The sequence below is a fragment of the Chiloscyllium plagiosum genome, unplaced genomic scaffold, assembly GCF_037043375.1.
Source record: "Chiloscyllium plagiosum isolate Xiang-an unplaced genomic scaffold, Cpla_swu_hap1 HiC_scaffold_17, whole genome shotgun sequence".
Lineage (NCBI taxonomy): Eukaryota > Metazoa > Chordata > Chondrichthyes > Orectolobiformes > Hemiscylliidae > Chiloscyllium > Chiloscyllium plagiosum.
The window spans coordinates 6,957,783-7,101,961 of NW_028270155.1; positions in this window are offsets into that span (position 1 = coordinate 6,957,783).

The window sequence follows — 144,179 nt, forward strand, 5'->3', positions numbered from 1 at the left end:
GGGACAGGATTTACATGCATTTGGAAAGGCAAGGAGTCATTAGGGAAAGTCAACGCGACTTTCTGTGTAGGAAATCATGTCTCACTAACTTGACTGAACTTTTTGAAGATGTGATAAAGAAGATTGATGAAGGCAGAACAGGGGATCTGGTCTACATGGACTTCAGCAAGGAATTTGACAATGTTCCGCATGGTAGACTGGTAAGCAAGGTTAGATCACATGGAATCTGGGGGGTTGGGGGGGAGGGGGTTAACTGATTGGATACAAAATTGGCTTGAGGATAGAAGATAAAGAGTGGTGGTGGAGGGTTACTTTTTGGACTGGAGGCCTGTGACCAGAGGCAGGCTGCAAGGATTGGTGTTGGGTCCACTGTTTTTTGTTATTTATATAAATGATTTGGATGTGAATATAGGAGTTATTGGTGGTGTAGCGGACAGTGAAGAGGTTATTTCAGGGGACAATGGAACCTTGATTAAGTGGGCTGATAGGCTGCAGAGTGGCAGATGGAGTTTAAAATCAAAGGAGGACTTATACAGTTAATGGTAGGCCTCTGAGTATTGTTACTGAAAAAACGATCAAGGGGTGAACTGTATAGTTCCTTGAAAGTGGAGACACAGGTAGACAGGGTGGTGAAGAAGTTGCTTAGTTGGTGCCTTCATTGGTCAGTGCATTGAGTATAGGAATTGGAATGTTGCAGCTGTACAGGACATTGATCAGACCACTTTTGGAATACTGCGTTCAATTCTGGCCTCACTGTGTTAGAAAAAATGTTTTTGAACTTGAAAGGGTTCGGAAAAGATTTCCAAGGATTTTGCCAGTTTTGGACAGTTGGGGAGGGGGCCGGAGAGAGGTGGGGAGAGGGGGGGGGGTGGGAGAGAGAGGGGGGAGGGAGGGGGGAGAGACGGGAGGAGAGAGGGGGGGGCAGAAAGAGGGGTTATGGGTGGAAAGGAGGGGAAGAAGTGAGGGGGGGGAGAGAGTGGAGAGAGAGAGAGAGACAGCAAGACAGGAGTGACAGAACAAAGAGGAATCCAGAAGGTGGATAGGGGAAAGGAGAGAGATGGAAAGGGGGACAGGGGACAGATAGGGGAAAGAGTGAGAGAGAAAATGTGAGGATTAAAATGTTTAAAGGCATGGTACATTCTTCTTTATCCCATATTCCCTCAGTGCCTGCTTTACCCATGTCAAAACACTTGTCACCTGTCCCTGTGCCAACACCCATACTCCCATTCCTGTACATGTTCCCGTCCTCCACTACCTCCCTCTCCCTCTTTCTCTCATTCACTCTCTCTGTCCCGAGGTTTATAAACTCTGACAGCTGTTAAGACTGAGGGATGACTTTAGAGAGGTTTATAAAACCATGAAAGGGCATTAGTAGGATGAACAGCTCAGATCTTTTTCCTAGAGCAGGGGAGTCAAAACTAGAGGGCAGAGGTTTCAGGTGAGAGGGGAAAGATTTAAAAGGGAACTGAGGGGTAACCTTTTCACTTGTGTATGGAGTAAGCTGCCAGTGGATGTGGTGGAGGTAGATACAATTGCAACATTTAAAAGGCATCTGGATGGGTGTATGAGTAGGAAGGGTTTAGAGGGATATGGACCAAATGCTGGCAAATGGGACGCGATCAGTTTAGGATGGTTGGCTTGGATGAGGTAGATTGAAGGATCTGTTTCCACGCTGTATGACTTATGACTCTGTAACATTACACAGGTGAAAATGTGTTGCTGGAAAAGCGCAGCAGGTCAGGCAGCATCCAAGGAACAGGAGAATCGACGTTTCGGGCATAAGCCCTTCTTCCTGAAGAAGGGCTTATGCCTGAAACGTCGATTCTCCTGTTCCTTGGATGCTGCTTGACCTGCTGCGCTTTTCCAGCAACACATTTTCAGCTCTGATCTCCAGCATCTGCAGCCCTCACTTTCTCCTCAAACATTACACAGGTCTCTGGATTAATAGATTCTGGATCAGTGGTGCTGGAAGAGCACAGCAATTCAGGCAGCATCCGAGGACAGGCAAAATCGACGTTTCGGGCAAAAGCCCTTCATCAGGAATAAAGGCAGAGAGCCTGAAGCGTGGAGAGATAAGCTAGAGGAGGGTGGGGGTGGGGAGAGAGTGGCATAGAGTACAATAGGTCAGTGGGGAAGGAGATGAAGGTGATAGGTCAGGGAGGAGAGGGTGGAGTGGATAGGTGGAAAAGAAGCTGGGCAGGTCGGACAAGTCCGGACAGGTCAGGGGATCGAGTTTCTGGAGGTTAGAAGCTAGGATGAGGTGGGAGAAGGGGAAATGAGGAAACTGTTGAAATCCACATTGATGCCCTGGGGTTGAAGTGTTCCGAGGCGGAAGATGAGGCGTTCTTCCTCCAGGCGTCTGGTGGTGAGGGAGCAGCGGTGGAGGAAGCCCAGCACCTCCATATCCTCGGCAGAGTGGGAGGGGGAGTTGAAATGTTGGGCCACGGGGCGGTTTGGTTGATTGGTGCGGGTGTCTCGGAGATGTTCCCTAAAGCGCTCTGCTAGGAGGCGCCCAGTCTCCCCAATGTAGAGGAGACTGCATCGGGAGCAACGGATACAATAAATGATATTAGTGGATGTGCAGGTAAAACTTTGATGGATGTGGAAAGCTCCTTTGGGGCCTTGGATGGAGGTGAGGGAGGAGGTGTGGGCACAGGTTTTACAGTTCCTGTGGTGGCAGGGGAAAGTGCCAGGATGGGAGGGTGGGTCGTAGGGGGGCGTGGACCTGACCAGGTAGTCACGGAGGGAACGGTCTTTGCGGAAGGCGGAGAGGGGTGGGGAGGGAAATATATCCCTGGTGGTGGGGTCTGTTTGGAGGTGGCGGAAATGTCGGCGGATGATTTGGTTTATGCGAAGGTTGGTAGTGTGGAAGGTGAGCACCATGGGCGTTCTGTCCTTGTTGCGGTTGGAGGGGTTGGGTCTGAGGGCGGAGGTGCGGGATGTGGATGAGATGCGTTGGAGGGCATCTTTAACCACGTGGGAAGGGAAATTGCGGTCTCTAAAGAAGGAGGCCATCTGGTGTGTTCTATGGTGGAACCGCTCCTCCTGGGAGCAGATACGGCGGAGGCGGAGGAATTGGGAATACGGGATGGCGTTTTTACCTCGTTTTTACCTCTGGATTAATAGTCTAGTGATAATATCCCTAAACCTTTCAATGACGAGTTTGTGTTTTTAGATAAGGAGCCAATAACTTAAAGTGAATGTGAACAACAATGAAGTAATTTGCTTTTGTTGCCCAAATTTACAAGAAGAATTGTGCTTAGCAAACTGTGTCACAGGTCTACAAACCAGAACAACAGTTCAATCCAACTTGATACTTAGTTCATTAACAATCTGACTGAGGTTTGTATGCTTTATATATAGAAACATAATAGTTAAACTCTGTGGCGTCGAATTAACCCAGAACTAAATGCTCTGCTCTGCTCAGTGTAATTGTGAAAGGATGAATACATGTCACAACTCATTGACATTAATCATTCTCTCTTCCACACTTTGACGATTGTTGCACACGAAGAAAGAAGGAAATCTCAAAGTGAACATGGAGCTGTTAGGTTGGTTAAGAATCACAAATAGTCATAGAGTCACAGAGGTCTACAGCACAGAGAAGGACCATTCACCCATTCAGTCTGTGCTGGTTAAAATAACAACCACCTAATGACGCTAATCTCATGACACTCAGTGCTGTTCTCACTGGACCTACAGGTGACTCCAGGGTGCACACCTCTCTCTGGCTGACTCTTATCTCCATGCTGAAATTCCTTGAAATTCCCTGCATGGGACTGCAGACGGTTACATGTGCACGAATTGCTCAAGGTGGTTAAAAATTCAGAGAGGAGTAAAGCAATTGACCAAAGTGGAAATGATATAGTGAACGGCGGAACCCTGAGGAGTATCGATATGAAGAGGGATCTGGGTGTGCAAGTCCGTAGATCACTGTGAAGGTGGCAGCGCAGGTAGATCAGGTGGTAAAAAAGGCCTATGGCATGCTTGCCTTCATTGGAAGGGGCACTGAGTATCAGGATTGACAAGTTATGCTGCAGCTTTATAGAATTGTAGTTAGGCCACACTTGGAATATGGTGTACAGTTCTGGTCACCATACTACCAGGAGGATGTGGATGTTTTGGTGAGGGTACAGAACAAGGTTTACCAGATGTTGCCTGGTATGAGGGATTTTAGCTATGAAGAAAGGTTGGGTATACAGTACTGGGTTTGTTTTCACTGGTTCACAGGAGGTTGAGGGCAACCTGATAGAAGTTTATAAGATTGTGAATAGCATGGAGAGAGAGGAAAGTATGAGGCTTTTTCTCAGGGTGGAGGGGTCAATTACTAGGGGTCACAGGTTCAAGGTGCAAGGGGGATGCTGAAAAGAAATGTGCGAGGCAGGTCCCTTACACAAAGGGCCTGGATGCTCTTCCAGAGGAGGTGGTGGAAGCAGACACAACAGCAGCATTCAAGAAACACCTGGACAAATACATGAATAGGAAGGGAATAGAGGGATGTGGATTCTGTAAGTGAGGACTGTTTTAATATGGAACAGCAACATGTGGCAGTGAAGGGCCATAGGGCCTGTTCCTGTGCTGTATTGTTCTTTGTTCTGAAGCTTTATAAACCTTACTTCGGCTTCAGTTGGGGTGCTATCTCCAACATTTTAGGGAGGATTTGGAGGCTTGAGAAAGGGTACTTGAAAGATCCACAAGGATGGACTCAGTGATGGGGAACATCCTTTACCCACACAGCCTATAGAAGCTGGGTCTGATTTCCACGGAGAATGTGAAGGTTGAGCGAGGAGATCAAGGTTTTCAGTACAGGGAAGGGTCTGGACAGAGCAGGCAGAGAAACTGTCCTGGTTGGTGGGCAAGTGGAGAACATGTAGCTGCTGGCTTAAGGCAGACAGCAAAAGGGACAATGATGACATGAGGACAAACCTTTTCAGGTGGCGAGTAGTTAGGGTTTGGAAGGTGCTGCCCCAGAATATCACCATTTTCAAAGGGGAACTGGTGATTACCAGAGCAGAAAAGATTTTCAGGGATGGGTGGGGAAGTGGAATGAGCTGAGATGCTCATGTGGCCAGCACAGATTTGAAGGAGCTGAATGGCAACATTCTATAATTTTATGATTGTTTGATGCTGTTCTAAGAAAGGCTTTTCAAAGCTGAACTTCCAAATGATGATTGGTTAAGATAGATTGCGTAGGGTCTGTGAGGAGAAAGCAGGAGATGAAACAAATGGGTATCTCTTTCAAAGACTCAAAGTCGACTCTATGAAGTGGCTGCAGACAGCCATCCAACTGCATCAACGTCAGTGTATCGCATTGTAAGGAATACACTAAAAAAAATTTCGATTTCCTCAGAATGAAAAGAAACATTAAAGCATTTTGTGATGGCACTGGAGAGGGTGCAGAGGAGGTTCGGATGTTACCAGGGATGGTAAGTCTCAGTTATGACGAGAGACTGGATTGGCTGGGTCTGTTTTCCCTGGAGCAGAGGAGGCGGAAGGGGATCTGATTGAGGTTTACAACATTATGAGAGGCACAGACAGAGACGAACGTGAGAATCTTTCCCCACTGGCCGATGTGTCAAAGACCAATGGGCACAAGTTTAAGGGAGCAGCAAATGGTTAGGTGGGGATCTGATGAAGAATGTTTTTCACCTAGTGGTAGAAATACAGAAGGTGCTACCTGAGACCACGGTGGAGGCATGAACTCTCCCAACATTTAAGAAGCATCTGATGGAACGCTTAAAATGCCTGGGCATGGTACGCGCTGGGCCAAGAGTAGGTCAATGGGATTAGCGCAGTTCAGTGTTTGTTGGTCAGCACTGATGTGGTGGGCTGAAGGGCCTGTTTCAGTGCTGTCACTAGAATTCTAACAGCATCATCTTGGTGTATAAGGCTAAGGTTCTATATTCATTGTCATAACAACAGGAGGAGGCCATTCAGCCTGTTGGACCTGCTTTTTGCTTTATTCATTCATGGGATGTGGACGGCATTTCATGCCCATCCCTAGTTGCCCCTTGGGAAGGTGGGGGTGAGCTGCCTTCTTGAATCTCTGCAATCCATGTGCTGTAGATAGACTCACAATGCCCCTTAGGGAGGGAGTTCCAGGGTTTGGACTCAGCGACAATGAAGGAACGGCGATATATTTCCAAGTCAGGATGGGAGTGGCTTGGAGGGAACCTCACAGGGGATGGTGTTCCCATGTATCTGCTGCTCCTGTCCTTCTAGATAGAAGTTGTCATGGGTTTGGAAGATGCCGATCAGAAGGAACTGATCAAACACTTTGATGCCTTTTACCTACACTATCCCTATAATCCTCTAAGCCATTGGTAATCAGAAGTTTATCAATCTATATCTTTACCATACTCAGCTTGCACAGCCCTCTGTAGTTTGATTCAAGTGGATTTGGAAATCAAGGAAAGATGATTATTGTATTGAAATTGTTGTGAAACAAGCTCATCCTGTTTACTGTATAATCTTTGTGCAAGGAGGTGATATTGTCCAGGTAACAGCCAGAATAAACTTTTCCTCAGTTTAATTTTTAAAGTTTGATGAGTTAAATGTGGAAGGAAATTTACAGATTGTGTTGCAAGTGTCCCCACACGAGCAGGCGTAGGGGACACAGGAACAGTGGGGAGTCACAAGGTTAGGGCAGCAGGAAGCCCTGCATCTGTCAGACTGCTCAGGAAGTATCACTGCGGTCACATCCTACCCCACTGCTCTCTTTTGAACCCCACCTGTCCTCCTGGAAGAAAAGATTCCAAAATAAATCGAGCTCTCCCCATTGGTGACCGTCGCAGTGACATAATGAGGAAAGGGGTGACATGATTCAGATGGTTCTGAGGCAGAGTCCTAGTATTTGATGAACATGTAATTAACATGTAACTAACAACTTCATGTCAAAGGGAGAAAGCAAGCAAAGAATTGCCCATGCCTGGTATGCGAATTGAAAGTCTTAAAGCACTACAAATGTGCAGCAGGTCTGACAGAAAGGGAAGTAAAACAGGTTTAATTGTATTCATTCATTCATGCGACGCATGCAGTGTTGACAAGGTCAGCATTTATTGCCCTTGGGAAGGTGATAATGAGACGCATTCTTGAACCGTGTGCTGGAGCAGGTACAGACACAGTGCTGTTCGCTCCAAGGCTGCGGCTCGGCTGTGATGAGAGTAAGCTGATACAGTTTGGTTTGGTGGGGAATTTGTGGGCTGTGGTCTTCTCACGATGAAATTAACATGTGAACATTCATTCTGGGCTACAGCGTCAACCATAGCTCCACAATCACCTTCAAATCAGATAATTTTGAGCTCAAACTCCAATCCAGTCCCTGATCCATGTCTGATGCACCCCTATTGTGAGGTTCCTTTCCTTCCCTCCCGGGTTGTGAGTGCTGTTTCCCATCCCTAGTAGCCCTTGGTGGTGGTGACTTGCCTTGAAACATTAGATTGAGTAAGAGGAGCTCTCCCTGCTGTTTAGGATAGTCACCATGATAGCTAACAGCTCAATATGTAGTGAGGACTCCTGTTATAGAATCGAGAAAACAACGGGCCCAGAAATGTCGAAGAGACCTCTACTGAGAGATAGATTTTGATCAGGGAACTGGGCAGACCACTTCTCATCTTGTACAAATAGTGCCTTCGCTTTAATCACTTTCTTCCTCAATGCAGGAATGCCTTCAGAAGAATCAGCCTTGGTTGTGTGATTAAATTTCTTGTGCTGAATTTGCAACTGCGAGAAGAACAACAAAGACTTGCATTCATATATCCCCATGTGGGCAGCATGGTGGCACAGTGATTAGCACTGCTGCCTCACAACGCCAGAGACTTGGGTTCAATTCCTGCCTCAGGCGACTGTCTGTGTGGAGTTTGCACATTCTCCCCGTGTCTGCGTGGGTTTCCTCCCATAGTCCAAAGGTGTGCAGGTTAGGTGAATTGGCCACTCTAAATTTCCCATAGTGTAAGGGGAATGGTTGTGGGTCGGTGTGGACTTGTTGGGTCAAAGGGCCTGTTTCCACACTGTAAGTAATCTAGTCTTTGCATACATCCTGAAGTGGTGCAAGTGCTTCACTGGAGTTTTATTAAAACCCTGAAACATGCAAGGAAACGTGAAGAGCTTACGCTTGAAATGTTGACTCCCCTGCTCCTCGGATGCTGCCTGACCGGCTGTGCTTTTCCAGCAACACAATTTTTTACTCTGATCAAAAGCTTGGCCTAAGAAGAGGTAGGTGTTAAATCGTACCTTAATGAAGGAGAAGGAAGAATAGAGATGGAAGGGTTTAGGGACAGAATTCCTGAGCTTAGCGGCTTAGAAGCCGAAGGAATGTCTGTAAGTGATTAGATTAGATTAGATTCCCTACAGTGTGTAAACAGGCCCTTCGGCCCAACAAGTCCACACCGACCCTCCGAACAGCAATCCACCCAGACCCATTCCCCTACATTTACCCCTTCACCTAACACTATGGGCAATTTAACATCGCCAATTCACCTGACCTGCACATCTTTGGAGCGTGGGAGGAAACTGGAGCACTTGGAGGAAACCCATGCAGACACGGGGAGAATGTGCAAACTCCACACAGTCAGTCGCCCGAGGCGGGAATTGAACCCGGCTCCTTGGTGCTGTGATTAGGATATACAATAGGTCAGAACTGGGGGAGTGAAGGGACCTGGAAAGGATGTAAGTCTGGACAAGAATACAGGAAAAGAGGGACAAGATCACGGTGGGATTTGAAAAAAGGGTTTAATTATCAAGGCATTTGTACATTGGGAGTCAATGTAGGTGATCAGGTCCAGGGTTGATGGATCATTAAGACCTGGCGTAGATTCAGTCTTGGGCTATTGGAGGTTCAATGAGTCATATGGACAAATATATCATTGTGATATACATAAATCTCATTTTATCCCAGCACCTTGGATGTGGAAGAGGATTTCATGAGTCAATGCAGAAGCATGGAGGTGGTCAATGTGGGAGGGGGGAGGTGGCCATGGTGGTAATAAGGCAGAAATGGGGTTAGGAGCATACCTCAGATTCTTTGATAGGATGCCGAGATTGCTAGTCATAGAGTCATACAGTCCTAGAGGCCTACAGCATGGAGGCCGGCCCTTCAGCCCAAACTGGGCCATGCCGACCAAAATGTCCATCCACGCTAACCCCATTTCCCTGCATTTGGCCCATATCCTTCTCAGCTTTTCCTATCCATGCATTTGTCCAAATGCCTTTTAAATATTGTTAATGTACCCATCTCAACCACCTCCATTGACAGTTCATTCCATGTGCGTACTTCCCTCTGTGTTAAAAAGTTGACCTTCAAGTTCCCTTTTATTCTTTCTCCTCTAACCTTAAACTGACACCCTTTAGTCCTTGATTCTCCTGGGCAAGAAAACCTGAGTGCATTCACCCTATCCATGCCTCTCATGGTCGTATACCTTTCTTTCAGATTCCCCCTCAATCTCCTACACTGTAAAAAAACGTCCTCACTTGTCCAACCTCGCCTGATAACGCAGACCCTTAAGTCCTGGCACCATTCTTGTAGATTTCTTCTGCACTCTTTGTTGTTTAATAACATCCTTCCAATAGCAAGGTGACCAAACCTGAATACTCCAAATATGCCCTCACCAACGTCCTGTACAACTGCAACATGCTAGTGATTTGATTTTGCCCCATGCTGTTGTAAGATATTCTTTTAAAAATTCGTGCGATGTGGGAGTCGCTAGCTGGGCCCAGCATTTAATCCCTGTTAGTAGATGCTCTTGAGAAGGTGGGGCTGAGCTGCCTTCTTGAACTGCTGCAGTCCATGTGCTGTAGGTAAATCCATAATGCCATCAGAATTTTGACCCAGTAACAGTGAAGGAACGGCGACTTATTTCCAAGTCAGGATGGTGAGTGGCTTGGAGGGGAACTTGCAGGGGGTGTTGTTCCCATGTATTTGCTATGCTTGTCCTTCTAGATGGAAGTGGTTCTGGGTTTGAATGGTAAGGTGTAAGGTGAATCTCTGCAGTGCATCTTTTACACTGGGGTGACATGATGGCTCAGTGGTTAGCACAGCTGCCTCACAGAGCCAGGGACCCAGGTTCGATTCCAGCCTTGGGCGACTGTGTGAAGTTTGTGCATTCTCTCTGTGTCTGTGTGGGTTTCCTCCGGGTGCTCTGGTTTCCTCCCACAGTCGAAAGACCTGTAGGTCAGGTGAATTGGCCATTCTAAATTGCCCATAGTGTCAGGTGCATTAGTCAGTGGGCAATGGATCTGCGTGGGTTACCCTTTGGAGGGTCAGAGTGGACACTGTAGGGAATCTAATCACACACTGCTACGACTGAGCGTCAGTGGTAGAGGGAGTAGATGTGATGCCAACTGAGTCTGTTGTTTTGGTAAGGTTGGGGCAGTTAGATTTTTGTTCAACTTGACAATTTTTAAACTATATTCACTCATATAACCAATATAAGGAAACAAAAGTCATTTTAACATCTGCAGAAATCATTTTAAACATTACATTGAGTAGTGGCTAGTCTTGAAACAGATGATTACAAAGCTAATGAACCTTGACTGAAATATATTATAATTGATGAATCAATATAATCAATAATGAAAGTTGGAAGAAAATTAAAATTTTAATGAATAATCATTGTACGCATTTTAAGTCCATCTCTCTGTCTAAAAAGAAACTGCATTTTAGCTGAAACTGCTCAAATATAAATGGGCAATTTAAATGTCATAACATTCAAGGCTGTGGGTGAAATGCCAGAGGTGGGATTTGTGTAGATAGGATAGTACAGAATTGATAGGCCGAAGGACCTCTTCTGTGCCGTATGACTCTATAAATGCTGGAATCTTTCTGGAACGCTGATAAAATTCATGGGATAATAGACTGGGGCATTGTAGAGTCTGGTTTAATGAATAGTGGGATTTTTCAGAATTGGTTTACCCAATCTTGATGTGGCACTTTTCTATGCTGTGAACTATGGGGAGGATCTTACAATTTGCTCTGGCCAAGTTGAGTTGCTTCATAAAATAACACAGCTCTAACCTCCCTATAATTTCTCTATGCACTGTCATTGTCACCTCTTTATTGCTATCTTTGCTTCTGGAGCCATGACTCACCTTCTCTCAGCCTCGTATAAATACCACTCTACTTCTTTTTTTAGCTTTGACAAAGGGTCAGTTAGACTCGAAACTTCAGCTCTTTTCTCTCCTTACAGATGCTGCCAGACTTGTTGAGATCTTTCGGCATTTTCTCTTTTCTGAGTTGCTTCTGAGTGTTTTGAAGGACTTGTCACTGAGAAGTTTAGAGATTTCCCTCTCCCTATCTTTCCAAACTCACTTAATTAATTATCTAGGCTGAAAGGTGTGGCACTGGAAAAGCACAGCCGGTTTGGAAGCATCCGAGGAGCAGGAGAATTGACATTTCAAGCATAAGCTATTTATCAGGAATGTGGGGGGCCCAAGGGGGCTGAGAGATAAATAGGAGGGTGGGGGTGGGGCTGGGGGGTGGCAGAGGGAGGTGGGAAGGTGAAAGGTAGATGCAGGTGGAGGCTAATTTTGATAGGTCAGAGAGGAGGGTGAAGTGGATAGCTGGGAAGGAAGATGGACAGGTAGGATAGCTCATGAGGGTGGTGCCGAGTTGGAGGGTTGGAACTGGGATGACGTGGGGGGAGGGGAAATGAGGAAACTGGTGAAGTTGATGTTGATGTCGTGTGGTTGAAGGGTCCCAAGGCGGAATGTGAGGTGTTCATCCTCCAGTTGGCAAGTGGCTTTGATTTGTTGGTGGAGGAGGCCCAGGACTTGCATGTCGTTGGGGGAGTGGGAGGGGATGTTGAAGTGATCAGCCACAGGGCAATGGGGTCGTTTGGTGCTTGTGTCCCAGAGATGTTCCCTGAACCGCTCTGCGAGTTGGCGTCCTGTCTCTCCGATGTAGAGGAGAGCACATCGAGAGCAACGGACACAGTAGATGAGGTGGTTGGATGTGCAGAAAAATCTTCACTAGACACGAAAAGTTTCTTTGGGGCCTGGGATGGAGGTGAGGGGGAGATGCGGTCTCAGGTTTTACACCTCGTACAGTAGCGAGGGAAGGTGCTGGGTGTGGAGGGTGGGCTGGTGAAGAGCGTGGACCTAATTAGACACTCACGGAGGGAATGGTCTCTGCGGAACAATTATCTACCCCACCCTATGGCATCTCTCATGTCTGATTTCTGCTGTATCTCACCAAACACCATTCCTGGAAGAATTTGCCACTCAATGGAGATCCCATAAATTCACCGGCACCTATTGCTCTGGTGCCATCTTACAAAGGCACCGAGATTTGGTTTCCAACAACAGGTCATTCAGTGCAAGCAAGCAGCAAGCTGAACCTGTACGATGCTGGTTCTGATTTTCTTGTTCAGTTTTCCCGATGGTGAGCTTGCTGAGCAAGTTTGGTAAGATAGGAGGCTGAATATTACTGGGCTCTTCAACAGGCATTTAACAAGCAGTAATCCCTTCAGTTGGCAACCCTCTATTGCCTTGTGAGAATGTCACCATATCACTTGTGAAAAGCTTCTGTAGGAAAGATGCTGTTAAACTCGAAACAGTTCAGAATAGATTTACAAGGATGTTGCCAGGCTCGGAGGGTTTGAGCTATAGGGAAAGGCTGAAGAGGCTGGGACGCTTTTCCTTGGAGCACCAGTGGCTGAGGGGTGACCTGTAGAACATGATTGGGTACAAGCTTCTACCCTGGCTCTCTATCATCATTTGACCTTTGCCATATACACTCACTGAGAGTAGCCATTCTAATACAGACAGAGTACGGATCCCAATTTAAGTCTACAGGCCAGGCCATTTCAGACTGAGAAGGGAGAAAGTTCGTCCCTCAGAGAATGCCACAGAAAGTGGTTGAGGCCAAAACATTAGGTGTTTGCAAGAAGGACTTGGATATAGTTCATAGGGCTGAAGAGCTCAAAGGGCATGGGGAGAAAGCAGAAACCGGAGACTGAGTTGGATGATGAGGCATGATCGTATTGAATGGCAGAGCAGACTTGAAGGGCCGAATGGCCTACTCCTGCTCCTGGTTTGTACAGTTCTTGATATCTTGCTCAGTGGTGTGTCCCTCCCTCTGAGCCAGGAGGCCTGCATTTAATTAAGCCCCAACTGCTCCAGACCCCCAGAGTGTTAGAGTTTAAAGTCAATTTGAAAGTTTACAAAAGATTTCTAAATTAATTAAATGTGAACGAGGAGGAAGAGTAATAATGAATAAAAATTAAACATATTACTTGAAGCTAAAGGGAGATGAAGTGTCAGGAACTTTTGGGATTTTTGCCAGAATTCTAAGGAACTCAAGAGCAAACAGTAAATGACAGGGCCCTTCGGTGCAGTGATATCCAAAGGGATCTGGGGATGCAAGTTCATAACTTCCTGAAAGTGGTGACACAAGTGGAAAGGTGGTAAAGGTGTAAGGCATGCTTCCCTTCATTGGTCAGGACATTGGGTATAAGCATTGACAAGTCATGCTGCAGCTGAATAAGACTTTGGTCAGACCACGTGGAATATTGTGTGTATTTCTGGTCCCCACACTTTCATAAGGAACTGGAGGCTTTGGAGACGGTGCAAAGGAGTTTTACCAGAATGCTGTCTCAATTGGATTGTGTTAAGGAGAGGTTGGACAGACTTTGGTTGTTTTCACTGGAGGCTGAGGGATGGCCTGATAGAAGTATATAAAATTATGAGAGGCTTGGATAGGATGGGTAGTTGGAGTCTCTTCCCCAGGTGGACATGTCAAATACAAGGAAGCATAGGTTTAAGGTGAGAGGGTGAAAGTTTAAAGGAGATGGGCAAAGGTAACATTTTTAATGTAGAGGGTGGTAGGTGTCTGGACTGCACTGCCGGGGGGGGGGGGGGGTAGTAGGAGAGATAGGATATCAATGTTAAAGAGACAATTATATAGACACCTGAACAGGCAGAGAGTAGACGGATATAGACCATGTGCAGGCAAATGGGATTCGTTAGGAATGGTCAGCACAGACATGATGGGCCGAAGGGCCTGTTTCTGTGCAGTACTGTTCTATGCCCTATGTCCTAAGAGATGTGTATTAACACGCCTGATCAGATTGGATAAAAATAAAAAAGCTATGTTGTATCCCATAAATATGTAACAACATCTAAATTCACCGGCTGTAACACTGACGTGGAATCGAATCTTGAATCATCTCTGGTAGAAAAGCTTCTGTGCACCGGGGCCAGCTTCTCCTTATTAAAGGAGTCCTTTCTTTTACTGCAACGTATCACAGTTTTAAAGAAGAGCTAACCCTCATTTTCAGTTGATAGTCTAAAGTGTGCCATGCATCACAAACACCTCCGATGACGTTTCTCCGGAGGCACACACTGTGCACTAGCTTCTGTTCATTTTGTCACTGCCAACACTCTCTCCATCGGTGCCGGGTTACACATCGAATCTGATCCTGTCCCAGGTTGGCTTGTGTTCCAGTAAGCATGCTCACATGGCACCTCGAGATTTAAATAGATTGTGAATTCGATTTAAATATATTAAAAGGCACTATTAACAGGATTGGCAAATTGTGAGACACACTGACTCCAACAAAAGAACATGGAACTGACAGCTTTCCGATTTAAAGTTACTTTTTGTGTCTATTCCTGACTGGGTCCTTCATAGAAATAACTCTTTGGAACATTGGGAAGTGGTTGCTACATTTGGCCCAGTCCATTCCTTCAGCAATTCACTGGCAGGTTTTGGACTGAAATGTGAAGTCTATCAAAGTGAAAGAAAGAGCTTGCTTTCAGCAATATTGACTAAGGCCTTACAGCCATAAGATTGGCTTGGGAAGTTGAGTTGCTACTGTAATGTGGGAAATATGGCAGCTAATTAATGCACAGTAAGCCCCTACAAACAGCAACATGACAATAACCGGATAATCCGAGGTTTGTGATGTTGATTGAGGGATATGTACTGGGTGGGATGCCAGGAAGGTCTCCCCTGATCGTTTTCAAAACACTGTCACGGGACCTGCCTGTACAAAACAGGCGCTTGATAAAGAAGGAAAACAAAGCTGAAGAACAAAAAGTGTTGCAGACCAAACTTCTCCAGACAGAATCATAGAATTAGGGAAAAATAATGATTGCAGACGCTGGAGACTCTCTGCCTGTATTCCTGATGAAGGGCTTTTGCCCGAAACGTCGATTTTACTGCTCCTCGGATGCTGCCTGAACTGCTGTGCTCTTCCAGCACCACTAATCCAGAATCATAGAATTGAAAACATGGAAAAAGACCCTTCAGTTCAACCCATCCATGTGCTGACCAGATATCCTAAATTAATCTAGCACATTTGCCAGCATTTGGCCTATATCCCTCTAAACCCTTCCCTCTAAACCCATCCAGATGCCTTTATAATGCTATAATTGTACCAGGCACCACCACTTTCTCTGGCAGCTCATTCCATAGCCTCTGCATAAAAAAGTTGCCTCAGTGATGCTGGAACTATTTCTAATTCACTGGTGAGACCTGAGCATCAATGGGGGAGGAGGGCACCATTTATTAGCACTCTAGTTGCCCTTGAGTAGGTGGTGGAGAGCTGCTTTCTTCAATCGCTGAGGACCACCTGCTGGAGGTAATCCACAATTCCATTCGGGAGGAGATCCCAGAATTTTGACCCAGCGACACTGATCCAGTGACAATGACCAAAGCGACACTGGCCCAGTGACACTGACCCAGAGACACTGACCCAGTGACACTGACCCAGAGACACTGACCCAGAGACACAGACCTAGAAACACTGACCCAGCGACATTGACCCAGTGACACTGACCCAATGACACTGACCTAGTGACACTGACCCACAGACATGGACCCAGTGACACTGAACCAGCAACACTGACCCAGTGACACTGACCTAGAAACACTGCCCCAGCGACACTGACCCAGTGACACTGAACCAGTGACACTGACCCAATGACACTAACACAGCGACACTGATCCAGTGACACTGACCCATTGACACTGACCTAGTGACACTGACCCAGAGACGCGGACCCAGTGACACTGACACAGCGACACTGACCCAGAGACACTGACCCAGTGACACTGACCCAGAGACACGGACCCAGAGACATTGACTCCGCGGCACTGACCCAGTGACACTGACCCAGAGGCACTGACTCAGTGACATTGACCCAGAGACACTGACCCAGTGTCACTGGCCCAGAGGCACTGGCCAAGTGACATGGAGCCAGAGACACTGACGCAGTAACACTGACCCACAGACACTGACACCGTGGCACAGACCCAGTGACACTGACCCAGTGACATTGACCCAGAGACACTGACCCAGTGTCACTGACCCAGAGACACGGACCCAGAGACACTGACACAGTCACACTGACCCACAGACACTGACACCGCGACACGGACCCAGAGACACGGACCCAGTGACACTGACACAGCGACACTGACTCAGTGACACGGACCCAGTGACAGGGACCCAGTGACTCTGACCCAGAGACACTGACCCAGTGACACTGACCCAGAGACACGGACCCAGAGACATTGACTCCGCGGCACTGACCCAGTGACACAGACCCAGAGACACGGACTCAGTGACACTGACCCAGTAACACTGACCCAGAGGCATTGACTCAGTGACATTGACCCAGAGACACTGACCCAGTGTCACTGACCCAGAGGCACTGGCCAACTGACATGGAGCCAGAGACACTGACGCAGTAACACTGACCCACAGACACTGACACCGTGGCACAGACCCAGTGACACTGACCCAGTGACATTGACCCAGAGACACTGACCCAGTGTCACTGACCCAGAGACACGGACCCAGAGACACTGACACAGTCACACTGACCCACAGACACTGACACCGCGACATGGACCCAGTGACACTGACCCAGAGGAATGGACCCAGTGACACGGACCCAGTGACAGGGACCCAGTGACTCTGACCCAGAGACACTGACCCAGTGACACTGACCCAGAGACACGGACCCAGAGACATTGACTCCGCGGCACTGACCCAATGACACTGACCCAGAGACACGGACTCAGTGACACTGACCCAGTAACACTGACCCAGAGGCACTGACTCAGTGACATTGACCCAGAGACACTGACCCAGTGTCACTGACCCAGAGGCACTGGCCAAGTGACATGGAGCCAGAGACACTGACGCAGTGACATTGACCAAGGGACACTGACCCAGTGTCACTGACCCAGAGACACGGACCCAGAGACACTGACACAGTCACACTGACCTACAGACACTGACACCGCGACACGGACCCAGTGACACTGACCCAGAGGAATGGACCCAGTGACATGGACCCAATGAGACTAACCCAGTGACATTGACCCAGCGACACTGACCAGTGTCACTGATCCAGAGGCACTGACTCCATGACATGGACCCAGGGACACTGACCCAGTGACACGGAACCACTGACACTGACCCAGTGGCACTGACCCAGAGACACTGACCCAGAGACACTGACCCAGCGACACAGAACCAGCGACACTGACCCAGTGACATGGACACAGTGACACTGATCCAGAGACACTGACCCAGAGACATGGACCGAATGACACTGACCCAGGGAGACTGGCCCAGCGACAATGACACAGTGACACGGACCCAGAGAAGCTGACCCAGCGACATGGACCCAGTGACACGGACGAAATGACACAGACCCAGTGACATGGACCCAGAGACACTAACCCAGACACACTGACCCACTTACATAGACCCAGCGACACTGACCCAGCGACACTGACCCACCGACACTGACCCAGTGACACTGACCCAGCGACACTGACCCAGTGACACTGACCAAGAGACACGGACCGAGTGGCACTGACCCAGCGACACTGACCCAGGGAGACTGACCCAGTGACACTGACCCAGTGACACTGACCCCGGGACACTGACCCAGTGACACTGACCCAGAGACACTGACCCAGCGACACTGACCCAGAGACACTGACCCAGTGACACTGACCCCGGGACACTGACCCAGTGACACTGACCCAGAGACACTGACCCAGCGACACTGACCCAGTGACTCTGACCCTGCGACATGGACCCAGTGATACTGACCCAGTGACACTGACCCAGTGTCACTGACCCAGCGACATAGACCCAGTGACACTGGCCTAGCGACACAGAGCCAGTGACACTGACCCAGAGACACTGACCCAGAGACACTGGCCCAGCGACATGGACCCAGTGACACTGACCTAGCGACACTGACCCAGCGACACCGACCCAGTGACGCTGATCCAGAAACACAGACCGAGTGACACTGACCCAGCGACACTGACCCAGCGACACCGACCCAGCGACACGGAACCATTGACACTGACCCAGAGACACTGACCCAGCAACACGGACAGAGCGATACTGACCCAGAGACACTGACCCAGGGAGACTGACGCAGTGACACTGACCCAGCCACACTGACCCAGAGACATGGACCATGGACACTGCCCCAGTGACACGGATCCAGTGACACTAACCCAGGGGCACAGACTCAGTGACATTGACCCAGAGACACTGACCCAGTTACACTGACCCAGAGACATTGACCCAGAGACACTGACCCAGTGCCTCTGACCCAGAGACATGGACCCAGTGACACTGACAAAGCGACACTGACCCAGTGACACTGACAAAGTGACACTGACCCAGAGACACTGACCATGCGACACACACCCAGCGATACTGACCCAGAGATACTGACCCAAGGAGATTGATGCAGTGACACTGACCCAGCCACACGGACCCAGCGACATGGACCCAGTGACACAGACCCAGTGACACTTACCACGTGACAGGGACCCAGTGACATTGACCCAGAGACACTGACCCAGTGACACTGATCCAGTGACACAGATCCAGTGGCACTTACCAAGTGACAAGGACCCAGCGACATAGACCCAGTGCCTCTGACCCAGAGACATGGACCCAGTGACACGGACGCAGAGACACTAACCCAGACACACCGACCCAGTTACATGGACCCAGCAACACTGACCCAGAGACACTGAACCTGCGACACTGACCCAGTGACACTAACCTAGTGACAATGACCCAGAGACACTGACCCAGTGACACGCACCCAGAGACACGGACCCAGTGACACGGACCCAGACACACTGACCCACTTACATGGACCCTGCGACACTGACCCTGCGACATGGGCGCATTAACACTGACCAGCGACACTGACCCAGTGACACGGACACAGAGACACTGACCCAGTGACACAGACCCAGTGACAGGGACTCAGAGACACTGACCCAGAGACACGGACCGAGTGACACTGACCCAGCGACACTGACCCAGGAAGACTGACTCAGTGTCACTGACCCAGAGACACGGACCCAGAGAGACTGACACAGTCACACTGACCCACAGGCACTGACACCGCGACACGGACCCAGTGACACTGACCCAGAGGAATGGACCCAGTGACATGGACCCAATGAGACTAAACCAGTGACATTGACCCAGCGACACTGACCAGTGTCACTGATCCAGAGGCACTGACTCCATGACATGGACCCAGGGACACTGACCCAGCGACGCAGAACCAGCGACACTGACCCACAGACATGGACCCAGTAACACTGACAAAGCGACACTGACCCAGGGAGACTGACGCAGTGACACAGACCCAGCCACACGGACCCAGAGACATGGACCATGGACACTGCCTCAGTGACACGGATCCAGTGACACTAACCCAGGGGCACAGATCCAGTGACATTGACCCAGAGACACTGACCCAGTGACACTGACCCAGAGACATTGACCCAGAGACACTGACCCAGTGACACTGACCCAGTGACACAGACCCAGTGGCACTTACCAAGTGACAGGGACCCAGTGACATAGACCCAGTGCCTCTGACCCAGAGACATGGACCCAGTGACACTGACAAAGTGACACTGACCCAGTGACACTCACAAAGCGACTCTGACCCAGAGACACTGACCATGCGACACACACCCAGCGATACTGACCCAGAGATACTGACCCAAGGAGATTGATGCAGTGACACTGACCCAGCCACACGGACCCAGTGACATGGACCCAGTGACACAGACCCAGTGACACTTACCACGTGACAGGGACCCAGTGACATTGACCCAGAGACACTGACCCAGTGACACTGATCCAGTGACACAGACCCAGTGGCACTTACCAAATGACAGGGACCCAGCGACATAGACCCAGTGCCTCTGACCCAGAGACATGGACCAGGTGACACGGACGCAGAGACACTAACCCAGACACACCGACCCAGTTACATGGACCCAGCAACACTGACCCAGAGACACTGAACCTGCGACACTGACCCAGTGACACTAACCTAGTGACAATGAACCAGCGACACTGACCCAGTAACACGTACCCAGAGACACGGACCCAGTGACACGGACCCAGACACACTGACCCACTTACATGGACCCTGCGACACTGACCCTGCGACATGGACGCATTAACACTGACCAGCGACATTGACCCAGTGACACGGACACAGAGACACTGACCCAGTGACACAGAACCAGTGACAGGGACTCAGAGACACTGACCCAGAGACACGGACCGAGTGACACTGACCCAGCGACACTGACCCAGGAAGACTGACTCAGTGTCACTGACCCAGTGACACGGACCCAGTGACACTGACCCAGTGACACTGACCCAGCGACACTGACCCAGAGACACTGACCCAGTGACACTGACCCAGAGACACTGACCCAGAGACACTGACCCATGGACACTGACCCAGCGACACTGACCTAGCGACACGGACCCAGTGACACTGACCCAGAGAAACTGACCTATCGACACTGACCCAGCGACACTGACCTAGCGATACTGACCTAGTGACACTGTCCCAGAGACATGGACCCAATGAAACTGTCCAGCGACACGGACCCAGTGACACTGACCCAGTGACACGGACCCAGTGATAGGGACCCAGTGCCAGGGACCCAGTGACACTAACCCAGACACACTGACCCAGTTACATAGACCCAGTTACATGAACCCATCGACACCGACCCAGTGACAGGGACCCAGCGACACGGACCCATCGACACCGACCCAGTGACAGGGACCCAGTGACAGGGACCCAGCGACACGGACACAGTGACGCTGATCCAGTGACACTGACCCAGAGACACTGATCCAGAGACACAGACCGAGTGACACTGACCCAGCGATACTGACCCAAGGACATTGACCCAGCAACACTGACCCAGAGACACTGACCCAGAGACATTGACCCTACGACTTGGATCCAGTGACACTGACCCAGCGACACTGACCCAGTAACACGGACTGAGAGACACTGACCCAGTGACTCTGACCCTGCGACATGGACCCAGTGACACTGACCCAGAGACACTGACCCAGTGACACTGACCCCGGGTTACTGACCCAGCGACATGGACCCAGTGACACTGGCCTAGTGACACAGACCCAGTGACACTGACCCAGAGACACTGACCCAGAGACACTGGCCCAGCGACATGGACCCAGTGACACTGGCCTAGCGACACAGACCCAGTGACACTGGCCTAGCGACACAGACCCAGTGACACTGACCCAGAGGCACTGACTCAGTGACATTGACCCAGAGACACTGACCCAGTGTCACTGGCCCAGAGGCACTGGCCAAGTGACATGGAGCCAGAGACACTGACGCAGTAACACTGACCCACAGACACTGACACCGTGGCACAGACCCAGTGACACTGACCCAGTGACATTGACCCAGAGACACTGACCCAGTGTCACTGACCCAGAGACACGGACCCAGAGACACTGACACAGTCACACTGACCCACAGACACTGACACTGCGACACGGACCCAGAGACACGGACCCAGTGACACTGACACAGCGACACTGACCCAGTGACACGGAGCCAGTGACAGGGACCCAGTGACTCTGACCCAGAGACACTGACCCAGTGACACTGACCCAGAGACACGGACCCAGAGACATTGACTCCGCGGCACTGACCCAGTGACACAGACCCAGAGACACGGACTCAGTGACACTGACCCAGTAACACTGACCCAGAGGCATTGACTCAGTGACATTGACCCAGAGACACTGACCCAGTGTCACTGACCCAGAGGCACTGGCCAACTGACATGGAGCCAGAGACACTGACGCAGTAACACTGACCCACAGACACTGACACCGTGGCACAGACCCAGTGACACTGACCCAGTGACATTGACCCAGAGACACTGACCCAGTGTCACTGACCCAGAGACACGGACCCAGAGACACTGACACAGTCACACTGACCCACAGACACTGACACCGCGACACGGACCCAGTGACACTGACCCAGAGGAATGGACCCAGTGACACGGACCCAGTGACAGGGACCCAGTGACTCTGACCCAGAGACACTGACCCAGTGACACTGACCCAGAGACACGGACCCAGAGACATTGACTCCGCGGCACTGACCCAATGACACTGACCCAGAGACACGGACTCAGTGACACTGACCCAGTAACACTGACCCAGAGGCACTGACTCAGTGACATTGACCCAGAGACACTGACCCAGTGTCACTGACCCAGAGGCACTGGCCAAGTGACATGGAGCCAGAGACACTGACGCAGTGACATTGACCAAGGGACACTGACCCAGTGTCACTGACCCAGAGACACGGACCCAGAGACACTGACACAGTCACACTGACCTACAGACACTGACACCGCGACACGGACCCAGTGACACTGACCCAGAGGAATGGACCCAGTGACATGGACCCAATGAGACTAACCCAGTGACATTGACCCAGCGACACTGACCAGTGTCACTGATCCAGAGGCACTGACTCCATGACATGGACCCAGGGACACTGACCCAGTGACACGGAACCACTGACACTGACCCAGTGGCACTGACCCAGAGACACTGACCCAGAGACACTGACCCAGCGACACAGAACCAGCGACACTGACCCAGTGACATGGACACAGTGACACTGATCCAGAGACACTGACCCAGAGACATGGACCGAATGACACTGACCCAGGGAGACTGGCCCAGCGACAATGACACAGTGACACGGACCCAGAGAAGCTGACCCAGCGACATGGACCCAGTGACACGGACGAAATGACACAGACCCAGTGACATGGACCCAGAGACACTAACCCAGACACACTGACCCACTTACATAGACCCAGCGACACTGACCCAGCGACACTGACCCACCGACACTGACCCAGTGACACTGACCCAGCGACACTGACCCAGTGACACTGACCAAGAGACACGGACCGAGTGGCACTGACCCAGCGACACTGACCCAGGGAGACTGACCCAGTGACACTGACCCAGAGACACTGACCCAGTGACACTGACCCCGGGACACTGACCCAGTGACACTGACCCAGAGACACTGACCCAGCGACACTGACCCAGTGACTCTGACCCTGCGACATGGACCCAGTGACACTGACCCAGTGACACTGACCCAGTGTCACTGACCCAGCGACATAGACCCAGTGACACTGGCCTAGCGACACAGAGCCAGTGACACTGACCCAGAGACACTGGCCCAGCGACATGGACCCAGTGACACTGACCTAGCGACACTGACCCAGCGACACCGACCCAGTGACACTGATCCAGAAACACAGACCGAGTGACACTGACCCAGCGACACTGACCCAGCGACACCGACCCAGCGACACGGAACCATTGACACTGACCCAGAGACACTGACCCAGCAACACGGACAGAGCGATACTGACCCAGAGACACTGACCCAGGGAGACTGACGCAGTGACACTGACCCAGCCACACTGACCCAGAGACATGGACCATGGACACTGCCCCAGTGACACGGATCCAGTGACACTAACCCAGGGGCACAGACTCAGTGACATTGACCCAGAGACACTGACCCAGTTACACTGACCCAGAGACATTGACCCAGAGACACTGACCCAGTGCCTCTGACCCTGCGACATGGACCCAGTGACACTGACCCAGTGACACTGACCCAGTGACACTGACAAAGTGACACTGACCCAGAGACACTGACCATGCGACACACATCCAGCGATACTGACCCAGAGATACTGACCCAAGGAGATTGATGCAGTGACACTGACCCAGCCACACGGACCCAGCGACATGGACCCAGTGACACAGACCCAGTGACACTTACCACGTGACAGGGACCCAGTGACATTGACCCAGAGACACTGACCCAGTGACACTGATCCAGTGACACAGATCCAGTGGCACTTACCAAGTGACAGGGACCCAGCGACATAGACCCAGTGCCTCTGACCCAGAGACACGGACCCAGTGACACGGACGCAGAGACACTAACCCAGACACACTGACCCAGTTACATGGACCCAGCAACACTGACCCAGAGACACTGAACCTGCGACACTGACCCAGTGACACTAACCTAGTGACAATGACCCAGAGACACTGACCCAGTGACACGCACCCAGAGACACGGACCCAGTGACACGGACCCAGACACACTGACCCACTTACATGGACCCTGCGACACTGACCCTGCGACATGGACGCATTAACACTGACCAGCGACACTGACCCAGTGACACGGACACAGAGACACTGACCCAGTGACACAGACCCAGTGACAGGGACTCAGAGACACTGACCCAGAGACACGGACCGAGTGACACTGACCCAGCGACACTGACCCAGGAAGACTGACTCAGTGTCACTGACCCAGAGACACGGACCCAGAGACACTGACACAGTCACACTGACCCACAGGCACTGACACCGCGACACGGACCCAGTGACACTGACCCAGAGGAATGGACCCAGTGACATGGACCCAATGAGACTAAACCAGTGACATTGACCCAGCGACACTGACCAGTGTCACTGATCCAGAGGCACTGACTCCATGACATGGACCCAGGGACACTGACCCAGCGACACAGAACCAGCGACACTCACCCACAGACATGGACCCAGTGACACTGACAAAGCGACACTGACCCAGGGAGACTGACGCAGTGACACTGACCCAGCCACACGGACCCAGAGACATGGACCATGGACACTGCCTCAGTGACACGGATCCAGTGACACTAACCCAGGGGCACAGATCCAGTGACATTGACCCAGAGACACTGACCCAGTGACACTGACCCAGAGACATTGACCCAGAGACACTGACCCAGTGACACTGACCCAGTGACACAGACCCAGTGGCACTTACCAAGTGACAGGGACCAAGTGACATAGACCCAGTGCCTCTGACCCAGAGACATGGACACAGTGACACTGACAAAGTGACACTGACCCAGTGACACTCACAAAGCGACTCTGACCCAGAGACACTGACCCAGAGATACTGACCCAAGGAGATTGATGCAGTGACACTGACCCAGCCACACGGACCCAGCGACATGGACCCAGTGACACAGACCCAGTGACACTTACCACGTGACAGGGACCCAGTGACATTGACCCAGAGACACTGACCCAGTGACACTGATCCAGTGACACAGACCCAGTGGCACTTACCAAATGACAGGGACCCAGCGACATAGACCCAGTGCCTCTGACCCAGAGACATGGACCAGGTGACACGGACGCAGAGACACTAACCCAGACACACCGACCCAGTTACATGGACCCAGCAACACTGACCCAGAGACACTGAACCTGCGACACTGACCCAGTGACACTAACCTAGTGACAATGAACCAGCGACACTGACCCAGTAACACGTACCCAGAGACACGGACCCAGTGACACGGACCCAGACACACTGACCCACTTACATGGACCCTGCGACACTGACCCTGCGACATGGACGCATTAACACTGACCAGCGACACTGACCCAGTGACACGGACACAGAGACACTGACCCAGTGACACAGAACCAGTGACAGGGACTCAGAGACACTGACCCAGAGACACGGACCGAGTGACACTGACCCAGCGACACTGACCCAGGAAGACTGACTCAGTGTCACTGACCCAGCGACACGGACCCAGTGACACTGACCCAGTGACACTGACCCAGCGACTCTGACCCAGAGACACTGACCCAGTGACACTGACCCAGAGACACTGACCCAGAGACACTGACCCATGGACACTGACCCAGCGACACTGACCTAGCGACACGGACCCAGTGACACTGACCCAGAGAAACTGACCTATCGACACTGACCCAGCGACACTGACCTAGCGATACTGACCTAGTGACACTGTCCCAGAGACATGGACCCAATGAAACTGTCCAGCGACACGGACCCAGTGACACTGACCCAGTGACACGGACCCAGTGATAGGGACCCAGTGCCAGGGACCCAGTGACACTAACCCAGACACACTGACCCAGTTACATAGACCCAGTTACATGAACCCATCGACACCGACCCAGTGACAGGGACCCAGCGACACGGACCCATCGACACCGACCCAGTGACAGGGACCCAGTGACAGGGACCCAGCGACACGGACACAGTGACGCTGATCCAGTGACACTGACCCAGAGACACTGATCCAGAGACACAGACCGAGTGACACTGACCCAGCGATACTGACCCAAGGACATTGACCCAGCAACACTGACCCAGAGACACTGACCCAGAGACATTGACCCTACGACTTGGATCCAGTGACACTGACCCTGCGACACGGACCCAGTGACACTGACCCAGCGACACTGACCCAGTAACACGGACTGAGAGACACTGACCCAGTGACTCTGACCCTGCGACATGGACCCAGTGACACTGACCCAGCGACACTGACCCAGTGTCACTGACCCAGAGACACTGACCCAGTGTCACTGACCCAGAGACACTGACCCAGTGACACTGACCCCGGGTTACTGACCCAGCGACATGGACCCAGTGACACTGGCCTAGTGACACAGAGCCAGTGACACTGACCCAGAGACACTGACCCAGTGTCACTGACCCAGAGGCACTGGCCAAGTGACATGGAGCCAGAGACACTGACGCAGTGACATTGACCAAGGGACACTGACCCAGTGTCACTGACCCAGAGACACGGACCCAGAGACACTGACACAGTCACACTGACCTACAGACACTGACACCGCGACACGGACCCAGTGACACTGACCCAGAGGAATGGACCCAGTGACATGGACCCAATGAGACTAACCCAGTGACATTGACCCAGCGACACTGACCAGTGTCACTGATCCAGAGGCACTGACTCCATGACATGGACCCAGGGACACTGACCCAGTGACACGGAACCACTGACACTGACCCAGTGGCACTGACCCAGAGACACTGACCCAGAGACACTGACCCAGCGACACAGAACCAGCGACACTGACCCAGTGACATGGACACAGTGACACTGATCCAGAGACACTGACCCAGAGACATGGACCGAATGACACTGACCCAGGGAGACTGGCCCAGCGACAATGACACAGTGACACGGACCCAGAGAAGCTGACCCAGCGACATGGACCCAGTGACACGGACGAAATGACACAGACCCAGTGACATGGACCCAGAGACACTAACCCAGACACACTGACCCACTTACATAGACCCAGCGACACTGACCCAGCGACACTGACCCACCGACACTGACCCAGTGACACTGACCCAGCGACACTGACCCAGTGACACTGACCAAGAGACACGGACCGAGTGGCACTGACCCAGCGACACTGACCCAGGGAGACTGACCCAGTGACACTGACCCAGAGACACTGACCCAGTGACACTGACCCCGGGACACTGACCCAGTGACACTGACCCAGAGACACTGACCCAGCGACACTGACCCAGTGACTCTGACCCTGCGACATGGACCCAGTGATACTGACCCAGTGACACTGACCCAGTGTCACTGACCCAGCGACATAGACCCAGTGACACTGGCCTAGCGACACAGAGCCAGTGACACTGACCCAGAGACACTGACCCAGAGACACTGGCCCAGCGACAAGGACCCAGTGACACTGACCTAGCGACACTGACCCAGCGACACCGACCCAGTGACGCTGATCCAGAAACACAGACCGAGTGACACTGACCCAGCGACACTGACCCAGCGACACCGACCCAGCGACACGGAACCATTGACACTGACCCAGAGACACTGACCCAGCAACACGGACAGAGCGATACTGACCCAGAGACACTGACCCAGGGAGACTGACGCAGTGACACTGACCCAGCCACACTGACCCAGAGACATGGACCATGGACACTGCCCCAGTGACACGGATCCAGTGACACTAACCCAGGGGCACAGACTCAGTGACATTGACCCAGAGACACTGACCCAGTTACACTGACCCAGAGACATTGACCCAGAGACACTGACCCAGTGCCTCTGACCCAGAGACATGGACCCAGTGACACTGACAAAGCGACACTGACCCAGTGACACTGACAAAGTGACACTGACCCAGAGACACTGACCATGCGACACACACCCAGCGATACTGACCCAGAGATACTGACCCAAGGAGATTGATGCAGTGACACTGACCCAGCCACACGGACCCAGCGACATGGACCCAGTGACACAGACCCAGTGACACTTACCACGTGACAGGGACCCAGTGACATTGACCCAGAGACACTGACCCAGTGACACTGATCCAGTGACACAGATCCAGTGGCACTTACCAAGTGACAAGGACCCAGCGACATAGACCCAGTGCCTCTGACCCAGAGACACGGACCCAGTGACACGGACGCAGAGACACTAACCCAGACACACCGACCCAGTTACATGGACCCAGCAACACTGACCCAGAGACACTGAACCTGCGACACTGACCCAGTGACACTAACCTAGTGACAATGACCCAGAGACACTGACCCAGTGACACGCACCCAGAGACACGGACCCAGTGACACGGACCCAGACACACTGACCCACTTACATGGACCCTGCGACACTGACCCTGCGACATGGGCGCATTAACACTGACCAGCGACACTGACCCAGTGACACGGACACAGAGACACTGACCCAGTGACACAGACCCAGTGACAGGGACTCAGAGACACTGACCCAGAGACACGGACCGAGTGACACTGACCCAGCGACACTGACCCAGGAAGACTGACTCAGTGTCACTGACCCAGAGACACGGACCCAGAGACACTGACACAGTCACACTGACCCACAGGCACTGACACCGCGACACGGACCCAGTGACACTGACCCAGAGGAATGGACCCAGTGACATGGACCCAATGAGACTAAACCAGTGACATTGACCCAGCGACACTGACCAGTGTCACTGATCCAGAGGCACTGACTCCATGACATGGACCCAGGGACACTGACCCAGCGACACAGAACCAGCGACACTGACCCACAGACATGGACCCAGTAACACTGACAAAGCGACACTGACCCAGGGAGACTGACGCAGTGACACAGACCCAGCCACACGGACCCAGAGACATGGACCATGGACACTGCCTCAGTGACACGGATCCAGTGACACTAACCCAGGGGCACAGATCCAGTGACATTGACCCAGAGACACTGACCCAGTGACACTGACCCAGAGACATTGACCCAGAGACACTGACCCAGTGACACTGACCCAGTGACACAGACCCAGTGGCACTTACCAAGTGACAGGGACCCAGTGACATAGACCCAGTGCCTCTGACCCAGAGACATGGACCCAGTGACACTGACAAAGTGACACTGACCCAGTGACACTCACAAAGCGACTCTGACCCAGAGACACTGACCATGCGACACACACCCAGCGATACTGACCCAGAGATACTGACCCAAGGAGATTGATGCAGTGACACTGACCCAGCCACACGGACCCAGTGACATGGACCCAGTGACACAGACCCAGTGACACTTACCACGTGACAGGGACCCAGTGACATTGACCCAGAGACACTGACCCAGTGACACTGATCCAGTGACACAGACCCAGTGGCACTTACCAAATGACAGGGACCCAGCGACATAGACCCAGTGCCTCTGACCCAGAGACATGGACCAGGTGACACGGACGCAGAGACACTAACCCAGACACACCGACCCAGTTACATGGACCCAGCAACACTGACCCAGAGACACTGAACCTGCGACACTGACCCAGTGACACTAACCTAGTGACAATGAACCAGCGACACTGACCCAGTAACACGTACCCAGAGACACGGACCCAGTGACACGGACCCAGACACACTGACCCACTTACATGGACCCTGCGACACTGACCCTGCGACATGGACGCATTAACACTGACCAGCGACACTGACCCAGTGACACGGACACAGAGACACTGACCCAGTGACACAGAACCAGTGACAGGGACTCAGAGACACTGACCCAGAGACACGGACCGAGTGACACTGACCCAGCGACACTGACCCAGGAAGACTGACTCAGTGTCACTGACCCAGTGACACGGACCCAGTGACACTGACCCAGTGACACTGACCCAGCGACACTGACCCAGAGACACTGACCCAGTGACACTGACCCAGAGACACTGACCCAGAGACACTGACCCATGGACACTGACCCAGCGACACTGACCTAGCGACACGGACCCAGTGACACTGACCCAGAGAAACTGACCTATCGACACTGACCCAGCGACACTGACCTAGCGATACTGACCTAGTGACACTGTCCCAGAGACATGGACCCAATGAAACTGTCCAGCGACACGGACCCAGTGACACTGACCCAGTGACACGGACCCAGTGATAGGGACCCAGTGCCAGGGACCCAGTGACACTAACCCAGACACACTGACCCAGTTACATAGACCCAGTTACATGAACCCATCGACACCGACCCAGTGACAGGGACCCAGCGACACGGACCCATCGACACCGACCCAGTGACAGGGACCCAGTGACAGGGACCCAGCGACACGGACACAGTGACGCTGATCCAGTGACACTGACCCAGAGACACTGATCCAGAGACACAGACCGAGTGACACTGACCCAGCGATACTGACCCAAGGACATTGACCCAGCAACACTGACCCAGAGACACTGACCCAGAGACATTGACCCTACGACTTGGATCCAGTGACACTGACCCAGCGACACTGACCCAGTAACACGGACTGAGAGACACTGACCCAGTGACTCTGACCCTGCGACATGGACCCAGTGACACTGACCCAGAGACACTGACCCAGTGACACTGACCCCGGGTTACTGACCCAGCGACATGGACCCAGTGACACTGGCCTAGTGACACAGACCCAGTGACACTGACCCAGAGACACTGACCCAGAGACACTGGCCCAGCGACATGGACCCAGTGACACTGGCCTAGCGACACAGACCCAGTGACACTGACCCAGAGGCACTGACTCAGTGACATTGACCCAGAGACACTGACCCAGTGTCACTGGCCCAGAGGCACTGGCCAAGTGACATGGAGCCAGAGACACTGACGCAGTAACACTGACCCACAGACACTGACACCGTGGCACAGACCCAGTGACACTGACCCAGTGACATTGACCCAGAGACACTGACCCAGTGTCACTGACCCAGAGACACGAACCCAGAGACACTGACACATTCACACTGACCCACAGACACTGACACTGCGACACGGACCCAGAGACACGGACCCAGTGACACTGACACAGCGACACTGACCCAGTGACACGGAGCCAGTGACAGGGACCCAGTGACTCTGACCCAGAGACACTGACCCAGTGACACTGACCCAGAGACACGGACCCAGAGACATTGACTCCGCGGCACTGACCCAGTGACACAGACCCAGAGACACGGACTCAGTGACACTGACCCAGTAACACTGACCCAGAGGCATTGACTCAGTGACATTGACCCAGAGACACTGACCCAGTGTCACTGACCCAGAGGCACTGGCCAACTGACATGGAGCCAGAGACACTGACGCAGTAACACTGACCCACAGACACTGACACCGTGGCACAGACCCAGTGACACTGACCCAGTGACATTGACCCAGAGACACTGACCCAGTGTCACTGACCCAGAGACACGGACCCAGAGACACTGACACAGTCACACTGACCCACAGACACTGACACCGCGACACGGACCCAGTGACACTGACCCAGAGGAATGGACCCAGTGACACGGACCCAGTGACAGGGACCCAGTGACTCTGACCCAGAGACACTGACCCAGTGACACTGACCCAGAGACACGGACCCAGAGACATTGACTCCGCGGCACTGACCCAATGACACTGACCCAGAGACACGGACTCAGTGACACTGACCCAGTAACACTGACCCAGAGGCACTGACTCAGTGACATTGACCCAGAGACACTGACCCAGTGTCACTGACCCAGAGGCACTGGCCAAGTGACATGGAGCCAGAGACACTGACGCAGTGACATTGACCAAGGGACACTGACCCAGTGTCACTGACCCAGAGACACGGACCCAGAGACACTGACACAGTCACACTGACCTACAGACACTGACACCGCGACACGGACCCAGTGACACTGACCCAGAGGAATGGACCCAGTGACATGGACCCAATGAGACTAACCCAGTGACATTGACCCAGCGACACTGACCAGTGTCACTGATCCAGAGGCACTGACTCCATGACATGGACCCAGGGACACTGACCCAGTGACACGGAACCACTGACACTGACCCAGTGGCACTGACCCAGAGACACTGACCCAGAGACACTGACCCAGCGACACAGAACCAGCGACACTGACCCAGTGACATGGACACAGTGACACTGATCCAGAGACACTGACCCAGAGACATGGACCGAATGACACTGACCCAGGGAGACTGGCCCAGCGACAATGACACAGTGACACGGACCCAGAGAAGCTGACCCAGCGACATGGACCCAGTGACACGGACGAAATGACACAGACCCAGTGACATGGACCCAGAGACACTAACCCAGACACACTGACCCACTTACATAGACCCAGCGACACTGACCCAGCGACACTGACCCACCGACACTGACCCAGTGACACTGACCCAGCGACACTGACCCAGTGACACTGACCAAGAGACACGGACCGAGTGGCACTGACCCAGCGACACTGACCCAGGGAGACTGACCCAGTGACACTGACCCAGCGACACTGACCCAGTGACACTGACCCCGGGACACTGACCCAGTGACACTGACCCAGAGACACTGACCCAGCGACACTGACCCAGTGACTCTGACCCTGCGACATGGACCCAGTGACACTGACCCAGTGACACTGACCCAGTGTCACTGACCCAGCGACATAGACCCAGTGACACTGGCCTAGCGACACAGAGCCAGTGACACTGACCCAGAGACACTGGCCCAGCGACATGGACCCAGTGACACTGACCTAGCGACACTGACCCAGCGACACCGACCCAGTGACACTGATCCAGAAACACAGACCGAGTGACACTGACCCAGCGACACTGACCCAGCGACACCGACCCAGCGACACGGAACCATTGACACTGACCCAGAGACACTGACCCAGCAACACGGACAGAGCGATACTGACCCAGAGACACTGACCCAGGGAGACTGACGCAGTGACACTGACCCAGCCACACTGACCCAGAGACATGGACCATGGACACTGCCCCAGTGACACGGATCCAGTGACACTAACCCAGGGGCACAGACTCAGTGACATTGACCCAGAGACACTGACCCAGTTACACTGACCCAGAGACATTGACCCAGAGACACTGACCCAGTGCCTCTGACCCTGCGACATGGACCCAGTGACACTGACCCAGTGACACTGACCCAGTGACACTGACAAAGTGACACTGACCCAGAGACACTGACCATGCGACACACATCCAGCGATACTGACCCAGAGATACTGACCCAAGGAGATTGATGCAGTGACACTGACCCAGCCACACGGACCCAGCGACATGGACCCAGTGACACAGACCCAGTGACACTTACCACGTGACAGGGACCCAGTGACATTGACCCAGAGACACTGACCCAGTGACACTGATCCAGTGACACAGATCCAGTGGCACTTACCAAGTGACAGGGACCCAGCGACATAGACCCAGTGCCTCTGACCCAGAGACACGGACCCAGTGACACGGACGCAGAGACACTAACCCAGACACACTGACCCAGTTACATGGACCCAGCAACACTGACCCAGAGACACTGAACCTGCGACACTGACCCAGTGACACTAACCTAGTGACAATGACCCAGAGACACTGACCCAGTGACACGCACCCAGAGACACGGACCCAGTGACACGGACCCAGACACACTGACCCACTTACATGGACCCTGCGACACTGACCCTGCGACATGGACGCATTAACACTGACCAGCGACACTGACCCAGTGACACGGACACAGAGACACTGACCCAGTGACACAGACCCAGTGACAGGGACTCAGAGACACTGACCCAGAGACACGGACCGAGTGACACTGACCCAGCGACACTGACCCAGGAAGACTGACTCAGTGTCACTGACCCAGAGACACGGACCCAGAGACACTGACACAGTCACACTGACCCACAGGCACTGACACCGCGACACGGACCCAGTGACACTGACCCAGAGGAATGGACCCAGTGACATGGACCCAATGAGACTAAACCAGTGACATTGACCCAGCGACACTGACCAGTGTCACTGATCCAGAGGCACTGACTCCATGACATGGACCCAGGGACACTGACCCAGCGACACAGAACCAGCGACACTCACCCACAGACATGGACCCAGTGACACTGACAAAGCGACACTGACCCAGGGAGACTGACGCAGTGACACTGACCCAGCCACACGGACCCAGAGACATGGACCATGGACACTGCCTCAGTGACACGGATCCAGTGACACTAACCCAGGGGCACAGATCCAGTGACATTGACCCAGAGACACTGACCCAGTGACACTGACCCAGAGACATTGACCCAGAGACACTGACCCAGTGACACTGACCCAGTGACACAGACCCAGTGGCACTTACCAAGTGACAGGGACCAAGTGACATAGACCCAGTGCCTCTGACCCAGAGACATGGACCCAGTGACACTGACAAAGTGACACTGACCCAGTGACACTCACAAAGCGACTCTGACCCAGAGACACTGACCCAGAGATACTGACCCAAGGAGATTGATGCAGTGACACTGACCCAGCCACACGGACCCAGCGACATGGACCCAGTGACACAGACCCAGTGACACTTACCACGTGACAGGGACCCAGTGACATTGACCCAGAGACACTGACCCAGTGACACTGATCCAGTGACACAGACCCAGTGGCACTTACCAAATGACAGGGACCCAGCGACATAGACCCAGTGCCTCTGACCCAGAGACATGGACCAGGTGACACGGACGCAGAGACACTAACCCAGACACACCGACCCAGTTACATGGACCCAGCAACACTGACCCAGAGACACTGAACCTGCGACACTGACCCAGTGACACTAACCTAGTGACAATGAACCAGCGACACTGACCCAGTAACACGTACCCAGAGACACGGACCCAGTGACACGGACCCAGACACACTGACCCACTTACATGGACCCTGCGACACTGACCCTGCGACATGGACGCATTAACACTGACCAGCGACACTGACCCAGTGACACGGACACAGAGACACTGACCCAGTGACACAGAACCAGTGACAGGGACTCAGAGACACTGACCCAGAGACACGGACCGAGTGACACTGACCCAGCGACACTGACCCAGGAAGACTGACTCAGTGTCACTGACCCAGCGACACGGACCCAGTGACACTGACCCAGTGACACTGACCCAGCGACTCTGACCCAGAGACACTGACCCAGTGACACTGACCCAGAGACACTGACCCAGAGACACGGACCCATAGACACTGACCCAGCGACACTGACCTAGCGACACGGACCCAGTGACACTGACCCAGAGAAACTGACCTATCGACACTGACCCAGCGACACTGACCTAGCGATACTGACCTAGTGACACTGTCCCAGAGACATGGACCCAATGAAACTGTCCAGCGACACGGACCCAGTGACACTGACCCAGTGACACGGACCCAGTGATAGGGACCCAGTGCCAGGGACCCAGTGACACTAACCCAGACACACTGACCCAGTTACATAGACCCAGTTACATGAACCCATCAACACCGACCCAGTGACAGGGACCCAGCGACACGGACCCATCGACACCGACCCAGTGACAGGGACCCAGTGACAGGGACCCAGCGACACGGACACAGTGACGCTGATCCAGTGACACTGACCCAGAGACACTGATCCAGAGACACAGACCGAGTGACACTGACCCAGCGATACTGACCCAAGGACATTGACCCAGCAACACTGACCCAGAGACACTGACCCAGAGACATTGACCCTACGACTTGGATCCAGTGACACTGACCCTGCGACACGGACCCAGTGACACTGACCCAGCGACACTGACCCAGTAACACGGACTGAGAGACACTGACCCAGTGACTCTGACCCTGCGACATGGACCCAGTGACACTGACCCAGCGACACTGACCCAGTGTCACTGACCCAGAGACACTGACCCAGTGTCACTGACCCAGAGACACTGACCCAGTGACACTGACCCCGGGTTACTGACCCAGCGACATGGACCCAGTGACACTGGCCTAGTGACACAGAGCCAGTGACACTGACCCAGAGACACTGACCCAGAGACACTGGCCCAGCGACATGGACCCAGTGACACTGGCCTAGCGACACAGACCCAGTGACACTGACCCAGAGACACTGACCCAGCGACACGGACCCAGTGACGCTGATCCAGAAACACAGACCGAGTGACACTGACCCAGCAACACCACCCAGCGACACAGAACCATTGACACAGACCCAGAGACACTGACCCAGCAACACGGACAGAGCGATACTGACCCAGAGACACTGACCCAGGGAGACTGACGCAGTGACACTGACCCAGCCACATGGACCCAGAGACATGGACCATGGACACTGCCCCAGTGACACGGATCCAGTGACACTAACCCAGGGGCAAAGACCCAGTGACATTGACCCAGAGACACTGACCCAGTGACACTGACCCAGAGACATTGACCCAGAGACACTGACCCAGTGACACTGACCCAGTGACACAGACCCAGTGGCACTTACCAAGTGACAGGGACCCAGCGACATAGACCCAGTGCCTCTGACCCAGAGACATGGACACAGTGACACTGACAAAGCGACACTGACCCAGAGACACTGACCATGCGACACACAACCAGCGATACTGACCCAGAGATACTGACCCAAGGAGATTGATGTAGTGACACTGACCCAGCCACACGGACCCAGCGACATGGACCCAGTGACACAGACCCAGTGACACTTACCACGTGACAGGGACCCAGTGACATTGACCCAGAGACACTGACCCAGTGACACTGTACCAGTGACACAGACCCAGTGGCACTTACCAAGTGACAGGGACCCAGCGACATAGACCCAGTGCCTCTGACCCAGAGACACGGACCCAGTGACACGGACCCAGACACACTGACCCAGTTACATGGACCCAGCAACACTGACCCAGAGACACTGAACCTGCGACACTGACCCAGTGACACTAACCTAGTGACAATGACCCAGCGACACTGATCCAGTGACACGCACCCAGAGACACGGACCTAGTGACACGGACCAAGACACACTGACCCACTTACATGGACCCAGCGACACTGACCCTGCGACATGGACCCATTAACACTGACCAGCGACATTGACCCAGTGACACGGACACAGAGACACTGACCCAGTGACACAGAACCAGTGACAGGGACTCAGAGACACTGACCCAGAGACACGGACCGAGTGACACTGACCCAGCGACACTGACCCAGGAAGACTGACTCATTGTCACTGACCCAGCGACACGGACCCAGTGACACTGACCCAGTGACACTGACCCAGCGACACTGACCCAGAGACACTGACCCAGTGACACTGACCCAGAGACACTGACCCATCGACACTGACCCCGCGACACTGACTTAGCGACACGGACCCAGTGACACTGACCCAGAGACACTGACCCATCGACACAGACCCAGCGACACTGACCGAGCGACACTGACCTAGTGACACTGTCCCAGAGACATGGACCCAATGAAACTGTCCAGCGACACAGACCCAGTGACACTGACCCAGCGACACTGCCCCAGCGACACTGACCCAGTGACACTGATCCAAGGAAACTGACCCAGCGACACTGATCCACTGACACAGACCCAGAGACACTGACCCAGTGACACGGACCCCGTGATATGGACCCAGTGCCAGGGACCCAGTGACACTAACCCAGACACACTAACCCAGTTACATAGACCCAGTTACATGAACCCATCGACACCGACCCAGTGACAGGGACCCAGCGACACGGACCCAGTGACGCTGACCCAGTGACACTGACCCAGAGACACTGACCCAGAGACACAGACCGAGTGACACTGACCCAGCGACACTGACCCAAGGACATGGACACAGTGACACTGATCCAGAGACACTGACCCAGAGACATGGACCGAATGACACTGACCCAGGGAGACTGGCCCAGCGACAATGACACAGTGACACGGACCCAGAGAAGCTGACCCAGCGACATGGACCCAGTGACATGGACGAAATGACACAGACCCAGTGACATGGACCCAGAGACACTAACCCAGACACACTGACCAACTTACATAGACCCAGCGACACTGACCCAGCGACACTGACCCACCGACACTGACCCAGTGACACTGACCAAGAGACACAGACCGAGTGGCACTGACCCAGCGACACTGACCCAGGGAGACTGACCCAGTGACACTGACCCAGAGACACTGACCCAGTGACCCTGACCCTGGGACACTGACCCAGCGACACTGACCCAGAGACACTGACCCAACGACACTGACCCAGTGACTCTGACCCTGCGACATGGACCCAGTGACACTGACCCAGCGACACTGACCCAGTGTCACTGACCCAGAGACACTGACCCAGTGACACTGACCCTGGGACACTGACCCAGCAACATGGACCCAGTGACACTGGCCTAGCGACACAGAGCCAGTGACACTGACCCAGAGACACTGACCCAGAGATACTGGCCCAGCGACATGGACCCAGTGACACTGACCTAGCGACAATGACCCAGCGACACTGACCCAGCGACACCGACCCAGTGACACGGAACCATTAACACTGACCCAGCAACACGGACAGAGCGATACTGACCCAGAGACACTGACCCAGGGAGACTGACGCAGTGACACAGACCCAGCCACCCGGACCCAGAGACATGGACCATGGACACTGCCTCAGTGACACGGATCCAGTGACACTAACCCAGGGGCACAGATCCAGTGACATTGACCCAGAGACACTGACCCAGCGACACTGACCCAGAGACATTGACCCAGAGACACTGACCCAGTGACACTGACCCAGTGACATAGACCCAGTGGCACTTACCAAGTGACAGGGACCCAGTGACATAGACCCAGTGCCTCTGACCCAGAGACATGGACCCAGTGACACTGACCCCGCGACACTGACCTAGCGACACGGACCCAGTGACACTGACCCAGAGACACTGACCCATCGACACAGACCCAGCGACACTGACCGAGCGACACTGACCTAGTGACACTGTCCCAGAGACATGGACCCAATGAAACTGTCCAGCGACACAGACCCAGTGACACTGACCCAGCGACACTGCCCCAGCGACACTGACCCAGTGACACTGATCCAAGGAAACTGACCCAGCGACACTGATCCACTGACACAGACCCAGAGACACTGACCCAGTGACACGGACCCAGTGAAATGGACCCAGTGCCAGGGACCCAGTGACACTAACCCAGACACACTGACCAAGTTACATAGACCCAGTTACATGAACCCATCGACACCGACCCAGTGACAGGGACCCAGCGACACGGACCCAGTGACGCTGACCCAGTGACACTGACCCAGAGACACTGACCCAGAGACACAGACCGAGTGACACTGACCCAGCGACACTGACCCAGAGACACTGACCCAGAGACACAGACCGAATGACACTGACCCAGCGACACTGACCCAGTGACATGGACACAGTGACACTGATCCAGAGACACTGACCCAGAGACATGGACCGAATGACACTGACCCAGGGAGACTGGCCCAGCGACAATGACACAGTGACACGGACCCAGAGAAGCTGACCCAGCGACATGGACCCAGTGACATGGACGAAATGACACAGACCCAGTGACATGGACCCAGAGACACTAACCCAGACACATTGACCAACTTACATAGACCCAGCGACACTGACCCAGCGACACTGACCCACCGACACTGACCCAGTGACACTGACCAAGAGACACAGACCGAGTGGCACTGACCCAGCGACACTGACCCAGGGAGACTGACCCAGTGACACTGACCCAGAGACACTGACCCAGTGACCCTGACCCCGGGACACTGACCCAGCGACACTGACCCAGAGACACTGACCCAATGACACTGACCCAGTGACTCTGACCCTGTGACATGGACCCAGTGACACTGACCCAGCGACACTGACCCAGTGTCACTGACCCAGAGACACTGACCCAGTGACACTGACCCTGGGACACTGACCCAGCAACATGGACCCAGTGACACTGGCCTAGCGACACAGAGCCAGTGACACTGACCCAGAGACACTGACCCAGAGACACTGGCCCAGCGACATGGACCCAGTGACACTGACCTAGCGACACTGACCCAGCGACACTGACCCAGCGACACCGACCCAGTGACACGGAACCATTAACACTGACCCAGAGACACTGACCCAGCAACACGGACAGAGCGATACTGACCCAGAGACACTGACCCAGGGAGACTGACGCAGTGACACAGACCCAGCCACACGGACCCAGAGACATGGACCATGGACACTGCCTCAGTGACACGGATCCAGTGACACTAACCCAGGGGCACAGATCCAGTGACATTGACCCAGAGACACTGACCCAGCGACACTGACCCAGAGACATTGACCCAGAGACACTGACCCAGTGACACTGACCCAGTGACACAGACCCAGTGGCACTTACCAAGTGACAGGGACCCAGTGACATAGACCCAGTGCCTCTGACCCAGAGACATGGACCCAGTGACACTCACAAAGCGACACTGACCCAGAGACACTGACCCATCGACACAGACCCAGCGACACTGACCGAGCGACACTGACCTAGTGACACTGTCCCAGAGACATGGACCCAATGAAACTGTCCAGCGACACAGACCCAGTGACACTGACCCAGCGACACTGCCCCAGTGACACTGACCCAGTGACACTAATCCAAGGAAACTGACCCAGCGACACTGATCCACTGACACAGACCCAGAGACACTGACCCAGTGACACGGACCCAGTGATAGGGACCCAGTGCCAGGGACCCAGTGACACTAACCCAGACACACTGACCCAGTTACATAGACCCAGTTACATGAACCCATCGACACCGACCCAGTGACAGGGACCCCGCGACACGGACCCAGTGACGCTGACCCAGTGATACTGACCCAGAGACACTGACCCAGAGACACAGACCGAGTGACACTGACCCAGCGACACTGACCCAAGGACATTGACCCAGCAACACTGACCCAGAGACACTGACCCAGAGACATTGACCCTACGACTTGGATCCAGTGACACTGACCCTGCGACACGGACCCAGTGACACTGACCCAGAGACACTGACCCAGCGACACTGACCCAGTAACACGGACTGAGAGACACTGACCCAGTGACAGGGGCCCAGCGATACCCACCCTGTGACACTGACCCCGGGACACGAACCCAGCGACACAGGCCCAGTGACACGGACCCAGTGACACTGACCCAGAGACACTGACCCAGCGACAAGGGCCTAGCGACATGGGCCCAGTGACACAAACTCAGCGACACTGACCCAGTGACACTGGCCCAGTGTCACAAATCCAGTGACACTGACCCATTGTCACATACACAGCGACACTGACCCAGCGACACTGACCCAGTGACACTGTCCCAGCGACACTGAACCAGCGACACTGACCCAGAGACACTGAGCCAGCGACACTGACCCAGCGACACTGACCCAGTGACACGGACTGAGAGACATTGACCCAGTGACAGGGACCCAGGGACACCGACCCAGTGACACGAACCCAGTGACACTGACTCAGTGACACAGACCCAGCGACACTGACCCAGCGACACTGACCCAGCGACATGCACCCAGAGACACGGACTCAGCGACACGGACACAGTGACATGGACCCAGAGACATGGACCCAGACACACTGACCCAGCGACATGCACCCAGAGACACGGACCCAGCGACATGGACCCAGCGACACTGACCCTGCGACATGGACCCAGTGACACTGACCAGCGACACTGACCCAATGACACAGACCCAGTGACACTGATCCAGTTACACAGACCGAATAACACTGTCCCTGTGGCACTGACCCAGCGACAAGGGCCAAGCGACATGGACCCAGTGACACGAACTTGGCGACACTGACCCAGTGTCACAAACCCAGCGACACTGGCCCAGCAACACTGACCCAGAGACACTGACTCAGTGACACAGACCCAGTGACACGGACCCAGTGACACTGACCCAGTGACACTGACCCAGCGACAAGGGCCTAGCGACATGGGCCCAGTGACACAAACTCAGCGACACTGACCCAGTGACACTGGCCCAGTGTCACAAATCCAGTGACACTGACCCAGAGACACTAACCCAGACACACTGACCCAGTTACAAGGACCCAGTTACGTGACCCCAGCGACACGGACCCAGCGACACTGACCCAGAGACACTGACCCAGAGACACAGACTGAGTGACACTGATCCAGCGACACTGACCCAGCGACACTGACCCAGAGACACTGACCCAGAGACACAGACCGAGTGACACTGATCCAGTGACACTGACCCAGAGACACTGACCCAATGACAGTGACCCAGTGACACGGATCCAGTGACACTGACCCAGTGACACTGACCCAGCGACACTGACCCAGTAACACTAACCCAGTGACACGGACTGAGAGACATTGACCCAGTGACAGGGACCCAGGGACACCGACCCAGTGACACGAACCCAGTGACACTGACTCAGTGACACAGACCCAGCGACACTGACCCAGCGACACTGACCCAGCGACACGGACCCAGTGATACTGACCCAGAGACACTGACCCAGGGAGACTGACGCAGTGACATTGACCCAGCCACACGGACCCAGCGACATGGACCCAGTGACACAGACCCAGCGACAATGACCCATGGACACTGCCCCAGTGGCACGGATCAAGTTACACTAACCCAGGGGCACTGACCCCGTGACATTGACCCAGATACACTGAACCAGTGACATTGACCCAATGACACAGATCCAGTGGCACTTACCAAGTGACAGGGACCCAGCGACATAGACCCAGTGCCTCTGACCCAGAGACACGGACCCAGTGACATGGACCAAGAGACACTAACCCAGACACACTGACCCAGTTACATGGACCCAGCGAAACAGACCCAGCAACACTGACCCAGAGACACTGAACCTGCGACATGGACCCAGTGACACTAACCCAGCGACACTGACCCAGCGACACTGACCCAGCGACATGCACCCAGAGACAAGGACCCAGCGACACGGATACAGTGACATGGACCCAGAGACATGGACCCAGACACACTGACCCAGCGACATGCACCCAGAGACACGGACCCAGCGACATGGACCCAGTGACACGGACCCAGACACACTGACCCACTTACATGGACCCAGCGACACTGACCCTGCGACACTGACCCTGCGACATGGACCCAGTGACACTGACCAACGACACTGACCCAATGACACAGACACAGAGACACTCATGCATTGACACAGTCCCAGCGACACTGATCCAGTGACACAGACCGAATAACACTGTCCCTGTGGCACTGACCCAGCGACAAGGGCCAAGCGACATGGACCCAGTGACACGAACTCGGCGACACTGACCCAGTGTCACAAACCCAGCGACACTGGCCCAGCAACACTGACCCAGAGACACTGATCCAGCGACACTGACCCAGTAACATGGACCGAGAAACACTGACCCAGTGACACAGACCCTGCGACACCGACCCAGTAACAGGGACCCAGTGACAAGGACCCAGTGACGCTGATCCAGTAACGCTGACCCAGAGACACAGACCAAGTACACTAACCCAGCAACACTGACCCAAGGACATTGACTCAGAGACACTGACCCAGTGACAGGACCCAGTGACACGGACCCAGACACACGGACCTTGTGACACAGACCCTGTGACACTGACCCAGCGACACTGACTCAGTGACACTGTCCCAGAGTCACAGAGCCAGTGAAATTGACCAGCGACATGGACCCAGCGACACTGACCCAGCGACACTGACCCAGAGACACTGATCCAGAGACACTGACCCAGCGACACTGATGCAGCGACACTGACCGAGTGATACTGACCCAGAGACATTGACCCAGTGAAACGGACCAGCGACACGGACCAAGCGACACGGACCCAGCGATACGGACCAAGTGACACTGAACCAGTGACATTGACCCCCACACACTGACTCAGTGACACAGAGCCAATGACACTGGCCAAGTGACAGGGACACAGTGACACTGACCCAGACACACTGACCCAGTTACATGGACCCAGCGACACAGACCCAGTGACACTAACCCAGTGACAATGACCCAGCGACGCTGACCCAGAGACACTGACCCAGAGACACGGACAGAGTGACACTGACTCAGCGACACTGACCCAGCGACACTGACCCAGAGATACTGACCCTGCGACAAGTACACAGCGACATTGACCCAGTGACACGGACCCAGAGACACTGACCCAGCGATACTGACCCAGTGACACTGACACAGAGACACAGACCGAGTGACACTGACCCAGAGACACTGACCCAGCGACACTGACGCAGCGACACTGACCCAGTGTCACTGACCCAAAGACACTGACCCAGTGACAGGGACCTAGCGACACGGACCCAGTGACATGGACCCAGTGACAGGAACCCTGCGACACGGAGCTGGAGACACTGACCCAGTTACATGGACCCAGCGACAATGACCCAGCGACACTGGCCCAGCGACACTAACCCAGTGACACTGACCCAGCGACACTGATCCAGTGACACTGAGCCAGTGACACTGAGCCAGAGACACTGACCCAGAGTCACGGACGTAGTGAAACTGACCCAGAGACACAGACCCAGTGACAGGAAACGAGCGACACGGACCCTGTGACACGGACCCAGTGACACTAAACCAGAGACACTGACCCTGCTGCAAGGACCTAGCGTCACTGACCCAATGATACTGACCCAGTGTCACTGATCCAGCGACACTGACCAAGCGACACTGACCCAGCAACACTGACCCAGCGATACTGACCCAGTAACATTGACCCAGAGGCACAGACTGAGTGACACTGACCCAGCGACACTGACCCAGCGACACAGACTCAGTGACACTGAGCCAGCGACAGTGACCCAGTGACACTGACCCAGTGACACTGACCTAGCGACATGGACCCAGGGACACTGACCCAGAGACACTGACCCAGCGACACGGACCGAGCGACACTGACCCAGTGACACGGACCCAGAGACTCTGACCCAGCGACACTGACCCAGAGACACAGACCGAGTGACACTGACCAAGTGACACTGACCCAGCGACACTGACCCAGCGACACTGACTCTGTGACACTGAGCCAGCGACAGTGACCCAGTGACACTGACGCAGCGACACTGTCCCAGCGACACGGACCCAGAGACACTGACCCAGTGACACTGACCCAGTGACACTGACCCAGAGACACTGACACAGTGAAACTGACCAGCGACACGGACCCAGCGACACGGACCAAGTGACACTGAACCAGTGACATTGACCCCAAAACACTGACTCAGTGACACAGAGCCAGTGACACTGACCCAGAGACACTGACCCAGCGACACTGACCCAGCGAAACTGACCCTGCGAAATGTACCTAGTGACACTGACACGACATTGTCCCAGCGACACTGACCCAGTGACACGGAACCAGAGATACTGACCCAGTGAAACTGACCAGCGACACGGACCCAGCGACACGGACCAAGTGACATCTGAACCAGTGACATTGACCCCCACACACTGACCCAGCGACACAGACCCAGAGACACTGATCCAGAGACACTGACCCAGCGACACTGATGCAGCGACACTGACCCAGTGACACTGACCCAGAGACATTGACCCAGTGAAACTGACCAGCGACACGGACCAAGCGACACGGACCCAGCGATACGGACCAAGTGACACTGAACCAGTGACATTGACCCCCACACACTGACTCAGTGACACAGAGCCAATGACACTGGCCAAGTGACAGGGACACAGTGACACTGACCCAGACACACTGACCCAGTTACATGGACCCAGCGACACAGACCCAGTGACACTAACCCAGTGACAATGACCCAGCGACGCTGACCCAGAGACACTGACCCAGAGACACGGACAGAGTGACACTGACTCAGCGACACTGACCCAGCGACACTGACCCAGAGATACTGACCCTGCGACAAGGACACAGCGACATTGACCCAGTGACACGGACCCAGAGCCACTGACCCAGCGATACTGACCCAGTGACACTGACCCAGCGACACGGACACAGAGACACGGACCGAGTGACACTGACCCAGTGACACTAAACCAGAGACACTGACCCTGCTGCAAGGACCCAGCGTCACTGACCCAGTGAAACTGACCAGCGACACGGACCCAGCGACACGGATCAAGTGACACTGAACCAGTGACATTGACCCCAAAACACTGACTCAGTGACACAGAGCCAGTGACACTGACCCAGAGACACTGACCCAGCGACACTGAACCTGCGAAATGTACCTAGTGACACTGACACAACGACATTGTCCCAGCGACACTGACCCAGTGACATGGACCCAGAGACACTGACCCAGTGACAGGGACCCAGTGACACCGACCCAGTGCCTCTGACCCAGGGAGACTGACCCAGTGACACTGACCCAGCGACACTGACCCTGCGAAATGTTCCTAGTGACACTGACACAACGACATTGTCCCAGCGACACTGACCCAGTGACATGGACCCAGAGACAGGGACCCAGTGACACCGACCCAGTGCCTCTGACCCAGGGAGACTGACCCAGTGACACTGACCCAGCGACACTGACCCTGCGAAATGTTCCTAGTGACACTGACACAATGACACTGTCCCAGCGACACTGACCCAGTGACACGGAACCAGAGATACTGACCCAGTGACACAGGCCCAGTGTCACTGACCAACCGACTCTGCCCCAGTGACACTGAACCTGTGACCCTGACCCAGTGACACGAACCCAGAGACACTGACCCAGTGACACTGACCCAATAACACTGACCAAGCGACACTGACCCAGCAACACTGACCCAGCGATACTGACCCAGTGACATTGAAACTTTATTGCTGGAACAGCACAGCAGGTCAGGCAGCATCCAGGGAACAGGAGATTCGACGTTTCGGGCACAGGCCCTTCTTCAGGAATGAGCAGAGAGTGTTCAGCAGGAGAAGATAAAAGGTAGGGAGGAGGGACTTGGAGGACGGACCCAGCGACATGGACCAAGTGACACTGAACCAGTGACATTGACCCCAAAACACTGACTCAGTGACACAGAGCCAGTGACACTGACCCAGAGACACTGACCCAGCGACACTGACCCAGCGACACTGACCCTGCGAAATGTACATAGAACATAGAACATAGAACAATACAGCACAGAACAGACCCTTCGGCCCACGATGTTGTGCCGAACTTCTAACCTAGATTAAGTACCCATCCATGTACCTATCCAAATGCCACTTAAAGGTCGCCAATGATTCCGACTCTACCACTCCCACGGGCAGCGCATTCCATGCCCCCACCACTCTCTGGGTAAAGAACCCACCCCTGACATCTCCCCTATACCTTCCACCCTTCACCTTAAATTTATGTCCCCTTGTAACACTCTGTTGTACCCGGGGAAAAAGTTTCTGACTGTCTACTCTATCTATTCCTCTGATCATCTTATAAACCTCTATCAAGTCACCCCTCATCCTTCGCCGTTCCAACGAGAAAAGGCCGAGAACTCTCAACCTATCCTCGTACGACTTCCTCTCCATTCCAGGCAACATCCTGGTAAATCTTCTCTGCACCCTCTCCAAAGCTTCCACATCTTTCCTAAAGTGAGGCGACCAGAACTGCACACAGTACTCCAACTGTGGCCTAACCAAAGTCCTGTACAGCTGCAACATCACTTCACGACTCTTGAATTCAATCCCTCTGCTAATGAACGATAATACTCCATAGGCCTTCTTACAAACTCTATCCACATGAGTGGCAACCTTCAAAGATCTATGTACATAGACCCCAAGATCCCTCTGTTCCTCCACCTGACTAAGAACCCTACCATTAACCCTGTATTCCACATTCTTATTTGTTCTTCCAAAATGGACAACCTCACACTTGGCAGGGTTGAACTCCATCTGCCACTCCTCAGCCCAGCCCAGCTCTGCATCATATCTAACTATGTACCTAGTGACACTGACACAACGACATTGTTCCAGCGACACTGACCCAGTGACACGGACCCAGAGACACTGACCCAGTGACACAGACCCAGTGACACCGACCCAGTGAAACGGACCCAGTGCCTCTGACCCAGGGAGACTGACCCAGTGACACTCACCCAGCGACACTGACCCTGCGAAATGTTCCTAGTGACACTGACACAACGACACTGTTCCAGCGACACTGACCCAGTGACACGGAACCAGAGATACTGACCCAGTGACACAGGCCCAGTGTCACTGACCAACCGACTCTGCCCCAGTGACACTGAACCTGTGACCCTGACCCAGTGACACGGATCCAGAGACACTGACCCAGTGACACTGACCCAATAACACTGACCCAGTGACACTGACCCAGTGACACTAACCCAATAACACTGACCCAGAGACACTGACCCAGCGACACTGACCCAGAGATACTGACCCAGTGACACTGACCCAGAGACACTGACCCAATAACACTGACCCAGTAACACTGACGCAGCGACACTGACCCAGAGACACTGACAGAGTGACACGGACCCAGCGACACTGACCCAGAGACACTGACCCAGAGACACTGACCCTGCGAAATGGACCCAGCGGCACTGACACAACGACACTGACCTAATATCCCTGACCCAGTGACACTGACCCAGCGACACTGACCCAATAACACTGACCCAGTGACACAGACCCAGCGATACTGACCCAGTGACACTGATGCAGCGACACTGACCCAGAGACACTGACAGAGTGACACTGACCCAGTGACACTGACCCTGCGAAATGGACCCAGCGGCACTGACACAACGACACTGACCCAATAACGCTGATTCAGCGACACAGACCCAGCAATACTGACCCAGTGACACTGACCCAGCGACACGGACCCAGTGACACCGACCCAGAGACATTTCCCCAGTGACACTGACCCAATAACACGGACCTAGCGACACTGACCCAGTGACACGGACCCAGCGACACGGACCCAGCGATACTGACCCAGTGACACGGACCCAGCGACATTGACCCAGCGACACTGACCCAGTGACACAGACTCAGCGATACTGACCCTGTGACACTGACCCAGCGACTCTGACCCAGTAACACTGACCCAGCGACACCGACCCAGCGACACTGACCCAGTGACACTGACCCAGCGACACTGACCCAGAGACTCTGACCGAGTTACACTGACCCAGCGGCAATGACCCAGTGACACGCACCCTGAGACACTGACCCAGCGACACTGACCCAGAGATACTGACCCTGTGAAATGGGCCCAGCGACACAAACACAACGACACTGAGCCAATAACCCTGACCCAGCGACACAGACCCAGCAATACTGACCCAGTGACACTGACCCAGCGACACTGACCCAGAGACTCTGACCGAGTTACACTGACCCAGCGACAATGACCCAGTGACACGCACCCTGAGACACTGACCCAGCGACACTGACCCAGAGATACTGACCCTGCGAAATGTACCTAGTGACACTGACACAACGACACTGTCCCAGCGACACTGACCCAGTGACACGGAACCAGAGATACTGACCCAGTGACACAGGCCCAGTGTCACTGACCAACCGACTCTGCCCCAGTGACACTGAACCTGTGACCCTGACCCATTGACACGGACCCAGAGACACTGATCCAGTGACACTGACCCAATAACACTGACCCAGTGACACTGACCCAATAACACTGACCCAGAGACACTGACCCAGCGACACTGACCCAGAGACACTGACAGAGTGAAACTGACCCAGCGACAATGACCCAGTGACACGCAACCTGAGACACTGACCCAGCGACACAGACCCAGCAATACTGACTGAGTGACACTGACCCAGCGACACTGACCCAGAGACACTGACCGAGTGACATTGACCCAGCGACACTGACCAAGTGACGCAGACCCAATGACACTGACCCAGTGACAGGGACCCAGCGACACGGACCCAGTGACAGGGACCCAGTGGCACGGGCCCAGTGAAACGGACACAGCGCCTCTGACCCAGGGAGACTGACCCAGTGACACTGACCCAGCGACACTGACCCAGAGACACTGACCGAGTGACACTGACCCAGCGACAATGACACAGTGACACGCACCCTGAGACACTGACCCAGCGACACAGACTCAGCGATACTGACCCAGTGACACTGACCCAGCGACTCTTACCCAGACACTGACAGTGTGACACTGACCCAGCGACACTGACCCAGCGACACTGACCCAGTAACACTGACCCAGCATCACTGACCTAGCGACTCAGACCCAGTGATACTGACCCAGTGACACTGACCCAGTGACACTGACCCAGTGACACTGACCCAGAGATACTGACCCTGTGAAATGGGCCCAGCGACACAAACACAACGACACTGAGCCAATAACCCTGACCCAGCGACACAGACCCAGCAATACTGACCCAGTGACACTGACCCAGCGACACTGACCCAGAGACACTGACCCAGTGACAGGGGCCCAGCGACAATGACCCAGTGACACGCACCCTGAGACACTGACACAGCGACACTGACCCAGAGATACTGACCCTGCGAAATGTTCCTAGTGACACTGACACAACGACACTGTCCTAGCGACACTGACCCAGTGACACGGAACCAGAGATACTGACCCAGTGACACAGGCCCTGTGTCTCTGACCAACTGACTCTGCCCCAGTGACACTGAACCTCTGACCCTGACCCAGTGACACGGACGCAGAGACACTGACCCAGTGACACTGACCCAGAGACACTGACCCAGTGACACTGACCCAATAACACTGACCCAGAGACACTGACCCAGCGACACTGACCCAGAGACACTGACCCAGTGACACAGACCCAATAACACTGACCCAGTGACACTGACCCAGCGACACAGACCCAGCGATACTGACCTAGTGACACTGACGCAGCGACACTGACCCAGAGACACTGACAGAGTGACACTGACCCAGCGATACTGACCCAGAGACACTGACCCTGCGAAATGGACCCAGCGGCACTGACACAACGACACTGACCCAATAACCCTGACCCAGTGACACTGACCCAGCGACACTTACCCAGAGACACTGACCGAGTGACATTGACCCAGCGACACTGACCAAGTGACACAGACCCAATGACACTGACCCAGTGACAGGGGCCTAGCGACACGGACCCAGTGACAGGGACCCAGTGACACCGACCCAGTGAAACGGACCCAGCGCCTCTGACCCAGGAAGACTGACCCAGTGACACTGACCCAGCGACACTGACCCTGCGAAATGTTCCTAGTGACACTGACACAACGACACTGTCCCAGCGACACTGACCCAGTGACACGGAACCAGAGATACTGACCCAGTGACACAGGCCCAGTGTCACTGACCAACCGACTGTGCCCCAGTGACACTGAACCTGTGACCCTGACCCAGTGACACGGACCCAGAGACACTGACCCAGTGACACTGACCCAATAACACTGACCCAGAGACACTGACCCAGCGACACTGACCCAGAGACACTGACCCAGTGACACAGACCCAATAACACTGACCCAGTGACACTGACCCAGCGACACAGACCCAGCGATACTGACCTAGTGACACTGACGCAGCGACACTGACCCAGAGACACTGACAGAGTGACACTGACCCAGCGATACTGACCCAGAGACACTGACCCTGCGAAATGGACCCAGCGGCACTGACACAACGACACTGACCCAATAACCCTGACCCAGTGACACCGACCCAGTGAAACGGACCCAGCGCCTCTGACCCAGGAAGACTGACCCAGTGACACTGACCCAGCGACACTGACCCAGAGATACTGACCCAGTGACACTGACCCAGAGACACTGACCCAATAACACTGACCCAGTAACACTGACGCAGCGACACTGACCCAGAGACACTGACAGAGTGACACGGACCCAGCGACACTGACCCAGAGACACTGACCCAGAGACACTGACCCTGCGAAATGGACCCAGCGGCACTGACACAACGACACTGACCTAATATCCCTGACCCAGTGACACTGACCCAGCGACACTGACCCAATAACACTGACCCAGTGACACAGACCCAGCGATACTGACCCAGTGACACTGATGCAGCGACACTGACCCAGAGACACTGACAGAGTGACACTGACCCAGCGACACTGACCCAGTGACACTGACCCTGCGAAATGGACCCAGCGGCACTGACACAACGACACTGACCCAATAACCCTGATTCAGCGACACAGACCCAGCAATACTGACCCAGTGACACTGACCCAGCGACACGGACCCAGTGACACCGACCCAGAGACATTTCCCCAGTGACACTGACCCAATAACACGGACCTAGCGACACTGACCCAGTGACACGGACCCAGCGACACGGACCCAGCGATACTGACCCAGTGACACGGACCCAGCGACATTGACCCAGCGACACTGACCCAGTGACACAGACTCAGCGATACTGACCCTGTGACACTGACCCAGCGACTCTGACCCAGTAACACTGACCCAGCGACACCGACCCAGCGACACTGACCCAGTAACACTGACCCAGAGATACTGACCCTGTGAAATGGGCCCAGCGACACAAACACAACGACACTGAGCCAATAACCCTGACCCAGCGACACAGACCCAGCAATACTGACCCAGTGACACTGACCCAGCGACACTGACCCAGAGACTCTGACCGAGTTACACTGACCCAGCGACAATGACCCAGTGACACGCACCCTGAGACACTGACCCAGCGACACTGACCCAGAGATACTGACCCTGCGAAATGTACCTAGTGACACTGACACAACGACACTGTCCCAGCGACACTGACCCAGTGACACGGAACCAGAGATAATGACCCAGTGACACAGGCCCAGTGTCACTGACCAACCGACTCTGCCCCAGTGACACTGAACCTGTGACCCTGACCCATTGACACGGACCCAGAGACACTGATCCAGTGACACTGACCCAATAACACTGACCCAGTGACACTGACCCAATAACACTGACCCAGAGACACTGACCCAGCGACACTGACCCAGAGACACTGACAGAGTGAAACTGACCCAGCGACAATGACCCAGTGACACGCACCCTGAGACACTGACCCAGCGACACAGACCCAGCAATACTGACTGAGTGACACTGACCCAGCGACACTGACCCAGAGACACTGACCGAGTGACATTGACCCAGCGACACTGACCAAGTGACGCAGACCCAATGACACTGACCCAGTGACAGGGACCCAGCGACACGGACCCAGTGACAGGGACCCAGTGGCACGGGCCCAGTGAAACGGACACAGCGCCTCTGACCCAGGGAGACTGACCCAGTGACACTGACCCAGCGACACTGACCCAGAGACACTGACCGAGTGACACTGACCCAGCGACAATGACCCAGTGACACGCACCCTGAGACACTGACCCAGCGACACAGACTCAGCGATACTGACCCAGTGACACTGACCCAGCGACTCTTACCCAGACACTGACAGTGTGACACTGACCCAGCGACACTGACCCCGCGACACTGACCCAGTAACACTGACCCAGCATCACTGACCTAGCGACTCAGACCCAGTGATACTGACCCAGTGACACTGACCCAGTGACACTGACCCAGTGACACTGACCCAGAGATACTGACCCTGTGAAATGGGCCCAGCGACACAAACACAACGACACTGAGCCAATAACCCTGACCCAGCGACACAGACCCAGCAATACTGACCCAGTGACACTGACCCAGCGACACTGACCCAGAGACACTGACCCAGTGACAGGGGCCCAGCGACAATGACCCAGTGACACGCACCCTGAGACACTGACACAGCGACACTGACCCAGAGATACTGACCCTGCGAAATGTTCCTAGTGACACTGACACAACGACACTGTCCTAGCGACACTGACCCAGTGACACGGAACCAGAGATACTGACCCAGTGACACAGGCCCTGTGTCTCTGACCAACTGACTCTGCCCCAGTGACACTGAACCTGTGACCCTGACCCAGTGACACGGACGCAGAGACACTGACCCAGTGACACTGACCCAGAGACACTGACCCAGTGACACTGACCCAATAACACTGACCCAGAGACACTGACCCAGCGACACTGACCCAGAGACACTGACCCAGTGACACTGACCCAGCGACACTGACCCAGTGACACTGACCCAGCGACACAGACCCAGCGATACTGACCTAGTGACACTGACGCAGCGACACTGACCCAGAGACACTGACAGAGTGACACTGACCCAGCGATACTGACCCAGAGACACTGACCCTGCGAAATGGACCCAGCGGCACTGACACAACGACACTGACCCAATAACCCTGACCCAGTGACACTGACCCAGCGACACTTACCCAGAGACACTGACCGAGTGACATTGACCCAGCGACACTGACCAAGTGACACAGACCCAATGACACTGACCCAGTGACAGGGGCCTAGCGACACGGACCCAGTGACAGGGACCCAGTGACACCGACCCAGTGAAACGGACCCAGCGCCTCTGACCCAGGAAGACTGACCCAGTGACACTGACCCAGCGACACTGACCCTGCGAAATGTTCCTAGTGACACTGACACAACGACACTGTCCCAGCGACACTGACCCAGTGACACGGAACCAGAGATACTGACCCAGTGACACAGGCCCAGTGTCACTGACCAACCGACTGTGCCCCAGTGACACTGAACCTGTGACCCTGACCCAGTGACACGGACCCAGAGACACTGACCCAGTGACACTGACCCAATAACACTGACCCAGAGACACTGACCCAGCGACACTGACCCAGAGACACTGACCCAGTGACACAGACCCAATAACACTGACCCAGTGACACTGACCCAGCGACACAGACCCAGCGATACTGACCTAGTGACACTGACGCAGCGACACTGACCCAGAGACACTGACAGAGTGACACTGACCCAGCGATACTGACCCAGAGACACTGACCCTGCGAAATGGACCCAGCGGCACTGACACAACGACACTGACCCAATAACCCTGACCCAGTGACACCGACCCAGTGAAACGGACCCAGCGCCTCTGACCCAGGAAGACTGACCCAGTGACACTGACCCAGCGACACTGACCCTGCGAAATGTTCCTAGTGACACTGACACAACGACACTGTCCCAGCGACACTGACCCAGTGACACGGAACCAGAGATACTGACCCAGTGACACAGGCCCAGTGTCACTGACCAACCGACTGTGCCCCAGTGACACTGAACCTGTGACCCTGACCCAGTGACCCTGACCCAGAGACACTGACCCAGTGACACTGACCCAATAACACTGACCCAGAGACACTGACCCAGCGACACTGACCCAGAGACACTGACCCAGTGACACAGACCCAATAACACTGACCCAGTGACACTGACCCAGCGACACAGACCCAGCGATACTGACCTAGTGACACTGACGCAGCGACACTGACCCAGAGACACTGACAGAGTGACACTGACCCAGCGATACTGACCCAGAGACACTGACCCTGCGAAATGGACCCAGCGGCACTGACACAACGACACTGACCCAATAACCCTGACCCAGTGACACTGACCCAGCGACACTGACCCAGAGACACTGACCGAGTGACATTGACCCAGCGACACTGACCAAGTGACACAGACCCAATGACACTGACCCAGTGACAGGGGCCTAGCGACACGGACCCAGTGACAGGGACCTAGTGACACCGACCCAGTGAAACGGACCCAGCGCCTCTGACCCAGGAAGACTGACCCAGTGACACTGACCCAGCGACACTGACCCTGCGAAATGTTCCTAGTGACACTGACACAACGACACTGTCCCAGCGACACTGACCCAGTGACACGGAACCAGAGGTACTGACCCAGTGACACAGGCCCAGTGTCACTGACCAACCGACTGTGCCCCAGTGACACTGAACCTGTGACCCTGACCCAGTGACACGGACCCAGAGACACTGACCCAGTGACACTGACCCAATAACACTGACCCAGTGACACAGACCCAATAACACTGACCCAGAGACACTGACCCAGTGACACTGACCCAATAACACTGACCCAGAGACACTGACCCAGCGACACTGACCCAGAGATACTGACCCAGTGACACTGACCCAGAGACACTGACCCAATAACACTGACCCAGTGACACTGACGCAGCGACACTGACCCAGAGACACTGACAGAGTGACACGGACCCAGCGACACTGACCCAGAGACACTGACCCAGAGACACTGACCCTGCGAAATGGACCCAGCGGCACTGACACAACGACACTGACCTAATAACCCTGACCCAGTGACACTGACCCAGCGACACTGACCCAATAACACTGAGGACAAAGTGAGGTCTGCAGATGCTGGAGATCAGAGATGGAAATGTGTTGCTGGAAAAGCGCAGCTGGTCAGGCAGCATCTAGGGAAGAGGAGAATCGACGTTTCGGCATTCCTGAAGAAGGGCTAATGCCCGAAACGTCGATTCTCCTCTTCCCTAGATGCTGCCTGACCTGCTGCGCTTTTCCAGCAACACATTTCCATCCCCAATAACACTGACCCAGTGACACTGACCCAGTGACACAGACCCAGCGATACTGACCCAGTGACACTGATGCAGCGACACTGACCCAGAGACACTGACAGAGTGACACTGACCCAGCGACACTGACCCAATGACACTGACCCTGCGAAATAGACCCAGCGGCACTGACACAACGACACTGACCCAATAACCCTGACCCAGCGACACAGACCCAGCAATACTGACCCAGTGACACTGACCCAGCGACACGGACCCAGTGACACCGACCCAGAGACATTGCCCCAGTGACACTGACCCAATAACACGGACCTAGCGACACTGACCCAGTGACACTGACCCAGCGACACTGACCCAGTGACACGGACCCAGCGACACGGACCCAGCGATACTGACCCAGTGACACGGACCCAGCGACACTGACCCAGCGACACTGACCCAGTGACACAGACTCAGCGAGACTGACCCAGTGACACTGACCCAGCGACTCTGACCCAGTAACACTGACCCAGCGACACCGACCCAGCGACACTGACCCAGTAACACGGACCCAGTGACAGGGACCCAGTGACACCGACCCAGTGAAACGGACCCAGCGCCTCTGACCCAGGGAGACTGACCCAGTGACACTGACCCAGCGACACTGACCCTGTGAAATGTTCCTAGTGACACTGACACAATGACACTGTACCAGCGACACTGATCCAGTGACACGGAACCAGAGATACTGACCCAGTGACACAGGCCCAGTGTCACTGACCAACCGACTCTGCCCCAGTGACACTGAAACTGTGACCCTGACCCAGTGACACGGACCCAGAGACACTGACCCAGTGACACTGACCCAATAACACTGACCCAGTGACACAGACCCAATAACACTGACCCAGAGATACTGACCCAGTGACACTGACCCAATAACACTGACCCAGCGACACTGACCCAGAGACACTGACCCAGAGATACTGACCCAATAACACTGACCCAGCGACACTGACGCAGCAACACTGTCCCAGAGACACTGACAGAGTGACACGGACACAGCGACACTGACCCAGAGACACTGACCCAGTGACACTGACCCAATAACAATGACCCAGAGACATTGACCCAGCGACACTGATCCAGAGACACTGACCCAGTGACACAGACCCAATAACACTGACCCAGAGACACTGACCCAGTGACACTGACCCAATAACACTGACCCAGAGACACTGACCCAGCGACACTGACCCAGAGATACTGACCCAGTGACACTGACCCAGAGACACTGACCCAATAACACTGACCCAGTGACACTGACGCAGCGACACTGACCCAGAGACACTGACAGAGTGACACGGACCCAGCGACACTGACCCAGAGACACTGACCCAGAGACACTGACCCTGCGAAATGGACCCAGCGGCACTGACACAACGACACTGACCTAATAACCCTGACCCAGTGACACTGACCCAGCGACACTGACCCAATAACACTGAGGACAAAGTGAGGTCTGCAGATGCTGGAGATCAGAGATGAAAATGTGTTGCTGGAAAAGCGCAGCAGGTCAGGCAGCATCTAGGGAAGAGGAGAATCGACGTTTCGGGCATTCCTGAAGAAGGGCTAATGCCCGAAACGTCGATTCTCCTCTTCCCTAGATGCTGCCTGACCTGCTGCGCTTTTCCAGCAACACATTTCCATCCCCAATAACACTGACCCAGTGACACTGACCCAGTGACACAGACCCAGCGATACTGACCCAGTGACACTGATGCAGCGACACTGACCCAGAGACACTGACAGAGTGACACTGACCCAGCGACACTGACCCAGTGACACTGACCCTGCGAAATGGACCCAGCGGCACTGACACAACGACACTGACCCAATAACCCTGACCCAGCGACACAGACCCAGCAATACTGACCCAGTGACACTGACCCAGCGACACGGACCCAGTGACACCGACCCAGAGACATTGCCCCAGTGACACTGACCCAATAACACGGACCTAGCGACACTGACCCAGTGACACTGACCCAGCGACACTGACCCAGTGACACGGACCCAGCGACACGGACCCAGCGATACTGACCCAGTGACACGGACCCAGCGACACTGACCCAGCGACACTGACCCAGTGACACAGACTCAGCGATACTGACCCAGTGACACCGACCCAGCGACACTGACCCAGTAACACTGACCCAGTGACACTGACCCAGCGACACTGACCCAGTGACACTGACCCAGAGATACTGACCCTGTGAAATGGGCCCAGCGACACAAACACAACGACACTGAGCCAATAACCCTGACCCAGCGACACAGACCCAGCAATACTGACCCAGTGACACTGACCCAGCGACACGGACCCAGTGACACGCACCCTGAGACACTGACCAAGCGACACTGACTCAGAGATACTGACCCAGCGACACTGACCCAGAGACACTGACAGAGTGACACTGACCCAGCGACACTGACCCAGAGATACTGACAGTGACACTGACCCAGCGACACTGACCGAGTGACACTGACCCAGAGATACTGACCCTGCGAAATGGACCCAGCGGCACTGACACAACGACACTGACCCAATAACCCTGACCCAGCGACACAGACCCAGCAATACTGATCCTGTGACACTGACCCATCGACACTGACCCAGAGACACTGACCGAGTGACATTGACCCAGCGACACTGACCAAGTGACACAGACCCAATGACACTGACCCAGTGACATGGACCCAGCGACACGGACCCAGTGACAGGGACCCAGTGGCACGGACCCAGTGAAACGGACACAGCGCCTCTGACCCAGGGAGACTGACCCAGTGACACTGACCCAGCGACACTGACCCAGAGACACTGACCGAGTGACACTGACCCAGCGACAATGACCCAGTGACACGCACCCTGAGACACTGACCCAGCGACTCTGACCCAGTGACACAGACTCAGCGATACTGACCCAGTGACACTGACCCAGCGACTCTTACCCAGACACTGACAGAGTGACACTGACCCAGCGACACTGACCCAGCGACACTGACCCAGTGACACAGACTCAGCGATACTGACCCAGTGACACTGACCCAGCGACTCTGACCCAGTAACACTGACCCAGCGACACCGACCCAGCGACACTGACCCAGTAACACTGACCCAGTGACACTGACCCAGCGACACTGACCCAGTGACACTGACCCAGAGATACTGACCCTGTGAAATGGACCCAGCGGCACTGACACAACGACACTGACCCAATAACCCTGACCCAGCGACACAGACCCAGCAATACTGACCCAGTGACACTGACCCTGCGACACTGACCCAGAGACACAGACCCAATGACACTGACCCAGTGACAGGGACCCAGCGACACGGACCCTGTGACAGGGACCCAGTGGCACGGACCCAGTGAAACGGACCCAGCGCCTCTGACCCAGGGAGACTGACCCAGTGACACTGACCCAGCGACACTGACCCAGAGACACTGACCGAGTGACACTGACCCAGCGACACTGACCCAGTGACACTGACCCAGAGATACTGACCTTGTGAAATGGGCCCAGCGACACAAACACAATGACACTGACCCAATAATCCTGACCCAGCGACACAGACCCAGCAATACTGACCCAGTGACACTGACCCAGCGACACTGACCCAGAGACACTGACCCAGTGACAGGGGCCCAGCGACAATGACCCAGTGACACGCACCCTGAGACACTGACCCAGCGACACTGACCCAGAGATACTGACCCTGCGAAATGTACCTAGTGACACTGACACAACGACACTGTCCCAGCGACACTGACACAGTGAAACTGACCCAGTGACACACACCCAATAACACGGACCCAGCGACACTGACCCAGCGACACTGACCCAGCGATGCTGTCCCAGCGACACTGACCCAGTGATACAGACCCAGTGTCACTGACCTTCCGACTCTGCCCCAGTAACACTGACCCATGGACATTGACCCTGTGACACTGACCCAGTGACACGGACCCAGTGATCTGAAACAGTGACACGGACACAGCGACAGTGATCCTGCAACATGGACCCAGAGACACTGACCCAGCGACAAGGACCCAGCGACATGGACCCTGCGACACGGATCCAGTGACACTGACCCAGTGACATTGACCTCCAGAACTGACTCAGTGACACAGACCCAGCGACACAGACCAAGTGACAGGGACACAGCGACACGGACCCTGAGACAATGACCCAGTGACAGTGACCCAGAGACACTGACCTTGCGAAATGTACACAGTGAGACTGACACAACAACAATGCCCCAGCGACACTGACCCAGTGACACAGACTCAGTGTCACTGACCACCCGACTCTGCCCCAGTAACACTGACCCATGGACACTGACCCTGTGACACTGACCCAGTGACACGGACCCAGAGACACTGACCCAGCAACACTGACACAATAACACGGACCCAGTGACACGGACCCAGTGACACTGACCCAGTGACACGGACCCAGTGACACGGACCCAGAGACACTGACCCAGCAACACTGACACAATAACACTGACCCAGTGACATTGACCCAGTGACACTGACCCAGTGACACGGACCCAGTGACACTGACCCAGAGACACTGACTCAGTTACATGGGCCCAGTGACACTGACCCAGTGACACTGACCCAGTTACACGGACCCAGAGACACTGACCCACTGACACTGACCCAAGGACCCTGACCTGGTGACACTGACCCAGTGCCACGGACCCAGACACACTGACCCAGACCCAGTGTCACTGAGCCAGTGACACTGACCCAATAACACTGTCCCCGCGACACTGACCCATTGACACAGACCCAGAGACACTGACCCAGACCCAGTGTCACTGAGCCAGCGACACTGACTCAATAACACTGTCCCAGCGACACTGACGCAGCGACATGGACCCAGAGACACTGACCCAGCGACATGGACCCAGAGACACAGACCCAGAGACACTGACCCAGTTTCACTGGCCCAGTGAAACTGACCTAGTGTCACTGCCCCAGCGACACTGACCCAGCGACAAGGACCCAGCGACACTGATCCAGTGACACTGTCCCAGAGACACTGATCCAGCGATATGGACCCAGAGACATGGAGCCTGCGACACGGATCCAGTGACACTGACCCAGTGACACTGACCCCCAGAACTGACTCAGTGACACAGACCCAGCGACACTGACCAAGTGACAGGGACACAGCGACATGGACCCAGTGACAATGACCCAGTGACACTAACCCAGAGACACTGACCCAGTGACACGGACCCTGAGACACTGACCCAGCGACACTGACCCAGTGACACTGATCCAGTGACACTGACCCAGCAACACGGACACAGTGACATTGACCCAGCGACACTGACCCAGTGACACTGACCCAGCAACACGGACACAGCGACACTGACCCTGCAGCATGGACCCAGAGACACTGACCAAGTGACACGGACCCAGGGTCACTGCCCCAGCGACACTGACACAGTGACACTGACCCAGCGACAAGGACCCAGCGACACTGACCCAGTGAAATTGACCAGCGACACGGACTCAGTGACACTGACCCAGTGATACAGACCCAGTGACATTGACCCGCAGATACTGACTCAGTGACACAGACGCAGCGACACTGACCAAGTGACAGGGACACAGCGACATGGACCCAGTGACACGGACCCAGAGACACGGACCCAGAGACACTGACCCAGTGACACAGACTCAGTGACACAGACCCAATGACACTGACGCAGTGATAGGGACAAAGCGACATGGACCCAGTGACAGGGACCCAGCGACACTGACCCAGTGAAACGGACCCAGGGACACTGACCCTGCAACATGGACCAAGCGACACTGACCCAATGACACTGACTCAGTGACGCTGTCCCAGTAACACTGACCCGGAGACACTGACCCAGTGACACTGACCTAGAGACACTGACCCTACAACATGAACCCAGCGACACTGACCCAATAACACTGTCCCAGCGATACTGACCCAGTAACACTAACTCAGAGACACTGACCCAGAGACACTGACCCTGTGACATGGACCCAGCGACACTGACCCAGCGACGCGGACACAGCGACACTGACCCTGTGACACTGACCCAGTGACACTGACCCAGTGACACTGACCCTGCGACATGGACCCAGCGACACTGACCCAGTGACACTGACCCAGTGACCTGACCCAGAGACACGAACCGATGACACTGACCCAGCGACATTGACCCAGTGGCACTGACCCAGAGACACTGACCCGGCGACACTGACCGAGCGACACTGACCCAGAGACACTGTCCCAGTAACACTGACCCAGAGAGACTGACCCAGAGACACTGACCCAAGGACACTGACCCAGCGACACAGACCCAGAGACATGGACCGATGACACTGACCCAGTGACACTGACCCAGTGACACTGACCCAGCGACACTGACCCAGTGACACAGACCTAGTGACACTGAGCCAGTGACACTGACCCAATAACACTGACCCAGTGACACTGACCCAGCGACACTGACCAAGAGATACTGACCCAGCAACACTGACCCAGTGACACAGACCTAGTGACACTGAGCCAGTGACACTGACCCAATAACACTGACCCGGTGACACTGACCCAGCGACACTGACCCAGAGATACTGACCCAGCGACACCGACCCAGAGACACGGACCGATGACACTGACCCAGCGACATTGACCCAGTGACACTGACCCAGAGACACTGACCCGGCGACACTGATCGAGCGACACTGACCCGGCGTCACTGACCGAGCGACATGGACCCAGAGACACGGACCCAGAGACACTGACCCAGCGACACTGACCCAGTGACACTGACCCAGTGACACTGACCTATCGACACTGACCCAGCGACATTGACTCAGTGACACTGACCCAGAGACACTGACCCGGCGATACTGACTGAGCGACATGGACCCAGAGACACGGACCCAGAGACATTGACCCAGCGACACTGACCCAGTGACACGGACCCTGAGACACTGACCGAGCGACACTGACCCAGGGAGACTGACCCAGTGACACTGACCTAGAGACATGGACCGAGTGACACTGACTCAGCCACACTGACCCAGGGAGACAGACACAATGACACTGACCTAGTGACACTGACCCAGCGACACGGACCGAGCGACATGAACTGAGAGACACTGACCCAGGGAGACTGACCCAGTGTCACGGACCCAGTGACACTGACCCAGAGACACTGACCCTGCGACACATACCCAGAGACATGGAACCAGAGACACTGACCCAGTGACACTGACCCAGCGACACTGACCCTGCGACATGGACCCAGAGACTCTGACCCAGCGACACTGACCCAGTGACCTGACCCAGAGACACGGACCGATGACACTGACCCAGCGACACTGACCCAAGGACACTGACCCAGCAACACTGACCCAATGACACAGACCTAGTGTCACTGAGCCAGCGACACTATCCAATAATACTGACCCAGCGTCACTGACCCAGTGAAACTGACCCAGTGACACTGACACAGCGACACTGACCCAGAGACACAGACCGAATGACACTGACCCAGCGACATTGGCCTAGAGAATCTGACCCAGCGACACTGATCCAGTAACACTGACTCTGCGATACTGACCCAGCGACACTGACCCAAGGACACTGACCCAGCAACACTGACCCAGTGACACAGACCTAGTGTCACTGAGCCAGCGACACTATCCAATAATACTGACCCAGCGTCACTGACCCAGTGAAACTGACCCAGTGACACTGACACAGCGACACTGACCCAGAGACACAGACCGAATGACACTGACCCAGCGACATTGGCCCAGAGAATCTGACCCAGCGACACTGATCCAGTAACACAGACTCTGCGATACTGACCCAGCGACACTGAACCTGTGACACGGACCCAGAGACACTGACCCAGTGACACCTACCCTGAGACACGGACCGATGACACTGACCCAGCGACACTGACCCAGCGACACTGAGCCAGGGAGACTGACGCAGTGGCACTGAAGCAGAGACACTGACCGAGCGACATTGACCCAGAGACTCTGACCCAATGGCACCGATCCAGTGACAGGGAGCCAGTGACACAGACCCAGTAACACTCACCCAGCGACACTGACCCAGTGACACTGACGCAATGACACTGACCCAGTGACAGGGACCCAGAGACACTGACCCATGGACACGGACCCAGTGACACTGACCCAGTGACACTGACGCAATGACACTGACCCAGTGACACGGACCCAGAGACACTGACCCAAGGACACGGACCCAGCGACATGGACCCAGTGACACTGACCCAGTGATACAGACCTGGTGACACTGACCCAGTGACACTGACCCAGAGACACTGACCCAGCAAGACTGACTCTGCGACACTGACCCAGTGACACTGACACAGAGACACTGACCCAAGGACACTGACCCAGTGACACTGACCCAGTGACTCTGACCCAGTGACACTGACTAAGCGACTCGGACTCAGTGACACTGACCCAGTTACTCTGACCCAGTGACACTGACTAAGCGACTCGGACTCAGTGACACTGACCCATCGACACTGACCCAGTGACATTGACCCAGTGACACTGACCAAGCGACATGGACCCAGTGACACTGACCCAGCGACACGGACCCAGTGACACTGACCCAGTGACACTGACCCAGTGACACTGCCTCAGAGTCATAGACCCAGTGACATTGACCCCCAGACACTGACCCAGTGACACTGACCCAGAGACACGGACCCAGTGACCGGAACCCAGCGACACGGACGCAGTGACACTGACCCAGTGACACTGACCCAGGGAGACTGACCCTGTGACACTGACCCAGTGACACTGACACAGAGACACTGACCCAAGGACACTGACCCAGTGACACTGACCCAGTGACACTGACCCAGTGACTCTGACCTAGTGACACTGACTAAGCGACTCGGACTCAGTGACACTGACCCAGCGACATGGACCCAGTAACACTCACCCAGCGACACTGACCCAGTGACATTGACCCAGTGACACTGACCAAGCGACATGGACCCAGTGACACTGACCCAGCGACACGGACCCAGTGACACTGACCCAGTGACACTGACCCAGTGACACTGCCTCAGAGTCATAGACCCAGTGACATTGACCCCCAGACACTGACCCAGTGACACTGACCCAGAGACACGGACCCAGTGACCGGAACCCAGCGACACGGACGCAGTGACACTGACCCAGTGACACAGACCCAGAGACACTCACCCAGAGACACTGACCCAGTAACACAAGGTAAAAACAATGACTGCAGATGCTAGAAACCAGATTCTGGATTAGTGGTGCTGGAAGAGCACAGCAATTCAGGCAGCATCCAAGGACAGGCAAAATCCGAGAACAGGCAAAATCGACTTTTCGGGCTAAAGCCCTTCATCCAGTGACACAAACCCAGTGACACTGACCCAGAAACACGGACCCCGCAACACTGACACAGCGAGACTGATCCAGTGACACTGACCCAGAGACACTGACCCAGCGAGACTGACCCAATGAGACTGACCCAGTGACACTGACCCAGAGACACTGACCCAGCGCCACTGACACAGCGACACTGACACAGGGAGACTGACCCAGCGACACTGACCCAGCAATATGGACCCAGTGACCTGACCCAGTGACTCTGACTCAGTGACACTGACCCCGCGATACTGATCCAGTGACCTGACCCAGAGACACTGACCCAGCGACACTAACCCAGTAACACTGACCCAGTGACATTGACCCCCAGACAATGACCCATTGACACTGCCCCAGCGACACTGACCCAGCGACACTGACTCAGTGACATTGAGCCCCAGGCACTGACCCAGTGATACTGCCCCAGAGTCACAGACCCAGTGATATTGACCCCCAGACACTGACCTAGTGACACAGACCCAGAGACACGGACCCAGTGACAGGGACCCAGCGATATGGACCCAGTGACCTGACCCAGTGACCTGACCCAGTGACTCTGACCCAGTGACACTGACCCCGCGATACTGACCCAGTGACCTGATCCAGAGAAACAGACCCAGCGACACTGACGCAGTGACACAGACCCAGAGACACTCACCCAGAGACACTGACCCAGTGACACACACCCAGTGACAGGGACCAAGTGACACGGACCCAGTGACACTGACCTAGTGCCTCTGACCCAGAGACACGGACCCCGCAACACTGACCCAGCGACACTAATCCAGTCACACTGACCCAGCGACACTGACTCAGTGACATTGAGCCCCAGACACTGACCCAGTGACACAGAGGAGAAAGTGAGGACTGCAGATGCTGGAGATCAGAGCTGAAAATATGTTGCTGGAAAAGCGCAGCAGGTCAGGCAGCATCCAAGGAACAGGAGGATCGACGTTTCGGGCATAAGCCCTTCTTCAGGAATGCGGAAAGTGTGTCCAGCAGGCTACGATAAAAGGTAGGGAGGAGGGACTTGGGGGAGGGGCGTTGGAAATGCGATTGGTGGAAGGAGGTCAAGGTGAAGGTGATAGGCCGGAGTGGGGTGGGGGCGGAGAGGTCAGGAAGAAGATTGCAGGTTAGGAAGGCGGTGCTGAGTTCGAGGGATTTGACTGAGACAAGGTGGGGGGAGGGGAAATGAGGAAACTGGAGAAATCTGAGTCCATCCCTTGTGGTTGGAGGGTTCCTAGGCGGAAGATGAGGCGCTCTTCCTCCAACCGTCGTGTTGCTATGGTCTGGTGATGGAGGAGTCCAAGGACCTGCATGTCCTTGGTGGAGTGGGAGAGGGAGTTGAAGTGTTGAGCCACAAGGTGGTTGGGTTGGTTGGTCCGGGTGTCTTAGAGATGTTCTCTGAAACGTTCCGCAAGTAGGCGGCCTGTCTCCCCAATATAGAGGAGGCCACATTGGGTGCAATGGATGCAATAAATGATGTGTGTGGAGGTGCAGGTGAATTTGTGGCGGATATGGAAGTGTCCCTTGGGGCCTTGGAGGGAAGTGAGGGGGGAGGTGTGGGCGCAAGTTTTGCATTTCTTGCGGTTGCAGCGGAAGGTGCTGGGAGTGGAGATTGTGTTGGTGGGGGGTGTGGACCTGACGAGGGAGTCACGGAGGGAGTGGTCTTTTCGGAACGCTGATAGGGGAGGGGAGAGAAATATATCCCTGGTGGTGGGGTCCATTTGGAGGTGGCGGAAATGACGGCGGATGATACGCTGTACACGGAGGTTGGTGGGGTGGTAGGTGAGGACCAGTGGGGTTCTGCCTGATGGTGGAGTCCGTTTGGAGGTGACACAGACCCGAGACACGGACCCAGTGACCGGAACCAAGCGACACGGACGCAGTGACACTGACCCAGTGACACTGACCCAGAGACACGGACCCAGTGACCGGAACCAAGCGACACGGACACAGTGACACTGACCCAGTGATACTGACCCAGAGACACTCACCCAGAGACACTGACCCAGTGACAAGGACCAAGTGACACTGACCCAGTGACACTGACCCAGTGACACTGAACCAGAGACACTGACCCAGCAACACTGACACAGCGACACTGATCCAGGGAGACTGACCCAGTGACACTGACCCAGAGATACTGAATCAATAACAGTGACCCAGCGACACTGAGCCAGCGATATGGACCCAGTGACCTGACCCAGTGACTCTGATCCAGCAACAGTGACACTGACCCAGTGACACTGACCCAGTGACATTGAGCCCCAGACACTGACCCAGTGATACTGCCCCAGAGTCACAGACCCAGAGAAACTGACCCAGCGACACTGACCTAGTGACACGGACCCAGAGACACTGACCCAGTGACACAGACCCAGTGACTCTGACCCACAGACATGGACCCAGTGACAGGGAACGAGTGATAATGTCCCAGCGACACTGACCCAGAGACACGGGCCCAAGGACACTGACCCAGTGACACTGACCCAGTTACATGGTCCCAGCGACACTGACCTAGTGACACAGAAACAGTGACAGGGACAAAGTGACATGGACCCAGTGATACTGACCCAGTGCCTCTGACTCAGAGACACAGACCCCACAACACTGACCCAGTGACCATGACCCAGAGCCACAGTCACAGCGACACTGACCCAGTGACACGGACCCAGTGACATTGAGCCCCAGACACTGACCCAGTGATACTGCCCCAGAGTCACAGACCCAGAGAAACTGACCCAGCGACACTGACCCAGTGACACGGACCCAGAGACACTGACCCAGTGACACAGACCCAGTGACTCTGACCCACAGACATGGACCCAGTGACAGGGAACGAGTGATAATGTCCCAGCGACACTGACCCAGAGACACGGGCCCAAGGACACTGACCCAGTGACACTGACCCAGTTACATGGTCCCAGCGACACTGACCTAGTGACACAGAAACAGTGACAGGGACAAAGTGACATGGACCCAGTGATACTGACCCAGTGCCTCTGACTCAGAGACACAGACCCCACAACACTGACCCAGTGACCATGACCCAGAGCCACAGTCACAGCGACACTGACCCAGTGACACGGACCCAGAGAAACTGACCCAGCGACACTGACCCAGTGACACGGACCTAGAGACACTGACCCAGTGACACAGACCCAGTGACTCTGACCCACAGACATGGACCCAGTGACAGGGAACGAGTGATAATGTCCCAGCGACACTGACCCAGAGACACGGGCCCAAGGACACTGACCCAGTGACACTGACCCAGTTACATGGTCCCAGCGACACTGACCTAGTGACACAGAAACAGTGACAGGGACAAAGTGGCATGGACCCAGTGATACTGACCCAGTGCCTCTGACTCAGAGACACAGACCCCACAACACTGACCCAGTGACCATGACCCAGAGCCACAGTCACAGCGACACTGACCCAGTGACATTGACCCCCAGACACTGACCCAGTGACACTGACCCAGAGACACTGACCCAGTTACATGGACCCAGCGACACTGACCCAGTGACACGGACCCAGAGACACAGACCCAGTGACAGGGACCAAGTGACATTGACCCAGTGACACTGATCCAGTGCCTCTGACCCAGAGACATGGTCTGAGTGACAGGAACCCAGCGACACTGACCCAAGGACACTGACCGTGTGACACTGACCCAGTGACACGGACCCAGAGAAACTGATCCAGCGACACTGACCCAGTGACACGGATCCAGAGACACTGACCCAGTGACACAGACCCAGTGACTCTGACCCACAGACATGGACCCAGTGACAGGGAACGAGTGATAATGTCCCAGCGACACTGACCCAGAGACACGGGCCCAAGGACACTGACCCAGTGACACTGACCCAGTTACATGGTCCCAGCGACACTGACCTAGTGACACAGAAACAGTGACAGGGACAAAGTGACATGGACCCAGTGATACTGACCCAGTGCCTCTGACTCAGAGACACAGACCCCACAACACTGACCCAGTGACCATGACCCAGAGCCACAGTCACAGCGACACTGACCCAGCGACATGGACCCAGTGACACTGACCCAGCGACACGGACGCAGTGACACTGACCCAGTGACACAGACCCAGAGACACTCACCCAGAGACACTGACCCAGTGACAAACCCAGTTGCACGTACCCAGCGACACTGACCCAGAAACACGGACCCCGCAACACTGACACAGCGAGACTGACCCAGTGACACTGACCCAGAGACACAGACACAGCAACACTGACCCAGAGACACTGACCCAGAGACACTGACACAGCGACACTGACCCAGAGACACTGACCCAGCGAGACTGACCCAGGGAGACTGACCCAGTGACACTGACCCAGAGACACTGACCAAGTGACAGTGACCCAGCGACACTGACCCAGCGATATGGACCCAGTGACCTGACCCAGTGCCTCTGACCCAGTGACACTGACCCCGCTATACTGACCCAGAGACACTGACCCAGCAACACTAACACAGCGACATTGACCCTGCAACACTGACCCAATGAGACTGACCCAGTGACACTGACCCAGAGACATGGACCAATGACACTGCTCCAGCGACACTGACCCAGTGACACTGACCCAGAGACACTGACCCAGCGACACTGACACAGCAATATGGACCCAGTGACCTGATCCAGTGACTCTGACTCAGTGACACTGACCCCGCGATACTGATCCATTGTCCTGACCCAGAGACACTGACCCAGCGACACTGACCCAGTGACACTAACCCAGTGACATTGATCCCCAGACACTGACCCACTGATACTGCCCCAGAGTCATAGACCCAGTGACATTGACCCCCAGACACTGACCCAGAGACACTAACCCAGAGACACTGACCCAGTTACATGGACCCAGCGACACTGACCCAGTGACACAGAGCTGAAAATGTGTTGCTGGAAAAGCGCAGCAGGTCAGACACAGACACAGACCCAGTGACTCTGACCCACAGACATGGACCCAGTGACAGGGAACGAGTGATAATGTCCCAGCGACACTGACCCAGAGACACGGGCCCAAGACACTGGCAGGAGCAGGAGAATCGACGTTTCGGGCATGATCCCTTCCTCTGAACACATTTTCAGCTCTGATCTCCAGCATCTGCAGTCCTCACTTTCTCCCAGTGACACAGACCCAGTAACAGGGACCAAGTGACATGGACCCAGTGACACTGACCCAGTGCCTCTGACCCAGAGACATGGACCGAGTGACAGGAACCCAGCGACACTGACCCAAGGACACTTACTGTGCGACACTGACCCAGTGACACGGACCCAGAGAAACTGAACCAGGGAGACTGACCCAGTGACAGGGACCCAGCGACACGGACGCAGTGATAATGTCCCAGTGTCTTTGACCCAGAGACATGGACCCAGTGACAGGGACCCAGTGATAATGTCCCAGTGACACTGACCCAGCGGCTCTGACCCAGTGACACCATCCCAGAGAAGCTGAACCAGGGAGACTGACCCAGTGACAGGGACCCAGTGACATGGACCCACTGACAATGACCCAGTGGCACTGACCTAGCCACACTGACCCTGTGACACAGACCCAAGGACACTGACCTAGCGACACTGACCCAGCGACACTGACCCAGCGATACTGACCCAGTGACACTAACCTAACGACACTGACCTAGCGACACTGACCCAGTGACACTGATTCAGTGACACAGTAACACTGAAGCAGTGACACGTACCCAGCAACGTGGACCCAGGAACCCGGGCCAAGTGATATATTTCCAATACACGATGGTAAGTGATTGTAGGGGAATTTGTAGGTGGTAGTGTTCCCATGCACCTGTTCTTCGAGATGGAAGTGGTTGTAGGTTTGGAAGGTACTGCCTGAGGATCTGTGGTGATCTTCTGCAAAGGATCTTGCCAATAACATACACAGCTGTGACTGAGCATCAGTGATGGAGGAGGGGCAAACATAAGAGCTGGCAGGTCATGTTAAAATTGTACAAGATTTTGGTTCGGTCGCATTTAGAATACTGTGTACAGTTCTGGTCACCACATTACCAAAAGGATGTGGATGCTTTGGAGAGGGTGCAGAGAAGGTTTATGAGGATGTTGCCTGGTATGGAATGTGCTAGCTGTGAAGAGAGGTTGAGAAGGTTAGGTTTATTTTCATTAGAAAAAAGGAGATTGAGGGGGGACCTGATTGAGGTTTACAAAATCATGAGGGGTATAGACAGGGTGGATAGAGATAAGCTTTTTCCCAGAGTGAAGGATTCAATAACGGGAGGTCACGTTTTCAAGGTGAGAGGTGGAAAGTTTAAGGGGGATACATGCGGCAAGTACTTCATACAGAGGGTGGTAGATGTCTGGAATGCGTTGCCAGCAGAGGTAATAGAGGCAGGCCGATAGATTCATTTAAGATGTGTCTGGACAGATGCATGAGTAGGTGGGGAGCAGAGGGATACAGATCCTTAGGAATTGGGCGATAAGTTTAGACAGTGGATTTTATTAGATTAGATTACTTACAGTGTGGAAACAGGCCCTTTGGCCCAACAAGTCCACACCGACCCGCTGAAGCGCAACCCACCCAGACCCAATCCCCTATATATACCCCTTCACCCAACACTACTGGCAATTTTAGCATGGCCAATTCACCTAACCTGCACATTTTTGGACTGTGGGAGGAAACCGGAGCACCCGGAGGAAATCCACGCAGACACGGGGAGAATGTGCAAACTCCACACAGACAGTCGCCTGAGGTGGGAATTGAACCCAGGTCTCTGGCGCTGTGAGGCAGCTGTGCTAACCACTGTGCCACCGTGCTGCCGTGCTGATTTGGATCAGCTTAGGCTTGGAGGGCTGAAGGGCCTGTTCCTGGGCTGTAAATGTTCTTTGTTCTTTGTTCTTCAAATCAAATTGGCTGCTTTGTCCTGGATGGTATCAAGTTTCTTGAGTCTTTGTTGGAGCTACACTCACCCAGGCCAGTGGGGAGTATTCCATTACACTCCTGACTTGTGCCTTGTAGATGGTGGACAGGCTTTGGGGAGTCAGGAGGTGAGTTACTCACTGCAGGATTCCCAGCCTCTGATATGCTCTTGTAGCCGCTGTGATTATGTGGCAGATCCAGTTGCGTTTCTGATCAGTGGTCATTGATAGAGGGGGGATTCAGTGATGGTAACACCATTGAATGGCAAGGGTCAATGTGCAGATTGTCTCTTCCTGGAGATGGTCATTGGCTGGCAATGTGGCATGAATGTTACTTGTCACTTGTCAGCCCAATCCTGGATATTGTCCAAATTTTGTTCCATTCGGACACGGACTGCTTCAGTATCTGAGGAGTTGTGAATGATCCTGAACATTGTGCATTCATCGGTGAACGTCCCCACTTCGGATCTTATGAAGATGGGGAGGTCTGAAACACAAACAGAAAACGTTGGAAATACCGAACAACAGTGGATGCAGAAAGTGATGGAACATTTCAGAAAAAAAGCCAAAAATCTGCAGTTGCTGGAAACCAGAAAATAAATCATAAATTGATGGGGAAACTCCGCAGGCCGGGAAACATCTGTGAAGTGAAAGCAGAGTTAATGTTTTGGTTCCAGTGACCCTTCAACGTAATGTTTTGGCTTCGCCCACTCCCTGTGGTAATGAATCCCACAGGCTCACCACTCTCTGGGTGAATACATTTCTCCTCATTTCACTCTTAAAAGGTTTACCCCTTCTCCTTAAACTAAGACCCCTGGCTCTGGACTCCACCCCCCCCCCCCTCCCCCAGGTAAAAATAAGGACTGCAGATGCTGGAAACCAGATTTCTAGATTAGAATGGTGCTGGAAAAGCACAGCAGGTCAGGCAGCATCCAAGGAGCAGAAAAATCGACGTTTCGGGCGAGAGCCCTTCATTTTCAGACTCCCCCCACCACTGGGAAGCAAAGAATCATAGAATCGCTACAGCACAGAAACAAGCCATTTGGCGCAACACGTCCACACCGATCCTCTGAACAGTAACCCACCCAGACCCATGCCCCTACCCTATTACCCTACAGTTCTCCTTGACTAATGCACCTAACCTACACATCAGCAAGGCATTTGATAAGGTTCCAGTTCAGCAAGGCATTTGATAAGGTTCCCCATGGTAGGCTCATTCAGAAGTTCAGGAGGAATGGGATTCAGGGGAACTTAGCTGTCTGGATACAGAATTGGCTGGCCAACAGAAGACAGCGAGTGGTAGTAGAAGGAAAATATTCTGCCTGGAAGTCTGTGGTGAGTGGTGTTCCACAGGGCTCTGTCTTTGGGTCTCTACTGTTTGTAATTTTTATTAATGACTTGGATGAGGGGATTGAAGGATGGGTCAGCAAGTTTGCAGACGACACAAAGGTTGGAGGTGTCGTTGACGGTATAGAGGGCTGTTGTAGGCTGCAGCGGGACATTGACAGGATGCAGAGATGGGCTGAGAGGTGGCAGATGGAGTTCAACCTGGATAAATACCAGGTAATGCATTTTGGAAGGTCGAATTTGAAAGCTGAGTACAGGATTAAGGATAGGATTCTTGGCAGTGTGGAGGAACAAAGGGATCTTGGTGTGCAGGTACATAGATCCCTTAAAATGGCCACCCAAGTGGACAGGGTTGTTAAGAAAGCATATGGTGTTTTGGCTTTCATTAACAGGGGGATTGAGTTTAAGAGTCGTGAGATCTTGTTGCAGCTCTATAAAACTTTGGTTAGACCGCACTTGGAATACTGCGTCCAGTTCTGGTCGCCCTATTATAGAAAAGATGTGGATGCTTTGGAGAGGGTTCAGAGGAGGTTTACCAGGATGCTGCCTGGAATGGAGGGCTTATCTTATGAAGAGAGGTTGACTGAGCTTGGACTTTTTTCATTGGAGAAAAGGAGGAGGAGAGGGGACCTAATTGAGGTATACAAGATAATGAGAGGCATAGATAGAATCGATAGCCAGAGACTATTTCCCAGGGCAGAAATGACTAACACAAGGGGTCATAGTTTTAAGCTGGTTGGAGGAAAGTATAGAGTGGATGTCAGAGGCGGGTTCTTTACACAGAGTTGTGAGAGCATGGAATGCGTTACCAGCAGCAGTTGTGGAAGCAAGGTCATTTGGGGACATTTAAGAGACGACTGGACATGCATATGGTCACAGAAATTTGAGGGTGCATACGTGAGGATCAGTGGTCGGCACGACATCGTGGGCTGAAGGGCCTGTTCTGCGCTGTACTGTTCTATGTTCTATGGCTGAACACTATGGGAAATTTAGCATAACTTCCTTTGATTAGATTACTTACTTACAGAGTGGAAACAGGCTCTTCGGCCCAACAAGTCCACACCGACCCTCCGAAGAGCAACCCACCCAGACCCATTCCCCTACACCTAACTCTACGGGCAATTTAGCACGGCCAATTCACCTAACCTGTACATTTTTGGACTGTGGGAGGAAACCCACGCAAACACGGGGAGAATGTGCAAACTCCATACAGACAGTTGCCTGAGGCGGGAATTGAACCTGGTGCTGTGAGGCAGCAGTGCTAACCACTGTACCACAGTGCAGGAAGTGGTCCTTCCTGCATCTAACTTGTCTAGTCCTGATTACCATTTTATAGGCTTCTCTGAGATCTCCCCTCATCCTTGTAAACTCCAGTGAATACAACCTAACTGACACAATCTCTCCTCATTCATCAATCCTGCCCATCCCAGTTAATCAACTTGGTAAACTTTTGCTGCGCTCCCTCTAGAACAAGAGCATCCTTCCTCAGATAAGGAGACCAAAACTGCACACCGTATTCCAGGTGTATCCTTACCAAGGCCCTGTATAATTGCAGTAAGACATCCTTGTTCCTGTACTTGAATCCTCTCGCTATGAAGGCCCACGTATAGTTTACTTTCTTTACTGCCTGTTACAGCTGTGTGTTTACTTTCAGTGACTGGCACATGAACACACCCAAATCCCGTTGAACTTTCCTCTCTCTCAATTTGTAGCCATTCGACCAATAATCTGCCTACCTATTTGTGGGTAACCGCACATTTATCCTCATTAAACTGCATCCACCATGCATTCGGCTACTCACTCAGCCTGTAAAAATCACAGTGCAACATCTCTCCATTCTCTCCACAGCTCACCCTCCCACCCAGCTTAGTGTTACCTCCAAACTTGGAGATATTGAATTTAGTTCCCTTATCTAAATCATTCCCATATATTGTGAATAGCTGGGGCTTGAACACTGGTCCCTGTGGCACCCCAGTAGTCACCACCTGCCATTCTTACTACTGTCTCTGCCCTCAGGCTTGAACATGCTCCAGGAATCATCTGCCTAAACCCTTGTGAGAAATAAAATCAACCTCTTACATTCTCAGATCATAACTTCTATGGTTTTCATAGAATCCCTCAAGTGTGGAAACAGACCATTTGGCCCAACAAGTCCACACCAACCTTTTGAAGTGTAACCCAGCCAAGATCCATTCCCCTATCCAATTACTCTACATTTACCCCTGACTGATGTACCTAACTTACACATCCCTGGACACTGTGGGAAATCTAGCATCCACCTAGCCCATCTTTAGATTGTGGGAGGAAACCGGAGCACCCGGAGGAAACCCACGCAGACACGGGGAGAACGTGCAAACTCCACACAGACAGCTACCCGAGGCTGGAATCAAACCTGGGGTCCCTGTTCCTTCTCACAGAGGACTGTTGAGCCTGGGTCTTTCAGTCAATTCAAGGCTGAGATTTGTAATCAGGAAGGGAATCAACGGTTATGTGGAAAAGGCAGAACTTCGGATTGTCAGATCAGCCATGGTTTCACTGAATGGCTGGAGTGAATGCGATGGCCAAATGGCCAGTACTTGCTCCTACATGTTCTGGTTTTGTGTTGACAGCATTCCTGGCTAGGCTAGCCTTTGAGAAGGATTTCGAGCAGGAGGCTGGAAGAACACAGTAAGCCAGGCAGCATCAGGAGGTGGAGAAGTCAACACTTTGTGTATAACCCTCCTTCAGCTTCTCCACCTCCTGACGCTGCCTGTGTTCTTCCATCCTCCTGCTTGTCTACTTTGGATTCCAGCACCTGCGGATTTTTTGTCTCTTGAGAAGGAGTTCACCGGGCAATTAGGAATGGACAGTAAATGGTGGTCCAGTCAGCTACGCCCACGTCCCGTGAACAAAGGTACGTGCCCAGCAGGCCGAATGGCCTCCTTCTACATCAAAGCAAAGAACTGCAGAGGCTGCAGGTCTGAAGCAAGAAGAGAATCTGCCGGAGAAGCTCAGCAGGCCTGGCAGCATCTGTGGAAAGAAAGCAGAGTTAATGTTTCGAATCCAGTGACTCTTCATCAGAATGTCATGGCCTCCTTCTATGTGGTTTGATTCCGCAGTTGTACATGAAGGACCTGGATTTGGTTGCAAGGGGGATAATTCGAAAGCTTGCAGAGGACTCAGGAATGTCTGTGTGAAGGACTGACAAGAGATGGGAAGAGAGTGTGGATTGGCGAAATGGACAGACAAACAGAGGATATGTTTCATGTGGAAATATGTGAAGAGATTTGCTTTGTTAGAGAAAGCAGAAAGAAGTGGAATGGGATAATATAGAGGAGGTGGAGGCACAGGGAGATCTGCAGGCATCAGAACACAAATCAGGGGAACTGGCAGGACAAGCTGATGAAGCTGTTTGAAAGATAAAGCATATGGGATGCTTGACTTATTAATAGAGACAGAGTGCAAAAGCAAGGAAGCTATGCTACACCTATATAAATCACTGAAGTATTGTGTCAAATTTTTGACAGTACATTTTTGGAAGGTTGTCACAGCCTTGGAGAAGGTATGCAGGAGATTTACTGGAACAATGCAATGAATGAAGGAGTCCTAGAGAATCTGGTCTTGTGCTTCAAACAGACAAGGCTAAAGAAACATTTAGTAGTGATGTGCAAAATCAGGAGTGGTCTTGATAGAGTGAATAAAGCGAACAATTTTCTACTGGCAGCATGTTGGTAAGAAGATGCCACAAATTTAAGGTCACAATTGCAGAAGAAGTAAGAACAGGAAGGGGCCATACAACCATTCAATCTGTCCCCACCAGTGAGGTGATGGCTCATCTTCTACCTTGATGCCATTTTCCCACATTATTCCCATGTCCTTTGGTACCGTTGGTATCTCAAGTCCTTCGATCTTGACTTAACTCAATGATGGAACACCCACAGCTCCGTGGGGCAGAAAATTCCAAACATTCACAATCTTTTGGGTGAGAACATTTTTCCTCACCTCATCCCTAAATGGTCTACCTTTTATTCTGAGACTATGCCCCCCTCTTTTAGAACCTCCCAGCCAAGTGAAACATCTTCAACTTTCACTATAGGGCTGTGCCAGATTTGAACATTAAAACGGGATAATGGCACACAGAAATTTGGACAGCAGTTTTCTACAGTACAAGTATTAACCTTTAGGGTTCACTCATGTCCTTCAGGGAAGGAAATCTGCCTTCCTTTTCTGACCTGGCCTGCATGTGATTCCAGACCCACAACTGCCCTCTGAAAGATCCAAACAAGCTATTTAGTTCAAACTTCTTTTAAGATAGGAAACAAATGCCTTGTCAGCACTGCCCACATCCCATTTAAAAAAATGAAAAACATATAACCTTCCTTCAATAAGATGTCTAAAACAATACGCATTACTCCAAGTGCAGTATCACCAGTGGTCTGTACAACTGGAGCCAAACATTTTTGCTCTTGTACACAAATTTTCTTGCTATAAAAGCCAACATGCCATTTGCCTTCCCACATGCCTTGCTTTCACTGACTCTTGAACATTGACCCTCAGATCCCTTTAGACATCAACACTTCTCAGTCTTGAAGAGAGAATCTACATTTCTGTTTTTTCCTCCCAAAGTGGATTATTTTGCTCTCCATTCCTTCCAGCACGCTCTTGTCCACTCACTCAATTTGTCCAAAAAAAACCTTGGAGCATCTTAAAACGTACTTCACAAAATAGATTTCAACTGATTTTCATCACAAACTCGGAAATCCCATTTTAATGTTTTCGTGAAGATCTATAGCTCAGGTTGTGGATGAGGGAGTTGGTTATCTCACTGAGTTAGCATGCAGACATTTTGTTAGCGTGCTGGGTAACATCATCAGAGTGACTGCCATGAAGTGATGTTGTTCTGTCCAACAAAAGACAGGTGACCTACCAACACACTGGCCACCAGTAGGTATTGTGGTATCACACCAACCACCAATCACACTATGACAAAGGACCCCATACCCACAACATGTAGGACCAACGTGCTATACAAAATCCCTTGCAATAACTGCAACAAGCACTACATCGAACAATAGCACCTCTCAGAGGTCACTCTGATGATGTTACCAATATACCGGCCACTGCAGCAGACAGCTGGAACTGACAATTGGAAGCGGCAGAGACAAACCACTATAAATGCCGGAGGAAACAACCCAGAAGCGCTTCACAGGAGGCTCCCAAGCACTGAGGATGTCACCTAGACAGGGACGAAATGTCTGCAACACAAATTCCCAGCTCGGCAAACAGAACCACAACAACGAGCACCCGAGCTACAAATCTTCTCACAGACTTTGAAGAGTAAAAGGGAACCTGAGGGGGCAACTTTTTAACACCGAGGGTGGTACGCACATGGAATGAGCTGCCAGCAGAACTGGTTAAGGTGGGTACACGAACAATATTTAAAAAGCATTTGGACAAAGACATGAATAGGAAAGATTTAGAAGGATATGGGCTGAGTGCAGGGAAACGGGGTTAGTGTTGATGGACATTTTGGTCGCCATGAACCAGTTTGGATTGAAGGGTCTGTCTCCATGCTGTCGGACTCTATGACCCTATATTCCTTTTGCCCATTAAGAGTCGGTTCTGTGTGTGAATAAACATAGTCTCTAACATGGGCAAATGAATCACACTGTTGGTCAGCTAATAATTGTAAATTGGTTTCTGTTGTAGGTCTCTTGCTGTGCAGTGGTAGAATCCACATCTCTGATCCAGAGGTCTTACCTGGTCCAGAGGTGTGGAATAATATCTCTGAACAGACTGATTAGAAATGTCTGTAATTCATATTGCAGTCAGGCTAGGTATTTAGTCAATGTGGCTGAATAGCCAAATGATCTCTCATGCTGGGCACTAAGTTCTGAATTTTGTAAGTGCGGGTTGGTTGAGCACAGTTGGAATACCTCCTTCTCCAGACGATCAAAGAGACATATTATTCCATAATGTCTACCAGTTATTGGACAATACAGCCGATATAACTTGGCACTACATTGCCATTGGAATTTGTATATTGTATTACCTGTTTGCATGGTAAGCAGAATATCTAATTGTCTTGACAGCAGAGTCATAGAAAGTACCACTTGTTTGTTTATGTTGGCAGGGTAAGACAGCTAGTTTCACCTGTTATAGAACATAGAACATAGAAGAATACAGCGCAGTACAGACCCTTCGGCCCTCGATGTTGCGCCGATCCAAGCCCACCTAACCTACACTAGCCCACTATCCTCCATATGCCTATCCAATGCCCGCTTAAATGCCCATAATGAGGGAGAGTCCACCACTGCTACTGGCAGGGTATTCCATGAACTCACGACTCGCTGAGTAAAGAACCTACCCCTAACATCTGTCCTATACCTACCCCCCCTTAATTTAAAGCTATATCCCCTTGTAATAGGTGACTCCATACATGGAAAAAGATTCTCACTGTCAACCCTATCTAAACCCCTAATCATCTTGTTGGTCATATGTTTGAGACATCTTCCCCTTCCAGAGTAATCAGAGATAGACCAGGCACTGGTCAGAGCCTAGGTCTTTGGCCCATCCTTTGTGTGATACACAGTGAGCAATGATAACATTTGATAACAATGATAAAGTCCTCAAAACATTAAACAAACATTATAATGTGCACTTGTGATGCCAAGGCATATAGGGCAGTGAGCCAGAGCTGAAATATGGGGTTAAAATGAATAGATGCTTGTTTTTAATTGGCATAGACTTGATGGGCTGAAGGGTCTCTTGCTGTTTGACCAGGATGTAACCCAGGTAGGCATTAGCTTCCAGGATAGTCTTGATATGCCTGTTGTAGTGACTGCAACAAGAGCTGGGTGGATCTCATTGGCTATGAGATCCTTCATTGGGCTTGTTAACCAGGGAACCCTGGCTGACAGCTATAAACAGGGGAATACCCGGTACGGAGGAGGGAGGGCAGGTCTGAAGACCTCCTTGTGGGTCAGCTCCTGGGCCTGGCCAAACTGGCCATAAACAGGTCCAGGCAGCAGGCCATGGAGGGGGTCGATAGGACCGACTGCCTGCCCCTCTTCCGCGGTTACTTTAGAGCCCGAGTATCCCTGGAGAAGGAGCACGCGGTCTCCACCAACACCCTGGAGTTGTTCAGGGAGAGGTGGGTGCCGCAGAGAGTGGGGTGCATTATTTCCCCCTCCAACTCTATTTTGATTTAGTCCCTACCCTCCCCTTCACTGTTTTGATCACCCAGCACTGCCCTTTGATGTGAAGGGCAGTGTTTGTCACTGGCCACTTGGGGGTTCCCTTTCTTCCTGGTGGTGTGACATAAAAAAAGATTTACGCACTTGTTGTTTTTCACTGTGTCCGATACCTGGACACACATACACACACACACACACACATACACATACACATACACACACACACATACACACACACATACACACACACATACACACACACATACACACATACAAACATACACACACACACATACACACACACATACACACACACATACACACACACATACACACACACACACACATACACACACACACATACACACACACATACACACACACATACACACACACATACACACACACACACATGACGAGGGAAAATAAAGAAAAAAATAGTTAAAAAACAAACAAGAAAAAAGAAGCAGGAAGAGGAGTATCAGAAAAAAATAGATAAAGAGGGGATTCAGAGAGTCTTCTCAATCTGGGGACTGGCTCTGAGCTGGTTGGTCAGAGCCCATGGACAGTGCACATGGAAATAAAGGGTGGCTTGGTGCTGCAACTGCTTTATTTGCAGTTATTTCACCTTTTCCAGTGTTGAATAAGAGTGTAGGGGCTGAAAGGGTTCATACTAAGGAGACTGTTAAGCAGCGGTAGCCAATATAATGATATCAAATGGACTCAGAGAGGGAAGTGTGGACAGCAGGAGTACTAAGCACCTTGAAGGTTGGATACCTAATATTGTGGGTCCCATTTGATCTCAGTAACAAAGTCTATCGTTTCAATGTAACTTGAACCCAGTTGCTCTCATGAAATAAACTAACTGCTGTATAAGATAACAGCCTCTCTTCATTAGATTAACAAGTGGATTTTCTCTAGCACACCAGACCAAGCAGATCCCTGTTGATCCCAACCAATCCATTGACTGGATCTTGCACCATAATAAACAGTGGTGAGGACATTTCACTCAGAGGAGGCGGCTCACTCGAGGTGCTTTAGCTCGTGTAATCTCCGAAACTTGATTAGGGAATTGTTGCTGGACTGTGGGAGAGAGGGAAGGGGAATTGCAACTAATTGGATAGTTTTTCCAAAGGATCGATGGGTAGATAAGTGTGCTGTGTGGCTGGGTAATTTTACACCTGATTTAAAACAGACCGAATTTACCTGTGTCACTTCTGACAGCTTCAGTATTTTGCAACCAACAACTGAGTTGAATTTATATTGTTCATTAAAGCGTGGAGCAAGACTTTGATTTGAAGCTTAGCTATGATAATTAGTAAACAGACTTAGTTTCCCACAGGTAAGCCTGCTGATGCCCTGTGGTTAGGCAGGGGAAGATGTGATGATATACCAGTACCGTATGGGAATGAATGATACCATTTCTATGAGCTATGCAAAAGTAATTTTTTAAGGAGGCTTTTGCTTGAAGATATGTAGCATGGCCATAAACATCCACACTAGATGGTTAAAAAAAGCTGTCCAGGATATATATTTCAGTTCATTTAACAGCGTGAGTGAAAAGCGATAATTCAGCATGTCAATTTTTCTGCTCCTCGGATGCTGCCTGACCTGCTGCACTTTTCCAGCATCACTCCGATCTACATCTGTTGACTGCAAGCACATAATCTCAGGAATTTAAACCAGGTGATTCATTTGCTAATGACTTGAAAAAGGTAAGTGTCAGTCATGGATCATGCTGGGTAGTTCACAGCAGTACTGAGAGATCCCACTGTGTCAGAGAGTCAGTACAGAGAGAGTCCCAAGGTGTTGGAGAGTCAATAATGAGAGAGTCCCACTGTGTCAGAAAGTCAGTACTGAGAGAGTCCTACTGTGACAGAGAGTCAGTACTGAGAGAGTCCCACTGTGACAGAGAGTCAGTACTGAGAGAGTCCCACTATGTCAGAGTCAGTACTGAGAGAGTCCTACTGTGACAGAGTCAGGGCTGAGAGAGTCCCACTGTGTCAGAGAGTCAGTACTGAGAGAGTCCCACTGTGACAGAGAGTCAGTACTGAGAGAGTCCCACTGTGTCACAGAGTCATTACTGAGAGAGTACCACTGTGTCGGAGAGACAGTACATAGAGAGTCCCACTGTGTCAGAGAGTCAGTACTGAGAGAGTCCCACTGTGTCAGAGAGTCAGTACTGATGGAGTCCCACTGTGTCACAGAGTCATTACTGAGAGAGTACCACTGTGTCGGAGAGACAGTACATAGAGAGTCCCACTGTGACAGAGTCAGTATTGAGAGAGACCCACTGTGTCGGAGTGACAGTACTTAGAGAGTCCCAGTGTGACAGAGTCAGTACTGAGAGAGACCCACTGTGTCAGAGTCAGCACTGAGAGAGTCCCACATTGACAGAGAGACAGTGCTGAGAGAGTCCCACATTGACAGAGAGACAGTGCTGAGAGAGTCCCACATTGACAGAGAGACAGTACTGAGAGAGTCCCACTGTGTCGGAGAGTCAGTACTGAGAGAGTCCCACTGTGTCGGAGAGTCAGTACTGAGAGAGTCAATACTGGGAGAGTCCCACTGCGATAGAGAGTCAGTACTGAGAGAGTCCCACTGTGTCAGAGAATCAGTACTGAGAGAGTCCCACTGTGTCAGAGAGTCAGTACTGAGAGAGGCCCACTGTGACAGAGAGTCAGTACTGAGAGAGTCCCACTGTGTCAGAGAGTCAGTACTGATGGAGTCCCACTGTGTCACAGAGTCAGTACTGAGAGAGTCCCACTGTGTCACAGAGTCATTACTCAGAGAGTCCCACTGTGTCAGAGAGTCAGTACTGAGAGAGTCCCACTGTGACAGAGAGTCAGTACTGAGAGAGTCCCACTGTGTCAGAGACTCTGTACTGAGAGAGTCCCACTGTGTCGGAGTGTCAGTACTTAGAGAGTCCCACTGTGACAGAGTCAGTACTGAGAGAGACCCACTGTGTCGGAGTGACAGTACTTAGAGAGTCCCAGTGTGACAGAGTCAGCACTGAGAGAGTCCCACATTGACAGAGAGACAGTGCTGAGAGAGTCCCACTTTGACAGAGAGTCAGTACTGAGAGAGTCCCACTGTGACAGAGAGTCAGTACTGCGAGAGTCCCACTGTGACAGAGAGTCAGTACTGAGAGAGTCCCACGTTGACAGAGAGTCGGTACTGAGAGAGTCCCACTTTGACAGAGTCAGTACTGAGAGAGTCCCACGTTGACAGAGAGTGAGCACTGAGAGAGTCCCACTGTGTCAGAGAGTCAGTACTGAGAGAGGCCCACTGTGACAAAGTCAGTACTGAGAGAGTCCCACGTTGACAGAGAGTCAGTACTGAGAGAGTCGTACTGTGTGAGAGAGTCAGTACTGAGAGAGTCAATACTGGGAGAGTCCCACTGTGATAGAGAGTCAGTACTGAGAGAGTCCCACTGTGACAGAGTCAGTACTGAGAAAGTCCCACTGTGACAGAGTCAGTACTGAGAGAGTCCCACTGTGTTGGAGAGACAGTACTTAGAGGGTCCCAGTGTGACAGAAAGTCGGTACTGAGAGAGTCCCACTGTGTCAGAGAGTCAGTACTGAGAGAGTGCCACTGCGACAGAGTCATTACTGAGAGAGTCCCATTGTGTCGGAGAGACAGTACTTAGAGAGTCCCACTGTGTCAGAGAGTCAGTACTGAGAGAGTCCCACTGTGTCAGAGAGTCAGTACTGAGAGAGTCTCACTGCGACAGAGTCATTACTGAGAGAGTCCCATTGTGTCGGAGAGACAGTACTGAGAGAGTCCCACTGTATCAGTGAGTCGGTACTGAGAGAGTCCCACTGTGTCGAAGAGACAGTACTTAATGAGTCCCAGTGTGACAGAGCGTCATTACTGAGAGAGTCCCACTGTGTTGAAGAGACAGTACTTAATGAGTCCCAGTGTGACAGAGCGTCAGTACTGAGAGAGTCCCACTATGACAGAGTCAGTATTGAGAGAATCCCACTGTGTCAGAGTCAGCACTGAGAGAGTCCCACGTTGACAGAGAGTCAGTACTGAGAGAGTCCCACTGCATCAGAGAGTCAATACTGAGAGAGCCTCACTGTAACAGAGTCAGTACTGAGAGAGTCCCACTGTGTCAGAGAGTCAGTACTGAGAGAGTCCCACTGTGACAGAGTCAGTACTGAGAGAGTCCCACTGCGACAGAGAGTCAGTGCTGAGAGAGTCCCACTGCAACAGAGTCAGAACTGAGAGAGTCCCACTGCATCAGAGAGTCAATACTGAGAGAGTCCCACTGTGACAGAGTCAGTACTGAGAGAGTTCCACTGTGACAGTGTCAGTACTGAGAGAGTCCCACTGTGACAGTGTCAGTACTGAGAGAGTCCCACTGTATCAGAGAGTCAGTACTGAGAAAGTCCCACTGTGACAGAGAGTCAGTACTGAGAGAGTCCCACTGCGACAAGAGAGTCAGTACTGAGAGAGTCCTACTGTGTCAGAGTCAGGGCTGAGAGAGTCCCACATTGACAGAGAGACAGTACTGAGAGAGTCCCACTGTGACAGGGTCAGTATTGAGAGAATCCCACTGTGTCAGAGTCAGCACTGAGAGAGTCCCACGTTGACAGAGAGTCAGTACTGAGAGAGTCCCACTGCATCAGAGAGTCAATACTGAGAGAGCCTCACTGTAACAGAGTCAGTACTGAGAGAGTCCCACTGTGTCAGAGAGTCAGTACTGAGAGAGTCCCACTGTGACAGAGTCAGTACTGGGAGAGTCCCACTGCGACAGAGAGTCAGTGCTGAGAGAGTCCCACTGCAACAGAGTCAGAACTGAGAGAGTCCCACTGCATCAGAGAGTCAATACTGAGAGAGTCCCACTGTGACAGAGTCAGTACTGAGAGAGTTCCACTGTGACAGTGTCAGTACTGAGAGAGTCCCACTGTGACAGTGTCAGTACTGAGAGAGTCCCACTGTATCAGAGAGTCAGTACTGAGAAAGTCCCACTGTGACAGAGAGTCAGTACTGAGAGAGTCCCACTGCGACAAGAGAGTCAGTACTGAGAGAGTCCTACTGTGTCAGAGTCAGGGCTGAGAGAGTCCCACATTGACAGAGAGACAGTACTGAGAGAGTCCCACTGTATCAGAGAGTCAGTACTGAGAGAGTCCCACTGCGACAGAGTCAGTACTGAGAAAGTCCCACTGTGTCGGAGAGTCAGTACTGAGAGAGTCCCACTGTGTCGGAGAGTCAGTACTGAGAGAGTCCCACTGTGTCAGAGAGTCAGTACTGAGAGAGTCCCACTGTGTCAGAGAGTCAGTACTGAGAGAGTCCCACTGTGTCAGAGAGTCAGTACTGAGAGAGTCCCACTGTGACAGTCAGTAGTGAGAGAGTCCTACTGTGTCAGAGAGTCAGTACTGAGAGATTCCCACTATACTGGAGACTCAGTACTGAGAGAGTCCCACTGTGACAGAGAGTCAGTAGTGAGAGTCCCGCTGTGTGACAGAGTCAGTACTGAGAGAGTCCCACTGTGACAGAGAGTCAGTACTGAGAAAGTCCCACTGTGTCGGAGAGTCAGTACTGAGAGAGTCCCACTGTGTCAGAGAGTCAGTACTGAGAGAGTCCCACTGCGACAGAGTCAGTACTGAGAGAGTCCCACTGTGACAGAGAGTCAGTGCTGAGAGAGTCCCACTGTGACAGTCAGTAGTGAGAGAGTCCTACTGTGTCAGAGAGTCAGTACTGAGAGATTCCCACTATACTGGAGACTCAGTACTGAGAGAGTCCCACTGTGACAGAGAGTCAGTAATGAGAGTCCCGCTGTGTGACAGAGTCAGTACTGAGAGAGTCCCACTGTGTCATAATTGAGGGACTGTTGCACAGTTAGAGGGTCAGTACTGAGGGAGCGCTGCACTGTTGCAGGTCAGTGCTGAGGAAGTGCCGCACTGTCAGAGGGTCACTATTGAGGGAGTGCTGCACTTTTGGAGAGTCAGTGCTATGGGAGTGCTGCACTGTCAGAGGGTCAGTGCTGAGGGAGCACTGCGCTCTCAGAGGGTCAGTGCTGAGGAAGTGCCGCACTGTCAGAGGGTCACTATTGAGGGAGTGCTGCACTTTTGGAGAGTCAGTGCTATGGGAGTGCTGCACTGTCAGAGGGTCAGTGCTGAGGGAGTGCCGCACTGTCAGAGGGTCAGTGCTATGGGAGCGCTGCACTGTCAGAGGGTCAGTGCTGAGGGAGTGGGCACAGTTGGAGGGTCAGTGCTTAGGGAGTGGGCACTGTCGAAGAGTCAGTGCTGAGGGAGTGGGCACTGTTGAAGTGTCAGTGCTGAGGGAGCACCACACTGTCAGAGGCTCAGTGTCAATCTCTCTGCATTTACTCTTTCACCTGCCTTCAAAAGCATCAATGAAAACATTTTTAATTCTACTGAATTCTGAAGAATACAGATTCAATTTTTACAACCTCTTACCATTGTGCTACCCCACCCCCCGTACCTCATGAATTAATTCAGTAAATCTTCACTACACTAGCTCCAATGTGAGTTTATCCTTTCATAAAGTATTGTTTTATTCACTCCTGGGATGTGGTGTTGCTTGCTGGGCCAGCAATGACTGCTCTTTCTATAATGACTGAGAAGGCAGCTCATAGCCATCCATATTTCTCTGACTCCAGAGTCACATGCAGCACTGAGTGAGCAAGATGGGTTTTCACAATAATTGACAAATGCTCCATGGTCACCCTATGGTTCCAGTTTGTTTTTACTGGATTTAAACTTCACCATCCTCCATATGGGGTCTAAAACCCATGACTCCAGAACATCTGCTTGGAGCTTTGGATTACTAGTTTTGCAGTATCAATACTTTACCATTGGCTTGAAATCAAACTATACACAGTATACATACCAAAGCCCTGTCAAATTATGGCAAGACCTCTCTATTCTTATCTTCCAGGCCCCTTGCAATGGAGACCACCTTCTGTCCTGTATCTTGCTGCACCCACATGCTCACATTCAGCAACAAAACAGAAATTGCTCGGGAAACTCAGCAGGTATGGCAATTGGATAGGTACATGGATGGGTGCTTAAGCTAGGACAAATGTTCGGCACAACATCGTGGGCCGAAGGGCCTGTTCTGTGCTGTATTGTTCTATGTTCTATGTTCTATCTGTGTAGGCGGAAGGCCTTTTGGAATCGATAATTTCTATTTTATTCAGTCATGTAATAAGGGCATCACTGGCTAAGCTAACTTTTATTGCCTGTTTTTAATTGCGGGGAGGGATGTTTAGACACACACACAATGCCTTGGGTCTGGAGTCACACATAGGCCTGACCGAGTAAGGATGGCAGTTATCCTTCCTTGAGAAGGCAGCACGGTGGCTAGTAGTTAGAACTGCTACCTCACAGCACCATGTGATGGTTACTAGTTCAAAAAGTAGTCTAACAATGATCACGAAATGGTTTGTTGGAAAAACCCATCTGCCTCACTAATGTCCCTCACTGAAAGAAGTCTGCCATTGTTAACTGGTCTGTGATTCCAACAATGTAATGGATTCAGAATTGTCCTCTGCACAATTAGGAATGGGCAATAAATGTTGGCCACATCCTGGGAATGATGTGGAGATGCTGGTGTTGGACTGTGGTGGACAAAGTTAAAAATCACACAACACCAGGCTATAGTCCAATAGGTTTAATTGGAAGCACTAGCTTTCGGAGCGATGCTCCTTCATCAGCTAGCTACCTGATGAAGGAGCAGCGCTCCAAAAGCTAATGCTTCCAAATAAACCTGTTGGACTATACCTGGTGTTGTGTGATTTTTAACTACATCCTATAAATGAATTTAAAAAGAACAATCCTGTTCATTCTGGAAACTCTGCTTCCAGTCTGATTTCCCAGAAAGCTAATATCACAACCATGAATCTAAATTGACATTCCCTCCTCAATTTAATAACTTTTGTTTTGATTTCTCTTCCGGTTAGGGACAGTCTGAAATTTACATTCTCTGAAACAACATCAGTGCAGACACTCTTTCCCTCTGCTTTCACATACTGTGGATTCAATCACAGCTCCCTTGTACTGCAATGCGATAATGAGCACATAATAGTGTGTAGTGATGTTGATTGAGAATGAATTTGCACCAAGATACAGGAGAAAACCCCTTCACTCTTCCACTAAGTCATTTAAAGTATAGGAGTGTATTAAATGTAATGTGAGAGTTACTGCAGTCAATTTGTAAACAGCAAATTACTAGTCTACTGACATCAATGAAAGCTCTTAGAAATAACACTGTGACAATGAACACATCATTTGTATTCAGTAATGCCGATTCCACATCTGCAAATGGGATATTTTATGTCCACACACAAAGACAGACGGAACTTTAGTTTTAACGTCTCATTATATTATTGCACCTCTGATACTACAGCCCACACTCAAACAATATTTGAGTCCACAACCTTAGAATCCTTATAGCTTGGAAGCAGGCCATTCAGCCCATCAAATTCACACTGTACCTCTGCGTCTCCCATGGCCAATCCATCTAGCCTGCATATCCCTGGACGCAATAGGGAATTCCTGATGAAGGGCTTATGCCCGAAACATCGATTCTCCTGCTCCTCAGAGGCTGCCTGACCTGTTGTGCTTTTCCAGCACTACACTCTCAACAATAGGCAATTTAGCAAGGCTGATCCACCTAACCTGCATATCTTCAGAAAACAGTGTCTGAGTCATGAAGTCATACTGAACCACAGTGCTGCCCTATCAGGGAAGGACAACTGCCATCCTTACCTGCTCTGGCATACATCTGACTCCAGACCCATGGCAATGTGGCTGAGTCTGAACATCCCTCTGGGCAATTAGAAATGGGCAATGAATGCTCGCCTAGCCAGAATGCCCATATAGCATGACTGAATAAAAACGAAACTACCTGGGAGGAAACCCATGCATACACAGGGACAATGCACAAATTCCACACTGACAGTTGCCCGAGGCCTGGTTCCTAGTGCAGCTGTACTTACCACTGAGTCACCTCTTTTGGCTCAGAAGTGAGAACGGTACTCACTGATGGACAACAGTATCTGAGTCACAAAGTTACACTGGGGTTTATTTGTGGATACACAGATTTCTGTCATGTTCAGGGAGTGTTTAGATTAGATTACTTACAGTGTGGAAACAGGCCCTTCGGCCCAACAAGTCCACACCGACCCGCCGAAGCGTAACCCACCCAGACCCATTCCCCTACATTTACCCCTTCACCTAACACTACGGGCAATTTAGCGTGTCCAATTTGCCTAACCTGCACATTTTTTGGATTGTGGGAGGAAACCGGAGCACCCGGAGGAAACCCACGCAGACACGGGGAGAACGTGCAAACTCCACACAGACAGTCGCCTGAGGTGGGAATTGAACCCGGGTCTCTGGCGCTGTGAGGCAACAGTGCTAACCACTGTGCCACCGTGCCAAATGTTATGGGCCCAAGGTTGCTAGATGAAATTGAACTATAGGTCAGCCATGATGAAGCAGAATGATGGATGACACTCAAGGGGCTGAATGGCCTCAACCTATTCCTCCATTCTTAAAAAATGATCTGTCCAACTCTCCACTGTCAACTAATCCTGAAACTACTTGAATAGTGAAGGGTATTTGTTATTCTGTCCTAATGAACCGTTTCTAAATAATCAGCTACACTTTTAGGATAGGTTAACTTTTTTATTTACTGACAACAAATCTTTAGTTCATTGTGCAGATAATTTTTTTCAAAGCATTCAAAATCCCAAACTGACATGTTTGGATTTGAACTCATATTTTTCTGGACTAGCCGAGGTTGCCAGATGCAAGTGGGCAGGTGCAAAAAAATTGAAAGGCTAATGGACGGATGGTCTTTCTCTGCAGGGCCTGGGCAACAAAGGAATGGAAGTTACATTACTGTTTCATATAAAGCTCCAGTTGGACTCGTTCTCACGTATGGTGTTAAGCTCAGGCCACAAGAGGATAGAAGCATAAAAGATAACTACAGCAGTAGGCCATTCAGCCCCTCAAGTCTGAAACTGCCATTCAATCATCCAACTCAATACCCTGTTCCTGCTTCCTTTTCAACATCTTTGGTCACTTCAGTGCTAAGGACTATACATGGATTTGGTTTCCGCAGTTTCAGCTCTTCCCTGTTTATCGTGGCCCGAAAATATTATATGAAACATTTCAGAAATAATTCCAGGGGGCTGCCGGGCAGGTAAATTTCTCATTTAAATGACATGATTCGCTACTATCTGCGGTTTCGGGCATCCACATTGGTAGATCTTGGAACGTATCCTCTATGGACGTGGGGAACCACCTGTATCTGACATCTTAGAGCCACAGAGTCATAGAGATGTACAGCACAGAGCAGACCCTTCAGTCCAACTTGTCCATGCTGACCAGATATGCCAACCCAATCTAGTCCCACCTGCCAGCATCTGGCCCATATCCCTCCAAGATTAGGAATAATCCTTGGCACAACATCATGGGCCGAAGGGCCTGTTCTGTGCTGTACTTTTCTATATTCTATGCTCTATGTTCAAATCCTTCCTATTCATATATCCAACCAGATGCATTTTAAATGTTGTAATTGTACCAGCCTCTACCACTTCCTCTGACAGTTCAGTCCATACACGCACCACCTCTGCATGAAAAGGTTGCCTCTTCAGTCCCTTTTATATCTTTCCCCTCTCACCCTAAGCCTATGCTTCTTGAAAATATTCAATGTTTTGGCCTCAATCACTTCCTGTGGCAGAGAATTCCACAGGCTCTCTACTCTCTGGGTAAGGAAATGTCTGCTCATCTCATTCCTAAATGGCCCAACCTGTCTCCTTAAACTGGTTCTCGATAATTTGTTTGGAGCCGGTTCCAACCAAATTGACCAGAATGATATTGGGACTTAAGAATTTAACTTCCAAGACCAGATTGGGAATGCTAGGCTTGTAGACCCAGGAGTTCAGAAGATTGAGGGGCAATCCAATTGGGCTGTATCTCCTGATTAAAGGGGCAGATTCCTCTTCTGATTATTTGAGAATTGCTGGACAATGGCTTAGGGAATGTTTTGCCAAACGTCATCCTGACTGACCAGAAGCAAGGCTACCTCATCCTGGATGACCAACTAAAGAGTCAATGGCATAGCAAAAGGGGTTGGGGGCTCAAACTGATTTTTAAGTCATGGGAGGGAGGAATGTGGAAGTGGGTGGAACTATAGCCCCAATGAGAAACTTGGAATTCTTTCTTCATTTGCTGAAGTTTGGAAGAATGATGGGGGTATCTTATAGAAATCTACAAAATTTTACCAGGACTAAACAGGATAAACACAGAGAGGATATTCCTGATGATGGGGCATCCAAAACCAGGGGCCACCGTCTAAGAATACAAGGTGAGCATTTAGGACTGAGATGAGGAGATATTCCTTTCACCCGGATTGTGCTGAGCCGGTGGAATCCACTCCCACAGAAACTGGTTGAGGTCAAAACATACTCCTTTTCAGGAAAGAATTAGATATAATTGTTAGAGCTAAAGGGATCAAAAGGTATGGGGAGAAAGCAGGAATGGGGGACTGAGTTGGACGTTCATATGGAATGATGGAACAGGCTCACAGAACTGAATAGCCTACTTCTCGTCTTGTTGTCTATGTTTCTATCTACAAAAAACTATTGAGACTGGGAGTTTGGGGGACCTTGCACCTTCAAGTGCAAAGCTTGTAACTGAGTTGTTAGCTTACTTGTAAAGTAGGGTTATTAAATGATAAAAAAGAAACTCATGTGAGATGTTCGAATTAACAGGCTGGCCAGCCATGGTCTGATCAAACAACAGAACAGAATTGAGTGGCCGAATGGTCCCTTCTGTTGCTATGCTCCTTTGTGCCCACTAGTCCAAGAAATTTGCAACTGATAGAATCAGCTGAGAAAAATATTACCTGGAACCCATTTGTCTCTAACTAATAATAGAGAAGCATGACAAAGAAATATAATGTGACTCATAGAAAGTACATACACATAGCATTTTATTATATTATTAGTCGATCACATGCATCACTGCTCATAAGACATTCTGTAATATTGTCCCCTATAAAAATAGCAGCGTTATATGAAGCATCTAGATAATGCATTGCAGTTCCTCCTAATGTCATATGGTGGGACATAAGGCAAGTCTTTGTTAAAAAAAGTGATATAAAATAAATTAAATTGTCAGGTAGGTTGCAGAAATTTAGGATTTGTTTGTTATTTGATAAAAAGAAATGAAAATATACATTAAATAGAATTTCTGTTCGATGAATTTTTATGTTGGATAACATTTTGTATTGTTTTATGATGTTTTACGATATAAGTAAATTATTTAATTTAACAAAGGTTACGTTTTTAATGCGGGCGCTATTACATGAGAGACTGAGTAGTGAATTTAACATTGGGAATGAGCTGAATGCAAAATTGAAATGTTCCAGGAATCTGTTACATGAAAGTGATGTTAAGAGAAAAATTAAGAATGTTGTACCAATTTATATTAGATGCTTGGAATGAACGGAATGTTTAGAAGACAGCCAAATATGAAAACAAGTCAAACAATGAGAATCTTGTGTTTGCAGAGTCAAAAGGATTGAAATGGTTGGAGCTATCAGTATGGACTTCTTACCTCAACTCAAAAGATCAGGGATTCATCTCCCTACCTGAGACTTGAGCATGTACTCTGGGGCGTATCGTATTTAGAGGAACTACTGTAGTATTGGAATGGGATACCTTTGGACCTAATGGGAAGACAAGGCAGTATCCATGTATTCATGATTTGGAGAGGAGGAGGAATATGACGGACACCTATCAAGGATGCCCTCACAAGAACGGGGTACGATGCTCAACTCATCGACCGCCAGTTCCGACGTGCCACAGCAAGGAACCGTAATGACCTCCTCAGGAGATAGGCACGGGCTGCAACTGACAGGATACCCTTCGTTGTTCAGTACTTCCCAGGGGCTGAAAAATTACGCCATGCTCTTCGTGACCTGCAACACATTATCAATAAGGATGAGCACCTCACCAAGACCTTCCCCACACCTCCACTACTTGCCTTTAAAAAACTGCCAAACCTCAAACAGGCCGTTGTTCGTAGCAAGCTGCCCGGCTCTCAGGACAACTCCATACAACCTTGTCATGGTGGACGCTGCAAGACGTGTCAGATTGTGGACATAGATACCACCATTACACGTGGGGACACCTCCCACCATGTACATGGCAGGTACTCATGTGACTCAGCCAATATTGTCTATCTTATACATTGCAGGCGAGGATGCCCGGAGGCTTGGTACATTGGGGAAACCGAGCAAAGGCTACGACAACGGATGAATGGGCACCGCACAACAATCAACAGACAGGAGGGTTCCCTCCCAGTTGGGGAACACTTCAGTGGTCCGGGACATTCAGCCTCGGACCTTCGGGTGACCATCCTCCAAGGTGGACTTCGGGACAGGCAGCAGAGAAAAGTGGCCGAGCAGAGGCTGATAGCAAAGTTTGGTACCCATAGGGAGGGAGGAGGGACTTGGGGGAGGGGCATCGGAAATGTGATAGGTGGAAAGAGGTCAAGGTGAGGGTGATAGGTCAGACTGGGGTGGGGGCGGAGAGGTCAGGAAGAAGATTGCAGGTTAGGAAGGCGGTGCTGAATTTGATGGATTTGACTGAGACAAGGTGGGGGGAGGGGAAATGAGGAAACTGGTGAAATCCGAGTTCATCCCTTGTGGTTGGAGGGTTCCTAGGTGGAAGATGAGGCGCTCTTCCTCCAACCGTCGTTTTGTTGTGGTCTGGCGATGGAGGAGTCCAAAGACCTGCATATCCTTGGTGGAGTGTGAGGGGGAGTTGAAATGTTGAGCCACAGGGTGGTTGGGTTGGTTGGTCCGGGTGTCCCAGAGGTGTTCTCTGAAACGCTCCGCAAGTAGCCGGCCTGTCTCCCCAATATAGAGGAGGCCACATCGGGTGCAGAGGATGCAATAGATGATGTGTGTGGAGGTGCAGGTGAATCTGTGGCGGATATGGAAGTTTCCTTTGGGGCCTTGGAGGGAGGTGAGGGGGGAGGTGTGGGCGCAAGTCTTGCACCTCCTGCGGTTGCAGGGGAAGGTGCCGGGCATGCGCAAGTCTTGCACCTCCTGCGGTTGCAGGGGAAGGTGCCGGGAGTGCTACTTGCGGAGCGTTTCAGAGAACACCTCTGGGACACCCGGACCAACCAACCCAACCGCCCTGTGGCTCAACATTTCAACTCCCCCTCACACTCCACCAAGGATATGCAGGTCTTTGGACTCCTCCATCGCCAGACCACAACAAAACGACGGTTGGAGGAAGAGCGCCTCATCTTCCGCCTAGGAACCCTCCAACCACAAGGGATGAACACATTTTCAGCTCTGATCTCCAGCATCTGCAGACCTCACTTTCTACCCATAGGGAGGGCCTCAACCGGGACCTTGGGTTCATGTCACATTACAGGTGATCATTATTGCACTACACACACACACACACATGGATATTCCTACACACACACACTCTCACACACACATGGACACAGGTACACACAGACGCACACACAGACACCCACACACACCCTTATAGACACACACACTCCCACACATGCACCCCCTCACAGACTTAAGACACTCTGCACTCACTACACACACACACACTTTCTCACACTCACAACCTCCACCCCAGATAGACACACACACAGACAGACAAAGACCCACATGCACACATATATTTTATGGGGTGAATTTGTACTTGCAGAGTTACATTGCACTTTGTTCAAAAACTGCATACATTCATGTAGAACTCTGAGCTCAAAAACTGCATGAATTTATGTAAAACTCTGTTATCTCACTTTTTTAGATTAGAATCAATCTAAACATCAGGTCATAGACAGAGAACACAGGGGGCTAACACCTTCAACATATTGTCTAGCTATCACCATTGTTAACAGCTAACCCGAGAATGCAACTTTAAAAAAAGGGTTTTGTGATTTACACATGAAAGAAGTGAAACTATCACTGTATTCTAACAGATGAAAGGCTTAACAGACAATCAATTTTTCAATGTATAATTTCAGTTACATCACACTGCAAATTTTTGCTATAAATTCTGTGCTACGATCGAGCCCTCCACAATCACCTGATGAAGGAGCATTGTTCCGAAAGCTAGTGTGCCTCCAATTAAACCTGTTAGACTATAACCTGGTGTTGTGTGATTTTTATCCATGTGTTCAAGTTGAGTTAAGCTTGTACAGCACTGTTTGAGAAAGAGCCTTCAACCAAGAAAAACATTCAACCAAACAAAAGAACTGGTGCTCCATCTCACTTGCTGACTTTGGGAGATCACTCTACATGGATTGGTTGTTATACATTTGCCTAAGACCACCACAGTAAATGTAGGGTTGCGTCACATGTAAACATGATGATTAAAAAAAAGGCATTTAGCTTGCTAGCCGTCATTACTCAACCCTTTGAGTGTTGGAGTTGGGACATCATGTTGAGGTACAGGACGTTGGTGAGGACTCTTCTGGAATACTGCGTCCAGTTCTGGTCAGCCTGTTATAAGAAGGATGTTATTAAACTGGAGAGGATTCAGAAGAAATTTACCAGGATGTTGTTGGGTAGGGAAGCTTGAATTACAAAGAAAAGCTGGATAGGCTACGACTTTTCTCACTGGCGCGTAGGAGGTTGAGAGGCGATCTTATAGAAGTTTATAAAGTAATGAGGGGTATAGACAGAGTTAATGGTAGCTGTCTTTTCCCTAGGATGGAGGATTTCAAGACTAAGGGGCACAATTTTAAGGTGAGAGGGGAGAGATTTCAAAAAGACACAAGGGCAAATTCTTCACATAGAGGGTGGTTTGCGTATGGAATGAACTTCCCGAGGAAGTGACGGATGTGGATACAATTACAATGTTAAAAAGGCAACTTAGATAGGTACGTGAATCGGAAAGGTTTGGAGGGATATGGGCCAGCAGCAGGCAGGTGGGACTAGTTTAGTTTGGGATTATGGTTGGCATAGTTGGTTGGACTGAAGGGCCTGTTTCCGTTCTGTATGACTCTGTGACTCTGTGTCATAAGGAAGATCATTTTCTGGTCTCACGTCACCTTCAAACAAATGGAAAGTGCCATGTGAACATGTGTTCTTTCCTTCTACAAGTCTATGGTAGCTTAAATGGTTTTGTTTGGAAGAGCAGTGAAAAAGAACAGGAAACAGAGGAAAATATCAACACAATCCCGGCACGGTGGCTCAGTGGTTAGCACTGCTGCCTCAGAGCACCAGAGTCCCAGGTTCGATTTCAGCCTCGGGGGACTGTCTGTGTGGAATTTGCACATTCTCCCTTTGTCTGTGTGGGTTTCCTCCCACAGTCCAAAGATGTGCAGGTCAGGTGAATTGGCCATGCTAAATTGCCCATAGTGTTAGGTGCATTAGTCAGAGGGAAATGGGTCTGGGTGGGTTACTCTTCGGAGGGTCGGTGTGGACTTGTTGGGCTAAAGGGCCTGTTTCCACTCTGTTGGGAATCTAATCTACAGTCTGCAATCCAGAGGGACAGATGAAGGTGACTGGAGCAGCAATATATTACAGTTTGTAGAGAAGTGACTCTGAGTGTAGATTAAAGCTGCTGCATAGTGTACAGCTGGAGGGAACAGATAGAAACAAGAAAGGTTCATTTAGGTTCCCTTAGACCTTGTCTGAACCAAACAAAAGTGAGTATGTGACAGAGCTAAAGTGGGAAGATACCACTCTGCAAATGAACGCTGAACAAACAGACTTAGGGACCCTAAATACCCTACTTTATGAAGCTCAAACATTTTGTTGAAATGATTGAGAATTTAATGATCTCAACCTGACAACATATGATCAATAGACCTTAATACAAAATGTAGAACCTTTCATCTTTATTTAATAAGGAGACCTGTATTTTGCATCACTTGGTAGTTATTTGTTTACTGAAACGATTATAATTATGCAATTCTTTTATTATTTTATTGAAGGGGGAGGTAATGGATATAGTGGCAGTGTCACTAGAATAATAATCCAAAGGCCAAAGCTAATGCTCTGCTGGGATACGTCAAATCACACCACAATGGCTGCTGGAACTTAAATTCGGGTAATTAGACTGGAATTGAAAGATCACGTCCAGTGATTGTGAGCATGAAGCTATGATTATTTATTGGAAAACTCATCCAGTGGTGACTGTAGACTCATTGCCAATTGTTGCAAAAAAATCCCACCTGGTTCACGATGCCCTGAAGGGAAGGAAATCTGTGTGTTCTGGCCTACATGTGACTCCAGACCCTGCAGAAATGTGCCTGACCGTCTGAAATGGCCAAGCATACTGGTGTGTTGTAACAAACTGCTACAAAGTCTTAAAGATGGAGTGAACTTGGGTAATCCATGTGGCATTGATCTCGGCACTAGAAATTACAAGGACAAACCCAGCACTAAGGATGGCAAGTACATAGAACGTACTCTGAGTAGGGGACTTCAGTTTGATTTGATTTGTTTTATTGTTGTCACATGTACCTAAGTACAGTGGAAAGTTTTGTTTTGCAAGCAATGCAAGCAGATCATAGCAAACAAGGGCATACAGATCAATTGGTGCTTAGGCAGAAGGAGGCATACAAGGTTACACTGCACAGAAGGTACACAAACCAATATCAACATTATTTGACATTTGAGAGGTCCATTCAGCAATCTAACAATGGCAGGGAAGAACCTGTTCTTGAACCTGTTGGTGCATGTGTTCAAGCTTCTGTACCTTCTGCCTGATGAAAAAATTTGGATGAGTGCATTATCGGGGTAGAAGGGGTCTTTGATGTTGTTGCCAGGCTTTCTGTGGCAGCAAGAAAAATAAATGGACTCCATGATGGTCTGGCCTGTGCACGTAACTCTCTGTAGCTTGTTACAGTTCTGGGCAGAGCAGTTGCCATACCAGATGCACCCAGATAGAATGCTTTCTATGGAGCATTTGTAAAAGTCGGTGAGGGTCTTCATGGACATGACGAATTTCCTACGTTGCCTGAGAGAGAAGAGACATTGTTGTGCCTTCTTGACTGTTGCATCTATGTGGGAGGTCCAGGACAGATAGTTGATTATCAGCATTCCTGGGAACTTGATGCTCTCGATCATCTCTGCCTCAGCTCCATTGATGTAGATGGGGGGGTGTTCTCCTTTCCTCCTGATATTGAGAGAGAGATTGTTGTCATTGCACCATGAAACCAAGCACTGAATGTTCTTCCTGTATTCTGACTCAGCATTGGTTGAAATCAGTGGTTGAGTCCTGAAGGATATAGCTGTTAGGCTGGGTCTGCAGCAGATGGTGAAGGAAGCAACAAGAAAGAGGAACATAATGAATGGGATCAAAGCTAACATTTAGGGTGGCATTGGTTAGCACTGTTGCCACATAGTGCCAGGAACCAGGGTTCAATTCCAGCCTTGGTGGCTGTCTGTGTGGAGTTTGCACCTTCTCCCTGTGTCTGCGTGGGTTTCCTCCTGGTGCTCCGGTTTCCTCCCACAGTCCAAAGATGTGCAGGTTAGGTGAATTGGCTGTGTTAAATTGCCCACAGTGTTCAGAGATGTGTGAATTAGGGGCATTAGTCAGGGGTAATTGTTGAGTTAATAGGTTAGGAGAATGGGTCTGGGTGGGTTACTCTTCGAAGGGGCAGTATGGACTTGTAGGGCTGAAGGGCCTGTTTCTGCACTATAGGCAGTTTCTGCACTATAGGGATTCTATGATTCAAAAATGGGTATCCATAAGGTCACGTGGACCATCTGTAACATCAGAATCATATCCAGCACAATCTGTAACCTAATGGCCTGGCATATCCCACACTCAACCATTACCATCAAGCCAGGGATCAACCCTGGTTCAATGGAGAATGCAGGAGGGCATGTGAGGAGCAGCACTGGGCATACCTGAAGATAAGGTGTCAACCTGATGAAGCCACAAAGCAGGGCTACAGGAGGTTCAATGACGGAAGAGCCCAGCACATCAGAGCGAAAGATAAAACTGAAGCATTTTCAGCAATCTCAGATCGGCCGCCAGACCATGGCAAAACGATGCCTGGAGGAAGAGTGCCTCATCTTCCGCTTAGGAACCCTCCAGCCACAGGGGATGAATGCAGATTTCTCCAGCTTCCTCATTTCCCCTCCCCCTATCTTGTCTCAGTCCCAACCTTCGGACTCAGCACCACCTTCTTGACCTACAATCTTCTTCCCGACCTCTCTGCCCCCACCCCCTCTCCGGCCTATCACCCTCACCTTAACCTCCTTCCAACTATTGCATTCCCAACGCCCCTCCCCCAAGTCCCTCCTCCCTACCTTTTATCTTAGCCTGCTTGGCACACCTTCCTCATTCCTGAAGAAGGGCTTATGCCCGAAACGTCGATTCTCCTTCTCCTTGGATGCTGCCTGACCTGCTGCGCTTTTCCAGCAACACATTTTTCAGCTCCTTCAGTGGTCCTCAGCATCACAGAGACCATTCCTCAGCCAATTCAATTCGCTCCTTGTGATATCAAGAAAAACTGAAGGCACTGGATACGGCAAAGGCATTGGTCCTGACAACAGTAGTCAGGTGACTGGACTGACTGCGTGTTCTCCAGAACAGCCACGCTGTTCCTGTACAGTTAGAACATTAGCATCTAATTGACAATGTGGAATTGTGGAACATTGCCCAGGTACGTCCTGTGCATAATAAACAGGACAAATCCAACCTCGACAATTACTGTCCCATCAGTCTATTCTCGAATATTAGCAATGTAATGCAAGAGGCTGTTGACAATGTTAGCAAGTGGCATTTGCAAAGAAATCATTGACTGATGCACGGTTTGGTTTTTGCCAGTGCCACTCAGTTTCTAATCTCTTTGTTCAATTGTACTCCAAACAGCTGACCACAAGATAGGAGGGGACAGTGACTGTTGTTGAATATGGCATAATTGAGTCCTAGACAAATTAAAATCAGCGAGAATAAGGAATGAAACCACTGCCCTTTCATATTAAATGCCATTATCAAAGCTGAATCTGCACAGTCAACATCCTGTAATAGGGTTAGGGTTATGGTTAGACCATTAACTAAAAACTGATTTGGACTGTCATTTAAATACTGTGGCTATAATAACAGGTTAGAGGTGAGAAATCCTGCAGCAAGTAACTCACCTCTTGACTCTACAAAGCCCGTCCACCATCTACAGGAGTGGGCTGGAATATTCCCTATTTGCCTGAATGACAGCAGTTCCAACAAACACTCAAAAAGCTGAACACCATCCGGGACAAAGTTGCCCACTTGATTGGCACCACATCCACAAGTATCCACTCCCTCTACCACTGAAGGTCTGTGGCAGCAGTGTGTACTATCTGCAAGATGCTCTTTAATAACTCACCAAGGCTTCCTCCTAATTTTACCTCCGCCATCTAGAAGGACAAGGACAGCAGATACATGGGGACACCCTGAAAGTTCTCCTCCAAGCCATTTCCCAACCTGATTTGGAAATATATTGTCGTTCCTTCATTGTCACTGGGTCAAAACGCTGGAATTCTCTCCTGAACTGTATTGTCGGTTCAGCTCCTTCAGTGGTCCTCAGCATCACAGAGACCATTCCTCAGCCAATTCAATTCGCTCCTTGTGATATCAAGAAAAACTGAAGGCACTGGACCATTAACTAAAATGGTCCAGTGCCATGGACTGCAATGGTTCAAGATAGCTTACCACCAACTTCCAAGGGGTAATTAAGGATGGGCAATAAATGCTGGCCCAGCCAGAAACAGCAACAGTAATTTTTAAAAAACTGCTACAGAGTGCTTTGGGACATGCTGTGGATGTGAAAAGTTTTATATAAATGACAGTTTTTTTGTTTTGTTACTACCAACCTTCTCTCACATTCATGAATGACATCCAATAATTAGTTGAGATTTCCAACACCTGCAGAATTTTGTTGTTCTTGATCCAATTGAATTTGCAGGAAACTCTCATTCAATAGAATAAAGAAGCATTGTGAGTGGAAAGGATTGTTGCAATTATTATCCGTCTTTCTCAGGTAAGTACAAAATGCACACTTTCTAAATTCTTGCATTCACACACACACACACATACACACACACTCTCTCACACACTCACTCACTCTCTCACACACTCTCTCTCTCACATACACTTTCTCTTCACACACTCTCTCACACACACTGTCTCACATATACACTCTCTCACACTGACACACCCTCACACATACACACTCACACATTCTCTCCCTCTCATACACACAGACTCTCACACGTATTTTTTCACACACATTTCATGCACACACACACACACACTGCCATTAAATGCATCTTTACTTGCAGTATCAATTATTACTTGGGCGGTTCATTTTTCAACATGTCCTTTTGAAGTTGAATTGATTCATAGTGCTCCAAGAAACAATGACAGTGCAGAAGTGGGCTTTATGACAAAGTGCTTGACTGTAACCATGTAGGACAAATGGAAGACTCTGTCTGCCACCGTGAAACAACAAGCTCTGAACGATCTGCTTAATGAAGTTTGCAGTATCTGAAGCAGCGAAAAGAAAAGATGGGTTATTGTCCAAAGCCTCTGGGATCCCTTTGATTTGACAACTCAATCCTTCCTCAAGGAGCTGGACTCACGAGCTGTAGACCTGTCCTGTTGAACCTGGCTGCTCAGATGCCGAATAAACACGATTCTGATGATGACAGCTGGAAAGGAAATCAATGAACATTCATGATACAGTTTGCTCATACAGTGACACTGGATGTGCATCTGCTGCAGCTTGCTTCACAGAGAAGTGAGTTACAATTGGTTTTTCATCAGCTAATTGTGTGAAAACGTCAGATTGATTTCAATCAGCCTGAGCTTGAAGGGGCCTCCCCTGGCATCATTTCTACTCATACAATTAGCAAAAGGCATAATTGTTCTCTCTTTCTGTCAGGAATTTGTATTGCATTCTTTTTGTATAAAAAAACGCATAATCGTTTTTGATATTTCCAGCTAGGACAACAGTAGAAAGATAGGAAATACATCAAAATACAATCACAAAGCGTTAATTTGGAGTGAGTAAAAACAGAACAAGGTTACCATTTATACTGCGACTTTTATGCCCCTGGGAAATTACAAAGTGCTGTGCAGCCGATGCAGTAGTTTTAAAGTGTTGAAATTCAGAAACATTGCAGCCAATTTGCACACAGAACGTTCCCCAAACAGCAAGTAGATAAAAGACAAGATTATCTGCTTCATACATGTAGGCTGAGCAATAAACATTGTGGCAGGACACCAAGGAGAAAGTCTTTTTAATTGATGTTCCCCTGAGAAGATGGATGAGGCTTCTCTTTAGAATATAGAACCCCTACACAGTGAAAGCAGACTATTCGGCCCATCCCGACCCTCCGAGTAGCATCCCACCCAGATCCATCCCATCCCAGTCAACCTGCATTTCCCATTGCTGATCCACCTGACCTGCGCATCCCTGGGCACTATGGGCGTGGCCAATCCACCATAACCTGTACATCTATAGACTGTAGGAGGAAACCAAGTGCACCTGGAGGAAACCCACACAGACACGGGGAGAATGTGCAATCTCAACACAGACAGCCACCCAAGGCTGGAATCAAACCTGGTCCCTGGTACTGTGAGGCAGCAGTGCTAACCACTGAGCCACCTTTCCACCCCATTTAATTTCTCATTGGAAAGAGGGAGGCAGGGAGGCACTCCCTTTGTACGGCACCAGGAGAATGACCTTAAGTATGAGTCTTTGTTGTTGTATGTTTTACATCTTGGATCTTTGCAGAGATGACACTCATTTCTGTTTGTGGAATCGGTTTTATTCACCCTCCTTTAAAATGACTGCTTCACACTTCTATAATTGATTTCCAGTTCACTATTTTTAGAATATTTCTATGAGTCCACATCCAAGTTGAAGTAAGCAAAGACAGTGAGCAACATTGGTAAACAGACTCATATAATCCAAGACAGAACAACAGAATGGTCCCAAATTAACCTTTGGAACTGATTAAGCTGGACAATAAGAGAATTACTGACCATGTGCATCGACATTTAATTCCCATATCTCTTTCCCTCTAAATATCTATTGATCTCAGCCTTGAAAGTGCTCACTAACTAAACATCTGCAGCCCTCCAAGATAGAGAATTTTAATGATTCTTAAACACTTGAATGAACACTCCTCATAACGCCCATAAACACTCCTCATTCTTGTCCAAGGTAGTTAAATCCTTATCCTAAGATAAAAGTCCCACCCCTCACAGGAAACACCCTCTCAGCATCAAGTCTCTCTAGATCTCTCAGAATTATCAATATTTCAATGATCCCATCTTGCAATTTTCTGAGTGAACCTAGAAGGATTCTGCTCAATATCTCCTCACAGTGCAATACCCCCTCCTCATGAACTGAGTAGTCTACAATCCACGAACCTGCATCATGTTCATAAATCTCTGAAATGAGATTTGAACCCATAACCTTTTTGCCAATAAGGCAGGAGTGCTGTTCACTCAGCCAAGATGGCAAAGGCAGGTGGACACAAGCAATCATTAACATATCTGACAGGGAATAACAGGAGGCCATTCAGCCCTTCGAACCTCCTCCCCCACTCAATAAGAGCATACTTTTAACTTCAACTCTACATTCATGCAGAGTCCCTGATAATCTTTCACCCCCTTGGTAATCCAGAATCCAACTATCTCTGTCTGAAAAAATATTGAAAGATTCTGAATCCATTGCTTTTTGAGGAAGGGGATTCCAAAGACTGTCAACACCCTGAGAAAGAAAAGTTTCCTCATCTCTTTTTAAATGGCCAGTCCCTTATTTTTAGCTATCACTCCCAGTTCTAGATTCTCCCACAAGACGAAACATCCTTTCCACATTTGCCTGGTCAAGACCGCTCCCTCAGATACTAATATGTTTCAGTGAAGTGACCTCCAACTCTCTAAACTTTCTAAAGGTAACCTTTCCTCACAAACCAATCAGCTCATTTCAGGTATTCACCTCCTGACCGTCCTCTGTCTCATTTCCAACACATTGCTATCCACCTGTAAGCAAATAATGTTGATCTTGCTAATGTTAATCGTTCTTTGCGCATGTCCGATGCAGCCATAAAATTGTACGCCTCGCTCTGTCTAAGCGCCCTATGACCTGGATGCCCTTGTTTGCTATGATCTGCCTGTACTGCTCACAAAACAAAACCTTTCACTGTACTTAGGCACATGTGACTGCAATAAATCAGATCAAATCAAATCATAACCATACACAGTTCTTTAGAAGGGAAGATGAACGTAGGGCTCTCTTGTTTCCAGGATTCAGCAACCGTAGCTTGAAAGAAAACTAACAGATGCCAAGTTTCTGACAGTGCCCATTCTGACCATGAAGTCCAGTTAATACAGAGAGATTAAAGCCTTTAATGTCAGGGGCACTCATACAAATTAAAGTCATCCAGAATCCCAGAATGTTTTGTTCTCTGCCCCACAGGAAACTGTGTTTCAGGTGCTATTATTTTCCGCACCAAGCCGTCTTGACATGAATGATGGATTGGCTGCTGTTGGAGTAATTATTACCACATAATGCAGCCATATGTGAGCATACGGACAGAGCTGTTTTAAACACACCACCATCTGTTCAGCAACATTGGACACCATGTCTTCAAAATAACGTTTTCCAATCTTCCTTTCTGTAATAATTCCTGCCTCTTCCCCGCGCCCCCACCCCCCTCCCCCCCCCCCCTCCCCTGGCACCACCCACCGCCCTCCACCTCACACATATGCAATTTGCTCATTTCCTCTCAGAAAATGGTCATTGTCACCAGTGCCTGTGGCCATCAGTTACATTGCAGAAGCAGCCATTCTCTGTACTGTTTAGTGGGGGCACATGTACTTCTGAAACTTGTGGGTGGTGGGAACATCCAACGTGCATTGACACTCATTAAATATTTTTAAGGCACATTTTTAAGATTATTGAATAACAAACAAAGTTAAGGCCTTATCAGAGTCAGCAAGAGTGAAATTGAAGTCACAATCAGTTTAGCCACAATCTTACTGTCTGGGAAAGTAGGATTGAGAAGTCAAATATACTTTCCTTGCACTGTCATGGAATTTTCATATATTTGTATACTCACACTCTGAAACTCTTTTGAATTGCAAGTTATTGGGAGTGTAAGAATCAGGGAACTATACTTAGGGTGACATGGTAGCTCAATGGTTAGCACTGCTGCCTCATAGTGCCAGAGACCTGGGTTTAATTCCCACCTCAGGCAACTGTCTGTGTGGAGTTTATACATTCTCCCCATTTCTGTGTGGGTTTCCCCCGGGTGCTCTGGATTCCTCCCACAGTCCATGCTAAATTACCCATAACGTTCTGGGATGTGTTGGTTAGGTGCATTAGTAAGGGGTAAATGTAGAGTAATAGTGTAGGGGCTTGAATCTGGGTGGGTTACTCTTTAGAGAGTTGGTGTGAACTTGTTGGGCCAAATGGCCTGTTTCCACACTGTAGGGGTTCTAGGATTATATTCGATGATTCCATAGAGATATACAATACAGAAACAGACCCTTCAATCCAACTCGTCCATGCTGACCAGATATCCTAAATTAATCAGTGCCATTTAAGGTAGAAGACAGGTGGTGGTGGTGGGTTGCTTTTCAGACTGGAGGCCTGTGACAAGTGGAGTGCCACAAGGATCGGTGCTGGGTTCACAAACTTTTTGTCATTTATATCAATTATTAATTTATATAAATTTATTAATATAATTTATATAAATTATATGGATATGAACATAGGAGATACAGTTAGTAAATTTGCAGATGACACCAAATTGGAGGTGTAGTGGACAGCGAAGAGGGTTACCTCAAATTACAACATGATCTTGACCAGATGGGCCAATGGGCTGAGAAGTGACAGATGGAGTTTAATTCAGATAAATGCGAGGTGTTGCATTTTGGGAAAGGAAATCAGAGCAGGACTTATACACTTAATGGTAAGGACCTGGGGAGTGCTGCTGAACAAAGAGACCTTGGAGTGCAAGTTCATAGCTCCCTGAAAGTAGAGTCACAAGTAGATAGGATAGTGAAGAAGGCATTTGGAATGCTTTCCTTTATTGGTCAGAGCATTGAGTACAGGAGTTGGGAGATCATGTTGCGGCTGTACAAGATGTTGATTAGGCCACTGTTGGAATATTGTGTCCAATTCTGGTCTCCCTCCTATTGGAAGGATGTGGTGATACTTGAAAGGGTTCAGAAAAGAACCCTTTTCCCTGGGGTGGGACAGTCCCGAACTAGAGAGCATAGGTTTAGGATGAGAGGGGAAAGATATAAAAGAGACCTAAGGGACAACTTTTTCACGCAAGAGGGTGGTGTGTATATGGAATAAGCTGCCAGAGGAAGTGGTGGAGACTGATGCAGTTGCAGCATTTAAAATGTATCTGAATGGGTATCTGAATTGAAAGGGTTTAGAGGGTTCAGAATCCTTAAGGGGGAGGGTGTGCAGCCAGAAGTCACGTTGGCACCAACGACATAGGTAGGAAGAGGGGTGGGGAAGTCAGTCAGCTGCTCAGAGAGTTAGGCTGGAAGCTAAAAGCTAGGACGGACAAAGTCGCCATCTCTGGGTTGCTGCCGGTGCCACGTGACAGTGAGGCAAGGAATAGGGAGAGAGTGCAGTTGAACACGTGGCTGCAAGGATGGCGTAGGAGGGAGGGCTTCAGGTATTTGGACAATTGGACTGCATTCTGGGGAAGGTGGGACCTGTTCAAGCAGGACGGGTTGCACCTGAACCAGAAGGGCACCAATATCCTGGGAGGTAGGTTTGCTAGCACTCTTCAGGGGGGGTTTAAACTAATTTGGCAGGGGGATGGGATCCAGACTTGTCGTCCAGCAAGTAGGCTAGCTGTTTGTCAGGATGTCCAAGAATGTAGGGAGGCTGTGGAGAAGGTAGCACTGACAGGGAATACTTGCAGACACAGAGATGGGCTCAATTGTGTATACTTCAATGCAAGGAGTATCAGAAATAAGGTGGGTGAACTTAAGGTGTGGATCGGTACCTGGGACTACGATGTTGTGGCCATCACGGAAACGTGGATAGAAGAGGGACAGGAATGGTTGTTGGAGGTTCCTGGTTACAGATGTTTCAGTAAGATTAGGGAGGGTGGTAAAAAAGGAGGGGGGGTGGCGTTGCTCATTAGAAATGGTATAACGGCTGGAGAAAGGCAGTTTGAGGGGGATCTGCCTTTGGAGGTAGTATGGGCTGAAGTCAGAAATAGGAAAGGTGCAGTCACCTTGTTGGGTGTTTACTATAGGCCCCCCAATAGCAGCAGAGATGTGGAGAAACAGATTGGGAAACAGATTTTGGAAAGGTGCAGAAGCCACAGGGTAGTAGTCATGGGTATTTCAACTTCCCAAACATTGATTGGAAGCTCTTTAGATCAAGTAGATTGGATGGGGCGGTGTTTGTGCAGTGTGTACGGGAAGCTTTTCTAACTCAGTATGTAGCTTGCCCGACCAGAGGGGAGGCCATATTGGATTTGGTACTTGGTAATGAACCGGGACAAGTGATGGGCTTGTTAGTGGGTGAACATTTTGGTGATGGTGACCACAATTCTGTGACTTTCACCTTGGTTATGGAGAGATATGGTAAATATTCAGCCTGGAGCCCAGTTACAAGTGGAGTTCCACAGGGATCAGTTCTGGGTCCTCTGCTGTTTGTAATTTTTATTAATGACTTGGAAGAGGGAGTCGAAGGGTGGGTCAGTAAATTTGCAGATGATACGAAGATTGGTGGAGTTGTGGATAGTGAGGAGGGCTGTTGTCGTCTGCAAAGGGACTTAGATATGATGCAGAGCTGGGCTGAGGAGTGGCAGATGGAGTTCAACCCTGCCAAGTGTGAGGTTGTCCATTTTGGAAGGACAAATAAGAATGCGGAATACAGGGTTAACGGTAGGGTTCTTAGTAAGGTGGAGGAGCAGAGGGATCTTGGGGTCTATGTTCATAGATCTTTGAAAGTTGCCACTCAGGTGGATAGAGCTTGTAAGAAGACCTATGGTGTATTAGCGTTCATTAGCAGAGGGATTGAATTCAAGAGTCGTGAAGTGATGTTACAGCTGTACAGGACTTTGGTTAGGCCACATTTGGAGTACTGTGTGCAGTTCTGGTCGCCTCACTTTAGGAAAGATGTGGAAGCTTTGGAGAGGGTGCAGAGAAGATTTACCAGGATGTTGCCTGGAATGGAGAATAGGTCGTACGAGGATAGGTTGAGAGTGCTAGGCCTTTTGTCATTGGAACGGTGAAGGATGAGGGGTGACTTGATAGAGGTGTATAAGATGATCAGGGGAATAGATAGAGTAGACAATCAGAAACTTTTTCCCCGGGTACAACAGAGTGTTACTAGGGGACATAAATTTAAGGTGAAGGGTGGAAGGTATAGGGGAGATGTCAGGGTAGCTTCTTTACCCAGAGAGTGGTGGGGGCATGGAATGCGCTGCCTGTGGGAGTGGCAGAGTCAGAATCATTGACGAACTTTAAGTGGCAATTGGATAGGTACATGGATGGGTGCTTAAGCTAAGACAAATGTTCGGCACAACATCGTGGGCCGAAGGGCCTGTTCTGTGCTGTATTGTTCTATGTTCTATGTTCTATGAGGGATTTGGGCCAGGTGCTGGCGAATGGGACTAGTTTGGGTTGGGATATCTGATCGGCATGGAGAAGTTGGACTGAAGGGCCTGTTTCCGTGCAGTACATCTGTATGACTCTGTGACTCTATTTGCTACCTTATCTCTCCAAAATCTTCCTATTCCTATACCCATCCAGCTGTCTTTCTAATATTGTTAAACATTGTTAAACTGGGGAGGTGACAGCCTGGTGTTATTCTGACTGGATTTTTAATCCACAGACCCAGATGATGTTCGAGACACCAGGGTTCAAATCCATTACAGAAATTTGAATTGGAGTCTAAGGGTGACCATGACTCCATTGCCAATTTTGGGAAAAACTCATACAATTCATTAATAAGTTTAGTATTTGGTGTGAATTCCTGAGTCACAGTCAGGAAAATTGATCATCCTGTTGGTTTCCTTGCATTGTTGCACATTTGAGATTGTTTATGGAAGAGGGAGCTCAATTATTGATGCCCTTTTCCCAATTGAGTTGTGTCAATTGAAACCGGAAATAATGAGAATGGACTTTTCTAATTTTGGGTATAGAGATGGCATTTCACTGAATGTACATTTTGATTGGGATGGAGAAGACTTGTTTCTCTATGGCTGAATCTTCAGAGGTTGGCGTGGACTTGTTGGGCCAAATAGTCTGTTCCCACACTGTGAGGATTCTATTCTATAAAATTATACACTTCAATTAAATCTGCCTCCATCATATTTCCGGGCAATACGTCCCTGACCCTAACCAAACAGCAGGAGTTGCCAATGTTCTACTGGACTGTAGGGCTGCTCTGTCATCAGAGAGACAACTGGTGTTGTTTTAAACTGAAGGTTGCCATGCCTCAGGTGAGGGGAGAGGCTGAGAAGGACAATCCTTCATGGTGATGCCAGCCATTACAGTTGGGACCATGCTGCATTTTAAAGCAGCTGTCCAGCTAACTGATTCCCTATACATTGACCCAATCAGACTTTGTGGGGAAAGAGTTTTTTTTCCCCCAATTTACATTCGCTTCTTTTGCAAACGGCCCGATTTCTGTGGCCTCTGAGTGGAAGAGCAGGAAGTGTTACAACATTTAAAAAACACTTGGATATCACTTGGATATACTGCTAGAAAGTGTGCCAAGAGTTGTTGATAAGTGTTTGATGACTAATACAGACATGATGGACCGAAGGGCCTCTTTTGATGTTGTGAAAGTTTTATGTCTGTATTTAACTCACTGCAGTTCTATGAAGTGCCTTAATGCAGTTTACTATGTCCCAGGTGCTAAAGAAATGCAAGATGTTACTTATAAACTGAAGACGCTGAAATTAGTTTGTTGCCATCTGATAGAAAGACAAAAAACCATGTTCTGAATCTCTGCATGTTTTTCCGCTGTTATCAGATGAACAGAGACATGCTTGAATGAAGTAATCAAGCCAAGCAGAACATTTCAAAGTGCTGTAAATAGATATAAAAAAAGGCAAGGCTACAAGAAAAGCAGTCACTCAAAACCCATTATCTCAAGCAACAGAGCAATTAGTAGATTCAAACAAGTCACTAAACATGAAATATCATTTTCTCAGCATGTAGCCCACAGCAGAAATCAGAGCTGGCAATCTTAAAATGACACAGAGTAAAACCCACTCTAAACTGTCCCCATCAAACACTCCCAGGACAGGGACAGTATGGGGCTAGATAAAGAGTAAAGCTCCCTCTGCACTGTCCTCATCAAACACTCTCAGGACAGAGGTAGTATGGGGTTAGATGGAGAGTAAAGCTTCCTCTACACTGTTCTCATTAAACACTCTCAGGACAAGGACAACACAGGGCTAATTATACAGTAAAACTTACTTTACACTGTCCCTATCAAACACTTCCAGGACAGGGATAATGCAGGGGTAGTTACACAGTAAAGCTTCCTGTACACGATCACTTTCAAACACTTTCAGGATAGGGACAGCATGGGGTCAGATACAGAGTAAAGCTCTCACTACACCATCACTTTCAAGCCCCTAAGACAGGGTCAATATAAGGTTAGATAAAGAGTAAATCTCCCTCTACGCAGTCCCACATCAAACATACACAGGATAGGGACAGCACGGGGTTAGTTACAGAGTAAATCTCCCTCTACACTGGGCTTACTTGAAAAAACAGTCTGAAAAATCTTGCCACTGGACTCAGATTTAAGATACAATGATAACTTTTTGATCCATCACATCTTAATGCCCTTTTGCCACACCTTTGGGTTCAAAATGCCAGTTTAAAACAGATCGATTGGGTTCGTGTTCAGAATCACCCGCCTAATGTCATTCTTTCAATAGACAGGCAGGACCTGTCTCTTTACTTTCAACTCGATTTGGACACAATCCTAGAGTTGAAAGTATCAGTGCAAAAGAAATCTGTGTGCATTTAATTTTAGTGACACTGCATTTATAAATGAGTTTGAAACCAAACCAAATGACGCTGGGAAGGAGAGATCAGGAGAAAGAGGTGATGGTGTGTGTTCCTTCACTCTAATCCACATTGCTGAGTTCACTCAGTGTATGCTAATAAATTGATTTACAAAGTGAAGTCAACCCCCACCAACTAATTAGCCAACCTTTTTAGTCAACTATGTAGATTAATTTTGATCCTTTAATTAGGAGGTGCTGTAGCCCTGAATTTGAAAATAAAATGTTCCATTTTCCACTCTGCTTGCTTGAGTTGGCAGAACCTGAATGACTGAATTTTTATTTCAAATACCCTGCAGCTGTAATCTGTTATGGCACAATTGCTGGTTTTATTTCAGAAATGAGCAAATTATCTCAGCACGGTCTCGAGACTGTCACACTCAAAGCTCACACGCACGCTGTAGTTTGATAAATTAGCTGAGTCTATGGAGTAGAATTAAATGAAGGGAGAGGGATGTGCTCAGTGGTGAGTTAGCATGATGCCCTCTCACTCCTGAGAGACACATTCAAAAGTAACCTATGCTGATGGAGGAAGACTCTGCACCCCATACCTGCAAGCAATGTGAAGGCTGTGTTTGCAATGCAATCATTTCAAATGGGACCGGGTTCCTTGTGAAGTCAAATTGCAAAGGTTTTCCCTCTGTGTCAGGAACTTGACATTATGCCCCCTTGTTCCTGACACTCAGAGGCAAATCAACTCTTTGTGTCTCAGACTCGAGGGCAATTCCAAACCTCGTTCTGTCAGGTTCCAGTGCAAATCTAACACTCCCCTTCTCATAACAATACTGGCAAAATGCTGCGAATGCTGTAAATCTGAAATAAACACAGCGAACGCTGGAGAAACTCAGCAGGCCCGTGGAGAGAGAAACAAAGTTAATGTTTCACGTCCGATCTGACTCTTCTTCAGAATTGAAAAGTGCTGGAATATAGAGGTGGAGGAGGAGTGAGGGGAACAGATGATGTGGAGGCCTAGTGTAAAAGTCAAAGGGGTTTTGCTGAAAGAGGAATAGAGATAAAAAAATAGATGTAAATTAAGGAAGGAAGGGGATGGAATTGTTCCTCTCTACTAAGAGCAAAATTAACAAGACACAAACAAGACAAGGCCATGGGGAAAGGGGATTGGGAGAATGTAAGAAAACTAAAAAACAGATATAATGCAATCAGGCTCTGAAAATATGGAATTCAATACTGAGAGTTTGAGGCTGTGAAATGCCTGAGCAGAAAATGAGGTGTTTTCCTTCAAATTTGTTTGCACTTCGTTAGAACATTTTAGCCAACCCAGGATGGAAACATTAACACGAGAGGAATTCCAGAGAGTATTGGATGATTATTTGGATAAAAACAGTGTACAGGAATATGGGGAAAAGGCAGGAGAACAACACAAGGGAATGAATTTATATTTGAAGAGCTAGTACAGGCATGATGGGGTGAATGGTCTCCTTCTGCACTGTAATAATTCTGTGAGAACAAGGTGCTTGATTGAAATGGCAAATGCTCTGGAAGGCCATGAGGTGCTACAGTCAGAGAGGAGATGTTCCACAATGTGGTTGCTCAGTCTATGTTCGGTGTCATCAATGTAGAGGAGACCGCATGGTGAGTGGTGAATGCAATAGACTGGATTGAAAGAAGGACAGGTGAAACACTGCTTCACCTGGGAGGTGTGACTGGGTGATTGGACACTGAGGAGGGAGGAGATGAATGGGCAAGTGTTCACCATTTGTGATTGCATGGGAAGGGAGTGAGGAAGTGTTTGGAGTGTTGGAGGAGTGGACCAGGGTGTCACAGAGGGAACAGAAAGGAGGGGAAGACATGTTTGGGGGCAACATCCTGCTGGAGGTGGTGGGAATAGCAGAGGGTAATCCATTGAACGGAGAGCCTAGCGAGGTAGAATGAGAAAGCAAGGGGAGACCTATTGTTGATTTGGGAAAAAGGGGAAGGGGCAAGGACAGAGGGCAGGAGCTGGATTGGACACGGCTGAGTGTCCTGGCTGTCTTTCAATAGCTCAAGCAGATTCATGTCAGATCTTGCATTCAGCTGACAAATATTCCAGACAGGCAAAAGTGAGGACCGCAGATGCTGGAGATTAGGGTCAAGATTAGAGTGGTGCTGGAAATGCACAGCAGGTCAGGCAGCATCCGAGGAGCAGGAAAATCAACGTTTTGGGCAGGAGCCCTTCATCAGGAGTCCTTCATTCCTGATGAAGGGCTTCTACCCAAAACATCGATTTTCCCGCTCCTCGGATGCTGCCTGACCAAATATTCCAGACACACAGGGCAGAACTATCTCAGACAAAGTGCAAGATGAGAATACTACAGAAGACATCATGCAAAAAAAAAAGAAAACATGAATAGCGTGAAGCAACAGTGCTCTGACTCCAAGATACTGAATTGATTTGTATTCCAATATTCAACTAAAATGAAAGATCATGAGCAGGTCTAGATGGCTACTGGAGAGACAGCGGCTGAAGCTTCTAATGTAACACCCTGCACCATTGCAACAGCATGAATGTGGATCTGCAGTTCCAGATCAGAGCTGGCATACAAATGTCATGCATATCACCTCCTTTACATTGGCAAAACCAAATACAGATTGGGAAATTGCTTTGTAGAACACTTCTGATTTGTCTGTAAAAACTTCCAATTGCTTGTTATTTCATGAAACCACCGTACTTCCATTCTAACATGGTTTTCCTGGGACCACTACAGTGTTCCAATGAAGCTAAATGGACAGAATTCTTTTTCCAGTAAGGCACCTTGCAGCCTTCAGAACCCAACATTGAGCTCAACACGTCTGAACGTGAGCACTACCCTCCTGCCGCCAACACCCACCCACTCCACCCCTCGGCTACCATGTTTTGTTTGTATATGTTCGCTAATCTCAGTAGAACAGACGCACTTCCTCTTTCTTACACCTTAATTTACATCTCAATCCCTCTTTACCATCATGAGCATTTCCTTAGGTCCTTCGCCTTGGGTGCCCACACAATCTATTCCCCTTGTTCCTCAGCCTCCTTTGTCGACAGCACAAAACAACACCATTTTCCCGCTTCTTTCTGTTCTGAAGAAAAGACACATCTGACTCAAAATGCTAGCTCTGTATCTCCATCGTTGCTGCCAGACCTACTGGGTTTCTCTAGCATTTTATGTTTTTATTTCAGATTTCCAGCATCCATAGTATTTTGCTTTTATGGCCTGCCCATCTCACCTGAGAGCGAGACTAATGCTCACTTTGATAGCACCCAATGCGCTAAAAGCAGTTGCAGTGTGTCATAGCACAGTAAACCATTGTCAGTGGAACACATCATGGTGCAGTACAAAGATCTATTCACAGGATTAGGATATCTTCCAGGAGAATATCAAAGAGTCATAGAGTTGTACAGCTTGGAAGCACACCCTTTGATCCAATTTGTCCACGCCGATCAGATATCCTGAAATAATCTAGTCTTATTTGCCAGCGCTTGGCCCATATCCCTCTAAACCCTTCTTATTCATGTACCCTTCCAGGTACCTTTTAAATGTTGTCATTGTACCAGTCTCCACCACTTCCTCTGGCAGCTCATTCCATACACGCACCACCCACGTTGACCCTTTAGGTCCCTTTCAAAACTTTCCCTTCTCTGAAACCAACTCAATATCAGCTGAAGAAAATTCCAGTTGCCCTAAGACAAACTTGAAAGACAAAATAGAAGAGTTGGAAAAGAAGGGAACGATCAAGACAGCGATAATTCCTAAGGAATGGATTAGCATTGGATAGGGTGGGGGGAGATAACAGTGAAAATAAATCTGAAAAACTGATCATATGCATTGATGTAAACAATCTAAATAAAACCCAAAGAGGTCTCAGTACCCCATTCCAACCAGTGAAGACATTTTTCCACAATTTGCAAAGACAAATGTCTTCACCATCCAAAATGTGAAGGATGGTTGCTGAGAAGTGAATCTGGGTGACTGCAGTAGATTTCTAACTACGTTCTCTTGTCAAGAGGAAGAAGAAGGCTTATGTTAAGATGAGATGTGAAGGCTCAGTTAGGGTGATTGAGAGTTACAAGATAGCCATGAAAGACCTAAAGAGAGAGCTAAGATGAGCGAGGAGAGGACATGAGAAGTTGTTGGCAGATAGGATAAGGGAAAACCCTAAAGCCTTCGACAGGTATATGGGAAATTGTGCGTGGAGTCAGAGAAGATGGGGAAGTGTTAAATGAATATTTTTCATCAGTATTCCAATTGGAAATTGACAATGCTGCTGAGGAGAATACCGAGAAACAAGATATTAGACTAGATGGGATTGAGGTTCACAAGGAGGAGATGTTAGTAATGCTGGAAAGTGTGAAATAGATAAATACCCTGGGCCAGATGGGATTTATCCTAGGATTTTCTGGGAAGCCAGGGAGGAGAGTCAACACGGTTTTGTTAAGCGTAGGGCATGCCTCACAAAATGTCTTGAGTTCTTTGAGATGGTGACCAAGCAGGTGGATGAGGGTAACATGGTTGATGTGGTATATATGGGTTTCAGTAAAGCATTTCATAAGGTCCACCACAGTAGGCTATTGCACAAAAGGTCGAACAATGGATGTGGTGTATTTGGACTTCAGCAAGGCACTTGATAAGGTTCTCCATGGTAGGCTCATTCATAAAGTCAGGAAGTATGGGATACAGGGAGATTTGGCTATCTGGATTCAGAATTGATTGGCTGACAGAAAGCAGAGAGTGGTTGTAGATGGAAAGTATTTTGCATGGAGGTCAGTGTTGAGTGGGGTCCCGCAGGGTTCTGTTCTTGGGCCTCTGCTCTTTGTAGTTTTTATAAATGACTTGGATGAGGAGGTTGAGGGATGGGTTAGTAAATTTGCAGATGACACAAAGGTTGGAGGTATCGTCAATAGTATTGAGGGCTAATGCAGGCTGCAGCGGGACATTGACAGGATGCAGAGCTGGGCTGAGAAATGGCAGATGGAGTTCAACCTGGATAAATGCAAAGTGATGCATTTTGGAAGGTCAAACTTGAATGCTGAATATAGGATTAAAGACAGGATTCTTGGCAGTGTGGAGGAACAGAGGGATCTTGATGTTCAAGTACATAGATCCCTTAAAGTTGCCACCCAAGTGGATAGAGTTGTTAAGAAAGCATATGGTGTTTTGGCTTTCATTAACAGGGGGATCGAGTTTAAGAGCTGCGAGGTTTAGCTGCAGCTCTACAAGTCCCTGGTGAGACCACACTTGGAATATTGTGTCCAGTTCTGATCGCCCTACAATAGGAAAGATAGAGGCTTTGGAGAGGGAGCAAAGAAGGTTTACCAGGATGCTGCCTGGACTGGAGGTCTTGCCTTATGAAGAGAGGTTGACTAAGCTCGGACCTTTCTCTCTGGAGAGAAGGAGGAAGAGAGGTGACCTGATTGAGGTGTACAGGATAATGAGAGGCATGGATAGAGTCAATAGCCAGAGATTTTTCCCCAGGGAAGGATGGACTGGCATGAGGGGTCATAGTTTTAGGATATTAGGAGAAAGGTATAGAGGAGACGTCAGAGGTAGGTTCTTTATGCAGAGAGTTGTGAATGCATGGAATGCGTTGCCAGCGGTGGTGGTGGAAGCAGAGTACTTAGGGACATTTAAGTGACTGCTGGACATACACATGGATAGCAGTGAGTTGAGGGGTGTATAGGTTAAGTTATTATATTTTACATTAGGATTAATCCAAGGCACAACATCATGGGCCAAAGGGCCTATTCTGTGCTGTACTTTTGTATGTTCTATGTTCTAAAATACAGAGGCATGGGATTGACGGCGATTTAGCGGTTTGAATCAGAAATTGGCTAGCTCAAAGAAGACAAAGGGTGGTGATTGATGTGAAATATTCGTCCTGGAGTTAAGTCTTTGTGGTGTACACAAAGATCTGTTTTGGGTCCACTGCTGTTTGTCATTTTTATAAATGACCTAGATGAGGATATAGTGAGTTAGTAATTTTGCAGATGACACTACGTTTGGTAGAGTTGTGGATAGTGACAGAGGATGTTGCACGTTACAAAGGGACGTAGGTAAATTGCAGAGCTGGGTTGAGAGGTGCCAAATGGGGTTTAATGTGGAAAAGTGTGAGGTGATTCACTTTGGAAGGATAAACAGGAATGCAGAGTACTGGGCTAATGGTAAGATTCTTGGTAGTGTAGATGAGCAGACAGAGCTCGGTGTCCAGGTACATAGATCCTTGAAAGTTGCCACCCAGGTTGACAGGGTTGTTAAGAAGGCATACAGTGTGTTAACTTTTATTGGTAGAGGGATTGAATTTTGGAACCATGAGGGCATGCTGCAGCTGTGCAAAACTCTGTTGCGACTGCACTTGGAGTATTGCGTCCAGTTCTGGTCACCGCATTATAGGAAGGATGTGGAAACTTTGGAAAGGGTGCAGAGGAGATTTACTAGGATCTTGCCTGGTATGGAGGGAAGCTCTTACAATGAAAGGCTGAGGGACTTGAGGCTGTTTTCGTTAGAGAGAAAAAAATTGAGAGGTGACTTAATTGAGGCATATAAGATAATCAGAGGGTGAGATAGGGTGGACAGTGAGAGCCTTTTTCCTCAGATGGTGATGGCTAGCACGAGGGGACATAGCTTTAAATAAAGGGGTGATAGATATAGGGCAGATGTCAGAAGTAGCTTCTTTTCTCAGAGAGCGGTAAGGGCGTGGAAGACCCTGCCTGCAACAGTATTAGACTCGCCAACCTTAAGGGCATTTAAATGGTCATTGGATAGACATATGGACGAGAATGGAATAGTGTTGGTTGGGTGGATTCAGATTGGTTTCACTGGTTGGCGCAATATTGAGGGCCGAAGGGCCTGTACTGCGTTGCAATGCTCTATGTTCTACAAATGTTGAAGTCACCCTGCAGTGTGACACTAGTGAGACAGGATGTGGAGCAACATTGGTGCAGCAAGGACAGCCAGTTATATTTATATCCCGGGTGAACACAAATGGGAAGACCTGTACTCAGACTGCGAAAGAGTGCCAAGCCATCGTCTTTACCTGTGAATGATTTCATCAAAACCTACTTGGATAAGACTTCAGATTTCCCAATGGTTAATTGAATGAAATTTCTGCTCATTCAAAACTTGATGTCAGCTAAACAGTCTGATAACTGTGGAGCAGTGGAGTGATTGAGAGCACTGGTGGCAGCATAGAGTTAGATGTTATTTGTATATATGTAAAAACTAACCCTGTGCCTTTGAAGGTTGGATGAGCTGCTCATGTTCCTATATTGAAATAAGTCAGAGGAAAATAATGATGTAAGCCCAAGACTCAAAGTATTAAGTTTGAAGACAGGTTGATCGAGTGGCGACATAACCAAAACGTGTTTAAGATGTGAGAATTGATGGATAATGTGAATTTAAGCAGATTACTTAACATATGGCTGCAGTCTGGAGGACATGAGTATAAACTTGATAAGCTGCAAACTAAACAAGACATTAAAGGAATTAGCTCCCACAAAGACTATCCAATGAGTTGAATGGACACCAATCAAAACTGTTAAATACCATGTCGATTAGCTATTTTGGAAAGGAACTGTCTGCACTTCCAAGATATGTGTAGTCAAAATATTCCAGGATGGTGTTTGGATGAGAATATAGAAAGCATGGTTAATAAGTTTGCAATTATATCAAGATTGGTGGCATAGTGGACAGTGAAGAAGGTTATATTAGATTACACAGCGACCTTGATCAATTGGATCAAGGGGCTGAAGAGGGGCAAATGGAGTTTAATTTGGATAAATGCACACTATTTGCATTTTGGGACAGCAAATCGGGGCAGGATTTATACAAATAAAAGTAGAACAGAGAGACTGAGGGGTTCAGATACATAATTCTTTGAAGTTTGCATCACGTGTATACAGGGTGGTTAATAAAGCATTTAGCATGCTTGCCTTCATCACTCAGATCTTTGAGTATAGGAGTTGAGATACTATTTTTAGGTTGTATAGAATGTTGGTGAGGCCTTTTCTGTCCAGTTCTGGTTCCCTTGTTACAAGAAAGATATTATGAAGTTGGAGAGGGTTCAGAAGACTTTTACCAGGATGTTGGCTGAAATGGAGGGTTTGAGTTATAGGAAGAGGCTGGATAGAGTCATAGAGTTGGAGAGATGTACAGCATGGAAACAGACCCTTCAGTCCATCCCATCCATGATGACCAGATATCCCAACCCAATCCAGTCCCACCTGCCAGCACCCGGCCCATATCCCTCCAAACCCTTCCTATTCATATACCCATCCAAATGCCTCTTAGATGGTGCAATTGTACCAGACTCTACCACTTCCTGTGGCAGCTCATTCCATACATGTACCATCCTCTGTATGAAAAGGTTGCCCCGTAATTCTCTTTTATATCTTTCCCCTCTCACCCTAAACCTATGACCTCTAGTTCTGGACTTCCCCCACCCCAGGGAAAAGACTTTGTCTATTTATCCTATCCATGCCCATCATAACTTTGTAAACCTCTATAAGGTCACCCCTCAGCCTCGTCGCTCCAGGGAAAACAGCCCCAGCCTGTTCAGCCTCTCCTTATAGCTCAAATTCTCCAACCCTGGCAACATCTTTGTAAATCTTTTCTGAATCCTTTCAAGTTTCACAACATCTTTCTGATAGGAAGGAGACCAGAATTGCACGCACTATTCCGACAGTGGCCTAACCAATGTCCTGTACAGCCACAACACGACCTCCCAACTCCTGTACTCAATATTCTTTTATATTCAATATAAAAGAAAGCATACCAAACGCCTTCTTCACTATCCTATCCACTTTCAAGGAGCTATGAACCTGCACTCCAAGGTCTCTTTGTTCAGCAACATTCCCTAGGACCTTACTATTAAGTGTATAAGTCCTGCTAAGTCCTGGTGTCATCTGCAAACTTACTAACTGTACCTCTTATGCACGCATACAAATCATTTATGTAAATGACAAAAAGTAGAGGATCCAGCACTGATCCTTGTGGCACTCCACTGGTCACAGGCCTCCAGTCTGAAAAACAACCCTCCACCACCACTCTCTGTCTTCTACCTTTTACCAAGTTTTGTATCCAAATGGCTGGTTCTCCTTGTTTTCTGTGAGACCTAACCTTGCTAACCAATCTCCTATGGGGAACCTTGTCGAACCCCTTATTGAAGTCCATATAAATCATATCTACTGCTCTGCCTTCATCAATCCTCTTTGTTACTTCTTCAAAAAACTCAATCAAGTTTGTGAGACATGACTTCCCATGTACAAAGCCATATTGACTATCCATAATCAGTCTTTGCCTTTCCAAATACATGTACATCCAGTCCCTCAGGATTCCCTCCAACAACTTTCCCACCACCGAGGTCAGGCTCACTGGTCTATAGTTCCCTGGCTTGTCCTTACCATCCTTCTTAAACAGTGGCACCACGTTTGCCAACCTCCAGTTTTCTGGCACCTCACCTGTGACTATCGATGATACAAATATCACAGCAAGAGGCCCAGCAATCACTTCTCTAGCTTCCCACAGAGTTCTAGGGTACACCTGATCAGGTCCTGGGGATTTCCACACTTACTCCTCTGTAATATGGACATTTTGCAAGGTGTCACCACCTATTTCCCTACAGTCTATATCTTCCATATCCTTTTTCATAGTAAATACTGATGCAAAAAAGTCATTTAGTATTTCCCCCATTTTCTGCGGCTCCACACAAAGGTCACCTTGCTGTTCTTTGAGGGGCCCTATTCTCTCCCTAGTTACCCTTTTGTCCTTAATGAATTTGTAAAAGGCTGGGACTTTTTTCACCGGAGCGTAGCAGGTTGAGGGGTGACCTTACGGAAGTTTATAAATTCATGGGGGTTATATATATATAAGGTGAATGGTAGGTGTCTTATCCCTCAGGTGGGGAATTTGGTGACCTGAGGGCATATCTTTAAGGAGAGAGGAAAATGATTTGTAAAATAAATGATGGGTAATTTTTTTAAACAGAATGGTTCATGTACAGAATGAACTTCCAGAGGAAGTGATGGATATGGGCACAGTTACCATGTTCAAAAGATATTTATTTAAGCATATGAATAAGGAATGTTTGTAGGGATATAGCCAAATGCAGGCAGGTGGAACTGGTTTAGGTTGGGATCATGTTTAGGATGGAATGGTTCGATTGAAGGGTTTGTTTCTGTACTGCTTGACTCTATGATTCTATGGCCAGTAAATCAAGGTATTTATGTGAATGAAACAAAAATTGCTAGAGCAACTCAGCAGGTCTGGCAGCATCTGCGGAGAGACAAACAGAGTTAATGTTTCATGTCTGGTATGACTATTCTTCAGAACTAATAATTGACGAGACCTAGACTGGTAGATTTGTGAAAAGGTAGCAGACAGTCTGAGATCATTCTCGTGCAGGTGTGAATCATACCCCAAGATAGTGTGGCTGCTCCAAGTTAAATAAGCAGCAGAAAGCCCAGTTAAGATTTGTGTAGTACATTACACGTTCACATTTTACCCATGAATCTGCACATATTCTCTCTGCTTGAAGAAAGAATTTGCAACAGGACAGCACCTTTCATGATGTTATGACATCTCAAAGCACTTTATAGCCATTGAAGTACTCTTTGAAGTTCTGGAAACACCTAATTGGCTCCCAGCAAGGCTACAGAATGAGCAAAGAGGTCGTGATCAGATAACTTGTCTTTTGTGAAGTTGTTTGGGGAAAATATTGGTCCAGTCCATCCTGGAGAAACCCTCTGTTACTCCTCAGAATGGAGTCACTAAGATCTTTGATGTTCCCCCAAGATGGCAGAGATGACCTCAGTTTCTTCTAAGAGCTTAAACACTCACTCAGCCCCAGTTCAGGGAGTCTGTTGGGGACTTCATACTTATACAAATATGGAAAAAGGCGTAAAAACTCAGCAGATCTGGCAGTATCTGTGGAGAGAAAGCAGAGCTAATGCTTCAGGTCCAGTGACCCTTTCTCAGAACTCCAGAAAGGTCACTGGACCCAAAATGTTAACTTGAACTTTTGTCTATAGATGCTGCCAGACCAGCTGAGTTTTTCCAGCAACTTCTGTTTCTGATTTCCAGCATCTGCAGTTTTTAAAAAAATTTTTTTGCTTCATACTTATATATTTAGAGTGGGACTTCAGCTCACAATGACCTCTCACAGCAGTGACACAGTTAACTTGGTAAGCCATGTCGGTTGCTGCAATAAAGATTGAAGTGTTGTGTGTGATCCACTCTGGCGTCCTCCACGAATCCAGCAGCCACTTGATTGGCACCATATTCATATTCATTCCCTCCAACACTGACACTCAGTAGCAGCAGTGTGTAGTAGGTACAATATTCACTGCAGAAATTTGCCAAAGATCCTCAGACAACACCTTCCAGATCCACAAACACTTCCATCTAGAAGGACAAGGGCAGCAGATATATGGGAACACCACTCCCTGCAAGTTCCCCTCCAAGCCACTCACCATCCTGACTTGGAAATATATCGCTGTTCCTTCACTGTCACTGGGTCAAAATCCTGGAATTCTGTCCCTAAAGGCATTGTGGGTCAACCCACAGCACATGGACTGCAGCGGTTCAAGAAGGCAGCTCACCCCCACCTTCTCAAGGGGCAACTGGGAATGGACCCTATCAAGAATGCCGGAAAAAAATAATCTGAAAATTCCCCTAAAGTCAACTACCCTCCTGGTTTTGTTATATACCAGCAGTCCCTTCATTGTCGTGGGTCAAATTCCTGGAGTTCCCTGCTTAACTGCGATGGGGAGAACCAACACAAAGGGAACAGTGGTTCAGAGGGTGGCCAGTCATTCCCCACAACACAGGAATGGATAATCAGAAAAGACGACAAATTATCACCAGCGTGGATCAACGCTGGCAGAGATCCTTCCTGGAGGTTTTCACTTAATTCCCTGTCTCCTAACTGCCTTGCCCCTGTAATAACTCGACATATGCCAGTATCCTGTCAGCAATTCACCTTTTATTAACACTTTGAGTGCGAGCAGCAGCTAAGGTAAGACAGTTTGTTTTAAAATTACTTACTGGTAGCGGGCAGCGGTGTTTTTTTTCTCTTCACAGAAAGAGCGGGAGCAGCAGGGGGAAGTGACAAAGACCAGAGGGGCAGCGGGGTAGGTTTTTTTCCCTTTAAAAGCGCGCAGGAGAAGAACCCGAGGCACTACAGAGGTAGTGTCTCCCACCCGCCCTTAAATAATAAGACCCGTTGTGGTAAGTAGGTAAGTGCTGCATTTTGCTTGTTGTATTCTTTAGACCCAGTATTTTTTTTAAAAAAAGTTACTTTCAGAGGGATGGCAGTGAAGGCAGTGCAATGTTCCTCTTGCAACATGTTTGAGGTGAGGGATGCCATGGACGTTCCTGCTGATTACACTTGCAGGGAGTGCACCCATCTCCAGCTCCTCCAAGACCGTGTTAGGGAACTGGAGCTGGAGTTGGATGAACTTAGGATCATTCGGGAGGCAGAAGGGGTCATAGATCGGAGCTTTAGGGAAGTAGTAACTCCAAAGATGGCAGATAGATGGGTGACAGTAAGGGGGACTGGGAGGAAGCAGCCAGTGCAGGGACCCCCTGCGGCCGTTCCCCTCAAGAACAAGTATACCGTTTTGGATACTTGTGGGGAGGGGGGACTTACCAGGGGCAAGTAACGGGGCTCAGGCCTCTGGCACGGAGCCTGTCCCCGTTACTCAGAAGGGAAGGGTGGAGAAGAGCAGAGCAATAGTAATTGGGGACTCGATAGTTCGGGGCACAGATAGGCGGTTTTGTGGGAACGAGAGAGACTCACGTTTGGTATGTTGCCTCCCAGGTGCAAGGGTACGTGATGTCTCTGATCGTGTTTTCCGGGTCCTTAAGGGGGAGGGGGAGCAGCCCGAAGTCGTGGTCCACATTGGCACCAATGACATAGGTAGGAGGAGCGCTGAGGATGTTAGGCAGGTTTTCAGGGAGCTAGGTTGGAAGCTCAGAGTTAGAACGAACAGAGTTGTTGTCTCTGGTTTGTTACCCATGCCACATGATAGAGAGTCGAGGAATAGGGAGAGAGAACAGTTAAATGCGTGGCTACAGGGATGGTGCAGGAGGGAGGGATTCCGGTATTTGAATAACTGGGGTTCTTTCTGGGGAAGGTGGGACCTCTATAAACAGGATGGTCTGCACCTGAACCTGAGGGGCACCAGTATCCTTGGTGGGAGGTTTGCTAGTGCTCTTGGGGGGGGTTTAAATTAACTCTGCAGGGGCATGGGAACCCAGACTGTAGCTTTAGGGTGCAGGACCTGGAGTGTAGGGAGGTTAGGAACATGGCATCAATTTCAAAGGAGGGTGCCTGTAAACAGGAAAGTGGCTTGAAGTGTGTATACTTCAATGCAAGAAGTATACGAAATAAGGTAGGTGAACTTGCAGCGTGGGTTGGTACCTGGGACTTCAATGTTGTGGCTATTACGGAGACATGGGTAGAACAGGGACAGGATTGGCTGTTGCAGGTTCCAGGGTTTAAATGTTTTAGTAGGGTCAGAGGTGGGGGCAAAAGAGGGGGAGGTGTGGCATTGCTTGTCAAAGATAGTATTACAGCTGTGGAAAGGATGATGGATGAAGACTCGCCATCTGAGGTAGTTTGGGCTGAGGTTAGGAATAGGAAAGGTGAGCTCACCCTGTTAGGAGTTTTTTACAGGCCTCCTAATAGTCCTAGAAACGTAGAAGAAAGGATTGCGAGGACGATTCAGGAGAAGAGTGAAAGTAATAGGGTGGTTGTTATGGGGGACTTTAACTTTCCTGATATTGATTGGGAAAGCTATAGCTCAAGTTCGTTAGATGGGTCAGTGTTTGTCCAATGTGTGCAGGACGGTTTCCTGACACAATATGTAGATAGGCCAACAAGAGGTGAGGCCATACTGGATTTGGTTCTGGGTAACGAACCAGGCCAGGTGTTAGAATTAGAGGTAGGTGAGCACTTTGGGGACAGTGACCACAATTCGGTAACTTTTACTCTAGTGATGGAGAGGGATAAGTGTGCACTTCAGGGCAAGAGTTATAGCTGGGGGCAGGGAAATTATGATGCGGTGAGGCATGACTTAGGATGTATGGCTTGGAAAAGTAAGCTTCAAGGCAAGGGCGTAATTGATATGTGGAGCTTGTTCAAGGAGCAACTATTGAGTGTCCTTGATAAGTATGTACCCGTCAGGCAGGGAGGAAAGGGTCGTGTGAGGGAGCCGTGGTTTAATAAGGAATTGGAATCCCTTGTTAAATGGAAGAGGGCGGCCTATGTAAAGATGAGGCGTGAAGGTTCAATTGGGGCGATTGAGAGTTATAAGGTAGCCAGGAAGGACCTGAAGAGAGAGCTAAGAGCAGCAAGGAGGGGACATGAAAAGTCCTTAGTCGGTAGGATTAGGGAAAACCCTAAGGCTTTCTATAGGTATGTCAGGAATAAAAGAATGACGAGGGTAGGAATAGGTCCAGTCAAGGATAGTAGTGGGAAGTTGTGTGTGGAGGCTGAAGAGATTGGGGAGACACTGAATGAATACTTTTCATCAGTATTCACTCAGGAACAGGACATTGTTGTCGATGTGAATACTGAGTCACAATTAAGTAGAATGGATGGCTTTGAGGTATGTAGAGAAGAGGTGTTGGAAATTCTGGAAAGGGTGAAAATAGATAAGTCCCCTGGGCCTGATGGCATTTATCCTAGGATTCTCTGGGAAGCAAGGGAGGAAATTGCAGAGCCATTGGCCTTGATTTTTATGTCCTCGTTGTCTACAGGAGTAGTGCCAGAAGATTGGAGGCTAGCAAATGTGGTTCCCTTGTTCAAGAAGGGGAGTAGGGATAACCCTAGTAACTATAGGCCGGTGAGTCTCACTTCTGTTGTAGGCAAAATCTTAGAGAGAATTGTAAGGGATAGGATTTATGAACATCTGGATAGGAATAATGTGATTAAGGATAGTCAGCATGGTTTTGTGAAGGGCAGGTCGTGCCTCACAAACCTTATTGAATTCTTTGAGAAGGTGACGAAGGAGGTGGACGAGGGGAAAGCGGTAGATGTGGTGTATATGGATTTTAGTAAGGCATTTGATAATGTTCCCCATGGTAGACTACTGCAAAAAATACGGAGGTATGGCATTGAGGGTGAGTTGGAGGTTTGGATTAGGAGTTGGCTGGCTGGAAGAAGACAGGGGGTAGTAGTTGATGGCAAAGGTTCATCTTGGAGTGCAGTTACTAGCGGTGTTCCGCAAGGATCTGTTTTGGGACCATTGCTGTTTGTCATTTTTATAAATGACCTGGAGGAGGGGTTAGAAGGTTGGGTGAGCAAGTTTGCGGATGATACAAAAGTCGGAGGAGTTGTAGACAGTGAGGAAGGATGTGGCAGGTTACAGCGGGATATAGATAAGCTGCAGAACTGGGCAGAAAGGTGGCAAATGGAGTTCAATGTAGCTAAGTGTGAGGTGATTCACTTTGGTAAGAGTAACAAAAAGATGGGGTACTGGGCTAATGGTCGGATACTTGGTAGTGTGGATGAGCAGAGGGATCTTGGTGTCCATGTACACAGATCTTTGAAAGTTGCCACCCAGGTAAATAGTGCGGTGAAGAAGGCATATGGCGTACTGGCTTTTATTGGTAGAGGAATTGAGTTCTGGAGTCCTGAGGTCATGTTGCAGTTGTATAAGACTCTGGTGCGGCCGCATCTGGAGTATTGTGTGCAGTTTTGGTCGCCATACTATAGGAAGGATGTGGAGGCACTGGAACAGGTGCAGAGGAGTTTTACCAGGATGTTGCCTGGTATGGTAGGAAGATCGTATGAGGAAAGGCTGAGGCACTTGGGGTTGTTTTCATTGGAGAAAAGAAGGTTTAGGGGTGACTTGATAGAGGTGTACAAGATGATTAGGGGTTTAGATAGGGTCGACAGTGAGAATCTTTTTCCATGTATGGAGTCAGCTATTACAAGGGGGCATAGCTTTAAATTAAGGGGGGGTAGGTATAGGACAGATGTTAGGGGTAGGTTCTTTACTCAGCGAGTCATGAGTTCATGGAATGCCCTGCCAGTAGCAGTGGTGGACTCTCCCTCATTATGGGCATTTAAGCGGGCATTGGATAGGCATGTGGAGGATAGTGGGCTAGTGTAGGTTAGGTGGGCTTGGATCGGCGCAACATCGAGGGCCGAAGGGCCTGTACTGCGCTGTATTCTTCTATGTTCTATGTTCTATGTTCTATACATAGTCCTTGACACTGATCCGGCTCCCTCAGAGCCAGCTCTCAGAGTGAGCAGAACCTCTGACCCTCCTGTTCATATCTGTCAGCCGGAGCTCCCTGATTGGACAGATTAACTGCTCCAATCAGGGAACTCATAACTCTGAGGTCCACCTGGCTGACCTTGTTACAATCACTACAGCCCCCACACTCCCACCATTGCTCACCTCTCTCACAACGTTTGACCGTTTTTTTTGTAGAAGGAACAAACAGAATGGATACAATACGCCTAAGACTGGCAGAAGAAATTTGACAAGATTCTAAGTTAAAAGTGATCACACAAATCAGAGAATATGGCATGAGTGTCGCATTGCCAGATAAAATGATAGGTAAGTGTTGATATGCAGAGACCCTGGTGCAGTGATACTATCATAGGGCTAGCAATCCAGAACCCGTGCTGATGCTCTGGGGACATGGGCTCAATCTATCCCTGCAGGTATCAGAGTCAAGTTTCAAATTCCAAAGGGCTTTCAGACTTTTCTTCCTTATCTCAGCTTTGTATTGGGCATGATTCGGAGATGCCGGTGTTGGACTGGGGTGTACAAAGTTAAAAATCACACAACACCAGGTTATAGTCCAACAGGTTTAATTGGAAGCACACTAGCTTTCGGAGCGTCGCTCCTTCATCATGTGGTTCCGAAATGAACCTGTTGGACTATAACCTGGTGTTGTGTGATTTTTAACTTTGTATTGGGCACGTCTTCTGTAATAACACAGAGCCTGTGTTGTTATCTCGAGTGACAATTATTCATTCATTTTGGTTTTAAAACTTATCGGTAATTTTGATGCATGTCAAAGTTAGAATCGATCCCCAGTCTGGTGTCCCGTAATTACTGTATCTCACCTCCTCCACCCACTCAACGTGGGCTGCAAGGTGTCTGTCACCCTAGTTCAGGAAATAATTGACAAAGTGCTTGCATTTGTGATTGCTTTCATTCTTGCTGGTGATCAAATGAAGCTGCTAACACCTGCTAGCTTACAAAGATGCTGACGTAGCCTGAGGGAAAGCTGGAATGTGCGTAATAATTCAAGGGTAAAAATCACAGAAAACCTGGTTATAGTCCAACAGGTTCATTTCGGAACTACCTGATGAAGGAGCGGCGCTCCGAAAGCTAGTGCTTCCAATTAAACCTGTTGGACTATAACCTGCTGCTGTGTGATTTTTAACTTTGTAACCCTATTATGGGATCACCCTGGATTATCCCATGGTGAGGGTCATCCCATATTCCTGAAGAAGGGCTAATGCCCGAAACGTCGATTCTCCTGTTCCCTAGATGCTGCCTGACCTGCTGCGTTTTTCCAGCAACACATTTCCATCTCTGATCTCCAGCATCTGCAGACCTCACTTTCTCCTCACCCTGGATTACAAAGACAACACTCAGGCTGAATCTTAAATATTTTTGGCTAATCCCATCAAGTCTTTTGAGGATATTTCCACTGTAAAACCCAATGAGTTTCTCATTGTATTGTACCAAACACATCACATTAACATCTTACCTTAGTCATGGGGGATTGAAATAAAATGGCTCAATCTAGCACAGGTAGCACCTCTCACAGCTGTGATGCATTGTGGGTGAGTGATCCCACACGGCTCCACCGTCACCCTCTGGAAGGAGACAGTCACATTGAGAATTCAAAATGGCTGTCAGCTTCACAGCCACCATTCCTGCAGCCCTCAGGTCCCCCTCCAACATCCAGCACAGGACCATCACCGTGCCCAGGGCAAATGGAGTCCATTTGACACTGCGCCTTGTTCATCCCCAGGAAATAGAGTCAGGCCCAAAAAGCTCTGCTCTTCCTGTGCCCAAGGGGCCCTGCAGCTGTGAACTCTCCCTGAGCTGGTTGCTACACTGGTCGGCTTCTGCTGCTCCCTGCCCTCCAGCATCTGTCTTCACCTTCTTAGAACGACAGCCTGAGTGACCAACAGCCAAATAAACTAAAACACAGCCAGAAGGAGAGTAGGAGTTTCTTTGATCTCAGAAGTCATTAGTGGACACCCTGAGGATGATGCTGAGGTCACATCTCTATACAGAGAGACATATTTTACCCCCGTAATCAGGGAGAGGTCTCTGTCATCTACCGCCTGTGCAGCAACTTGGTGTAGGTGACTGCTATGGACTAGGCCGGACTCCTCAAAACATTTTTAAGCAGGTAGCCCAAACCATAACTTCACTCTTTGTTTAGCTAGGTGTATAAGACCAGAAGACCATAAGACATAGGAGTGGAAGTAAGGCCATTCGGCCCATCGAGTCCACTCCGCCATTCAATCATGACTGATGGGCATTTCAACTCCATTTACCCACATTCTCCCCGTAGCCCTTAATTCCTTGTGACATCAAGAATTTATCAATTTCTGCCTTGAAGACATTTAGTGTCCCAACCTCCACTGCACTCTGTGGCAATGAATTCCACAGGTCCACTACTCTCTGGCTGAAGAAATATCTCCTAATTTCTGTTCTGAATTTACCCCCTCTAATTCTAAGGCTGTGTCCACTGGTCCTAGTCTCCTTGCCTAACGGAAACAATTTCCTAGCGTCCACCCTCTCCAAGCCATGTATTATCTTGTAAGTTTCTATTAGATCTCCCCTTAATCTTCTAAACTCCAATGAATACAATCCCAGGATCCTCAGCCGTTCCTCATATGTTAGACCTACCATTCCAGGGATCATCCGTGTGAATCTCCGCTGGACACGCTCCAGTGCCAGTATGTCCTTCCTGAGGTGTGGGGACCAAAACTGGACACAGTACTCCAAATGGGGCCTAACCAGAGCTTTATAAAGTCTCAGTAGCACGACGGTGCTTTTATATTCCAACCCTCTTGAGATAATTGACAACAGTGCATTCGCTTTCTTAATCACGGACTTAACCTGCATGTTTACCTTTAGAGAATCCTCAACTAGCACTCCCAGATCCCTTTGTACTTTGGCTTTATGAATTTTCTCACTGTTTAGAAAGTAGTCTATGCTTGTATTCTTTTTTCCAAAGTGCAAGACCTCGCACTTGCTCACATTGAATTCCATCAGCCATTTCCTGGACCACTCTCCCAAACTGTCTAGATCCTTCTGCAGCCTCCCCACTTCCTCAGTACTACCTGCCTGTCCACCTAACTTCGTATCATCGGCAAACTTCGCTAGAATGCCCTCAGTCCCTTCATCCAGATCATTAATATATAATGTGAACAGCTGCGGCCCCAACACTGAACCCTGTGGGACACTGCTTGTCACCGGCTGCCATTCCGAAAAATAACCTTTTATCCCAACTCTCTGCCTTCTGTCAGACAGCCAATCCTCTATCCATACCAGTAGCTCACCTCGAACACCATGGGCCCTCACCTTGTTCAGCAGCCTCCCGCGTGGCACCTTATCAAAGGCCTTTTGGAAGTCTAGATAGACCACATCCACTGGGTTTCCCTGATCTAACTTACTTGTCACCTCTTCAAAGAATTCTAACAGGTTTGTCGGGCACAACCTCCCCTTACTAAATCCATGTTGACTTGTTCTAATCCGACCCTGCTCTTCCAAGAATTTAGAAACCTCATCCTTAATGATGGATTCTAGAATTTTACCAACAACCGAGGTTAGGCTAAATGGCTTATAATTTTCCATCTTTTGTCTTAATCCTTTCTTGAACAAGGGGGTTACAACAGCGATCTTCCAATCATCTGGGACTTTCCCTGACACCAGTGACTTTTGAAAGATCTCAACCAACGCCTACGCTATTTCCTCAGCCACCTCCCTCAGAACTCTAGGATGTAGCCCATCGGGGCCAGAAGATTTATCAATTTTAAGACCGTTTAGCTTTTCTAGCACTTTCTCTTTTGTAATGGCAACCATACTCAACTCAGCCCCCTGACTCCCTTTAATTGTTGGGATATTACTCATGTCTTCCACTGTGAAGACTGATGCAAAGTACTTATTAAGTTCTCCTGCTATTTCCTTATCTCCCATCACTAGCCTTCCAGCATCAGTTTGAAGCGGCCCAATGTCTAGTTTTGCCTGTCATTTGTTTCTTATGTATTGAAAGAAACTTTTACTATCATTTCTAATATTACTGGCTAGCCTAACTTCATATTTGATCCTCTCCTTCCTTATTTCTCTCTTTGTTATCCTCTGTTTGTTTTTGTAGCCTTCCCAATCTTCTGATTTCCCAGTGCTCTTGGCCACTTTATAGGATCTCTCTTTTTCTTTGATAGATTTCCTGACTTCCTTTGTCAGCCATGGCTGTCTAATCCCTCCCCGGATAATCTTTCTCTTCTTGGGGATGAACCTCTGTACAGTGTCCTCAATTTTACCCACAAACTCCTGCCATTGTTGCTCTCCTGTCTTCCCTGCTAGGCTCTGCTTCCAGTCTATTTTCGTCAGTTCCTCTCTCATGCCCCTGTAATTACCTTTATTTAACTGTAACACCATTACATCTGATTTAGCCTTCTCTCTTTCAAACTGCAGACTGAACTCTACCATATTATGATCGCTGCTTCCTAAGTGTTCCCTTACTTTAAGATTTTTTTATAAAGTCTGGTTCATTACATAGCACTAGGTCCAGAATAGCCTGCTCCCTTGTGGGCTCCATGACAAGCTGTTCCAAAAAGCCATCCTGTAAGCATGCCATGAATTCCCTTTCTTTGGATCTACTGGCAACATTATTTACCCAGTCCACCTGCATATTGAAGTCTCCCATGATCACCATGACCTTGCCTTTCTGACATGCCTTCTCTATTTCCCGGTACATGTTGCTCCCCTGGTCCTGACCACTGTTAGGAGGTCTGTACATAACTCCCACTACGGTTTTTTTGCCTTTGTGGTTCCTCAATTCCACAGACTCCACATCATCCGACGCTATGTCATTCAGTGCCATAGGTTTAATTTTGTTCTTAACTAACAAGGCAACCCCGCCCCCTCTGCCCACCTCCCTGTCTTTTCGATAAGTTGAAAACCCTTGGATGTTTAACTGCCAGTCCTGAACCCCCTGTAACCACGTCTCTGTGATGCCTACCACATCATAATCATTCACGATGATCTGTGCCATTAGTTCATCTGCTTTGTTACGAATGCTACGAGCATTCAGGTAAAGTGCCGTAATGCTAACTTTCTTATCATTAGAGATATTGGAAGTCATAAGATGTCCTAAGTTATCCTTCCTTTCTGCTGCATTCCCAGTCTGTCTCAAGTTTAAATCTGCCTGTACATATGCTATCTTCCACTTATCTTTCCATTTGACTCCATACTCCCTGTCGCTTTCACTATCCCTTCCCCCCAACTCAGAAGTTTAAAGTCCTACTGACCACCCTATTTATCCTCTTCGCTAGAACATTGGTACCTGATCGATTCAGGTGGAGACCGTCCCAACGGTACAGATCCCCCCGGTTCCAAAACTGATGCCAATGCCCCATGAAGTGGAATCCCTCTTTCCCACACCAATCCCTTAGCCACGTGTTTACTTCCCGAATTTTCTTATCCCTATGCCAATTGGCACGTGGCTCGGGCAGTAATCCGGAGATTATGACCCTTGAGGATCTGTACTTCAATTTCCTTCCTAGTGCTCGATAATCCCCAAACAGGTCCTCCACCCTAGTCTTGCCTATGTTGTTAGTTCCAATGTGGACCACAACAACTGGATCCTCCCCCTCCCACTCCAATATCCTTTCAAGCCGGTCGGAGATGTCCCGCACCCTGGCACCGGGCAGGCAACACACCATGCGAGACTCCCGATCCAGCTTGCAAAGGATACTATCTGTCCCCCTAATTATAGAATCCCCTATAACCACTACTTGTCTTTTTGCTCCCCCCTCTTGAATGGCCTTCTGGACCATGGTGCCTTGGTCAGTTGGCTCATCCTGTCCAGAGCCCTTTTCCTCATCCGAACAGGGAGCAAGAATCTCATACCTGTTGGACAAGGTCAAGGGCTGAGGCTCCTCCACTCCTGAACTCAGGTTCCCCCTACCTGCCTCACTTACAGTCACACTCTGATGTCCCTGATCACTAACTGAATGTGAATTACTTAATCTCCTTAATACATAATATAGTAGATATTCCTAGTGTAAATTAGCTGGGTCTTCTGCCAAGTTTTAAACAAACAAAGTTTATTTACAAAATTATGGAATGAAACACAAAAAACAGAAAACAGAATACCGGATAACTTATCCTATCCAAACCCGACCTAGTGATGCCGTTCTGAAAATACTTGTAACAGTTGCAATACACACATCCCTTAGCACAAACAGTAAGCAAAGGCATAGGCAACTTACAGTTCAAAATCATAAGGGCAGAAGGACAGAGAGAAGGCTTCCAGTTTCCCCTGTGACTCTTACTCATTCCCTCCCTCCTGAACTGAACTGAACTGCACAGCTGAGAGCTGGCCACACCCCCTTAACTATACCATTTTTAAAAAAAAGACCTGTCAAGCATTTGGCCTGAAGCACTATCTGTTAGGGTAAACAACAAGGCCCCAGTGAACCTTTCAAACTTCAGACCTGATGGAGAGTGGCCAATTACCCCCTCTCAGAAAATAAAATTCAAGGAACAAGTAACCTTGTATTGGACCAGCAATGTGACACGGCCTACAGGCTGAGGGGTCGCCCAATGTCATTGATAAGGGAGAGCCTGTAGCACACTGACACTCGGCCTATACACAACCCCTAGCAAATGATCAACTTCTCACTGCATCCAGTGCAGACCATCGTTACACTAACACGACTGTGGGAGAAAATACGGGCCCCGACCTCTCCATGAAATGGCCATGAAACAGACCATACAAAATGTCTGCACTTAGCCACTAAGCTGACCCACAATGCCTCAAATTGGCCAAACCAGCTAACCCAGATATCACACATACCTCAGGACATGATTCACCCATCCCTAGACCAAGCGAATATACCTCTTCAGATAATAAGCCTCCCACTTCCCAATAGTCCAGCCACCTCTGATGTCCTTAGGGCACAACTGCTCCCACTAGGATTCAAGCCTTTAGAAAGGGTACCCAGACAAGGAAGCACCATAGGTACTTCGTTTACCCCCTCAACAACACAAGCACATTGATACCAGGATGAAACCCACTAACACCTACTCCAGCTAAGGATTGGAATCTCCTGAGTAAATTAAGAAACTCATTGTCAGACACCAGACACTTGAATCTCTTCAAAGAATGAACATTTATTTCGCTTTGTTGTACAACTCACACCATTGTCTCATAACTCACCCTTCATTGTTGTAAGGGTATAAAATTCCGTTGTATTCTGTTCGGGGAAGAAGCTATGGTTCTTTCTGAACAGCCTGTCAGTGACTGTTTCAGTGAGGTCAAGTCTCTTCAGCGATATCACTGTTTGTTAAATAAATCCTTGTCAGTTCTCAGTCCAATCTGTGTATTTGTGATTTCTGATTAATTGGGCTAAATTCTACAACAATGACAGAAATCGGAACAACGTTGTGTGGCTTAGCTCACACCAGACTATTGGAAGTTGTGGTGGTCAGCACTGCTGCCTCACGGTGTCAGGAATCTGGGTTTGATTCCAACATGTGTGGACTTTGCATGTCCTCCCTGTATCTGTGAGGGTTTCTACCAGGTGCTCTAGTTTCCTCCAAACCAGTGCATGTTTGGTGGGTTAGCCCAGATAAGTAATGTTACAGGGATAGGTTAGGGGTTGGGTCTGAGTGGGACCCTCTTTGGGTCAGTGCTGCTATATGGTAGTTACTGCTATTAATACTGCAACCCCACCCCATTGCCCTGTAACTTACCATGCCCTCTGATGCTGCTCCACACAACCATCCATAAACCTTGAGGGTATTTGCCCCAATTTACCATCCAGCAGAGATTCCTTCACCACCCTACAGGCACTCCCAGAATCCTCCTGAAAGGTTGATGGACTGACCACATATAGCTTTGAACATCCTTATTAAATCCCTTCCTAACCTTCTCTGCTCCAAGGAGAATAATCCCAAATTGCTAATCCCATTAGATAACTATGGAAGCCTTAATATTGTGTACTCTCTCACTGTTGAGGACTCCCCGGGCAACTCCCTCCTGACTGTATCCCACTGTGATGCCCTCTCTGCTGGGTCTGTCCTGACGGTGGGACAGGACATATCCAGGGATGGTGATGGTGGGGTCTGGGACATTGTCTGTAAGGTATGATACCATAAGTGTGACAATGTCAGACTGTTGTTTGACTAGTCTGTGGGAAAGCTTTTGGCACTAGCCCCCAGCTGTTAGTAAGGAGGCCCCTGTAGGATCAAATTTTGTGTTCAATTCTGGGTACTGCTCTGTGGAAAGCAGGTGATAGTGCTGAGGAGATTCCTCAGAATGGGAGTGGGGATGAAGAAAGTCAGAATATGTGGGGTGACCAGGGAATCTGGGATTGTTATCATTTGAATAGAGAGGTTAAGGGGAAGATTTAATTAAGCTGTTCAAGCTCATGATTGGATTGGATTGAGTAAATAAGAGAAACATTGTGCTCTTGCAGAAGGTTAGAGGATATGCATTTAAATAATTAACAAAGGAGATCGTGAGGAGAATGAGGGGAGAGCCCTCATTTAAGCCCTGATTTGCTGGGATCCAGGATGCATTTTTTCAATGGATATTGGAGCCGTTCAATGCTGGTTTTCAAGGAAGACTTCAATATATCCTTGACAAGGATAGAAGCAAAAGCAGAAATGCTGGAGAAAATCAACATGTCTGGCAGCATCTGTGGGGGGAGAGAGTGAGAGAAAGAGAGAGTGTGTGAGAGCGTGAGATAGATAGATAGAGTTAATGTTTGATACCAGTGTTCTGAAGAAGGGTCACTGGACCTGAAAAGGACTCTGTCTCTCTCACTCACCACAAATGTTGGTGAGCTCCTCCAGCACTTCCTGTTTTTGTTTCCAGTCTCCAGCTATACAAAAGATGCTGTGAAACTTGAAAGGGTTCAGAAAAGATTTACAAGGATGTTGCTGGGATTGGAGGGTTTGAGTTGTCGGGAGAGGCTGAATAGGCTGGGGCTGTTTTCCCTGAAGCATTGGAGGCTGAGTTTCTCTCCTTATAGAGGTTTATAAAATCATGAGGTCCATGGATAGGATAAATAGACAAGGTCTTTCTCCCAAGAGAGGGGAGTCCAAAACTAGGGGGCATAGGTATAAGGTGGGAGGAGAAAGATTTAAAAGGTGCAACCTTTTGATGGAGAGAGTGGTGTGTGTCAGGAATGAGCTGCCAGAGGAAGTGGTGGAGGCTGGTACAATTACAACATTTAAAAGGCATCTGGATGGATATAGGAATCGGAAGGGCTTAGAGGGATATGGGCCAGGTGCTGGCAAATCGGCATGGACAAGTTGGACCAAACAGTTTGTTTCCGTGCTGTACATCTCTCTGACTCTACAATTTCCAGAGAAGCATTTGCAACACAACACACATCCACATCATTTATAAATAAGGGTGAGTCCAGAAAGATGAAAGTAAAAAAGGAACCGATACATGGATAATCTCTGAATTGTTTATGAAGATTACACAGTTGAATGTTGCTGTGGAGGTTAGTGGTAATATTAATGGTAGTAGTTGTCCAGTCTCTGATTTTGCTTTATAGCCTTCTTGAAGTTCATCTGTCCTCATTTTTTTTTAACTATTTTTGAACACTCAGATGACAGAGTATTTTTACCTGCAACACAAGAGTATCCAAGTTCTTTAACTGTGACCTTCACTGTATGCGACACTCAAAGCCTGATAGATACAAGAGTGTTCAGTCCCACCAGTACACTCCAGTGGATATGAAACTGACTTTTTAACCCCTGTCCTTGTGTATTTTTCGATGGGAAAACCAGAAAAGGTGTGTGCCAGCTCCTCATTATCTTTGTAGTCACAAAAATCACAGTTCAGTCTGTTTGAACTTTCTTTGGTTCATTCAGATATTATATCTCATCGGTCTCACCAGGAAGGCTTTACACCTTCTGGTATCTTGACTCTGTATCAGTCCTTTTATTTTGTTAAAGAGACAATTTTGGAATTAAGGGCTAAAAATATCCACAGTACTTTGATGATATAACCAATGGTCTTCACAGGATAGAAAAGTGTTTAAAATGGGGAAAGGAAGCTGTTTCGCTGCAAGTTAATAATCATCAAATTGAATATTGAGTCTATTTGCTTTCTGATTGCTTGTGTGTTATAGGGTGGATGTGTGGCTAACCAAAAGCTGTAGAGGTGGCAAGTCATGTGACAAAACCAACGTAACCACTGATTGCAACCGTATTTGGGAGAGTGAGGGAATGGGTAGGAGTGTGAGGTTTGACATGGTGATCAGGGATCTGCTGGATGGGAGGAGACTAGCAATGAAGGGGGAGACTTTGGTAGTGAGAGGGAGCTGAGTAGTCAGGAGATGGGTAGTTGTATTGGGTTGGGATGGGGAGGTGTTGTTGGTGTCATTTATGGTCCACCCATAAAGTTAGTGAGTAGATGATAGTAGGACTTACCCCTAAAGTTCCTTTAGGAAGGCCAGCACAAGAGCTGTGCAAAGATGAAAATGTACCCTAGAAGATAATAAAGCCACCTCGCAGATCATAGAATCCCTGCAGTGTGAAAGCAGGCCATTTGGCCCATCAAGTCCACACCACCCCTCTGAAGAGCATCCCATCCCTGTAACCTAAGAAAGTAAACCTGCGTTTCCCATGGCCAATCCATCTAAACCACACATCTTTGGACTGTGGGAGAAAACCAGAGCACCCGGAAGGGACCCATGCATACAACATGCAAACTCCACAGACAGTCACCCGAGAACAAAATTAAAACGGTGTCCCTGTGCAGCAGCCGTGCTAACCACTAAGCCACTATGCCAGTTTGTTTAGTTGCCCTAGGTAATGGATCTGTTTCGATTTCTCTTTATCGATACAAAAAAAAAATCATGCAACTGACTAACCCAGGGCAGGAACTTGCTGCACAATCAGGATTTGTTTCTGATTTCTTGAACAGAAATATTGCCTTGCCCAGTTATTGAGGATAATGCATTAGATAGCAACTTTATAACACACACTGACATGCATATACACTCTCTCTCTCACACGCAAACACGCACACACACTCACACACACACATATATATATCTATACAAACTCACATATACATGTAGTGGGTCTATATGTAACTGTATTTTTGTTTGTGTGTTAGGTAGGTCATGAAAGATTGATATTGTATTAGCTGGCAATGTCCAAACATCCCACTATCTGATTGGGTAGGGTGGTTTGGGCTGTGGAATTAAATAGCTGGAATTGAAACAGTTATCAGGGAATATTCAGCACCACACACTGTGGCTGTCGATTGACAGGCTAATTAAGAATATAGGAAAGTGGGGCCTGTGGAAAGGCCAGTTGGCTTAGAGAGATTATGTGCAATTCACACTGTCACTGACTCTCTGTTATTTACTTAACAGCCCGAGGGAGTTAAGTACCCAAATAAAAAAAAACTTATGAAAAGAAAAAGCCTTGAAATTTCTCTCTCTGATTCCATGAAGTCTGTGGAGCAAAATAAAAAAGTACAGTTTGTTGATTTAGCATAGTGTTATTTGACCTTGCTTGATGATTTTAAACCAACGCCATTACCCTGGTCCCAGTGGAACTGAAGTTAAAGTCATTAAGTTGCTGGCTATGCGTCTTCCTTTGTTCTGCACAGGAAGAGGTCACTTGCAGGTCCCCACAAGAGCCTCCACACACTCCTCTTTTTAAAAATTTATCAATACATCTTTCTATTCCCTTCTTCCTCGTGTGCTTATATAGCTTTCCCTTTAATGCACTTCTGCTAATCACTCCAACCACACTGTGTGATGACAAATCCCATTCACGTTTTCACTGTTCTCGAGGGAAAGAGGTTTCTTGCAATTCTTTCTTGTGTTTATTTAGGGCTTTCTTACATTTATGGTCCTTAGATCATAAGACCATAGGATTTAGAACAGAATTAGGCCATTCGGCCCATCAAGTCTGCTCCGCCAGTCGATCATGGCTGATATGTTTCTCAACTCCACTCTGTTGCCTACTCCCCATCCCCAGTTTAGGACCCCTCCAGTAAGTGGAACCATCCTCTGCATGTCTACCTTCCCAAAACCTTCTCATATTTTTAAAAACCACCATCGGTTCATTCCCCACTCAATCTACTCTCAATTTAGGTTTGCATAATCGGTCATTGAAGACACCGATCTCAGCAGCTAGATGAAGGAACATCTTAGTGACTTTTGAGACGATTTGTAGCTCAGATTGAGGTTTTGGATGTAGGCTTGCTCAATGCGCTGGAAGGTTCATTTTCAGACGTGTCGTCACCATACTAGGTAACATTTTCATTAAGCTTCTGGACGAAGCATTGCTGATGATTCCTGCTTTCTATTTATATGCTTGAGTTTATTTAAGTTGGGATGCCATTTCCTGTGGTGCTGTCATTTCCGGTGGTGATGTCATTTCCTGTTCTTTTTGTCAGGGGCTGGTAAATCAGGTCCAAGTCGATGTGTTTGTTGATAGAGTTCCAGTGTGAATGCCATGCTTCTAGGAATTCTCGTGCATGTCTCTGTTTGGTTTGTCCTCGGATGGATGTGTTGTCCCAATCAAAATGGTGTCCTTCCTCATCTGTAGGTAAGGATGTTAGTGAGAGAGGGTCATGTCGTTTTGTGGCTAGTTGATGTTCATGTATCCTGGTGGCTAGTTTTCTGCCCATTTGTCCAGGAACATCTCTCAGCAATTAATAACTTAGTCAAGGCTCAGGCTAAGGATGTATTGCATTGTGGGAGCTGCTGAGGTTTAGTTGAGGAGCATCATGGGAAACATACCAATAACAATGGGCAAGCCTGCAGCTCCTGCTCCACAAAGTCTCTCTCCCATATCATTTTCAATTTCAACTCAAATGGAAAATATAGTAAAATGTATAATAACACACACTGGTCCACTCATTGTGTACATATCTCAAAATGGAGCTCCAGTATGACCAGCATGTTTGATTCCAAGTATTACTGATTTTTTTTTTCTAAAACAAGCACAGAGATTTCTGGACAAACTCAGCAGGTCTGGTGGCATCTGTGGAGTGGGATATGTTTAAACGCCGACATAACTTTTTTTTTCAGGCCATGCTTTCAGAAGAGTCATATCAGACTTGAAATGCTATTTCTCTTTTTCTCTCCTACCTTCCCAGGCAATGCGTTCCACGCTCCCACCAGCCGCTGAGGGAAAAATGCTTTTTTCCCAAATCCCCACTGAATCTCCTGCCCCTTACCCTAAAACTATGTCCCCTTGTGATTGATCCCTCAACCAAGAGGAATAGCTGCACTCTATTCACCCTGTCCACACCCCTCATGCTCTTACACCCCTCATTGCTCTCAGAAAAACATCCAAGCCTGTCTAGTCTCTTTTTACAACTCGACTTCTTCATCCCAGGCAACCTCCTGTTGAGCCTCCTTTGTATCCTCTCTAGGGTTATCACATCCTTTCTATAGAGAGGTGACCAGAATGGCACAGAGCACTCCAGTTGTGGCCTGTACAACTCCAACATTACCTCCTTGTTCTTATAATCTATGCCATGACTGATGAAAACAAGTCTCCCAATTTCCTTCTTAACTACCATTTTCACGTGAGCTGCTGATTTCAGGGATCTGTGTGTAATTACCCCAAGTTTCCTCTGTTCCTCTAACCTACCCAGAGTCCTGCCATTCATTAAATACTCCCTCATCTTGTTTCTTTTTCCAAAGTGCACCACTTCACACTTGTCAGCGTTAAATAGCATCTGCTACTGGTCTGTCAGTCTGACCATCCCATCTATATCTTCCTGTAACTTACAGCTACTTTCTTCATTATTAATCACTCTACCAATCTTCAGGCCATCTGTAAATGTGTTTAAACATTGCCCCCACATTTTCATCTGAATGGTTATGATGTGGTGTTGGACACATTTAAAAATCACACAACACCAGGTTATAGTCCAAGAGGTTTATTTGGAAGTACAAGCTTTCAGAGCGCTGCTTCTTTGTCAGGTAGCTCGTATCATTACGTATGCAGGTAGTTCTGCTATTATGCAGTAGTTCTGTTCTTGTGCAATCCTGTGCCTTTTCAAAAATTGCACAATACAAATACACTTAAAGCATTGGCGATGTAATCACATTATAGCCAACACACACATTAAACTCTTTAGAAAAAAGAGTTCCCTATTCTCCCGATCGTGTTACAGTCAATTCATGTTAATGAAAGTTAGAGCAGAACTGCCTGTATAACAAACAGTAAGTGCCCCAATATAGATCCTTATGGTACATGACTGGACTCTGGCCTCCAGTCACTCAAACAACTTTCTACCACTACAGGCGGCATGGTGGCTCAGCGGTTAGCACTGCTGCCTCATAGCGCCAGGGACCCGGGTTCAATTACCGCCTCAGGCAACAGTCTGGGTGGAGTTTGCACATTCTCCCCGTGTCTGCGTGGGTTTCCTCCGGGTGCTCCGGTTTCCTCTCACAGTCCAAAAATGTGCAGGTTAGGTGAATTGGCCATGCTATGTTGCCTCTAGTGTTAGGTGAAAGGGTAAATGTAGGGGAATGGGTCTGGGTGTGTTGCTCTTCGGAGGGTTGATGTGGACTTGTTGGGCCAAAGGGCCTGTTTATACACTGTAGGGAATCTAATCTAAACCTTTTGTGTCCGATTACTAAGCCAGTTTCTGATCC